This window comes from Labeo rohita, chromosome 25, assembly GCF_022985175.1.
Source record: "Labeo rohita strain BAU-BD-2019 chromosome 25, IGBB_LRoh.1.0, whole genome shotgun sequence".
NCBI classification, from domain to species: Eukaryota; Metazoa; Chordata; class Actinopteri; order Cypriniformes; family Cyprinidae; genus Labeo; species Labeo rohita.
Window position 1 is genome coordinate 11305649 of NC_066893.1, and position 103654 is coordinate 11409302.

Here is a 103654-nt window from a genome sequence, read left to right on the forward strand (position 1 = left end):
TCTCCGAAAACATTCATTATAAAGGTATGTCTCACATCTCTGAAACCACTTTCATCATCACTGCCGCCACGTCACCCATCTTAATAAGATTCGACCAGAGACCGACGAAGTTCAATACACTAGTGAGGAGGAGCATTTCGTCAGCATTACCCAGAAACCTCAGTCAGGAGACACAGCGTGAAGGCTCTTTTGTTAGGCCTCCACAAGATTTCACAAGTTTGTGAGGAATTGCCGGTCCGGCTCTCTAGTAATGGAGATCGGCATTGTCTGAACATCACTTCCACAGGAAGATCTCAAGAAGCAGCATGTTGCCCGTAGATGCTTTTGATACGCACAATGGCCATTGGGATCATGGGATCTGCACGTCTTCGTATCACAGTGGGACGGTCAGCAAGCCCAAGGAACGTAAGAAGCTGCAGGTGATCGTTTGCGTACTCTTCGTGGAGCTTTTTGAGAGGTTCACCTTCTTTGGGATTGTTTGCAACATGATCCTCTTCTGCACCATCAAGCTGGGATACAGCAGCTACCAAGCGGCCATGGTGAACACATGCTTTGTGGGAGCCAGCGTACTCACACCGGTTCTTGTGGGATGGTTTGCCGAGACGTGTTTGGGAAGGACGACAGTTCTCTGTTTTTGTGCCCTACTTCATTTCTTCGGTTAGTGGTTGCCATTGTAGTGAATTCTTGGTAGACTACACTCTTAAAAATAAAGGTGCTTCATGACGCCATAGAAGAACCTTTTTCGTCTAAATGGTTCCATAAAGAACCTTTAACATCTGAAGAACCTTTGTGTTTCACAAAAGGTTCTTTGTGGTGAAAGAAGGTTCTTCAGATTATAAAAAGGTAAGAAAGAGTTGGTTCTTTAAAAAACCTTTGACTGAATGGTTCTTTGTGAAACCAAAAATTAGGGATGGGCGATATCTTATTTGCGATATACCGGTAAAAATTTCCCCGATAATAATGATAAAGTCTAGTTGTTTGACAAATTTCTGTGTGCGACAGCACGTAGTGACATGCTGAAGGCGGATGTTAAACTATTATATCACTAAATGAGGAGCTCCAATCTAGAACTGGTTTGGTTAAAACTGTACCGTGCCACAAAAATCGGTCTGAACCTTGAATAACGTAGGCTACAAATAATGTACTAGTAGCGTGATGCAGTTTTGCTTGTGTGTAAGATTGTTTACAAACCTGATGTCCAACAAAGATGACATGCTTTTTCTCCAAATTTTAGGAGAAGTCCACTTCCAGAACAACAATTCACAAATAATTTACTCACCCCCTTGTTATCCAAGATGTTTATGTCTTTCTGTCTTCAGTTGTGAAGAAATTATGGTTTTCGAGGAAAATATTTCAGGATTTTTCTTCATATAATGGACTTGATTGGTGCCCTGATTTTGAACTTCCAAAATGCAGTTTAAATGCAGCTTCAAAGGGCTCTAAACAAAGATGTTGGACGATTCTGAAGTTGTAGGAGAAAATAAGATGGCGTTTTTTGCCATACTCTACCTTTTTAAGCCGGAGTACACAGATGATGAACTTAGACGTGGTTTGCAGTAGTGATGGGAAGTTCAGATCATTTTACCGACTCTGACCTTTGAGTCTCGTTCAGCAAAATGAACGAATCTTTTTTCGAGTCATTTCGTTCATTTTAGCAAAATATAATTAAAATGTTACGTGTTACCTCCCTAACACATCTACTGCTTACACAAACGTTGATCACACTATAAACAAGACAAAACTATAATGCTATAAGAAACAGAAAAGATTAATTCATTGTTTACCTGGGTCTTTAGTCTATGATTAGCTCACCTCACCTCTTATCTGACAAGTTTTCGAGTTCGAGTCGTTCGTTCATCACGTGACAGCCCCATAAGATGAATGAATGACTCGAAAAACCTGAAGACTCGAAACAGGTGAACTAATTCCAGTACAGAACCTAATAGGACGTTGCGCATGCGCAACTGAACGAATCACTCCCCGAGACGACTCGTTCTTCCCGAGTCACATTAAAGATTCCTTTAAAATGAACTAATCATTCAAGAACGACCCATCACTAATTCGTAGCATAGTGAACGCACATCCCAGAGCCTGTGCTACACAAGCTGTGCTTAAAAAGTATACAAATTTTTATTTTTCGAAAAAAATGACAGATCGTTTCGCTAGATAAGACCCTTCTTCCTCAGCTGGGATCATTTAGAGCCCTTTGAAGCTGCATTTAATCTACATTTCGGAAGTTCAAAATCAGGGCACCATATCAGTCCATTATATGGAGAAAAATCCTTAAATGTTTTCCTCAAAAACCATAATTTCTTTACGACTGAAGACAGAAAGACATGAACATCTTGGATGTCAAGGGGGTGAGTAAATTATTTGTAAATTGTTGTTCTGGAAGTGGACTTCTCCTTTAACTTCATAACATAGTCGAGTGTTTGAAATGACCTTTTGATATCAGACGTGGCTTCGAATCACAGAATGAGGCAGAAATCATACTATTTATAAAGGCTGTCGATTAGCATTGCATTGAAAATACCAAGATTGCTTGAAGAGCACAGACAAACCATATATTGTAGCCATCGTATGTTTATTGTCTTCAGTTTCCTCAGTTAATATTTCTCTATCTGCGTTTTATTCAGCTACAGCGATAACTGGATTAGAGATGCCTGAAGCATCGTCAGTACTACTACTTCTGCTACAAAGAGTACATACGTGGAGTTTCTGTGCAAGGGCGCTCTCCGGCTTCCGAATCAAGGAGCTTTATTGCCAAGTGTATTCTATGACACTTTGTCTTGGTGTTAGGAGTTTCTAGTACAAAAAATTACAAAAAAATGAATTCACATTCTAGTGAATTAAACAGTCATTACATTATGTATGTACTCAGTAATGCTCACAACACTCTATTTTGGGAGTATAGGAAAGGTAATACTTTTCTCTAAAGAAACAGGATTCCCTGAATTATTGTCACTGATATCGCAATAAAAACCAGAAATTATGGTTTCTGAAATTCAGAAATTTAAGCCCATATCGCCCATCCTTACCAAAAATGGTTCTGATGGCATCGCTGTGAGGAACCTTTTAAAGCACCTCCAATGGTGAAATTACTTTATTTAAATTAAAAAATTATTTAATACTTTATTTAAATTAAAAAATTAAATAAAACTTTTTTAATAAAATTTAAATTTGGGGTTGGCAATATTTTTTTTTTTTTAATATTCTTTCCATTCCATTTTATAAAAACAGTAACAACTGTATTGCGAAATATTATTACGATTTAAATTAACTGTTTTCTATGAATGGATTTTAAGTCATTACTTCAGAAATTATTGAAATATGCTGATTTGGAAAATATTGCTTAGATTTTTTTGGAAAGCATGCTACATTTTTTTAGGATTCTTTGATCAATAGAAAGTTCCAAAGCACAGTATTTATCATTTGACATATTTTGTAACCTTATAAATGTCTTTATGTCGCTTGATCAATTTAATGTGTCCTTTTTAAATTAACTTAAAAAAAATACTTTGGGGTCTTACTGATGTATTTTGAAATAACCTAACTCATTTAAAATCTTGTTAAAAAACCTTTATATAAATTAAAATTATACATCTATTTTTTTTTTTATTTAAAAAATAAATAAAATGTATTTTTCTATATATTGGTTTTATTAAAGATCAAACAGTTCCTAAAAGCACTGTAATCACATAATTAATCATAGATAATTATTTATTTAATTATAATATTTAATTATTCATCTACATATTAATTTCAATGATAATTTTGTTTTTGTTTTTTTTTTAATTAAAAAATAAAATGTATTTTTCTCTGTATTGGTTTTATTAAAGATCAGACAGTTCCTAAAAGTTCTGTAATCAAAGAATTGAACATAGTTAATTATTTATTTAATCATTATATTTAATTATTAATCTACATATATATTAAAATTATATTTTTTTTATTTTTAACAAAAAATAAAATGTATTTTTCTAAATACTGTTTTTTATTAAAGACCATAAAATTCCTAAAAGTTCTGTAATCACAGAATTAGTAATCAGAATAGTTCTGTAATCAGAATATTTATTTAATTATTATATTTAATTATTAATCTACATATAAATTACAATTATAATCCTTTTTTATTTAAAAAATAAATAAAATACATTTTTCTATATATTGGTTTTATTATGATCATACATTTTCTAAAAGTTCCGTAATCACAGAATTAATCATAGTTCATTATTTATTCAATTATTTTTAATTATTAATCTACACATAAATTAAAATTCTTTATTTTTATTTTATTTTTCTATATACATTGGTTTTATAAAAGATCAGTTTCTAAAAGTTTTGTAATCACATAATTAATCATAGTTAAATCTTTTTTAACAGAAACTGACAGTTTTGTCATTTGTACTGGAGGATCATGTGTTGGACCTTGAAATCAAAAAGGTTGAAAGCCACTGCTATAAGAAAAACCCAAACTTAACTTATTTTTATGCTGTTCTATACCACAGACTGTAGGTCCATACTGGCTTTGGCTAGTCCTTGGTCCTAGTTTTGCCATCAAGTGTCTATAAAAACTTGATAACTGACTTCCTGTTGTTGGTCCATTTTTATAGGAACCGCCTTGCTTCCTGTGGTCGCATTCCCTTTCGAGGATTTCTATATCAACACACATAATATTGTGCACCGACTTGAGCCTCACGAGCAACACATACTATTCTACACGGCGCTTGTTGCTGTGGCTCTTGGCATTGGTGGCATCCGTGCCATCCTCTGCCCAATGGCAGCCTATCACCTTCAAGGCTGTGATCAGCATAAGCTCCTGTCCTTCTTCAACTGGTAAGATGATAAATCATCATTATAATATAATCTGAACACAGGATTTTCTCGACATGTCAAAATAGCACTTGGTTGCACTGGTAGAAAAGGTAGCCATCTTGTACTTACACTGACACGTAGTTGTGTGGATGTAAAAAGCAAAAGTTTACAGTTTACATTGTGGAAATGTGCTACTTGCCACAATTAGTTCATTTTGTGAGGGAAAAGTGTCTAAAAACTGGTTTACTGAGATAAAGTACCAGCATTCAGCTGATCATGTGATCTTTTATCTTACATAGAAAAGAGATTATAGCTTTTCTACAGAAAACTTTCTACTGTACTTTGACAAAAATACTTTGAATTTCTTGAGAAATTAAAAGGTTTAAATGAGGAAGAAATTACTGAGTGCACATTTAAAGGGACAGTTCACCCAAAAATGAAAATTACCCAATGATTTACTCACCCTCAAGCCATCCTAGGTGTATATGACTTTCTTCTTTCAGAGGAATACAATCAGAGTTATATAAAAAAATGTCCTGGCTCTTCCAAGCTTTATGATGGCAGTGAATGGGTGGTGAGATTTTGAAGTCCAATAAAGTGCATCCATCTATCATAAAAATTGCTCCACACAGCTCCGGGGGGTTAATAAAGGCCTGAAGTGGATTGGTGTGTTTGTGTAAGAAAAATATCCATATTTAAAACTTTATAAACCATAATCTCTACCTTAACTGTCGTAGGCACATTCACGAGACGTAGGATGTAGGCGTAGCGTAAGCTACAGTAAGAAGTAGCGAACGCTTCAGAGGATAGAGCAAAACAAAACACTGGTCACAAATCAGAAGTACAAAATGAGGATTTGTAAAGAAAAATGTTGGAGGATTTTGATATAAGCCAAGAGGAGTCTTTTCCTTTGCTGTAAACAAAACATGGTTCTCAAGAAACTAGCAAATTCTCACCGGAGCTTACAGTATGCCTACATCCTACATTATCCACTGGAACGTCACTCTCTCATGAACACGCGTATGACAGTTAGCGGAAGTTAGAGATTATGGTTTATAAAGTTTTAAATATGGATATTTTTCTTATATACAAATGCATCGATTCACCTTGGAAGGCTTTTATTAAACCTCCAGATCTGTGTGGAGTACTTTTTATGATGGATGGATGCACTTTACTGGACTTCAAAATCTCAGCACCCATTCACTGCCATTATAAAGCTTGAAAGAACCAGGACATTTTTATATATATATATAAAATATGACTGCATTCGTCTGAAAAAAGAAACATTTTTGGGTGAACTACCTCTTTAATGCACATTGTATAATAGGTTGAAATGCTACAGCTATTTACAATCCACAGGTTTTACTGGCTGGTCAACCTGAACTCAACAATAGTTTTTTTGGGGATTGCCTACATTCAGCAGTCAGTTGCCAAAAACCTGTGTTTTCTCATCCCTTTCACCTCGGTTCTTCTTGCTCTCATCGCCATTCACATGGTGCGCAACAAGCTCACCTTCCGTCCCAAAAAAGGTAACTATAAAACATATACACAGAAATGCATATCTTTCACAGAGAAATGATCTGAAACATATCTGACAGTGGTGGCAACTGTTCTAATTTGTTCATTAACAACTTTGAATTGTTGTCTGTGGACTAACAGCCAGTTCCTTGCTAACTACACTGGGAGTGTTCCTCAATTCTCTCAAAATGTGCTGCCTCCATTATCGCCATTTAAGCGGAGATGTTGCCAACTGGTTGGACCGTGCAAAGGAAAACAATGGAGGTTGCTACAGTGAGACCAGCGTGGAAAATGTCAAGATCCTAGTCAAACTTTTCCCTCTCTTTGGACTTCAGCTTTTATATCGAGCTTGCATTACCCAGGTGAATACAGTTGAAGTCAAAAGTTTACATCCACCCTGCAGAATCTACTAAATGTTAATTATTTTACCAAAATAAGAGGGATCATACAAAATGCATGTTATTTTCTATTTTGTACTGGTCTGAATACGATATTTCACATGAAACATGTTTACATGTAGTCTACAAGAGAAAATAATAGTTTATAAAATATATATAATAAGAGTTTATAAAAATCACCCGGTTCAAAAGTTATTACTGTGTTGTTACTTTTTGAATTTGAAATTCAGGGTAAATTTTATTTTGTCTTCTGGGAAACATGCAAGTATCTTCTGTAGCTTCTGAAGAGCAGAACTCAAAAAAAAATTATATTAAGGCAAAGCAAAATGTACACATCCTCATCTGATTCAAAAGTTTTCACCCCCGGCTCTTAATGCATTGTGTTTCCTTCTGAAGCATCAGTGAGTGTTTGAACCTTCTGTAATAGTTGTATATGAGTCCCTCAGTTGTCCTCAGAGTGAAAGATGGATCTCAAAATCATACCGTCATTGTTGGAAAGAGTTCAAATACACAAAAATGCATAAAAACCAAAGAATTTGTGGGACCTGAAGGATTTTTCTGAAGAACAGTAGGCAGTTTAACTGTTCAGGACAAACAAGGGACTCATGAATAACAATCACTAAACAAAACAAACACAGCTGTGGATCATTCAGGTAACAACACAGTATTAAGAACCAAGTGTATGTAAATTTTTGAACAGGGTCATTTTTCATTAATTCAACTATTATTTTCTCTTGTGGACTATATGTAAATGTCTTTTATGTGAAATATCTTATTCAGGTCAGTACTAAATAAAAAATAACATGCATTTTGTATGATCCTTTATTTTGGTAAAATAATTAACATTTTGCATATTCTGCAAGGTGTATGTGTATATAACAACCTAATGCTTACTTAAATTGTTCATCAATTAGCTTCTGTAATATCTCTTTTTCAAATCTTTTAACAGATCCCGTCAGGCTATTATCTACAGACGATGCATTCCAACTTAAAACTCAATGGCTTTCTCCTGCCAGTAGCAGTAATGAAAGTCATCAGCATACTGCCGGTGTTGATTTTAGCACCACTGCTGGAGCTACTGAACACCTGCTACCAGTCTCCAAAGAAAATCCTGCCCTCACCAGCCACATTTATAAGTAAGCATCCTAACTACAATTAATGATCCTGCTTGTTCAACTTATGCCGCCTTTATGTGCAATCAGAAACATCCCACTAGAAAAATTGACTGGTCTTTTTTACTTTGGAAAATTTACTACGTCCCACTAAAGTCATAATTATGAACAGGTGCTTTATTGTCAGAAAGAATAGCAATTATAGAGGATGGCAAAATAACATTTTATATGTACTGTTAAACTACATTTACCTGCAGCTATGGGTCACGCCTGTGCAGCTCTCTCAGCACTACTGGCCGGGATCTCCGAAATCCACAGGAAGGATTATCCGCAAGTGGAGCAGACTTTATCAGGAAAGGTCCTGCACGTGTCCTCAATGACCTGTTTCCAGCTTACGCCCCAGTACGTTTTACTGGGAGTGGCGGAGGCCTTCGTGACACCAGCGTGTACGTATTCTCACTTCACTTTTTAAAAGACAATATCCATGCTCATTTAAAGGATTCGTTTACAGAATTAAAAATTTCCTTTTACTCACCCCATGTCATCCAAGATGTTTATGTCTTTCTTTCTTCAGTCAAAAACAAATTAAGGTTTTTGAGGAAAACATTCCAGGATTTTTCTCCATATAGTGGACTTCACTGGGGATCAACTGGTCGAAGGTCCAAACTGCAGTTTCAATGCAGCTTCAAAGGGCTCTACATGATCTAAGCCAAGGAATAAGGGTCTCATCTAGTGAAACAATCTGTCATTTTCTAAAAAAAAAATCTAAACCCACGTGCATCTCTGACTTCACGCATTACGTAAATATTCTTTGTCTGTGTACTTCGGTTCAAAAAGGTAGAGTAGGGTGAATCTCATTTTCTCCTCCAACTTCAAAATTGTCCAACATCGTTTTACCTTTTTTGTAAAGTGCGTTTGACTTTCTTTGCACGTTCGCTTTGTAAACACTCTGTCTGTACTTCCGCCTACATCACGCGTGAACTTTCCAACATGACTACGTAATGCTTGAAGTCGAGCTAGTGCAAGATGAGCATTTGTGGTTAAACAGTATATAAATTTGAATTTTTTTTAGAAAATGACCGATCGTTTCAATAGATAAGACCCTTATTACTCGACTGGGATCATGTAGAGCCCTTTGAAGCTGCATTGAAACCTTCAATTTGGACCTTCAACCCGTTTGCCACCATTAAAATCCACTATATGGAGAAAAATCCTGGAATGTTTTCTTCAAAAACCTTAATTTCTCTTCAGCTGAAGAAAGAAAAACATGAACATCTTGGACGACATGAGGGTCACTGATTCAATCCTAAGAATTAATCATGAACGTCACAAAATTCACACAACTCACCCTTCCCTCCTGTTCCTCTGCTCAGGCTCCCTCATATCCTTCTGTCTGACTCCCAGCAACCTTAGAGGCGTTTCCTTGCACTTCCTAACCCTCTCATACGGAGGTGGCTGCTTTCTAGGAGCTTTCCTCATTCACTTCCTTTATTTTGTGTCAGGAGGTAAACATACTTCACTCATGAAAGTGTTGAACTTCATATCGCGGTGCAATAGAACATGAACTCATGTACTTGTGTTTTAATGACTGCAGGAAACTTCTATCCTAATAATCTCAGCAATGGCAACATGGAGAGGTTTTTCTTTACGCTGGCCACATTAATGGCTATAAACACACTAGTGTTTTGGAGAATATCACAAAGGTAAGCTTTGAATATGACAAAATAATGAATATTTTGAGTGTTTACAGGATTGACTGATAAATCTTTCTTATGTTTTTGAGTAGGTATGCAGATCTGAGCGTGGAGCTGAGTAGTGGGGTAGGACAAAGTATCCTGTATGAGAAACTCCTTCAGTACAAGACCTGTCTGCGCTTTTATGACACATTGGATCGTTCGGACACCATGACGTCCATGGAAACTGTCTTGTGAATTCATCACACATATAAACCCTGTAATGCTGGCATTACACAAAAGACTTTCATCACGTGGAACTAGAGCAATAGCTGTAAATAATGCTATTTAAATTAATTAAAAAAATAAAGTTATTTTATGATATATATGAGTTGCTATGTTAATGACTCTGAAAACTAAGGAAGCCCATTTCTGCCACTGAATAAAAAATAAATAAAGGTATTTGCGACTAATAATTCTGACTTTCTTTCTCAGAATTGAGCTATAGACTCACAATTGTGTGTTATACAGTCAGAAATATGGGATATAAACTCGCAATTCTGAAAAATAAACTCAATTCTGATAAAGTCACAATTCTGAGAAAAAGTCAGAATTGCGAGATATAAACTCACAACTGCGAGAAATAAAGTAAGAATTGCGAGATAAAAATTCACAATTCTGACTTTTTTCTTGCAATTCCGAATTTATATTTTACCATTATTTCTTTTTTCTCAAAATTCTGACTTTTTTCTCAGAATTGTGAGATATAAACTCGCAATTGCGAGCTATAAAGTCCAGTTTTGAGGGGGGGAAAAGACTAATATGTTCTCAGAATCTCACAATTTATTTCAAAGAATTGCAAGTTTACGTCTTGTAATTTTTACTCTGAGTTTATTTCATGCAGTTCTGAGCAAAAAAAAATCTGAATTGCGAGCTTATATCACAATTCTAACTTTATAATTTGCAATTGTTTATATCACGCAATGCTGATTTAATTTCTCAGAATTGTGAGTTCATCTGACTTTCTCACAATTTCTGACTTATCTGACTTTCTAATTTTATAACATGCAATAGCAATTCTGAGAAAAAAGTCAGAATTGTGAGTTTATATCTTCCAATTCTGACTTTATTTCTAAAAAACTGCGATTTTATTTCAAAGAATTGCGAATTTATGTCTTATAGTTTTGACTTCATAAGTTTATTTTACATAATTCTGAGAAAAAAGTCAGAATTGCAAGTTTATATCTTGCAATTCTGACTTTATTTCTCAGATTGTGACTTTATTTCAAAGAACTGAGTTCATGTCTCACAATTTTGACTTTAAGTTTATTTGATGCAATACTGAAAAAAACTCAGAATTGCGAGTTTATATCTCTTACTTTATTTCTTAGAATTGTGACTTTATTTCAAAGAAATGCGAGTTTATGCCTTGCAATTTTGACTATTTCATGCAATTCTTAGAAAAAAAGTCAGAATTGCACGTTTATATCTCTTAATTCTGACTTTATTTCTTAGAATTGTGACTTTATTTCAAAGAAATGCGAGTTTGTCTCAGTTTTGACTAAGTTTAGTTTACAGAATTCACAGTTGCGAGATTATATTACAATATTCTGATTTCATTTCTCAGAATTGCGAGTTTATATCTCACAAGTCTGACTTTATAACATGCAATTGTAATTTTATATTTTACAATTCTAAGAAAAAGGTCTTGTTTTTTTTTTGTAGTTGTAAGATGTTGCTGACATGACAAAAACATTATAACAATGATTCTTCAATGCTGTGATGAAACTTTCCTATGTGAAAAAAAACATTTGTTGTCTTAAGTACATTGGATAAAAACATTATCACAACCTTATTACAACACAAAAAAACACTGTTTTTACAACAGTTGTTTGCTGTTTGTGAGCAAAGATTACTGTTGTTATATAAAAGCTTATATTTGCCACAGAATAAAAAAAAAATAGGTAATTGTGAGTTTTTATCTTACAATTCTGATTTTTTTCTGATTCTTATTTATTTATTTATTTTTGCAATTCAGACTTTTCCCCTCAGAATTGCAAGAAAAAAGTCAGAATTGCAAACATTTCGAGAAAAAAAAAGAATTCTGAGGGGAAAAGTCTAAATTTTTACTGTGGCAGAAATAAGCTTCCATAATATGACATATTTCATCTTGCAAAAATAGATAATATTACTAATATGTAGCATTCAAACCCACATAATTTACCTTTCCTCCTTATGATACACTCCAAAAAACGGGTTAATTCGGCATGTGTGCATCTGAGCAGTGTGTGTGGGAGTAAAAACACACCCCCGTCACAGCTGGACCATCGCAACAGCAAGAGATCCGCCTTCGTTGCTACGGACTCGCGTCTGTTTCCCTCAACATGGACCTGCCTGAACCCATACGGCGACGGCTTGGAGATTTCTCCAGAACCGTGTTTGTGGACCAGAACCGAATACAACCCTCTGCGGAGGAGCACGCTGATTTTCTAAACCAGAGTAAGTGTGTTTGAGTGTCGAAACGGTGACTTTGTTGTGAGCCGCTAGCTGCTGTGCTAATTCATCTGGTTAGCCGAGTTTATGTGCCACGTAATGTAGCTTCTACAAGTAAACATCACATTTTGCTTACCTGATTTGCAGATACAATAATGCTTTGTAGAAGTGTTAAACGGTGTTGATTACACTGGCTGGCTGTGTCCCAAACCTATTGAGCTTGAATCGTTGTTTTGAGTCGGATCATTCGCTCATGAATCGTCCGAATCGATCGGTTCTCTAGTCTAATGACTAATTAAACTGAAAACCTAAAAATGTTTATAATAACGTACTGTTAAAATGTAAAATATTTGACGACTTTTATGAATACTCATACAAAGCAAGTGGTTATATAAGTAGCTTTTAATTAAAACTTGTAAAAACTTTTTCAGTCAAAAGATGTAAACAGCGAATACACGATGACGTAAAAACGAACTGTTCGAAAGAACCGATTCGCAAAAATGATTCGAACTTCAGTAATACACAAGTTCCGAGCTGAGTTGAAACGCGTCTATGATGCCCAAAATTACTTAAAATACACAGAAATACTGTCAAGGTTGGCAGCTCACTGGTTTTATAGTAGTAGTGTCTTTATTCGCCAGATAAGGATGTGGTATCGAGTCTCCCTCTTCAGATGTCACTATACTTCAACATGTGGTTCTTTCCTTTCTGGTGGATCAGTGAGGTTGTGATGCTACAACTAAAGGTGATTCTCCTCTACCTAGTATTTTTTAACAGTCCAGTCTGGAATGTTCTGAGATGTTACTACTAATAATAAATAATTACGCTTTTTCATAGTACCCAGCCCTTGCAGATTATTACAAGTTTATCCTGATCACAATTCTCATTTTAATGACCCTGATTGAGGCCATCAGACTCTACCTGGGCAATGTTGGAAATCTACAAGAAAAGGTAAACCTAAGTTTGTACTATATTATAATATAACATAATATTTGTTACCCCTCAGCTTCTCTTATTTTTAAATAGGTTCCAGAATTGGCAGGATTTTGGCTCTTGACTCTTCTACTCCAGTTTCCTCTGATTCTGTTCCAGCTCTTCAACGAGGCTGTTCTCATACAACCTTTGGAGAGAGGAGTTCATATAATACTGGCCTTATTTATTTTTGCTGAGGTATGAATCTATTTCTGTATTGATGCTAGATTATATATTTTTTACAATATTGAAAGAATGAATATCATGTGGGGGTTTCTTTACAGGCTCTTTTTGGATTTGTTGCTTTGCGTGCAATGGTCCGGCACACTGAAAGTCGCTTCCATTTGCGACAATTTGATGGGGTTCAAGACTTAAGAACGTGATGAGAGACCGGCACTGATGGACTATAAAAACACTACAAAGACTTGTTTGAAAAATACAAAGACTTCATCCATTATCAGTGGCAAACAGTGGAGGAACGTCAGTCATTGAGTTGAATTGTTACTGTGGATGTCTTGGTGCCTTATTTTATACAAACAAATCTGGCGTTGTATTATATTTTGTATGTAAAATAAAAAATATTTACAGACTTATAAAGATAAACTAAACATACTCCATTGTTATAAACCGCTAAATAGTATTATTTATTCATTTATAATTTAACAAAATACAAATTAGGTAAATCAAATTCATTAAAAATCAGTTTCACACATTATGTAATTAGAAATCACTTCCATAAAAAGTTAGAAAATAGCTAAGAAGTAGTTTTACAGTACTTATGTATCTTTTATTAAATGTATTTAAAAAATAATGGTAGTAAAGATTGCACAATTGAAATGAATTACATACAAATGTATATTCAGGCACTTGGCTTCACAAGAAAATGATCTGCTCAGCATCTCTTCATCTTCTTCATGTGCTCCTGTTTTGCTTGACCGGTTTTTCCTGAGGCTGTAGCATGTGAGATGTTTGAGGCAAGGCATCTGTGGACTCGTCCTCCACTTGCATGGACTCTTGAATCAACCGCAGATGGAACCTTGTCAAGGAAATCATAGGTGGAGTTAAAGGTTTGCTCATTTCCAGAATTAAAGATGTCTTGATGACTTACTCACCCCCATGTCATCCAAGATGTTTATGTCTTTCTTTTTTCAGTCACAAAAAAATTAAGGTTTTTGAGGGAAACATTCCAGGATTTTTCTCCATATAGTGGACTTCAGTGGGGATCAACAAGGTGAAGGTCCAAATTGCACTTTCAATGCAGCTTCAAAGGAATCTACACATTCCCAACCGAGGAATAAGGGTCTTATCTAGTAAAATGATCTGTCATTTTCTAAAAAAAAAAAATCAAAATTGATATACTTTAACCACAAATGCTTATATTGCACTAGCTCGACTTCACGCATTACATAATTCCCATCGATTCCCTTTGAAGTCCACCACAAGGAGAAAAATCCTGAAATGTTTTCCTCAAAAACCTTCATTTCTTTGATATGAACATCTTAGATGACATGGGGGTGAGTAAATTATCAGGAAATGTTTATTCTGGAAGTGATCTAATCCTTTAGTTCTTGCTACGATTAAAGGTGAAGTCCACTTTCAGAACAACAATTTACAGATAATGTACTCACCCCCTTGTCGTCCACGATGTTCATGTCTTTCTTTGTTCAGCCGTAAAGAAATTATGTTTTTTGAGGAAAACATTTCAGCATTTTTCTCCATATAATGGACTGATATGGTGCCCTGATTTTGAACTTCCAAAATGCAGTTTAAATGCAGCTTCAAACAATCCCAAATGCGGTTGTAAACGATCCCAGCTGAGGAAGAAGGGTCTTATCTAGCGAAACAATCAGTTATTTTAATAAGAATAATACAATTTATATACTTTTTTAATGCCAAACGTTCGTCTTGTCTTACTCTGCCTGGACGTTTTTTGTTCCGGTTCATGACAGTTAGGGTGTGTCGAAAAACTCTCATCTCATGTTCTCCCTCAACTTCAAATTGTCCTATATCGCTGTTTTACCTTTTTTGTTAAGGGTGTTTGATCTTCTTTGCCTGTTCACTTTGCAAAGACTTAGTTGGAACGTCTGCAGCGATGTAGGATGATTTGGAAATTATTTTTTAAGTTAAGGGAGAAAATACGATTGGAAATTTTTTGACATACCCTAAACTGTCCTGAACCAGAATACACAGAGTTCAGGGAGAGAAAGACAAAAAAAAAACTAAAAAGTATTTAAATTGTATTTTTTTAAATGAAAATAACCTATTGTTTCACTAGATAAGACCCTTCTTCCTCAGCTGGGATCGTTTACAACCGCATTTGGGATCGTTTGAAGCCACATTTAAACTGCCTTTTGGAAGTTCAAAATCGGGGCACCATATCAGTCCATTATATGGAGAAAAATGCAGAAATGTTTTCCTCAAAAAACACAATTTCTTTACAAATGAAGAAAGAAAGACATGAACATCTTGGATGACAAGGGGGTGAGTACATTATATGGGAATTTTGGAAGTGGACTTCTCCTTTAAGCAAAATATGATCTTTCTGCGACATACTTCTCATCGCTGCTCAGGCTGTCAGTAGAAGCAGCATTTCTCCTGAAAACCTGTGTTTTGCTTCCTTTGGGCAGCCTCCCTAACCTCAGACTTCCAATCGCAGCCTGGTTCCCAAACAGCTGACCATGGCTGAGGAGGAGGACACAATGACAGCAGTAAGAACAGATGATGACATTCTGCACTGTATGTGACAAGTTTCAAGCAAACTGTCAGAAAAAAATAATGAGTTTAACCTGTGTAGGTCAGGGAGGAAACAGGAAGGATCTTGTTTACTGATTTGGTTGGCCCTTCTGGACCTCTCTGTTTCTGGTGATGCAAGGCTTGCCACAGCACCTGGTAACAAATGAATCAGGTTGCAGGTATCATAATACACTAATACACTGCCAAAAACATTTGTAATTAAGTCTGATATTGAATTTCAATAGTGCAGTGCACATTAATAATGCACAATTTTAAAGGGGTCATCAGCTGCTAAGTTCACTTTTTCATGTTGTTTGAACAATAATGTGTGTTGGCAGTGTATCTACAAATCTACCCTATAATGCTAAAAATCCATGCAGTGGTTTTTAATTAATCTGTAAAAATAATATCCCCTTTTTAAAATCGAGCCGTTTATGAATCTTTGCGATCGCCTTTCCTTATAACATGGTAGTTAGGAAGTTTAGCCGCTAAATGCGGCTAAAGTAAACAAGATTGTCATTCCACAGAGAGAAGAGAGGGGCGGGTTGAGAAGAGCTCATTTGCATTTAAAGGAACAACCCCTTAGAAAGAGATGATTTTTGCAGAGCTCATTTTGACAAGGTATAAAGGGTGTTGTTTTACAAAATCATTGAGAATTTTTAAATCAAAGTATATTAGAGACTTTTCATTAAGACCCTAAAGAATCATATCAACTTGGGCATCCGATGACCCCTTTAATGACTTTTTTCCTAGCATATTAGCCATGCCAGTATTTAAAAAAAAAAAAAGCAAACGTTTACCTCGTCCATCTGCCTTATGACTGATCCTCAGTGTTCCCATGTTGTCTAGTGGCATTAAGTGTTTGACAGGAATATGGGTCACTTGCATTTGACTTTCCTGTCTGAGTTTCTGTTGACTGGGGGAAAAAAAACTTTTCCTTTTTTTATTTGTTTAAAATTATCTTATATATAGCCTATATTGTTGAGGTCAAAAGTTTACATACACCTTGCAGAATCTGCAAAATGTTAATTATTTTACCAAAATAAAGGATCATACAAAATGCATGTTATTTTTTATTTAGTACTGACCTGAATAAGATATTTTACATAAAAGGCGTTTACATATAGTCCACAAGAGAAAATAATAGTTGAATTTATAAAAATGACCCCGTTTGAAAGTTTACATACACTTGATTCTTAATGCTGTGTTGTTACCTGAATGATCCACAGCTGTGTTTTTCGTTCAGTGATAGTTGTTCATGAGTCCCTTGTTTGTCTTGAACAGTTAAACCACCTACTGTTCTTCAGAAAAATCCTTCAGGTCCCACAAATTCTTTGGTTTTCCAACATTTTTGTGTATTTGAACCCTTTCTAACAATGACTGTATGATTTTGAGATTCATCTTTTCATACTGTGGACAACTGAGGGACTCGTATGCAACTATTACAGAAGTTTCAAACGCCCACTAATGCTTCAGAAGGAAACACAATGCATTAAGAGCTGGGGGGTGAAAACTTTTGAACAGAATGAAAGTGTGTACATTTTTCTTATTTTACCTACAGCTACAGAAGATACTTACATGTCTCCCAGAAGCCAAAATATGTTCAATTTACCCAGATCTTCAAATACAAAAAGTTTTCACCCCCCGGCTCTTAATGCATTGTGTTTCCTTCTGAAGCATCAGTGAGTGTTTGAACCTTCTGTAATAGTTGTATATGAGTCCCTCAGTTATCTTCAGTGTGAAAAGATAGATCTCAGAATCATACAGTCATTGTTGAAAAGGGTTCAAATACACAAAAATGCTGGAAAACCAAAGAATTTGTGGGACCTGAAGGATTTTTCTAAAGAACAGCAGGCAGTTTAATTGTTCAAGACAAACAAGGGGCTCATGAACAACTATCACTAAACAAAAAACACAGCTGTGGATCATTCAGGTAAGTATTAAGAATCAAGTGTATGTAAACTTTCGAACGGGGTTATTTTTATAAATTCAACTATTATTTTCTCTTGTAGACTATATGTAAACATCTTCTATGTGAAATATCTTATTCACGTCAGTACTAAATATAAAATAACATACATTTTGTATGATCTCTCTTATTTTGGTCAAATAATTAACATTTTGCAGATTTTGCAATTTCTAAGGTATTCTGCTATTATTATGCCACTTCCACTGTGAAATGTATTTTGCTGTCATGTGATGTAGCCAACTTACCTCCTCTGTATAATGTTTGAAATACGGTGTCTTTCTGTGAGACATAGCAAAATGATAAATATGTCATCCATGTGCTCAAAATTTGACTGAAATCTGCACATAAAAAGTCAAAAGACATACCTTTAATTTCTGGCTGAGGTCTGTACTCGGGGTAGAAGGCCATTGTGTATGGTTGGACTGGTATGGCCAGGGATCTTTCTTTGGAGGCTGGTACTGATGGGCATCTTTTCTGACCTCCAATAACTAAGAGGGTCTGTCTTTGCAATTGCCCCTGGGGGGCTGATGAGGTAGCATGCTGATATGTTTTATGCCCAGTATCAACTAAAAAAATGAGACATGTTAGTTTTAATTGATGTCATTTACTTCCCTTGATAGAAAGGACTGCATATACAAGTACATTATTTATTTTTATATATTTAAATATACCTGAGACAGAGTGGCGGCAAGATGAATAACCATTGTGCAAACCGGTGGCAGGTGCAATCTGGAATAAACAGGGTTTGTTTTTATTCACAAAAAATGTATTCTGCCATATATCAAAAATTTGATGGTCACTCCCTGATGATGTCAATTATCCATAGATACCTTTTCAGGTCTGTTCCCCCAGAGATCTGCAACATTATCTACAACACCAATGTGAGTGGTGGGATGAGGGATCCAAGACCTCACAGTCTGATTCGCCCTCACCGGACATGGCATCTACATAGCATTAAGAATAAAACTTTCACTATCCATTTTACAGTTAAATCATATTTCTTTGGTCTTTTACATTGTATAACAACCCTTTTTTGTTTTTGCTGATCATTTTGGACCAAACTCACATAAATAATTACCTTTTGTTTCTTAGTGTCCTTCACAAAGCACACAGTTTTCTCCTGGATTCTCACTTTGACCACATCTTCATTTGAGGGCACAGGATCCTTCAGAAAAGTATATAGATATAAATAAAAATAAGCTTTGAAATTAAACCTTTACTTACTTTTAAATATATTTTAAATAAATTCTAAAAAAAAAAAAAAAAAAAAAAGTAAAAATCTATTTAATTTATTTTTAATTAATTTAAATTAATTTAATTTATTTATTTAAATAATTTAATTATTAATTTAATTATTTATTTAAATAATTTAATTATTTATTTAATTATTTTATTTAAACACTTTTTAATATTTTGAAGATGCAAGACCATGATCTTTAAGGAATAACCTACATAAAATACATATTTAGTAGTACCTACCAAATGTTTGATGTTCCTTTCAATAATTTTGGGTCCTGCACTCTGTACTCGTTCTTGTCGGAGTCTGTTTCTTTCTTTGCGGCTTCTTAGGTGTTTTTTCTTGCCCTGAATTTGTTATAGAAACAGAACATTAATGAAATGAACAGAAATATTCTTAAAGATGTCACTGAGAGTTTGCTTCATACTGTACCTGGTTTGTGGCATTTATAAGATGAACAGGAAGTCCATCTGATTCAGTGCTGTTTGATCCACTTGTGCTGCACAGAAAATCAGGATTGTGAAGATTCGTTATCAAATGTTCACAGGATGTTTTACAAACATATTTAAATGGAATATGTTTTTATTTGACTGTATTCTTACCTGGATTCAATGTCAATGTCAGACAGATCATCTAAGGAGTCCACTTCTCTTCCCAGTTTCCACCTGACCTCTTGTCTTAGTAACAGCCCTAATTCTTCCAGACAGTGTTTGGTCTGTTAAAAATGTATTTACATCAATTATGCTGTTTAAAAGCTGAGTAAAACAGTATTACAAAAGAAGTAAAGGACAAAGACAGGCCACCTTGGCTGGGTCGGGATCACAAAAGTCAAGGAGAGTGTCACAAAAGCAATAGCCCATTAATTTCAGGTCCCGCGTGCTGAAGTGTGTTCCTTTTCTGTTGCCTACAAATAAAAATACTGCTGTTATAAGACGTATTTTTGGTGTATACCAGTGCTGTTATTGTTAACTAAGGGTGTGTTCACACTCGTTCGCCACTTTAAGTCGAATGCACCTTTTCCTTTTGATTGGAATGTTCGGTGAGTTCCGTCACAAAATATACTTCATTCAACCCGACCAATAAGGTTGTGAACGTATCACTATGCCTTTAGGTTCAGTATCTTTAGGATCACTGTCAAAAATGCCAGTGTGAACGCTAAAAGGACCAGAACCAAGTGTATCATTTTCCTTTTTGGTCCAGACCAAATAAACCAAACAAAATAAACTGAAATATGTTTAAGCTTTAAGTAAATTATCTAAAAAACTAAAACAACTAAAACTATTTATAAATATATAAAAAAAAAAAAAAAAAGCACATTACAAAATAACTAAAAAGTGAACTAAAATTAAAATGAAAATGTATTAAAATATAAAAATAAAATATAATTCCAAATGTTAATGTTAAAATATAGCTGCAATCAGGGTTAAAGCACTTTAAGGCATTTAAGCACATAAAAGACATTTTTTGAAAGCCTGTAACCACCTAAATCAATGACTAAAAAAAGCATTTTTGGCAAATTCAGGTAATTACCAATAGAAATATAATGATATTTAATGTTTATGACTGTTACAGTGCCACCTATGGTCCGATCTCCATAAAACTTTGCATGTTTGTTTAGAATCTGTCACATGTGCTCACCTAGTTTTGTGAAGTTTTGAGTTTTTGTTTATGATTTATAGGCTTTTAGGTATATTTGGACATGCCTCTTTTCTAAACAACCCTGTTATAGCTACCCAAAGGGTAAAGTTCATTTTTTTTTTTGATAATTATTGATTTAGAGAGTCCAGAGATTCATGCACATATTGCACTTGAGCCTGCAAGTAACGGTTTTTGTACTTTTGATTGCTGTAGAGACATAGTCAAGCCAATTGGAGCAAGCCATGGTGATGTTGTAGACGGTGTGAGTAATACCATCCCTCCAATTTTTATGTCTCTATTACTTACGGTTTGGTCTGCCTGATTAGTTAGCTGGAGAATGCTGATCCTTGGCCATTCTAACAATTACAACAGGGTTTCAGCGCCCTGAAAACTATATTAGTTATACAAATACTGAAGCCCTAAAAACTATATTAGTTATACAAATAACACTAAAACCATTCACACTTAAAGTTGGCAAACTTTTTTGATAAGTACCCAGTGTGGAGCCTCCAAAGGTTGACTCCATTGTGTAGCTGTTCCTAATGCCTAGTCTCCACATGACAATGCGGCCGGTGCCCTCTTTGCTCTTGTGCATTTTGAACTTGCAACTCCTAAAAGAAAACTAAGAAAAGACAAAAGCATGCATTCTAAATTTGAAAACTGATATATCATATTCTTGAGATTACAGCTATGATGACCACAGCCAACCTTGTCTTTAGCGTTCTTGCTCATCATGAGAGGGAAAACGCGTTCTTGAAGACACTGCGAGGCATCTTTCCGATCACTGCATCCATACATAAACACGTTGTTTTTCCTGCTATGACCGTGAAAGTCACAGTAGACCACAACCTCTCTTTCAGCAACTAACCTGTGGGATCAAATTAGCCAGGTGTATAGGCATTTACCATTGTTAAGTGAAATTTCGTGTGCAATTTCTTTGTGAGTGGTCAATAGACAATGGACATTTTTTTGCGCTCAAAATGTCACCAAATGTAACCACACCTTATACCTGAACAAAAATGGTCACATTAGTAAAAAAAAAAGAATGAAAGAATCATTACCCACCGTTTGACCATGTTACGAGTGTACCAAATGCATGGGAAAGAGTCGCGCAGCAGACTGCGGTAGTTTCGGTTCAAATCGCGGCCTGTGAGTGAACAGCGGTAGTTTCCCACTACTACTCCGTCAGGGTTTAGCATTGGTATAACCTGCACCCAGAACATCAGTTACCGTTGTAATCTAACTGTTTGCATCTCATAAAGTAGCTGACATGGGTATACACAGAAATTTTCACCAAAACCCGTTCTCCATTTGTGCCCTGCACTCCTTCTCTCACCTTAAAAATAAAAATTTCCCTCAACAAACGTGCATCAGGCAAGTCGCTGAGCAGGAACTCAAGAAAACCCTGCATCATCCAAGAGCCATTGGTTTCTCCTGGATGTACCCGTGCCGTCACGACAACTGCCCGCTTGGCATTGCGCTCTGCTAGGCTTGTGGACGGTGCTGTTACAGTCAACACATACACTGCATTTCCCGCCAGACTGCGACAGAGCACCCGCAGCTTACAGTAAGCTGCACGGACAGGGTCTGAGATGACCTCACGCAGGTAATGCTGTAGGTTTGAATAGGTGTAAGGGTAGCAGTGGGCTAGGTAGCAGGTGTCACCATCATAAGGGAACTCCAGAGTCCAGGTGAGGGAGTACAGCGCTTTACCATCCTGTTCAGTGTTGTTTCTGTAGTACCTGTAGAAGACATTAAGACAGCAGTTGGGTAGATAATGCTGTTTTTTTTCTGGATCTGCTATTTTATTAAAAAAGTCAATTTTCTCTGCATATCCCTGACAACCGTGTAAACAATAACATCATTCTCATTATGAATGGTCATGTGACATGCATTTTCGATTGTGTAGTGGACAGAGATAATTTCTGAACACAGTGAAAACAACAGTGTAGACGATGATAGTTTTCATTTTAAAACATTGTTTTAAATCGAAAATGCACTGGTGTAAAAGGTCTAAGTAGCACTGTCAAATCATTTAATCACGATTAATCGTATTCAGAATAAAAGTTTTTTTGTTTTTTTACTACTCAACAGTATTTGAATAATTTTCTCCACCAAATCAAAGTCATGTGGTGCAACCAACATGTACAACCATAAAGGAAAAATAATATACTATAATATCATAAACTGCAATTATATATATCAATAAACCTCTCAAAATATCAAATATTTTGACCTATTTATAAAAAGTATTAAAAATTCATGTGGTCTGACTCTCTAAAATTGTAATGATATTTATAAATTAACCATTTATATTTTTTAATATAAACATTTCTTTGAAATGTTACAAGAACTGTAAACATTTTTCAAGCCACATTTTCAAGAGTACAATTTTCATGTAAAAAAAAACATGCTTTGTTAAAAAAAAAATCATAATTATGACAAATCATAAAAATTATGAAATTATTACATACTTAGTCAAGTATGAGACAAAAATTCTAAATTATGACATACTAAGGCATAATTGTGACCTAAAACATTACAATTATGAGATACTAAGGCTGTCAAATCGATTAATCACGATTAATCGTATTCCAAAATATTTGTTTTGTTTGCATATGTCTACTGTGTATATTTCTATGTATATACAAATACACACTCATACATGTAAGTATTTAAGAAATATATGTAATATATATTTATATTTATATATAATATATGAAACCGCAAACCTTTTTGGATGTGATTAATCACGATTAATCAACTTGACAGGCCTAATACTAAGTCCTAATTATGAGCTAAATCAAAATGATGACATAAAAGGTACATAATTAATAATGATCTCATAATTTTGACCTTTTTATGTCATGATTTCTACTTTTATCTGATGACTTAGTATGTCATAACCATGGCTTTTTATGATTCCTTTTGATAACTGAGCCACAAATGATAACTGAGCCACAACTTTGTGTTCATGTTGAGAAATCACCTAATATTGGCTCCTGTTCGCTGCCATCCTTCCCTCTTCAACCAGGCAGCGTGCTCAGAGTACAGCAGTGGGCGCATTCCAGCACTATAAAGACTGCTGGCCTTCATCAGGTTGATGATGGTGAAGCGGTAGGTGACGCCTGCCCTCATGTTCCTCACCCGGAAGTAGAACCACTGAGTGTGTTTAGTGGTGTACAAGTCAGTGCGCAAAGTCAGCTCATAGTCATACTGACCACTGGAAAGTCAAGATCACAGAGTGTTTTATATCAAATCAAGATATACAGGCTTTAGATCTTGTCAGAAGAAATACAACCATTTATGGGAATATTAATGAAGCTGTGTGACTCACACTTGCACTGCTTTTTGTAGGTTTCCACTCTCAAAACGGGACTCAAAAGCTAGTGTAGGCTCCTCCTGATGGTTGGCACAGGACGTGGCACTTTTAATGGGTCCTCTGCTCCCACCCACACGAGAGTAGGTGAAGTAGGAGGTTTTTGTGGCTAAATGGTGTGGTGAACCGACAGGTAAGGATATAAAAAAGTTTGGAAGTAGCTACATATTTTTACACAAGAGGACAAATCTGCACTATTTTCGTACCCGCGTCTATGCGGTATACTGTGTTTCCTCTCACCCCTCCTACCGGCATGGGAGCAGGTTCATCACCTGTTGGCTGGTAGAACGGCTCCGGCTCTGAGGGGTCCCATTCTGTTTTTTCAGACATTCAAAAATGTAATAATTCAATATATAGAGAAAATGAAGGCTTTACACAATTATTTACAAATCAGGCTATATGTTGGTGCCGACAGCCTTGTGGTTAGTGTGCTGACATTATACAGTGCAACTGCGCTCACAGTGACCCGAGTTCGATTCCCGTCAAGGTCCTTTGCCGATCCCACTCCCCTCTCTTTCTACCTAATATTTTTCTGTCATCTCACCACTGTCCTCTCTGAATAATAAAGTAACAAAAGCCCAAAAATAAAAAATTAAGATGTACAAAAAACTAAAAAATGTAGTATAGTTTAAAAAAGGTGAAACTTTAAAATGTTAAAATGTAAAAGATAAAATGTTTTTTAAATGTATTATGCATGGTATTTCTATTTATTTATTAGAATCATTCTAATTGATATACTTACCTTACTTGCAACACTTACATTTAAATTTATTTTGCAAGGTAAAATGTGTTTTGTTGTTTGTGAACAGTTAATTCATAAACATCATCAAAGTTGCACCATGTGACACTTTAAAACCTGAACTAACCTGTTTTGCCCTAAATAGTCAAATTATCTCATAGGTTGTTTTTTTTGTTTTGTTTTGGGGTTTTTTTGGCAAATAGCATGAATTTTTCATTGATATATAACTGTGGGAGTCGCACGACATGACACTTTAAAACCTTGCCATAAAAACACAAATCATCTGACAATTTAGGACTAAAAACATCACATCAAAATGCTGTGTAGATTAAAAAGGGTGAAAGGTAATCCTAATTATCATTTTCAAAAATGTTTTTAAATATATTTTGCATGGTGAAAAGTTTTATTTCTTTATTTATTTATTTTTTTTTTTTTTTTTATGTTATAAACTGTTAATTCATATGTATGAGTTTTGGGCAAGTCACACCACATGACACTTTGCAGACTGAACTAAACTTGTTGTGTCACAAAAATTTAAATATATCATGAATATCATGAATTGTTAATTCATGAATATCATCAAAGTTGCACCACATGACACTTTAAAACCTGAACTTTTTTGCCCTAAAAAGTCGAATCAAATTTTGTTTTTGTTTTGTTTTGTTTTTGCAAACAGCATGAATTGTTCATTGATAAACAACTTTTATGAGAGTTGCACCACATGACACCTTAAAACCTTGCCCTAAAAAGACAAATCAAAAGACAAGAGACTAAAAACTTCAGATGAAAATGTTGTATAGATTACAAAGGAAGAAGCTTAATCTTAATTAGCTTTTCTCAAAAAATGTTTTTAAATATATTTTGCATGGTAAAAGTTTTTGTTTTTGAACTGTTAATTCATAAATATAATCAGTTTTTGGCGGGCCACACCACATGACACTTCACAGCCTGAACTAACCTTGTCTTGTCATGAAAATGTGAAAATTATCCGATATTTTAAAAGACCTACTGACCTTGATACACAGTCATGAGGATCTGCAGGGGTTTTCTCAATTATATCTTTTTTTTTAATGGTTGCACGACATGATTTTGATTTGGCTAGGCTTTTTTTTGTCAAATATTTATATATTATTAATATATATTTATGTATGTATTATGTATTTATGTATTTTAAAGAAAAGTTATTAAACAGATCTATTCAAATCACTGTATGGAAAAATAGCATTTTTATATATATATTTTATGAATACATTCACAGATTCTGGGTTCAAAGAAAGTGTCTCCACACAAGTCATTACTGATTTGGTATCCATCTGAGAATATACTGTATTAATAGTGTAAAACTTTTATTTTAATACCTATATGCTGGATTTTGTCACGAATCACTTCACATTCTATGGGCCAGCGGACGCCCTGGAATGGACAGGAGGTAGATGGGATAGTGAAGAGGTCCAAAGGCTCCCTCAGCCGTGGAATTGGCCGCTCCCCGTCAAAGTCAAACACCAGCTGCCGGGTTCTGAGAACTTTGTCTAAGCTGAAAAAATCTTGGAAAGAAATGAAACACAGGCATATTAATACAAAGTCTAATTTATTACCCAACAGACATGCTGTAGTCAAAAGACATGTGAGAAGCATTTGTTACCAGCAGCGATTATCAGAATTACCCATGTAACCAAGACGTACAATTCACTGGTACAAGCTCCCTAAAACAATTATGTGTTCTTAGTGTCTGAATCTTTTATAAAGGCCCTGAATTTCAAATGGGAACTAGCTGCTTAGACTCAAGTGTTACGTATTGCGTGACAACTTGAAAGAACTTGAGAGAAATGCACAAAATATCATTATTTAGGTGGCAATGGTGGTGTTTTTATTGAAGATACAGTATTGCATCTTTACATGGGATCAACTCTATTTAGGTTTTGTAAACTACAATATTTTAATGGACATATCATATCATTCTTCAATATGGAAGCCCATATCCACCACATAAAAAAAAAAAATCATGCTTTGATCAATTATAATTATGTGATTAAAAAGTCAGAATTAGGAAATAAGAATTTGAAATGATGGCATTCAAAATTAAATTGATAACTATAAGAAAAAAAACAATATTTTTGTCTTAATTACTGATTTTTTCATTTATTTATTATTGATTGACATTTTATTTCACAATTTAATATTATTTTTTATTTTCATAATCATTTTTACTTTTTATGTCATGGTCATGATTTAACAAAGCATGATTCTGAATTGACATAACATGCTTTATTATAACATGCTTCTATTCTAAATTATGACATGAAGTAAAAAGTCAAAATTATGAGAGAAAGTCATAATTATTAGATAAAAGTTAAAACGATGACAAAAAATTAAAAAAAATCATAATAATAGTAAGGAAAAACTATGAGAAATTATAACATAATAAGTGATAATTATGAGATTTAAATTTAAATTATGACACACTTTAATAACTATTCAATAAAAAACTACATTTTTAAATAAAAGATGACATAAACATTGGAAAAACAAACTGAAATTGACCAAAAAGTCATGAGGAGAAAAGGCCATTATTATGTCATATGTCATAATTATGAGATAAGAAGTTGAAATTATGACATTATAAGTGATAATTAAGAAAATAAAAATTATGACCTAAAAAGTCTGATGAGAAAAAGTCAAATTTAGGATATAAAAAGTCAAATTTATGCCTTACTAAGTCATAATTATTAGATAAAAGTTTAAATAACGACAAAAATAAATATAATCATAATAATGAGGAAAAAGTATGAGAAATTATAACATACTAAATCATAATTATGAGAATACAAAAATGTTTTAATTATGACATAATTTAATAACTATCCTACTAATTAATAACTAATTTTGAGATAAAAGATTACTTTTTTTTTTTTTTTGGAAAATAAAAATTAATTTACCAAAAAGTCATTAGGAGAAAAAGTCATTATTGTGTCATGAGTCATAATTATGAGATAAAACATTGAAATTATGACATACTAGGTGATAATTATGAAGAAACATACATATAAAAAATAATGACCTAAAAAGTAAAATTAATGACATACTAAGCCATAATTATTAGATAAAAAAAATCAAATGTATGACATACTAAAAATAAAAAGAATCATAATACTAAGGGAAAAAATGATAAATTATAACATATTAAGTCATAATTATGAGATAAAAAAGTTGAAATTATGACCAACTTTAATAACTATCTGATAAAAATAAATAAATACATTTTGAGATAAAAGATGACCAAAAAAAAAAAAAAAAACATTTGAAAATAAATTTTAATTGACCAAAAAGTCATAATGGGAAAAAACTCATTATGTCGTAAGTCATAATTATGAGACAAAAAGTTGAAATTATTTACTTAATTAATACTTAATACTTAATTATTATTATTTTTAATGGCTTTTTATTTCATAATGTCATGATTTCAACTTTTTATCCCATAATTATGATTTAACAAAGCATGTTTTTTTTCATATGTAGCAAAATGGGTTTTAATACTTCACATCACTGTGAAGAGTTTTACATATTTACTCTGACATGGCTTGGCTTCCTCTTGTTCGTCTTCTAAGTTGGAGTCGTTGCTCTCAGATGGTGAGTTGATCATGTCTGAAGCGGTAGAATCTTGATTGCCCTCCCATTCTCTTTTGACAGGGACTCCCGAATGCACAGAGGCAACATTGTCTGTGTAAGCAGAAACAAAATGTAAGTAAAACATGTAACGTTAACGCTATATTAGAAGACATATACAATCCATTAAAATAAACCAGTCAAACGGTGTTAACCCCATCCAAAAGCTTACTTGAAATTAGTAACTCACCTGAGAGGAATCCATAATGCTGAAGATGCAGCAAAATGAATCTCTCGTATGGATCATCTGCTTTCTTTTGTTCAACATGACAGGAGAACAAAAAGTGAGTTGAAGTACAAGCAAAGGGGCAGAAGGTTAACAGGCATTGAGTATCAGTGAGTTGGCAGGTTAACCAACAGGGTAATATTAGACTGTAACCGCAGAGTGCAAAGCAGCAGTAAATTTTGTGGCATCACTCACCTGCATTCCCGAACCTCGAAGCGACGCGACTGTACGTAGAACATTAAGGCGTCGTAAACAACGCTAAATAACTTTTCAATTTACAAGCGACTGAGAAGATATCAAATAACAGTGCTTGTTAGTATATAACCATATTGTTTAAAACCCTGGAGGAAAACTACATACTGGTTAGTCTTTAAAAATCAAAATGGTCCTAGAAGAGAAAAAATTACACTTTTTAAAACGTCCTCGTAACAGTTATAGTTGAGGCGCCCCTGACGCCATTTGTGTCACTGTTGCCATGGGCACGACGTACGTTTCCTGCTAGAAGCACGCTGCAGTAATGTAGAGAAGAAACGAATAAACACATTTCTGTTAATGTATTTACAGTTTTCCTTGAAATGTCTTTTAATGTGTTAATAATTTAAATAAATAAATAAATAATATAAAAAATAAATAACAGGGGGAGAGTAATATTTATTATTTATAAATTAAATATATATTAATAAATGCTTACGGAGCAAAACTTCTATTTGCTGCTCAGTGTTATTTTATAGACATTAATATAAAGTAATGGCATTTATTCAATATTATTATGCATTTCGAATTTCCTTTTACGTGTTTATTTGTAATATAAATTTAGTCTTTATGTTGGGCGCTAGTTTTATTCATTTTTTATTAAATGTCAATTTAGTTTATTATTTTTACTTTCAGTATCAGCTTATTTTCAGTTTAAGTTTGTCATGTCATTGTTTGGCATGAAGTTTCATATACATATATGATAGTGATGTCAAATCCATTAATCGAGATTAATCGTATCCAAAATAAAAGTTTGTGTTTACATTAAATGTACGTGTGCTGTGTATATTTAAACGTATATATAAATACACAAACGTACTTATGTTTTAAAAATATTTACACGCATACATGGATTCATATTTATATTACATATAAATATATAACGTTTCTTGCTTATATATGTACATGTATGTGTGTATATTTACAGTGGGTACGGAAAGTAGACCCCCTTAAATTTTTCACTCTTTGTTATATTACAGCCATTTGCTAAAATCATTTAAGTTCATTTTTTTTTCCTTATTAATGTACACACAGCACCCCATATTGACAGAAAAACACAGAATTGTTGACATTTTTGCAGATTTATTAAAAAAGAAAAACTGAAATATCACATGGTCCTAAGTATTCAGACCCTTTGCTGTGACGCTCATATATTTAACTCAGGTGCTGTCCATTTCTTCTGATCATCCTTGAGATGGTTCTACACCTTCATTTGAGTCCTGCTGTGTTTGATTATACTGATTGGACTTGATTATGAAAGCCACACACCTGTCTATATAAGACCTATATAAGACCAATATGGGGTGCTGTGTGTACATTAATGAGGAAAAAAAATGAACTTAAATGATTTTAGCAAATGGCTGCAATATAAAAAAGAGTGAAAAATTTAAGGGGGTCTGAATACTTTCGGTACCCACTGTAAATACATATAATTATATAATTATATTATCAATGTATGCACAAACTTTTATTTTAGATGCAATTAATCGCGATTTAATCGGTTTGACATCACTATATATATATCTATATCTATATATATGTATATATAGATAGATATAGATGTGATTAATCACAATTAATCGATTTGACAGCACTAAATTATATATATATATATATATATATATACACATTTATATGTGTGTGTGTGTGTGTAAAAATACGCATGTATATGAATTGTTATTCTTTTTATACATTTGAATTACACATTTCAGTAAATGTGTATATGCATGTATATGAATTTTACGATCCTTTATACATTATTTGAATTATAAATTTCAGTAAATATGTGTATATATATAGATATATATATAGATATATATACACACATATTCATATATACATTTTTGTTCTCATTATACCTCTAATTTGAATTAAACATTTCTATAAATGTTTTAATTAAAAAAAAGCTAAAAAAAAAGGTAAAAAAAAAAAAAAAAAAAAACGAACAAAATATTTGTGGAAAAAAAATTTTATTATCTACAACGTAGAAAAGGTTTGATGGCTCTACAGCCGCAGTTCTGGGAACATTTACACTGAACATCATTTTTTTTTTATTTAAAAGAAAGACATTTTGTGAACAATGTTCATTAATATTATAGTGAAAAAAAAAAAGTTGGCACATGAGTTGAATTTATTCACAACATCAGTGGAAAAAAAAGATATAGTTCACATGAAGCATACTTTAAAGTGCAAAGGAGTGGGTATCATGGATGTCTCAACTATGAGTTTGGAAGCATAGCTGAAACTCTTGTTAACAGTGGTCAGCTGGTCTAATCCAAGACCGATCTTTCCATATACTGTATATAAAAGAGGATATTGAAGCTTAGCTTATAAAACATTGTAAGCTGGATACACAGGTACAGCACTGTTTAATGTCACCCAAGACAGCGCAGAGCTCACCGCACAGCTGATGGTTCGCACCCTTGACGTTGTACAAAACATGTTTTTTCGGAGAAACTGCAAACAGCTTTGAGAAACTAAATAAATGGAACAGTCCTTTAATATTGATTTCATTACATTTTAATTTACAGATAATTCGTGCACAGGTTTCATGGTTGGAGTAATTAAAAGTAGAACAAAAAAAAATTTGTACATGTTTAACCTTGTTTCAGGTTCGCTGAATCTTTAAAATAACTTGCAGACATTAGAGGCTGTCATGTTGCAACAACCCATAACAAAGTATACTTTTAGTCACAAGATGATGCATTTGAATTTAACAGCACGGAGTTGACCTAAAATAGGTTCCAACAGGCAATGTGTGCTTTTTTATATATATATATATATATATATATATAAAAAAGAAAAAGAAACGTTCGTTTGAATTTGCCCTACTAAGTCCACTGGAGCTTAGCAAGTGGGACGCAACACCAAAACAGTTCAGTCCAGCTCTTCCAGAGGCTCTTGTTTAGTGTTTTCAGGACTGATGTTATGAACTCTGCATCATCTTTCTTTTCTTTAACAATCTTTCCCTCCAGTCGTCAGGAAGTGCTTCAAAGTTTGCATTCTTTCCAGCCTTCCCTCTGCAAATAGAGATAAAAATGACAAGTATTTACACAATTTGTTTGTTTTTTTTTTTCTCAAAATTCTGCTGACAGTCTTGGCTTTTTCAAACTTACGATGCAAGCTGTTGTTGTTTCCATTCCTCAATGCGCCTGCTGTTGAGCTGTTCACGATCTTCATCGCTGGAGCTTGACTTCTCCTCTTCATCCAGCTCTTTCTGAATGCTCTGCCACTTCTTCACCAGAGACGGCATCTTCGTCTTACTTTTCTTTGTCTTCACGAAATAAAATGCAGCATTTAAATGACAGCAAATTATTTTCTTTCAAAATTATTTCTAAACATGACATACTTTAAGAAAAAAATAAATAAAAATTAAAAAACAGAAAATTAAGCGAAATAAAACCCAAAACACCAAAAACAAAAAGCCTAAGAATAAAAACAAACAAAAACAGCAGAACATAAAAAACCCAAGAACAAAAACCCCAAAAACAATTCAGAAAAAAAAAGCAAAAAAAGAACAAAAAAAAAAAAAAAACCCTAAAAAAATAAATAAAAAGAACAAAGACAAGCAAAAACACCAAAAACAAACACATCTTATATAAAAAAAAAAAAAAAAGAACAAAAACAAGAAAAACCCACAAAAGAAAAATAAAATAAAAAAACTAAGAACAAAAACACCAAAACATAAAACATAGAAACAGCAACTCAAAAAAAAAAAAAAGGCATTTTCCAAACTATCGGTATCGGCATTTATAATGGCCAATAAATGAATTTTTCAAAAATAAAATAAAAACGGACGAAACACCCTTCAACCATGTCATGAGTGTTGGCGTTGTATAGTTTGTCCACCAGAGGGCACTCTACACCGTCCCTGTTGGCAACACTCGTGTATAACGCGCCACACATCCTGCAACCTGCTGATCCAGCCAGAGTCGGGCAGAGAGAACCAGTTATCCGCGAGTGAGATCATCGGTGAAGTGTGTTCATGGTGAGTTGGTCACGAGACATACATTGCTTGAATAACAATTAAAAGAACATCCCCATCAGTTCTCTTAACTCAAATAAGCATGACAAAATTCGTGACTATCATGTCCAGTTTTGCTGCTGTTAAATAAGCCGAGAGTGAAGCGGAATTAGCTAGTAATTACGTTACGTTGTTACAGTGTAGTTGACTGACTGTCCTTTTAACTTTTGACAATGAGACTGAAGTATTTCTTTAATAGCGTGACAGTTATAGCAATGAGAGGTATCATCTCTCCTTGGCCTGTTATAATGAAAATGTATGTTTAACAATTTGCAGTATGACGTTATCCATTGCTAAATTATGGCTCATCATAGACTAGCTAACCACAAAGCTAGCTAATGCCACTATCAGTGGAAGACCGCTAACGTTAACATTAATGAGCTTGGAAACCACAACGAACTTATTCTGCCTAAATAAAGTAATGATTACTGTATTTATAACTAGCATATCTCTAGTTACAGTCCCTGCATTGTAAAATGTAAGTTAGACTTGCCAGGAGTGAACATTTAGACATAGAGAAAAAGTATCAAACGTAGCTTGTGCATAAAAGTTAGCTTTTCTTTTACATGTGTGTGAAATCCAATGACGCCAAGTGTGCGTTGCAGACTGTCGTTCAGCCGCAGCATTAACGAGTCACATAATGGATTTAGATCGCTAAATCGTAGGTTTTAGAAGGCAGGCAGCAACTGGTGATTGAAAATGGTTTGATGTAGCTTGGTGGAAAGAATTTAAAAAGTGCAGGTAAAGGGATAAGCAAGCTGACATTGTAATTATAAGGTAGCTTATAACCCAGCTAACAATTTACTTGCGACAATAAAAGAAACAAGTTTTTTTTTTTAAATGCATTATCATATTATGTTAGTTAAAACTCAAATAACTACAAATAACTAATGTTAGGGAAATCTGTTAATGTTTTGTTGCGCGTTTCCTAAATAAAAAAAAAATAATAATAAAATAAAATATTGGCCGATATATCGGAATATTGGATTTTAAAACCAATAAATATTTGTATCGGTATCGGCCTTCAAAATCCTTTATCGGTCGGGCTCTAAAACAAAACAAACATTTCAAAAATACAAAAACCAAAAGAACAAAAAAAACAAAAAACAAAACAAAAACAAAGAACAACAACAACAAAAAACTAAGAACAAAACCATAAAAAAAAAAAAACAAGAGAAAAGGCAAAACTAAACAAATCCAAAAGTGACACAACAGCAAAATAAAAAGAAACAAACCCAAATCAAAACACCCACCTTCTCTTTCTTTTGTTTCTTTGTTTTATCTGTGAGTGCTTTGCTTGTCGGTTCCAGGGCGGCTGGTGGTTGTGGAGCAGGGGGAGGTGGCTGAGGTGGCAGGGCTGGCATTGGAGGGACTATGCTCTCTGTGGGCAGAGGGGGTGCGACTGCAGCCGTCATCCCCCAGTAAGCACTTCCAACTAGCAGCGGGGCTGTGAATGAAGAAAAGAGAAACATAAGGAATAACATCTTGCCACAAGATGGGATGCTCTTTGAAAATACTAATGTGTGTAAAAGCAGTTTATGCTCACCAGCTGTGGCAATGGGTTGAGTGTAAAGAATGGGGCTGCTGCCAATGGTGACTGTTTTGGGCAGAGGAGCTGAGCCTGGAGCCTTGCGTTTCTGGGCTTTAGCCGCAAGTCCTAAAGATGCTGCTGCCTCAGCCGCCTGAGAAAAATACATATAAACATATAGCTTTACTTTGCATTAAAGCATAATAAGCTAAATTATCTTATAGGGATAGTTTACACAAAAATAAAATTTCTGTCATTGATTATTCACCATCATGTCGTTCCAAACCTGTAAGACCTTTGTTCATCTTCAGACCCTATGCAGGGTCAGAAAGCTCTTGCATTCCATCAAAAATATCTGAAGCTATCTAATATCTGTTCTGAAGATGAACAAAGGTCTTACAGGTTTGGAACAACATGAGGGTGAATAATGATTATAATTTTTCATTTTTGGGTAAACTGTCCCTAACTCTCAAGATAAAAAAAAAAAAAAAAAAAGACCTTGAACTCTTCTGTTCCAGGAGCTGGAGGCTCTGACTCCTCATCCTCCATCTCCACCTCCTCAATCTCTCCATCATCCTCGAGGGGTGGTGGAGGGGGTGGAGGAGGAGATTCAGGTGGTGGAGGGGGTGGCGGTGGTTGCTCTGTGGGTGGAGGGGGCGGATCCTCTGGAGGAAGTGGAGGTAATGGTGGCTGAGGAGGCTGCGGAACCAACCAATAAGACTGCACATCTCCTAACGAAGTTCCTGTTAAAAAAAATAAATAAAACCACCTTTCATTTCATCTCATGCATATTTATTATTTTACATTGCCATAATGGTAAAAAGGTACGTTTCCCTGCAGGACTTAGGGAAAAAAAAAAAAAAAAAAAAAAAAACAGCTCTAGTTTTGCTGTGCTTGTTTGTAGGCCTGCACAATTTGGCCAACAATTTTGTGATTACGTAAACGTGACTATAATGATAAGTATATTCATTATTATTACCATTATTATGAGATACAAGCTATTACTGAGATCTGAGATACTCAAAATGAGCTTAAAAAAAACAAAAAACAGGGACCGCATTTATTTTACTAAAATTTCACTGTCCTAGCCATTACCCTGACATTATTGACTTTAGGCCCCTAAAAATATCAAAATTCTAGGGATGTAACGATATTACCACTATCGTGATATTGCTATAGCAAAACTGTCTCTATATTATCATGGTCACATGACGATACAAAAGTGTAGTTTTTAAAATATATTTAAACTTCTTATTCTGACATAAAAGGTCTATAAAGTTGTGTTTGGGGCCATTATACTTTGGCACAGTATCTGTCAAATATACTATAATTATATCCGAAAGCTGAAACTGACTTTATGACTTAAGTTTTCTTAGTAAAGAACATGGGTTGGAGCTCTTATTTCAAACTCTCAAAGTCCATTAGATTTTAATATTGTTACATCCCTATAACATACATTTTTATTCTTTCTATTAAATAAAAAACATTTATCATGGAAGAGGCATGTTAAAGTCACTAGCACCTTTCACACATGCAGTCTTTACTGGTAAATTACCAGTAAATTAGCATCAAGAGATCATGTGTCAACAGGACCTTTTCAAAATAAATACGTCCAGTAAATACATTCTGGCAATTTACTGGTATGAGAAGTTGTCACATTACCAGTAAATTACCGAGATTACCATTACAAGCACCTATGAGTCCAGAACATGCTGATGTAAGACATCTATTCTGGACCAATCATAACATTTTGACGCAGATGACGCATTCACGGGGAATTGGGCTACTTTAACACTGTTGCTGCAGGTTGTTTTTCTATGTCTGCTGGTTGAAGCAATCCCAATAACGTAATATTTAGTCCTTGGATTGTGAATTTTAGCTTTATTTAACCACCCAGAATGCAATTTTGACCGAGGGACCTAAATTTGAATAGCAATTAGGCGTGCTTTGCTGTGAAAACCTGACAACCCTGTACTTCAGTTCCAAGTTGTCTAATTCGATGTCTCTTGGCCAAAAGCTGCTGCATGAATGTGATCATGTGACAAAAACGAAAACACTGACTGTGTATACCCTCCATGTTTACAAGTGATGTCACAATTTACTGGTATTTTGAAACTGGTGTGTGAATGGTGCTTTACCGGTAAAAAGATGGAATGACATTACCTGTGCGAACAGTGCATTTTTGTATCTAGTCATTTTTACTGATATTACTGGTATTTCATTAATTTAAATTATTTAAAAGAACACTCCACTTTTTTGAAAAGAGGCTCATTGTCAAACTCCCCTAAAGTTAAACAGCTGAGTTTTTACCGTTTTCAAATCCATTCAGCCGATCTCTGGGTCTGGCGGTAGCACTTTTAGCACAGATCATTGAATCTGATTAGACCAATAGCATCTTTGTCAAAAATGATCATATATAAATGACAATATTTTTCCTATTTAAAACTTGGCTCTTCTGTAGTTACATCGTGTACTAAGACTGACAGAAAATGAAAAGTTGCGATTTTCTAGGCTGATATGGCTAGGAACTATACTCTCATTCCGGCGTAATAATCAAGGAACTTTGCTGTCTTACCATGGGTGCAGCAGGCTCAATGATATTACGCAGCGCCTGAAAGTGACCGGCACTAAGTTTGTGTAGATGCAGAGTTGCAGCCGGCAGAGTTTACTGCTACATAACATCATTGCGCCTGCTGCACCCATGGTACGGCAACAAAGTTCCTTGATTATTACACCGGAATGAGAGTATAGTTCCTAGACATATCAACCTAGAAAACTTTTCATTTTTCGTCTGTCTTTGTACACGATGTAACTACAGAAGAGTCAAGTTTTAAATAGGAAAAATATCAAAACTCTTTGGTCATTTTTGAACGAGATGCTAACGGTCTAATCAGATTCAATGATCTATGCTAAGCTATGCTAAAATTGCTACCGCCAGACCCGGAGATCGGCTAAATGGATTCAAACTGCAAAACTCAACTGTTTAACTCTAGGGGAGTTGGACAAAAGTGGAGTGTTCCTTTAAAAGATGTCATGACCCACAACCCTTACCTGTCATAGCACCAGTGGTTTCTGCAGATGGTTGGCTAGTGTCTCCGAGGCCAGAAGTGGGCGGCAGGGGCGGCTTGGCTTCCTCATTCTCCTCCACGACTGGAAACTCCCACTGGGAAGCGTTGGTCCTCTCGTTCACGTAGAAGTACCGTCTGTGCTCTCTAGAGGTGGAGAAACAAACACACAGAAGTGTCTTAGCAACTGTTCCCCCAACTGATTTCAAGGTCATGAGACCCTTGGAGGGTCAAAGGAAAGTGGGGCTCTAGTTCCCTAATGAGGGAATGTTGAACTGGGCTTCACTGGGAGCCCAGAGGAGAAGCCAGATTGGAAGGGGTGCACTGATAAGGAACCCACCTTAATCTCTAAGAAAAAATAACATGGCAAAAAAAAGAGAAATGTCCAATCCTGAAAATCTTAGACATTATTACAAATCACTTCAGCTCAATTGGCATGGCAATACTCACACTGACAGTGAGAAAACCCCTCCGCTAGATGCCTTAAGACAGGCATCTTCAACAGAGGGTAAAAGACAACATTTTTATTGAACAGTCATCAATAGAGTGCATGGAAAAGAAATCCAGTAAAACAATGAAATAGATTGGTCTGACCTTCAGGCTCCGAGGGCAAGGCATCGTCTTCCTTTACTGATGCTTGTGTGACACGCTGCCTCCACGTGGTCACTCTGTGTCACTCATTTCTCCCATCATTTTGGGGGCAGTCCTGTAAAGTTCAAAGCTCTCGCACGCGCAACCACCTTCCTAACCCTTTAGACTGACTTTGAGGGGAGAAGATGGGGCCCAAATCTTTGGTGGTCAGGCTGGCTCTTTAGAGACGCTCCCTTATCACGATTACCTTCTGTCTTTATCCGTGCTCGTAAACACTCCCCAGTAATACAACCAAGTGCAAATCAGTCGCGCGTTTGTCATAGCAGCGGAGGCAGTGTCAATCGTCACATGAGGAGGGGAACTTTTAGGGAGGGGGAGTGATAAGGATGTGAAAGGTAAGGAGCGCGTACCTGTCCCAGTGGCAGGACCAGCCTTTGGGAGTGGCGTTAAGTTCGTAATGTTTTATGTGCTCAGCGGCTTCCTGCAGCCTGCGCCGGAGATAGTTTCCGTTCAGTGCGCCCTCTCGCCAGTCTGCGATCCGCGTCTGGACAAAGGGAAACATTGGCACCATAAATAAACAAATGCAATTCAAATTTGAAGCTAATGGTGTATCATTATATATTTTACTCTTAGTAATTTAATAAATGCAGTAATTTAAAAGTTAAGTTTAGAAGTATTGTATCAATATGATGATACTGCCCTTAAAAGTATCGCATCGAAAACAAGAAGTGATAGGGTCCATCCCTACTACCTGTATTTTTCGGGAGTTAATGCGGTTGCCACTCACATATGTGACCCTGGACCACAAAACCAGTCTTAAGTCACTGGGTCGTATAGCCAAAATAGGCAAAAATACATTGTATGGGTCAAAAATTATTGATTTTTATTTTATGCCAAAAATGATTAAGAAATTAAGTAAAGATCATGTTCCATGAAGATATTTTGCAGAAGTGCTACTGCAAATATATCAAAACTTATTTTTTGATTAGTAATATGCATTATTAGGAACTTAATTTGGGCAATTTTAAAGATGATTTTCTCAATATTTAGATTTTGCACCCTCAGATTCCATATACTCAAATAGTTGTAATCTCGGCCAAATATTGTCCTATCCTAAAAACCATCATCTTATTTAATCAGCTTTCAGATGATGTATAAATCTCAATTTAGAAAAACTGACCCTTATGGTTTTGTGGTACAGAGTCACATATTTTAGTGAATTACGTGTGTACAAAAAAGTAAAAGCTGAACTGACAACCACATTTAGCTGTAGTGTGTATATGGCCATTGTAATGTTGAATGGCTAAAGATAATAGTTAAATATTAGGGGTAAATTTTTTTTGAGACTTCAGCAATATTCATATCAGCAACACCTTCATATGCAAAATTTTACATATTAAAAATATACTGTCCTTATATTGTTTCTACATTGAAGATGGAATGTGAACTTATATCTAAAGTATATTTAAAAACTTTAATGTTAGGTAGGATTAATTGCAATTAATTTCAGAAAAAATGTGCGATTAATTAGGTTTTTATCGTTGATAGCATTATTTTGTGTTATTTGTTAAAATATACACACAATACAACATTATCTGTACATATTTTATACATTTACCTTGTTATTAGTTTTTTTTCTATAGCATGAACCACTACACTTATGGTTTTTATGAAAAGTGTTTTCTTACCTCCGTTTGCAGCAACAGCAGTTGAAAGTTCGAGATGGCTTTCTTATCGATTCCCAAAAACTCCATTTTGCTGGTGAGTGTGTTAGCAAGCTCTCCAATCTGAAACTAAAGGAGGCAAAAACAACATCACATAACAATAATACAAAAAAATGCTCTTCGTTGCTCATTTTATTTTCAAAACTGTGAAATTTTTTGCATTTAAATAAGCTTAAAGCAGGTAAAGCGAGACTTGATTTTGATTTCAGGAAATTAATATTATTAGTCAGCAAGGATGCATTAAATTGATTAAAAGTGACAGTAAAGACATTTGTTATGATACAAAAGACTTCTTTTAACCTTTCTATTCTTTAAAGAATCCTAAAAAAAAAAAAAAAACTGTACAAGTTTCTGTAATTCAGAAAACTGTATACAATCTGTATTATTTAAAGTGCTATAAAATAAATTTTATTTGTTGTAATGATATTTTCCAATATTACTTTACAATATTACAGTTTTTACCATTTCTCTGACCAAATAATTGCAGGCATGAGATCAGTACAAAGCAATAAAAGCAGAAATGTGTATTAAAGGAAGAAAAAAAAAGAAAAAAGAAAGAAAAAAAAAAAAAAAAAAAAAAAAAGTACCTTGAGGTCCTCTTCTTCCTTTTGAAGAGCTTTGGATACAGACTTCTCCTTTTCATCTTCTTCTCCTTGCTTCTCAGCTGTTTTGGAATGTGCTTGAAACACAAAATATTCAGTAAGTCATTCATTCATGACACACAAAACCTAATTTCTGTCAAATTAATTATATTTCTAAGCACTCCTGTCAGTCTTTACCATTGTCTGAGTGCTCTGGAGTGGCCCATCCTGCCTTCTCTGAGCCCCGGCTGCTTGAGTCAGGGCTTGGCGCACGGAGGAAAGCCGTCTTCCATTTGTTCTTCTTCAAAAGCAAATTACGAGGCCCATCCTGACTTGTTTCAGAACAGGGGCTCGAACCACCGGCACTGCCGTCACCTTCCTCCAAGGCACGAAGCTCAGCCTGCAGAAGACAGATAATTTCAATACCACCATTTCACAAAAGAAACCTTTTTTTTTTTTTTTAAGTAAAGAAAGATTCATTCCTTGACAATATCTGCTTATTTGTGTATGAAATCATACTAAGATGATGTCTGCATAATGAAAATATAGAAATTTTAATATAATACACACCAGGGGTGCCCACACTTGGTTCTCGAGGGCCGGTGTCCTGCAGAGTTTAGCTCCGACCACAATTAGACACACCTGAACCAGCTAATCAAGCTCTTAGGAGGCATACTAGAAACTTCCCAGCAGGTGTGTTGAGGCAAGTTGGAGCCAAACTCTGTAGGACATCAGCCCACCAGGACCAAGTTTGGGTACCCCTGATATAAACTAGTAAGTTATGAAGCAACTTACTTTTTTCCTCTCTAGTGCTAGTTCTAGTTCCATGGTGTCCTCTTCTGCCTCCTCCTCCCTGTCAGAAGATTCAGCGGAGTGGTTCCTGCTGCGCTGGTTGCTCTGGCTGTCTGTATCTCGAACAGCCGGCGAGTCCACAGATGGAGTGCCTTCTCCTTCTAGCTCCTGGGCCGCTTCTACAGGCTCCTCCATAGCCAACACCTTCTTTCTCCACTTCTCCTCTGCTTCCTTCACCTCCTCTGGGATTAGAGGAGCAAGGAGAGTAGCTGCCACACCTCGCCTTTCTTCTTCCTCGCTGGTCAAACCCACAATGCTCTCGATGACTTCCTGTGTGGATAAAGGATGCAGAATTATGCTAATGAGCCCTCCTTAGTTACTGTTGCTATGTTTGACAAACAACGCCACTCTCACACTACACATCACGTTCTCACATAGTGAAAAATCGCCAAGCAAAGGAGAAACTGATAATGTGCCAACAGACAAGACAGTGCAGGTTGCTTCTGGTATAAAACAAGGTCCCAGCTTTAAAATGTTATCATTTTTTAAAGAAATTCAAACAATAAATACAGTTTTGTGGTCCTTTAATTTGTTGTGACAGGTCATTGTATAGCCTTATTAAACCAATCAGCACATGAACCGATCGTCTTTTCTTATTTACTTAAAGCATGAAAAAACATGAATGAACATCAGAATGTATTTAATTTCATCCACAGAAAGATGTCAATACACACAATTTTTCAAGTTTAAGTCTACCGAAGTTAATCTACTCTCCGGTCTGATTTGTTTTTCGGCCCGAATGGCGGATTGGCCTGTCAATCAAGCTGTTTGCAAAGGGTCATTTGAGGGCGAAGTCAAAACGAAAAAACTTGCCTTCTTTTTGGTTTCTCTCTTGGATGCAGGAGCAGCAGCCGAAGACTGCTGTTCAGTATAACTACTATGATGTGTCACACCATTGCCGTTTACAGACGAACTGTGGAAAACAATATTCAAAGTAAAATGAATATATAAAATATATGATAAATAAATATGCAGTAACATATGAATAATAATATCATAATTTGTTAATTTTAATACAATTATAAATATTAAATTTCTATAAATATAAGAATTATAACACACATTTTAAATTAAAATATTAAAATATATTATTTATTTCACATTGTAAAATTTGTGTAAAATATTAGCATACTTTGAGCAACAAGTCAACATTAAAAAAAAATACACAAACATTAATATATATTAAAATACATACATGTACACATATAACAAGTAAAATTAATATAGAAAATACATAAAATACACACATACAATATACATTTTTGTTTGTATTTTAATATTACATAAGTGACCCTGGACCACAAAATCATAAGTGTACATTTTTTGAAACTGAGATTTGTAAATAATCTGAAAGCTGATGTGTGGTTTGTTACAATATGACAATATTTGGCTGAGATACAACTATTTGAAAATCTGGAATCTGACTGTGAAAAAAAAAGCAAAAACAAAATCAAAATATTGAGAAAATCTGCTTTAAAGCTGTCCAAATGAAGTTCTTGACAATGCAGATTACTAATCAAAAATTAAGTTGATATATTAACGGTGGGAAATTTATCTTCCGTAAACATGATCTTTATAAATATCCTAATGACTTTTTGTAAAAAGAAAAATCGATCATTTTACCTCATACAATGTATTTTTGGCTATTACTACAAATATAACCATGATACTTACGTCTGGTTTTGTGGTCCAGTGTCACATATTTATCTTTTTATAAATAGCTTTTGTCATACTTCAAATAAGAAATATTTCAAACTAACTTCTCTTACTTGACTGCCAGCAAAATGTGAGTTTTACTGATCTCATATTCATAACTCACCTGCCCGTGTAATGTAGACTCTGCATCTGATCTGCCAGGTAATGTGGGAGCTCCCAGGCCACCTCATTGGTCTGAGTATTCCAGTAGTAATAACAGCCGGTATTTTCATCCCACACCTCCTGCCAATCACCCATCTCCAACCCAGCTACAACATCCCCAAACACAGAAAACAAGTATTAACCTCGACATTCTTTCATTTAATTTAAGATTATATGTATAAAACAGAAACAGTTGACTAGAAAACTCACCTCCTGCAAGGGAGTATTGTGTGTTGTATTGAAATTCTTGTGCGGGTCCGTTCTGAGCGTGAGTCTGCTGGTCTGTTTTGGGTTCGGGGCGGAGGAGTTGGGGCTGGTGCGCTTGGCTCTGTCTCAGATTCAGTCGTCTGGGTTGGTTGGGTGGTAATCGCATCAATTTCCTTTGGGGAAGATATACGATAACCCATGTCAAAATTACAGACAGATTTTGAGAAACTGTGCACAAATCGATACGTCTGGTCTTAAGTAGCTTATGATTTCACCTACCGCCATAAAATTGGCAAGTGTGCTGTCAATGTCTGCAGACTGGTTAAGTTTTGCCTTAGTGGCAGTCGAGGTGTTTTCTGCCGCATCTTCTTCTTCACTATCTTCATAGGCTCCAAGCAGAGATAAACCCTCTACAGAGAAAATAAAATTGAATTAAATGTAGCACAGGTGACATTCTTTAAAATATACAATAGCATATTAAAAATGTATACAGTACCAGTCAAAAGTTTTTGGACAGTAAGATTTTTAATGTTTTTTTTAAAGAAACATTCTGCTCACCAAGCGTGCATTTATTTGATCCAAAATACATCAAAAAGTGAAACTATTTTCACTATTTAAAATAATTGCTTTCTATTTGAATATATTTTAAAATGCAATTTATTCCTGTGATTTCAAAGCTGAATTTTTAGCATCATTACTCCATTCACATGATCCTTCAGAAATCATTCTAATATTCTGAATTGCTTTAAAAAAAAAAAAAAAAAAAAGTTATAATTTTTTTTTTTAGGTTTCTTTGATGAATAGAAATTATCATCACTTCTGATCAATTTAAAACATCCCTGCTAAATAAAAGCATTAATTTCTGTGATTTCTTAAAAAAAAAAAAAATTATACTGACTCCAAGCTTTTGAATGGTATAGTGTATAATGTTACAAAAGTTATTTTAGATTTTCAGCAAAGAATCCTGGAAAAAAAAAAAAAAAAAAAAAAAAAAAAAAGTACTCAACTGTTTTAAATATTGATAATAAAAAATTCTGAATAATTCAGCATATTAGAATGATTTCTGAAGGATCATGTGACTGGAGTAATGATGCAAAAAAATTACATATGACAGAAATACAGAAAACGGTTGTTTTAAACAGTACAACTATTTCAAAATATTACTGCTTTTGCTGTATTTTGGATAATAAATGCAGAGCTGGTGAGCAGAAAAGACTTCTTTAAAAAACATTAAAAATCTTACTGTCCAAAAACTTTTGACTTGTACTGTACATATAGAAAAAATATGTACAACAGCGTAACAACAGCTATATGCCAAAATATCTTGTCAGGCATATTTAGGACAAGATCAGGTGTCATTAAAAGACTTCATTACCAATTTCATCCAAATCATTACCAATGTACCAGTGTATACATACACACTCATTTATTATAAATGTTACTCATTACGCATATACGCTACAGTATATGAAGTATATGATTATGAAACGACAACAATCTGGTAAAACTTACGTGTGGCCTTCATAGCTGGTGTCTTCATTACTACATTAACTTCTCTCTGACCATCTGTGGTACCTTCAGGTTCGTCTACAAAAGGAAAAAGATCGTTTGTAACGTTTTTAAAAGATTTATAACAAAGTTATCCTTGCTGTTCCGGTGCGGGTGAATTAGCATGTTTGGCTAACGCTTTGTCTGAAGCCCAGTGCAGCTATGCTGCTAACTCGAAATTTTGGCTTTAAATGACTTAAATAACAAACACTTCTTTTTAATACATCAAAGTAAGCTGTTATAGGTGATTCTGTGTTGTTTACGTCATAACCAGTTTGACAAACTACACCAGCACGCACATTTTTCGCCTAACGCTAGTCTGTACCGGACACCGGTGGCTAAAGCTAAACTTGACAAACGGCGATTCAAAAGGTAAGAAGTGAGCCTCACAGTTTGTATCCGTTTATTAAAACAAGTGAATTTATAGCAAAACGGAACAAAAGTCATATTTTTCTTATGATTAGCCAAATGTCACAAATGACTAACTTAGCATGTTTACTAGGTAAACTCGCTTTCCACTCGCGCGTGTTTCTCTCAAAATGCTACATGATTCTATCAACGCGTTCATACGTTTTAGCGAATATCGACTGATCTTTTTCTCGCCCACCTTCTGATCCCGACCCGACTCCGTCCTCTCTGGCTGCTCCCGTAGCGTTGCGGTTCGGTCCCGGCGGTGAAAGCTGTAATATGGTTCTCCTGCCGGTGCCTGTGCGAGTCTTCTTCCCCATCGCGGCTGTTAATAATGGAGCTCCGCTCTCAATCACAGTCCTGCGTGTAACTGATCGCTCCTCGCTTTCCAAATGGCTGGTTGACTTTTTGTCTTTCAAAATAAAAGTTCTTACGTAACGTCAGCGTTCCGTCTTTCTTTAAAACAAATAAATATATTACAGGAAAATAAGGACTTGGAATGTTGTGCAGATCTGCTGTGAAAAAAAAGTATACATTATAAAAAAAAGTTATATAAAATGTTGTTATTATACATCAGTGGTTTAATATGGTCTTTTAAATTCTTTACAATTGTTTTTATACTATAGTCGTATACTATTCTTTTCTTAATAATAATAATAATAATCATCATTTTTAAATCTTGTCGTTGATCTTTTTTTTTTTTTTACACATTATTATTATTATTATTATTATTATTATTATTATTATTATTATATTTCAGTGGTTTGATTTAATCTTTTATTTTTTAAATATCATTGTTTTATACTATTATTATTTTGTTTATAATAATAATAACAACAATGATAAATTTATTATTATTATTGTTATTATTATTATTATTATTATTATTGTCATTACTTGTCAGTGATCTTAAGTTTTAAACATTTTTATGTTGAAATTATTTTTTAATAATTATAGTATTATTATTATTATTTTCAGGGATATACTGAACGTATTTTGATATTATATGCACATTTACTATTAATTTATATTTTATTATTATTATTATATTTCAGTGGTTTGATTTAATCTTTTATTTTTTAAATATCATTGTTTTATACTATTATTATTTTGTTTATAATAATAATAATAATAACAATGATACATTTATTATTATTATTATTATTATTATTATTATTATTGTCATTACTTGTCAGTGATCTTAAGTCTTAAACATTTTTATGTTGAAATTATTTTTTAATAATTATAGTATTATTATTATTATTTTCAGGGATATATTGAACGTATTTTGATATTATATGCACATTTACTATTCATTTATATTTTATTATTATTATTATTATTGTTGTTGTATTTCAGAGATTTTATTTGGTCTTTTATATTTTTAAATATCATTGTTTTATACAATTATTATTTTGTTTATAATAATACAAAATTATTATTATTATTATTATAACTTGTCAGTGATCTTAAGTTTTAAACTTTTTTATGTTTAAATTATTGTTTTTATACCTTTTATAATGATATTATTATTATTATAGTTTGTGGGATAAATTGAAATTATTTTCACATATGTACATTTACTATTAATTCATGTTTCATCATTTGATATGTGGTTTTATATGATTTTTATACTATAGTCGTATACTATTGTTTTCTTAATAATAATAATAATTTATAAAACTTGTCTTTAATTGTAATTTTTCCACATATAATAATAATAATAATAATAATAATTATTATTATTATTATTATATCAGTGGTTTGATTTGGTCTTTTAGATTTTTAAAATATTATTGTTTTATACAATTATTATTTTGTCTTTATAACAATAATAATAATAATAATTATTGTTATTATAACTTTTCAGTGATCTTAACTTAAGAATTTTTTACATTTAAATTAATATTATGATACTTTTTAATAATTATATTATTGTTATAGTTTGTTGGACATATTGAAATTATTTTCACGCAGTGCAGATCATTTATTTGCGAGGTTTATTCGGTACATAATTCACAAGCCTGAAAACATAATACCGAAACAGGCCCACATTTGACTTTAGGACTGCAGCTCTGATTCTATTTTGTAAATATGCTAGTAAAGTGTGCATAATTTTAAGCAAAATTCGATTGCTTATAATTGTTTATCATCCTTCGTTGACTTGTTCACGCATTTTGAACCTGTGAATTCAGTGAACAGTGTCTTCATATTACTTCATATTACTTCATATTACAAAGCAGGAGCACTAGAGTATGATTAAAACCTATTAAGAGTCTTACATCAAAATGGAGACCCAAATCTGTTACAGGAAACCTGCATTATTTATGAACAGGGGCACATTGTTAGAATTCCACCATTTATCACTGACACGGCCAACCTCACCGAACAGATTCACTCAACAGACATGGAAAACTGATTGAATTAACAAATCCCTGACTGAGATCTGAAAATATTTTCATGCCAACACTAAAAATCATTGAAATGGAGTACCATAAACAATGTCACAATAAGAAAGAAAGAAATTTGGTGCACTTCATATAAAGAAAATTTGTTCTCTTTAATTACATAAGCATCTGTGTTACAAATACGCAGAAAAAATATGTGTAAATTACTATAAATATTTCAGATTTTAATTCTTAAACATAAACATTTTAATTCTAATATCTAGTCTATGTGCTAAAACTTCTAATGGTTTATTATGAATATGATTAATTATATTAATTGCAATATTTAATTCAAACTTATTTTTTATTCTACTTCAAAAATGTACTATAAAACAATATACTATATATATATTATTAAAAATATAAAAGATACTACATTTGTAGAGCAAAGAATTCAAAAAATCATCAGTATCATCAAGCTCTTTGTAGCTGCTTGATCTACAGATCCTCATTGATCTTCTTCACTCGTTCTCTTCCAGTGATCCCTGCACCGTCACACTGGCTTTTGCAACCTTTCCTTCACCTTCATCCTCCTCATCATCAGAGCTGTCGGCCCAGCGGCCTACCCGTCTCACACCCTCGGCCACTGCTGGCGCATTAACGCAAGGATTGTGGTCGTAGATGACGAGCTTCAAACCTCTCAAGCAGGCGAGCGACGGAAACTGGCGAATGTGATTGCGGTCCACATCGATCACCTCCAAGTAGTGCATCTTCAGCAGCACAGGAGGGAAATCATTCAGCAAGTTCCCCGCTAACCAGATGCTGCGAAGCTCCTCCAGTCGCTCGAGCTCAGCCGGTAAGCTACGTAGCTGATTGTACCCCAAATGCAGGGTCTTGATGTTGGGAAGCTCACATATTACCCGAGGGAACTTGATGAAGCAGTTGGTCTCCAGCCACAAGGTTTTAAGCTCGGTGAGTTGCCCCAATTCTTTCGGCAGCCTGAACAGTCGGTTATTACCAAGGTAGAGGATGTTTAGCTGAACAAGGCTGCAGATGACCAAAGGAAGTTCCTCGAAACAGTTGAAGTCCAAGGCTAGAAGCTGGAGCTTCCGCAAGTTTCGCAGTTCTGGCGGCAGGTTGCTCAGGTGGTTGTCACTCAGGTAGAGTTTGACCAGTTCATCGAAGGCAGAAGCTCTGACGGGAAGGCGACGTAACTGTCGGCTACTCAGGTCTAGAGTACGATCGAGGGGCATCTCCTTCAAGTCGCCTACTAAGAAACGTTGACATCTCTCGGAGGGGACAAAGGCGACAGCACCTCGCATAACATTTCCCATCTTCTCGGTCCACATTCATGGTACCTTCAGAAGGAAAATAAGGGTTTACTCTTAAGGTTACAAAAGGAAGTTTTCACAGCAATCACACTGAATAACTGTCAGTAAACAGTTCTTGAAAAAACATTTTTTTGGTTCCCTGAAGAACCGTTTAATGAATAGTTCTTGAAAAAAAAACATTTTGTGTTTTTTAAAAAACCATTCAATGAACAAATCTTAACAGAACTATTATTGTTTCCCTAAAGAACCATTTAGTGAACAGCTCTTGAAAGAGAACTATTTTTAGGTTCCCTGAAGAACCGTTTAATGAAGAGTTCTTGAAAAAGAACCATTTTGGTTACTTGAAGAACCATTTGTAAACAGATCTTGAAAAAGAATCATTCAATGAACAGTAAAAAAAAAAAAAAAAAAAAAAAATTTTGATTTCTTAAAGAAACATTCAGTGAACAGTTCTTAAAAGAACTATATTTCGTTACCTGAAGAACCATTCAGTGAACAGTTCTTAAAAGAACTATATTTGGTTACCTGAAGAACCGTTTAGTGAACAGTTTTTGAACAAGAACCATTTTGGTTTCTTAAAGAAACATTCAGTGAACAGTTATTGTAAAAGAACCATTTTTTGGTTTCCTGAAGAACCGTTTAATGAACAGTTCTTGAAAAAGAACTACTTTTAGGTTCCCTGAAGAACTGTTTAATGAAGAATTTAAAAAAAAAAGAACCATTTTTGTTTCTTAAATAAACATTCAATAAACAGTTCTTAAAATAACAATTTTTGGTTGCTTGAAGAACCGTTTAGTGAACAGTTCTTGAAAAATAAACATTTTGATTTCTTAAAAAAAACATTCAGTGAACAGTTCTTAAAAGAACTATTTTTGGTTACCTGCATAATTGTTTAGTGAACAGTTTTTTGAAAAAGAACCATTTTGGTTTCTTAAAGAAACATTCAGTGAACAGTTCAAGAACTATTTTTGGTTACCTGAGGAACCGTTTAGTGAACAGTTCTTGAAAAAGAACCATTTAGTAAACAGATATTGAAAAAGAATCATTTTGGTTTCTTAAAGAAAAAAAAAAGTTTTTTTAAAGAACCATTCAGTGAACAGTTCTAGAAAAACAACGATTTTTTGGTTCCTTGAAGAATTGTTTTATGAACAGTTCTTGAAAAAGAAGCATTTTCATTTCTTAAAGAACCATTTAGTGAATAGTTCTTAAAAAAGAAAGATTTTTTGGTTCCCTGAAAAACAGTTCTTGAAAAAGAACCATTCAGTAAACAGTTTTTGAAAAAGAACCATTTTGGTATCTTAAATAAACATTCAGTGAACATTTCTTAAAATAACGATTATTGGTTGCTAGAAGAACCATTTAGTGAACAGTTCTTGAAAAATAAACATTTTGATTTCTTAAAGAACTATTCAGTAAATAGTTCTTAAAAGAACCATTTAGTGAACAGTTCTTGAAAAAGAATTGTTTTTAGGTTCCCTGAAAAACTGTTTAATGAATAGTTCTTGAAAAAGAACCATTTTGGTCACTTGAAGAACCGTTTAGTGAACAGATCTTGAAAAAGAATCATTTTGGTTTCTTAAAGAACCATTCAATGAACAGTAAAAAAAAAAAAAAAAAAAAAAAAAGTTTTTAGTTTCTTAAAGAACCATTCAGTGAACAGTTCTAGAAAAAGAACGATATTTTGGTTCCCTGAAGAACTGTTTAATGGACAGTTCTTGAAAAAAAAATTAATTTCTTAAAGAACCATTCAGTGAACAGTTCTTAAAATAACTATTTTTGCTTGCTCGAAGAACCGTTTAGTAAACAGTTCTTGAAAAATAAACATTTTGATTTCTTAAAGAACCATTCAGTGAACAGTTCTTAAAAGAACTATTTTTGGTTACCTGAAAAACTGTTTAGTGAACAGTTCTTAAAAAAGGACCATTCAGTGAACAGTTTTTGAAAAAGAACCATTTTGGTTTCTTAAAGAACCATTCAGTGAATAGTTCTTGTAAAGAACCATTTTTTGGTTTCCTGAAGAACCATTTAATAAACACTTCCTAAAAAACAACCATATTGGTTTCTTAAAGAACCATTCAGTCAACAGTTCTTGAAAAAGAACCATTTTGGTTTCCTTAAGAAACATGCGGTGAACAGCTTTAAAGGAACTATTTTTGGTTACCTGAAGAACCATTCATTGAACAATTCTTGAAAAATAATAAAAAAAAATTCCCTGAAGAATTGTTAAATGAACAGTTCATGAAAAAGTACCGTTTTGGTTTCTTAAAGAATCATCCAGTGAGCAGTTATTAAAAGAACCATTTTTGCTTCCCTGAAGAACCGTTTAGTGAACAGTTCTTGAAAAAGAACCAAGAACCTGTTCATTAGTGAACAGTTGTTATTAGAACCATTTTTTGTTTGAAAAGCATTTTAAAAATCTATAGAACCTTTTATGGAATGGAAAGATTCCATGGATGTTGAAGGTTCTACATGGAATCATTGCTGCCAATTTATTTTTTAAGAGTGTAGACAAGTCATGAATGGCACAGTGAAAAGACAAAACAGAAACCTGAATACACCTTTCAGCTTACCTGTTAGCAGAAAACGTAGATCTTCATTTACCATCAAGCTTTTAGGTCACAGGAACCAGACAATGGGCAGCAGTGTGGTGTTTCATGCTCCTGTGTTCCACTGACACCTCTGCCCCGCCAGTCGCAGAGAGCACCAGAGATGACATCCTGCACGCTCCTCCCCATCCCGACTAAATGATTTCTTCCAGCGCTGGAAGGTGGAGCTGACCGGGAGCTCTGATAAGCCTAAAGTTGTTGCGTGATTAAGGAATTTGAGGGTCATCTGAGACCTTCTATTTAAGCACTTATCTCAGTCAGGACCCTCTACATAACGGAGACCACTTGAGTGCACCACCCCAAAGATAAGGCTTGCCCAGTTATGGAGAACCAACAGAGGCTGTCGATATCTCATGACATACCACAGTATTTGCTTTTAGAATGTGTAAGAGTAAGAATATAAAAACATTATAATATATATACACGGCTGTAAGATTTTTAATGTTTTTCTAAAGACGTTTCTTACGCTCATCAAGTCTGTATCTGTCTGATCAAAAATGCAGAAAAAATGTCATTTTGTGCAAAATAAAAATTTTGTTAGAACATACACTACTATTCAAAAGTTTGGAGTCAGTAAATTTTTAATAGTAAAGACTTATATTTTTAGAAAAGATTTCTATTTTGAATAAACGCTTCTCTTTTTTAATAGGTTCACTATTGAGATCAACCCAAAAATGTTTTATTACCATTTTACATTTAACATATAATTTTTCTCCCTATCAAAATTTAATGTATTCCTTCATTCAAAAGCAGTCAATCACTTCTATGAGTAAATGCAACACTGGATGCTACTGAACTCCCAGTCATCCTTCTCATAGCTCAAGGCTTAGCTATTTAGTGGTCTATCAAAGGTCTCCAGTGATTTAGACTATGATTGAGAGCCCTCAAGTGCTGTCTGAAAGGCCTGAGTACCACTTCATACTGGAGTGAACAGACAAAAAGTAAGAAATGGGATCAAGTCAGTTAAAACGATTACAGCTAAATGTGATTTAATATGTAAACTTTCAATATAAACCCCCAAGGACTATTTAACCACTTCCTTCACTCATATACAACTATTACAGAAGGGTCAAACGCTCACTGATGCTCCAAAAGAAAAAACGATGCATTAAGAGCCGGGGGGTGAAAACTTTTGAACAGAATGAAGATGTGTACATTTTTCCTATTTTGCCTAAATATCATTTTTTTCATGTAGTACTGCCCTTCAGAAGCTACTTACATGTTTTCCAAAAGACAAAACAAGTTACATTTAACCGTTTTTCAAATTCAAAAAGTTTTCACCCCCGGCTCTTAGTTGCATATGAGTCTCTCAGTTGTCCTCAGTGTGAAAAAATGGATCTCAAAATCATACAGTCATTGTTGGAAAGGGTTCAAATACACAAAAATGCTGAAAAACCAAAGAATTTGTGGAAACTTAAGGGTTTTTCTGAGGAAAAGCAGGCAGTTTAACTGTTCAGGACAAACTAGGGACTCATGAACAACTATCACTAAACAAAAAAACACAGCTGGTAAGTATTAAGAATCAAGTGTATGAAAACTTTTGAACAGGGTCATTTTTATAAATTCAACTATTATTTTCTCTTGTGGACTGTATGAAAATATTATTTATGTGAAATATCTTATTCAGGTCAGTACTAAATAAAAAATAACATGCATTTTGCATGATCCCTCTTATTTTGGTAAAACAATAAACATTTGGTAGATTCTGCAAGGTGTATGTAAATTTTTGACTTCAACTGTATATATACATCAAAAGAATTATGCAGCAATCATTAGACATTTTGTAACCATTCTTGCACTTCATACAATGTATAATCAATGACTTGATCATTATAAACTAAAGTTTACATGACGAGAGGGATCACGTTTACTTCCAAATGTTAATTAATCCACACAGAAAGGAACCAAAACTTCAAAATGTACCTATGAACAGCTTAAAGTCTTCTGGATTCAGATAGTTTTACTGAATGGAATGTATTTTTAAGGCTATTACTCTGTGTGGAACTGACAGGTGTCTTTTTGCAAACAATAGATATAGTTAACTCTAAATTTGTATATTGTTACATAAAAGCAATTTTACCAAAGATTCTAAAGTAAAATAGTATTCCAATGCAATTACAATTTTTACCATATTTTCAGCTGCTAAAGTTAATCAGCATGAAATGCTATTAGCGTCCATGCTACATAGCAAGCTAGTGGCTTTGGATTCATGAGTAAAATAGGGTCTTAGGTTCACATTATTTAAAGAAACCCCTTTAAAGTGATGCAAGATCACCCCATCTGGCATTTTTTTTTGGAAAAATCACTGGCTGTATATACATTATCAGTTATTTATTCAAGCTGCAGTCGAGTGTGATATGAAACAGTCCTTACAGATTTATCAGTGAAAGGTTTTACAGCTCTATCTTAAAAACATTTCCTGTCGGACAGCTCAGAGTATGGATTCTTAATCAACGCATTACCTGCATTTGGCTGCAGATGTAAAATACACATTAGAAATATTCTTAAGGAATATTTTAAGCAGGGTTGTTAAATGGTAGATTACAAAATATTAATATAAAATATCATAATTGCAACATATCAAATGAAACTGTGTGTCATGTTTCAGGTATAAAAAGAGAATAGGAAGAAACAGTATAACTGTTTCATCCTATTGTAACATAATAAAAATCCCACACGTGTCCTGTAGAGTGTCTAATATCCAGCAGACTGTGTCCAGCACAATTTTCAGTCTATGAAATAAACTGAAGGTCAAGGGGTCAGAGGGTAAAGGCTATTCCCCCAGCATTCTCGCCTGTAGGATACACAGCCATCTTGGATCTGCGAGGAGAGGGTAAATTAATGCGGTTAGTCATTTCCTTTTTCACCAAAAAATACCTTGCACAACAGGGTTTCCATCGCATATACAGGGTCAAATGAACATTTGCAGCTTTATGCGCATATCTAAACAGATATTTAGTAGCTGAATGAATGCAGTGACACGTTTGCACGGCTTTACTGGTTTCTGTTTTTGTTCGAGGCCAGAGTTAGCCGACTAGCGCTGAGCGCTAACAAAAACAGACAGCCGAACCACAGGCCTAAACCATTTAAACAGAAAGATACATGTATTATGCATGTCTAGACATCTGTTATGAAGCCAAAGCACCACGACTAATATAGATTGGGTGGTTAAAGGTGTTTTGGTTTCCATTCAGATCTTTATTTACACCGAAAATGCGTTATTAGTAGTTAGCAGCTACACAGCTAACGAGAAAGCTAACTAGCTTATATAAAAGAGATCATTTCGCGACTTGCCATTATTTATTTTTTTCATTCCGTCCTGTAATTGTGTTCGTAACATCATAACGTATAGAAATCAGTTTTAATACTATTAATAATGTCGCGGTTTATGGAAAAGTGAGTATGTTGAAGTATCTGGCTAGTAATTGATGTTTTTCACAGATTTAGCTGGTGAATTAAGCTGTTTTTGTGTGAGTTATCAGGTGTCAGTTTTCAAAGAGATATTTATTTGTTTTCCAACACCACGGTAAATATCTCCTTTGTTTTGAATGGACGAATAAATTATTTATTTAACATCGTACCGCCATAGCAGGACTACATGTTCTTATAGCAGAATTACATTAAAGTTTCATCTTGCACATTGTACTTGTAAGATTAAGTGTAAACTAGGTTGACAAAATAGCCTGTGCCTTTTTATAATGCACTTCAAATCAACATATAGCCTTGGGTCTTGTTCTGCAGTGGTAATTCATTATTTATTACAAGTTCTCAGTTGTTCTGTATAGTCCACTAGATGAGCGGAAAACTAATCTGGTGTGATTTTGGTTCAGGAGTTAAATATGTTGGTTTTAACCATCTGCTCTTTTCTGTAGGTGACAAACGGAATGTTCGGTGCACAGAGAAAGAAGTATGGAATGGAGGCGGTCGAAAGTGAATTCTCAGATGAGAGCATTTACTATAACCAGCAGTCAATGTTCCCGCATCGGCCGGAGAAAGACGTAAGCTAATACTAGTTAATTCCTGATGGTTATGTTCGTTGCATCAAATGCTTTTGTTGACTGGAGGACAAAATAATAAATTATTATTGGTTTAATATTATATATTTCACTTGCGCTGTCAACATCTTCACTGACCAGTCAAAAAGTTTTTGGACAGTAAGATGTTTTTTTTTTTTTAAGGCAAAAAAACTAACTCTTCTGCTCACCAAGCCTGCATTTATTTGATCCAGAGTACAGCAAAAGCAATAACATTTTGAAATATTTTTACTATTTAAAACAACTTTTTTTGTATATAAATATATTTTAAAATGTGATGTATTCCTGTGATCAAAGCTAACTTTTCAGCATCTTTACTCCAGTCTTCAGTGTCACACAATCCTTCAGAAATCATTACAATATGTTGATTTGCTGTTCTAGAAAATGTATTATTATTATTATATCAGTGTTTCAAACCGTTTTAAACCGTTTTTTCAAAAAGCTTTGGTAGTATTAAACACTATACTATTTAGAAGCTTGGAGTCAGGATAATGTGTGTTTATTTTATTTATTTATTTATTTTTGAAGGAGGCAGGGAGAAATTAATACTTTTATTTAGCAAGGATGTTTTAAATTGATCAGAAGTGATGATGAAAACATTTCTAATGTTATAAAAGATTTCTGTTTCAGATAAATGCTGTTTTTTTCTGAACTTTCTATTCATCAAAGAAACCTGTAAAAACTCTACTCAGCTGTTTTCAACAATAAATTACATTTTAAAATATATTCAAATAGAAAAGTTATTTTAAATAGTGAACATATTTAAAAATTGTGCTGTTTTTGCTGTACTTTGGATCAAATAAATGCAGGCTTGGTGAGCAGAGGAGACATTAAAAAACATTAAAAATCTTACTGTTCAAAAACTTTACTGATAGTTTTTTTAACAATATATATTTTAAAGTTTATTTAAAAATATAATTTTAACACATTTTTGAATAAGCTAAGTGACTTATGTAATCTATATCTTCATAAACATAAGTTTCAAAACATTACTGATTGATTACATTTCCGAATTAAAACTATTTTTAATGCATTCAAGTCAAGTGAGAATGGTCATGTTTGTGAGTTGAGCACACATGAACACCAGCAAAAAGTCATAATTTCCAGACTCTTGAAGTTGGGAGCGTGTCAGAATCATGGTGGAAACAAATTATGACGTAATTATAAGTCCTGATGGTACAGATTGGTGCAGATGGCATTTTGTGTACTGAAAACACTACACTTAAGCCATTTTATGAGGAGAATTAAACTGCAAGTTGTGACGAACTGCATTTCCTGTCATTCTAAATGGCAGCATTACAGTGATAAAACACAAAGATGAAGCAAATGCACGTCTAATATGTCATTTGTTCTTCCAGATGTTGCATTAGCTCAAATAAAATGTCTTTCATTTGTCCAGAAGTGAAATAGAGAGAAATGTATATGAGAAATATACAGTGCTGTTTAAAAGATAAAAAAGAAAATAAAGAAATTAATATTTGTATTTCCCAAGATTGATTGATCCAAACTGTCAGTAAAGACATTTATAATGTTATAAAAGATCGAATAAATGCTGTTCTTTTTAAACTTTCTATTCATTAAATAATCCTAAAAAATCATATCACAGTTTCTACAAAAATATAAAATAGCACAACTGTTTTCAACATTGATAATAATAATAATAAATGTTTCCTGAGCATCAAATCAGCATATTAGAATGGTTTCTGAAGGATCATGTGACAAAAATCAGCTTTGCATCACAGAAATAAATTACATTTTTAAATATATTCGAATAGTAAATGTTTTTCTTAAATTGCAATAATATTTAATAATTTTACATTTTTGATCGAATAAATGCCGACTTGGTGAGCATAAGCAAAAACAAAAGTTCTCACTGACCACAATTTTTAGAGCTATAGTGCATATGTATCAATATATATGAAAAATACTATTTTCTGTAATTTCTGTGTCTAATTTTTTGGCACGTTATGTTAAAACATGCAAATTCAAATGATGTTCTGACTTGTCTTGGTTTTTAGATGCTGCCATCTCCCTCGCCGTCAAGTCAATTGTCACAACTTGGTGCGAGTTTGTATGGTCCGCAAAGTGAGTCTTAAGTCTTGCTTTGTACAAAAAAAAAAATTGTTGTGCTGCTAATAAAAAACAATGTACTTTGATTCTGAGCACCAGCTGATCAATGCTTCTGCCTCATTTTGTAGGTGCACTAGGTTTCTCATTAAGGGGCATGAGCAACAACAACCCTCAACTGAACCGGAGTTTAACACAAGGCACTCAGTTACCGAGCCATAGCACCCCAACGACAGGCGTCCCGACAATGTCCCTCCACACACCACCTTCGCCGAACAGGTACGCCATCTCCTCTGTGTGATTTATGTTGATTTATGATCTGCTGTGCTAAATCCCAATCTTGCTGATGTTCCGCAGGGGCATCCTGCCTATGAACACCAGGAACATGATGAGTTCGCAGGTAGGGCAGGGCATGGGCATGAGCGGCAGGACCAACAGTATGGGCAGCTCTGGCTTGGGTAGCCCCAACCGCAGCTCGCCCAGCATTATCTGCATGCCCAAGCAGCAGCCAGCACGCCAGCCATTCACCATCAACAGGTAAGACTTGTCAAACGAGAGACGGTAAACACAGCTTGTTTTGGTAAGGGCTTTGTTTTTAGGGCTGTCATTTTAGCATTGATATAGTTGGTGTTTACAGTTTTAACAAGGGGTGGAAGTATGGTTTATGGTTAATGATTTGGGAATGAACTGTAAATTGAATTCTGAAGACACTTTCTGTAGGGTTTAGTATTTTTGTGTTTTTGAATTATCTTTGTTTATGGCACTGTGCAGCAGTAAGGATGAGGGTTGGGTTTTATTGCACAAAATATATAGTATAATATCATTGTATATAAATATATAGATGTACTGTCTTTTTACATTTCTCAATTTAAGTGTGTATTTTTTATTTTAAAATATATATATCTATATATATATCTTATATATATATATCTTTTTTTTAATATATGTAATTACTGAAAATTGTGTTATTGTAGTTATACAAGAACCTCAAAGACAAAAATAAGACTTTTTCTGGAAAATAGTTTATTGATTGTTTTGTATATTCAACTCATTCCTACTGATACACCAAGACTAACAGAAGTCATTGTGTATCAGCAATTTTTGCAAGTATTTGCATGTTATAGAAAATCAAATGCTTTGTTTACAGTTTGCAAGGTGTCAAAATAAATGACTAAAATATGTTTGACACCAACCCCAAACTTTTGAACATTAGTGTTCAAAATATTTGTTTTATATTTGAATATATTTAGAAATGTATTCCTGTATGTATATACACTATTAGTCGGTTTTTGAACAGTAAGATTTTTTTTTTAAAGTCTGTTCTGCTCACCAAGCCTGCATTTATTGGATCCAAAGCACAGTAAAAGCAGTAAAATTTTGAAATAAAGAACTGTATTCTATATGAATGTTTTAAAATGTAATTTATTCATGTGATTTCAGAGCTGAATTTTTAGCATCTTGTGATCCTTCAGAAATCATTCTAATATTCTGATTTGCTCCTCAAAAATGTATTATTTTGTTGAAAACAGCGGAGTAGAATTTTTTTTCAGTTTTCTTTGAATAGGAAGTTCAGAAGAACGGCATTTATCTGAAATAGAAATCTATTGTAAAATTATAAATGCTTTATCATCACTTTTGATCAATTTAAAGCATCCTTTCTAAATAAAAGTATTAATTTCTATAATTTTTTACAATTTTTTACAATTTTTTTTTTTTTTTTTTTTTTACTGACTCCAAGCTTTTGAATGGTATTGTGTATAATTTTACAAAAGCTTTTTATTTCAGATAAATGCTGATCTTTGAATCTTTCTATTCATCAAAGGAAAAAAATGTACACAGCTGTTTTAAATATTGATAATAATAATGATTAAAAACGTATTTTGAGTGGCATATTAGGATGATTTCTGAAGAATCATGTGACTGGAGTAATGATGCTAAAAATTCAGCTTTGAAAATCAAAATTGTACTGTTTTTGCTGTGCTTTGGATCAAATCAATGCAAGCTTGGTGAGCAGAAGAGACTTCTTTAAAAAACATTAAAAAAAAAATCATACTGTTCAAAAACTTTTGACTGGTTGTGTATGTGTATATATATATATATATATATATATATATGTATATATATGTATATATATGTATATGTGTGTGTGTGTGTAGGGTCCGTGTCATTCCGTGGCAACTCAACCAAAGGTCCCCGGCTCAAATTTTTAATTTTGTTAAATTTTTTTTTTTTGGGTGAAAGAAATTCCTAATTGAAAAAAGCCAAAATGTGAATGTCATAAATGTATATTTGCTAACTAATGCACTATTTTGTAGAGGAGGGTCAAAATGATTTGGAGCCAAATTGCAGGAGATAAAAATGACTTCAGAAAGATGGCAGTGTCGTAATATTTTTACACACAGATTAGTAGGTCCATTAGTAAAATCTCTTAACTTTATCAATCTTTGTTGCATTGAATGCCAACAGTGACCATTCAAAAATAGGGGGAAAGCACTTTTTTTTAAGTTTTATCTCCAAAGTTTGCAAGCCTGTAACTTGATAAGTGTTGAAGATATCTTAATGCCCTTTTAGATATTGGCTTTTAATAAACTTTTCTTTTGGCATCTTAAGTTTTAAAGCCCTGTATGGTTCAGTTCAAGAGATATTGCAATTTCAATATGGCCACAGGAATAAATTGTTAAAATGTGCACATTTTCAGTCAGCAGAAATGAAATGTGGGTCACTTTGCATAAAGATAATACTACTTTTCTTATAAAGAGGAACAACAAATAATGTTGAAACTAGAAATGTATCTTGTTTCCTTCTGTCAAAACAACTGGAGTTTGTATACCTGTAACGTAAGAAGTATTAAAAATATCTCAGTTTGCTTTTAGATGTTAGTTCTTAATAAGCTTTTTATTTGAAATCTTTATTTTTAAGGCCCTGTGTCGTTCAGTTCTAGAGATATTGCAATTTCAGTGTAGCTTCAGGAGTAAATTGTTAAATTGTACACATTTTTGGTGGCAAGAAATGAAATGTGGAGCGCTTTGCATAAAGATGAGACTTCTTTTCTTTTATCTCGTTTCCTTCTGTCAGAACAACTGGAGTGATCATACCTGGAAGTGCCATAAATATTCTTTTTCAAAAGTTTGCATACCTGTAACGTAAGAATTATTAAAGACATCTCAATTTGATTTTAGATGTTAGTTTTTAAACTTTTTCTTTTGAAATTTTCATTTTCAAGGCCCTATATCATTAAGTCCCAGAGATACGGCGATCGCAGTGCAGCTCCATATTCATATTGTAGAGTAATACCCATTTTCAGTGGTCGAAAACCAAATGTTGGTCATGTTTACCCTTGTGTAATTTGACTCTGAATCTCAGGTGAAAATTGTCATACAAAATAGTGGATTACTCCGTAAAATATACATCAGTGACATTTAAAGAAGTTCACTTCCAGAACAAAAATGTACAGATAATGTACTCACCCCCTTGTCATCCAAGATGTTCATGCCTTTCTTTCTTCAGTCGTAAAGAAATTGTTTTTTGAGGAAAACATTTTAGGAATGTTCTCCATATAGTGGACTTCAATGGTGCCCCCAAGTTTGCAGTTTAAATGCAGCATCAAATGACTTTAAACGATCCCAGCCAAGGAAGAAGGGTTTTATCTAGCAAAACGATTGGTCATTTTCAAAACAAATTGACAATTTTAACCTCAAATGCTCATCTGGTCTCTGCAATCTGCGTGTGTACTCTGTGTAATCCAGTGAGTAAATTATCTGTAATTTTTTTTTTAATATTTTGGCTTTCATCACTATACATGTTTATCTCTCTTCAGAAAAAATATTGACTAAATTAAACATTTGAGCCAGGGAAGTCTTATTTAAATTTAGCTGGTTAATTTGACACGGAATGACCCTATACTGATATTTTAAACATCATTATGGTTGTATGCACACTGGAAGCTTGTTGAAATCTCCTGTCATCAATACTCACGTCTCCTCTGCTTATTGCTAAAATTAAAGGTGATGTTAAAAGGTGGCTTCTCACAATCTTAAATACATATGATGTATTTTAATTAACTTTCACCTTAGGCCAAGATAAGGCCAATCAAGACTGATTAAGACTGACCTTAACAAAAGGGTCAAATCCTCATGTGTGTCATTGTAGTATGTCAGGATTTGGAATGGGCCGGAGCCAGGGGTTTGGCATGAACTCCTTATCCAATAACATCTTCAACGGGACAGGTGAGTGTTGTTCGGAGCGTGCTTCGTGATGATACACCACCACGGGAGCCGAGACGCTTAAATTGTGCTCTGGAAAGAGAAATACCCATTCTCATGTTGTTCTTTCTGCTGTTGTGACAGATGGGAGTGAAAATGTGACAGGAATAGACCTCTCAGAATTCCCAGCACTTGCAGACAGAAGTCGGAGGGAGGGAAACGGCAACCCAACACCGTTGCATAATCCGCTGGCTGGAAGGGCACCCTATGGTACGAGTTCGTTTTACACAGTCGCATTACTTAGCTGAAACCGAAGCCCTCTTAGTCTTTATGACTAAGCACGCTTCTCCTTCAATGGATGATGTGTTGTGAATGTGTGACAAGGTCAGTGGTTTTATTTTTATTTCCTCACAATAACCTTTGTCAAAATGTGTCTCTCCATAGTTGGAATGGTCACAAAGCCATCGAACGAACAGTCGCAGGACTTCTCCATTCACAACGAAGACTTCCCAGCCCTGCCCGGGCCCAACTACAAGGACCCGACATTGAGCACGGATGAAAGCAAATCAGTCAGTATTGCCTGAATTTGATCTTTCGTAAGCGTCAGAGAGAGATTGCATAAATAATATGTGACATTGTTTTGCAGGATGGGTAAGGATGCGTGGCTGTAAAAAATTTTTGCAATGCCGTCCAGCGCTGCCACCATTGCTTGAGCTTTTAACTCATTGTTGTGGCCTTTGTTTCCACAGAGCTTGAACTCTTCAGGAAAGGGCAGCTCGAGTGCGGATGGACCCAAGTTTCCCGGCGACAAGACATCATCAGCACAGAATAACAACCAGCAAAAGAAGGGGATCCAGGTGTTGCCTGATGGTGAGGCACTTCAGCAACATGCAGCACTGCATTTCAAACAACTGCCAAAGACTCCTCAGCTTTGAAAAAATGACATGTTGAATAAAAAACAAATCATGTGGAAGTATTTTAATCTGAAAAGAATCTGTTCCAGAAGGTTTTAATGCAACAGTTAGGGTTCCCATTTTAAAATGTGTTTAAAAAATATACAAAATAATAATTTTTAACCTCATGAAAAGTAATGGAAATCATTAAGGCTGCGTTTACACTAGTGCGTTTTTGTATTAAAACGCATAACTTTTGCTACGGTTATGCCTGTCGTTTACACTACTCCGGCGTTTTCAGCTCTCGAAAATGAAGACTTTTGAAAACGCTGTAGACCTCGTTTTAGTTTAAAAACTCCAGGGTTGCATTTCAGTGTAAACGGACCAAGACAGAGACTTTTGAGAATGATTGCGTAGCTCCCCACATTCAATCTGCATATCCTTGATGACCATGTAAACAATGACATCATGCTCATTGTTGTACCCATAGATTTCTGCATGTAGATGCATCATTCGACCGCTCCAAGCACGTAGACGCGTCCGCTATAGGGCATCTGCCTATACATATCTATGGTTGTCCTACGTGAATGGTCATGTGACATGCGCGTTTGCGGTTGTGTGGTGTAGATGGAGATCGTTTCTGAAACGCAGAGAAAATGCTAGTGTAGACGAGGATCGTTTTTGTTTTAAAAAGTGTAAACAGGGCCTGAGTCATAATTTAACTTGTAATTAATATAATTATAAATATATTTAGAAGTTTAATATTTTTAGTTTGTCATTTTTGTAAGATTTTTAATACATCTATATAGTTTTCATTATTACTTTTTTTCTTCTTTTTTTTTTTTAAGATATAAAAATATAAAATTAAAAAAAATATATACATTTAAAAATTTAAATTCAGGTGTTAATAAATTATAAAAAGGAAGGTAAAGACAAAAGAATTTACTAACAAAAAATAACTCAATACACACTTATTATTTAAAAATTAATTTAGGTGACCAAAAATTATGTGTATAATATATATGTAATATTCAGTCTAACTGGAAACAGTTATTTTTGTATCATCGTTGGGTTGTTGTATTTTTATTAATAATTTATAATAATTTATTAATAAATTGAGTTTTGCGTTTTGAATTTTGTCAATTCTAGTCAAAGGTTTAGGAATTTTATTTTTGTCATTTTTAATAGATTTTAATTAGATTGTAATACGTCTATATTGTTTCATTCATTATTACTTCATTTTTTGTTTTGTTTAAAAATATACAAAATATTTTAAAAAATTAAAATGTGTGCGTTTTAAAAAAAATTTAATTCGGATGTTAAATTATAAAATGAGAAGTAAAGACAAAAGTATTAACAAAAAATACACTTATTATTTTAAAATAGATAATAGACAAAAAAGGGTGTATAAATAGGCCTATAATATATGATGATGTGTAGCCCTTTTTAGAGTAACTAATTTAGATACATTAAATTCTGAACATATAATCTGACTAGAACAGGGTTATTTTTGTATGATTGCGATATTATATTTTTCATAATTTGAGTATTTTTTAAAAATATTTTTTGTCATTTTTATTAGATTTTTAATGTCTTTACAGTTTTCATTCATTTTTATTTAATTTTTTTTCTTTCAGATAAGCTAAAAAATATGTAAATGTTAAAATAATTTCAATTCAGATGTTAATAAATTATAAAATGGAAAGTAAAGACTAAAGTATTAACAAAAAGTAACTCAATACACATGTATTATTTAAACATTTGTGTGTGTAAATAGGCCTAATAGTAGCCATTTTTAGAGTAACTAATATATACGTATATTAAATTTTGAATATTTAATCAGACTAGAAAAATGGTTATTTTTGTATCAGTGGGATATTATATTTTATTAATATTTTGAGTTTTGTTTTGTTTTTTAATTCTAGTTAACGTTTTAGGACTCTTTTTGACTTTTTGACATTTTTATTATTTTTTTTTAAATGTCTGTATAGTTTTCATTTATTATGTCAGGTGTTTTTTTTTTTTTGTTTTTTTTTAAAGATGCGTTTAAAAAAAAAAAAGATTAATATACAAATTAAAAACAAAAATATATACATTTTTAATATAAAATTTAAAATGAGATGCTAATAAATTATAAAAAGAAAAGACATGTTTTAACAAATTAACTCAATACACACTTTTGTTATTTAAAGATTTAAAGTGTTTGTGACAAAATTGTATGTATGTGTATATAGGCCTATAATATATGATTATGTGTAGCCATTTTTAGAGTAAATAAAATATAATGACACTAGAATTCTGAATATTTAATCTAAATAAAAACAGAAAATATTTGTGTATTATTGGTATGTTATATTTGAGGCTTTTTTAAATTCTAGTTCAAGTTTTAGAAATGTTATTTGTTTCTGTAATGTGTATCCATTTTTTTATATGGCTATAGTTTTTGGTATTATTATTCCAGTTTTGGTTATCTTAGTACATCAAGATGAATTCATGAAAATGTTCAACTAACAAAAATTGTTTTATGGTTTTAGCTAACTATAATAACCCTGATGAGACAAGGCTCTTAACTGAAAATTCATTAAAGTTAATTGATCAAACAAAGCGGTGACCCTGTCTGTTGGACACACTCAATCAAACTTGACATTTATTCTCCTCTTTTATAGGCAAGGTAACAAACATTCCCTCAGGAATGGTGACGGATCAGTTTGGGATGATTGGACTCCTGACATTCATCCGGGCAGCTGAGACGGACCCTGGCATGGTTCACCTAGCTTTAGGAAGCGACCTAACAACGCTAGGACTCAACCTCAACTCTCCAGAGTAAGACGCTTTTTGTGTCAGATGTTTTTTTTTTTTTTTTTTTTTTTTTTTTTTTTTCCCCCTCTGTTTTTGCACACACACTAATTTTATTTCTGTTTGTAGGAATCTATATCCTAAGTTTGCATCTCCTTGGGCTTCAGCTCCATGTCGACCACAAGACATTGGTAAGAGTTCATTTGACTAAACCTGTAGAGATGACCAATTAATTTAGGCTTTTCAGTAAGGAATGCATTTGTTTTGGTTTTTATTTTTAGACTTCCATGTTCCCTCAGAGTACTTAACCAACATTCACATAAGGGACAAGGTGAGGTGATAAACACTTCAGTAAAACCGCATTGAAATTGTAATATGTGAATCACGCTAACCTCATATTGTGCTCTGTACAGCTGGCTGCAATAAAACTGGGACGATACGGTGAAGACCTGCTGTTTTACCTCTACTACATGAACGGAGGAGACCTCTTACAACTCCTCGCTGCCGTTGAACTGTACGTCTGGCTGATTAAGTCATTCTAGGACTCATTCTGCTGATAACCAAGTGGAAGTCAAGGGGTTCAAATGAAACATTTTGTTGCATTGCAGGTTCAACCGGGACTGGCGGTACCATAAAGAGGAAAGGGTTTGGATTACAAGAGCACCTGGCATGGAGCCCACGCTAAAGACCAACACCTACGAGAGAGGAACATACTACTTCTTTGATTGTCATAACTGGAGGAAGGTCGCTAAGGTAAAAATGAGCACATGAGCGATGGAATCTAACATCTGGTTTGTGCCGTTGTGGGTTTTTTCTGATGCCAGTCTCTCAAACTAATGCCAGTTTCCTGGAGCAGTAGTAATGGCATGATGTGATAATTTCTACAATAGCAAGAGAGCAAGAGGGTTGATTTAATGCTTAAATAAATGTAATACAATGTACGTTTACATTTATTTATAGCAGATGCTTTTATCCATTTAAAATTGAGGAATAAAACATGATTCATCATAAAGAGGCAAATAAACACAGGAAGTGCTTGTAATATAAAGTTTCAAACATTGTTCAGATTAGTACAAGATAGAGAGGGCATAATTAAGGAAAGACAGTGTTTTTTTTGTTTGTTTGTTTTTTTTTTTTTAATAGAATGCCATGAAAAAGAGTTTTCAGCTGTTGCTTGAAAATTGTCAGGGATTCAATATTTATAGCAAACAACATGAGCAAATATCTCTCAAAACTTAATTAGTAAAATAAGTATTTGTTTAAAACAACATACACAAAATCTCTCAAATTATCAATTTTTTAAAATATTAAAATGAGTATTTTTAATAATAATTGTAAACAACATGCACAAAATCTGTCTCAACTTTAGTAAATATACATTTTTGAAAATATAGTGAGTGTTTTTTTTAAATATTAATTACAAACAACATGCACAGTCTCAACTTAATTAGTAAAATATTAATTTTTGGAAAATTTTTTCCGTTTTTTTTTAAGTATTTTTATATTTTGCTATTTTATAATAATAGCAAACAACAGACACAAAATCTGTTTCAACTTTAGTAATATAATTTAAAAAAAAATGTATATTCATAGTTTTTTTTTTTTTTTTTTCTCAACTTTAGTACAATATATATTTTTTTTAAATATTAAAATAAGGTTTTTTTTAATAGCAAACAACATAAACTCTCTCAAAACTTAATTAGTAAAATTTAATATTTTGAAAGTATATAACGTTTTTTAAATAATAGCAAACACCACAAAGTCTGTCTCAACTTTTGTAAAAAACACATTTTTAAAAAATATTAAAATAAGGTGTTTATCAAACAACACCACAAACTCTCTCAAAACTTAATTAGTAAAATATACATTTATACAACAGTACAACAGTATTTTTATAATAATAGCAAACAACATACAGTCTGTCTCAAAACCTAATTGTTTTTTGAAAATATTAAAATATAGTATTTGTTTATAATGGAAAACAACATGCACAAAATCTGTCTCAACGTAATTAGTAAACTATACATTTTTGTAAATATTAAAATATGGTATTTTTATCTAAAAAAAAAAAAAAAATTATACAAAATTTAAATGTACAATATTGTAATTTTTAAAAAATATTATTAATATTTATAATTAGAATTTAGACCTTTTTTTCCTTTTTTGTAAAGAGATAATCATTAGTATTATGGATTACGCTTTATTTTTTTGTTTTGGAGATTTATTATACGTATATGTATATATTCTGAAAATTATAAAAATGTCAAATGTTTTTTTATTTTTATATATATATATATATATATATATATATAAATAATATTATTATCATTATTAAAATTATATTTTTATATTTAAATGAGGTTTCATTTTAATATATATGTGTAATTTAATTTTTTATATAAATATTTATAAATAAATACTTGCTCACATTTAATTGCACCTTTTAATGGCTCTGGATAGCTATGTTTTCTTCCTTAATGTGTTCACAACAAAAAATGATGTTAAGGAGCAGTGTAAAAATTGCTCAATATTTATTACAAAGTATTTGAAAACTGAAAACATGCACCTTGAAGAACTTTTACTGACCTTTGCAAAGACCCGGCTCCTTTCGTTACTGTTGCTATGTCCAACAAGCCATGGTGCCGTCACACCACAAATCATGTTCTCACGCAGTGAAAAATACATCACGGAGCAAAGAGGAAACTGACAACATGCCAACGAACAAGACAGAGCAAGTTACTTTAGGTATAAAAGTCTCCGCTGTCAAATTTAGTCATTTTGAAAAATTCAAACAATAAATACTGTTTTGTGGCTCTTTAGTGTGTCATGACAGATTGAAGTAGCACCTCAGTTTAAGCAGCACGTGAACCGATTGACTCTTTCGCTTCACTAGTTATAGCACAAAATAAACATGAACGAACATCAGAAGGTTCAAGTCCACCACCGTTAATCTGCTCTCCTGTCTGGTGTGTTTGTTGGACAAAAATGGCAGATTTTGCATTATGATTGGTCAGATCACCTGTCAATCAAACTCACAGCGAAGCCTCAATTGGTCACACTTATCTATTGATGCTGATCATGTAAAAATATCACTAAACTACACATTGAAGTGAAGTGTGTGTTTCATATATAAGTGAACTTTAGCGTTGTGCTTTTCTCTCACTTCTCAGGAGTTTCATCTGGAATACGACAAGCTAGAGGAGCGGCCTCACGTGCCAACCACCTTCAATTACAATCCGGCCCAGCAGGCCTTCTGAAGCTGAGTCCGTCAGCGCCCGTGAGCTCTAGGAGCCATCGGCAACAGACAGCCAGCCGACCTGCCTGACCACGAAAAAACCTGGTTTTATTCCTCAACTGTCTGGACTAGGACTGCGGGAGGGGGAGGGGGGGTGGCAGGGGTCTCCACCTTGACAATTTGGGGGGAGGGGCCCTCCCTTACAAATTATGTGCTGCCCGAACACAAAACTTCTATATATTTTCATTCTGTTTTTAAATTCCCCTCTTACGTTCTTTTTTTTTTTTTTTTTTTTCTCCCTCCATTTCATTTTGAGCAGGGTCAATGTTTTGTTTACTCCTCTGATGGAAAGCCCCTTTTGGTGTTTGCCTGGAGTCTTTGAAGTTGCAGTACAGCACACAAACACATCCATTGGTATTAAAGAAAAATTAAAATGCAGTTTGCGCTTTGTTTTCCGAAGCGCGCTGCGCTACCAAACAGGACACAAAGACAAATCCAATACATGTGAATACACAAGGGCAAAAGAAAATGCAATGTTCATTGTTGCACTATTTAGTAATAAAAGAACACAAAAATTGTTTTCTGCTTTTTTTTTTAACACAGGAAACTTGGAAGTACGCGCAGCCCTGTCGTTAACATCAAGGAGGTGCTTTTTTTTCGGTTTCCCCCCCCGTTTTTTCTTTCACTTTCCGTTTGTTTTACTCCATCCACCTTGCGTTGCTCATCCGGTGAGGTGTTTTTCTGCTTAGCGTCAATAAATCCCAATCAGACTGTTTCAGTGACCGTTGTTGGGCACAACCCGTGGACCAGGCGGTTGTGAGCTTACCGAGAAACATTGTTCCAGAATGAATACGAACCCTTTTCAGTCTTTGTTACGATTTTGTAATAAACGTGTACATTTTTTTAATTTTTTGACATCACATGAATAAAGATATGTATGTATGAATGTGTATATATATGATATATATAGATAGATGTATCTATATATATATATACATGGCGTCTATTTTGGAAGAAGTACCTATGCTTGACCTCGTTTTTAGGAGGTGAACAGAAATGGCATTATGTGGTAGAAGCAAAAAAAAAAAACATGCGAAAGACAAAAAAAAAATTAGTGTCAGTATGTTGAGCTGCCAGACGGGGAATCACGTTTGTTACCCTGTGCACTTAAAGACCAATTCAACTAAACGAATAAAGGTGACACGGAAGGCCCGAGCGAGGACGTCTGTATTGCGAAAAATAAAAAACACACAAGGGGGTGAAGACATTTCAGCTGCAGCTATTTGAATAGAAGCATTTCGTAGGAAAGGGAAAACCCATAGTACGAAAAACAGACCAATCTTGTATTTTCTGACCACCTTTAAAGCTCCCTTTCTTTGTAATAAAGCAGAACGGCTTTCCTGAAACAGTGTTTGGACTCTGTATGGGACGGGGGTGTTCGGTACGAGCATGTTGTGTGTGTGCCTGCAATGCATGATTAATCCTAACGCTGTGCTTTTTCCAAGTCTTTTAATAAAGATGCCATGAGGTTAATGGTTAATACACACAGAGTACGTACAAAAGGTCAAAATAGGCAAGAAAAATCAGATGGAATGTCACTGGCGTGAAGAAACTGCGCTTTGCGATCACTTTGAATACTGTAAGACAGCAGCAGCTTTAAGGCAAGTGCAATTCTGTTTCCTCCATCACAGTGCTTAAGGGTGATTTACGCATTTTTTTTTTACTGTCGATATATTTTAGGCAGCACAAATAGACTAAACAGAATATGTTAGTGTGCTACATTTTATATTTACATATTTCGCATATCAAAAAATATTAGTGAAGTAAATTAGTACTCTCAACAAGAAAAAAATGATTCTAGTTTACAGAACTTATAGCGGTGTCAAATCGATTAATCACGATTAACACATCCAGAATAAAACTGTTTGCATAATGTGTGTATGTATGCATATATACACACACACACATACATGTATATACTTAATATATGAAGAGTTCAGATGCAAAACCAGTTAAAAGCCATCTCGGTCAAAAATGAGATGATGCTGAGTGAATGCTCCTGACATATAGTATAAGTCTATCAAATACTTTTACTTCAAACTCACTAAATTCCAGCCTCAGCCCAATCAGAAATGTAGTACTTACATAGAAACCTATGCAAAGTAGCCAGAAAGAAATGCTCATTTTAAAGAAATACGTCAGATGGATTTAGGGGCTTTTGCATCTGAACTCTTCATATGTAATTTATATTTATATATAATATAAATTGTGCTGTCAAATCGATGAATCATGATTAATCGCATCCAGAGTAAGTTTGTTTACATAAAATGTGTGTACATTTAAATGTATATTATACACACATATACATGTACATATTTAAGAACTGTATATATATATATATATATATATATATATATATATGTATGTATATATATATAATATAAATAGAGCTGGCAAATCGATTAACTGCATCCAAAATAAAAGTTTGTTTACAAATGTGTGTGGCATGTATATGTATTTACACGTAAATGGATACACTTACGAAATATATGTAATATATTTGTATATAATATAAATCAAATAAATATAAATACATACACATGTGTAAATATTAATGAAATATACACATACTTGTATTTATATATAAATATACACAACACATGTAAACAAAAACTTATTTTCGATGCAATTAATCGCGATTAAATATTTAATATTATTTAATTTCTTAAATATATACATATACACATTATGTAAACAGATATTTTATTTTGGATTAATCAATTTGACTAATAATTCCACTTTAAAAGATCTGGGAATCCGATTAATCGATTTGACACCACTAATAATTTCATTTTAAAAGATTTGGGATGTGATTAATCAATTTGTCTCCACTAACCACTTTGAACAATTTGGGATGCGATTAATCACAATCAATCGATCTGAAATCACTAATAATTCCACTTTAAAAGGTTTGGGATGCGATTAATTGGGATTAATCGATTTGACACCACTAATAATTCCACTTTAAAAGATTTGGGATGAGATTAATCAGGATTAATCAATGTGACACCACCAACCACTTTAAACTATTTGGGATGCAATTAATCGCGATTAATTGATTTGACACCACTAATAATTCCACTTTAAACGATTTGGGATGCGATTAATCGATTTGACACTACTAATAATTCCACTTCAAAATATTTGGGGATTCGAATAATTGTGATTAATCGATTTGACACCACTAATAATTCCACTTTAAAAGATTTGGGGATGCGATTAATTGATTTGACATTGCTAATAATTCCACTTTAAAAGATTTGGGATGCGAATAATCGATTTGACACTACTAATAATTCCACTTTAAAAGATTTGGGGATTCGATTAATCGCGATTAATTGATCTGACACCACTAATAATTCCACTTTAAAAGATCTGGGATGCGATTAATCACAATCAATTTGAGACCACTAATAATTCCACTTTAAACGTTTTGGGATGCAATTAACCGATTTGACACTACTAATAATTCCACTTCAAAATATTTGATTTGACACCACTAATGATTCCACTTTAAAAGATTTGGGGATGCGATTAATTGATTTGACATTGCTAATAATTCCACTTTAAAAGATTTGGGATGCGAATAATCGATTTGACACCACTAATAATTCCACTTTAAAAGATTTGAATAATCGATTTGGATTCGATTAATCGATCTGATTAATTCGATCTGACACCACTAATAATTCCACTTTAAAAGATTTGGGATGCGAATAATCGATCTGACACCACTAATAATTCCACTTTAAAAGATTTGGGATGCGAATAATCGATTTGACACTACTAATAATTCCACTTTAAAATATTTGGGGATTCGATTAATCGCGATTAATCGATCTGACACCACTAATAATTCCACTTTAAAAGATTTGGGATGTGAATAATCGATCTGACACCACTAATAATTCCACTTTAAAAGATTTGGGATGCGAATAATCGATTTGACACTACTAATAATTCCACTTTAAAATATTTGGGGATTCGATTAATCGCGATTAATCGATCTGACACCACTAATAATTCGACTTTAAAAGATTTGGGATGCGAATAATCGATCTGACACCACTAATAATTCCACTTTAAAAGATTTGGGATGCGAATAATCGATTTGACACTACTAATAATTCCACTTTAAAATATTTGGGGATTCGATTAATCGCGATTAATCGATCTGACACCACTAATAATTCCACTTTAAAAGATTTGGGATGCGATTAATCGATTTGACACCACTAATAATTCCACTTTAAAAGGAAAGTTCACCCAAAAATGAAAAGTCTGTTATCATTTACTCACGGTCTTACTCAGAACATGTACGGCTGTACTTCCGAGGAACATAAAAGATCATTTGAAGAACCGATTTTGTCCATATAATGAAAGTCAATGAGGTCCAAAATAACACTATTGGACCCCATCGACTTCCACTGCATGGAGGAATAAAAAAAAGGATTTTTTTATATAATGAATTGTGTTCTGCAAAATAAAAGATATATAGGTTTGAAATGACATGACAATTTCTATTTTTGGGTGAAATATAATCAATTCTTTGAATTTCCTTTCAAATTTCATTATCTAAAAAAAACCCCATTGTATTCTAAAGGCCGTTTTTATCATATAAAAATATCTGTGCCTAACAATCAATAGGACGTTAAAAAACAAAAACAAAACTACAGACACCTTCATCTACCAATCACATTTCTTGAATTTACATGACCGCATAATGCTTGACAAAACACATCATTGTCGATACGTAAAACAATCTAAAGCGTTGGTCCAAATCCACAGTCAGTTCCAGTCGGATGAGTGCAGGTGGCGTAACGCCAAAATGAGTTTAAGACGCTGTACAGACTCCAACAGGAGTATAGTGACTGGAGGGTCAATGTTTATAACCTCCTCTGGAGCGAGTTCATGCTGTTCAAGTGATTTATATCATTCAAGCTGCTTTGTGGTTTCACTTGGCACTTGTTTCCCCAGGAGAGCCCTCAATCGATGAGGAACCTGGTCCAGTTTTGGCAACTTCTTCTGAAAAGAGATGAAATGAGTGTTTGTGCTGCTTAAAATCGCCATACAATGTTCTAGAGATCATGGATCCATCAACCAACCTCTGTCCTTCTTCTCCTGGGTCTCCTCGGCTGCCGTCTTATCAGCTCTGAAGAAGATCCGAGCGCTGCTCAGAGAGAAATAGAGCAGCTCGAACTCCTACAAATGAAGAGATGTTTAAATAAAGCAATTGGCCATCACTGTTGAGGAGCATAAAGATGCTCCCATACCTGTAGATATACGTCCAGTCTCTTCTGGGTCAGGTTCATGGTCTGCATGAGCTTCTCGTCTTGGCTGGTGGACTGAACGTTCTGCTCTTTGACCACCGCATTCATTTCTTTCACATACTTTTCCCTCACAGCCTGAAACCAGTGGAGAGAGTCAAACTCCTGATACTGGTCCAGAAGCTTCAGGATGTAGGCGACTCCTGGAAAACACAGGAAAGGTCCTTGAATACACAGTCCACGTACAGAACGTATAACACTTTTATGACTGTATTAAACATGTACCCATGGCAAAACCATCGTCTGTAAACGCAGCTCCCACTTTGTTCTTCTTGTTTAGTTTTTCTTTGCAGCTGATAGAATGTTCCACAAAATTTACTGTCTGTGAAAATGAAGAAAGATGAACGTTATGTAAGAGATGCTGGAGTTAGTAAGAGATTTACTCATCCGAGATATGATGACCCACCAGAGGAGGAACTATCATGTAGAAGTTCCTCAAGTGCATGTTCTTGATGCTGCGAAACTCCGGTGCGAAAACTCCCACCAGCATCTTGAAGTACTCAGTTCCTTCAGCCGAGTTGCTGGTCAGGTCACTAAGCACACAGTCCAGTTGGCTGGAAAAAAAACAACAAAAAAACATTTATATTTATTTCATATGAAGTATAAATAATTATATTTCAGAATTAATTATTTAATACTTGTTTACAATAATAATACAAATTATTGTTATCGGTATTTTTAATTATCAGCATCATCTGCATTTTTTGCTTGATTTATTATTTAACTTTTATGTATTATTTATATTACTGCTACTATTATTACTATTAATGTTTTATTTTTTATTTACTAATAATAACTAATAAATTCTAAACATAATAATAACTAATTGCTATTATGTTTTAACAATAGTAATATTTTTAGTTAATAATAGTGATATTTTTATTATTTATTATTATTAATAATAATAATAATGTCTATTTATTATCATTGTTGTATTATTATTATTATTGTTATATTTTACAATTATTTATACAATAATTTAATACTTATTTACAATAATATCATTTTTTATATATATTATTTTGTTGTTTATTTATTAATAATAACTAATAAATTCTTAAACCTAATAACAACAATAGTAATAATTACTAATTGTTTATTGCTATTTTTACATTTGTATGTTTTAATAACAATGTTTTAGTATTAATTAATAGCAATAATAATAATAATAATTACTGATTGCATATTGTTATTATTATTATTGTTATTGTGTTTATTATTGTCATCATTATGGTGTTATGTCTTTATTATTATTATTATTATTATTATCAATGGGTAATTATTATTATTATTATTATTATTATATTATACAATTAATTATTTAATACCTATTTACAGTAATAGTACAAATTATTATTATTGTTATTTATAATTCTTAGACATTTTGTTTGATTTATTATTTAATAAATCAATTTATGTATTATTAATACTACTACTACTCCTACTACTATTACTATTAATGTTTAATTACTTATTTATTAATAATAACTAATAAATAAAAAACATAATAATAATAGTAATAATTACTAATTGTTTATTTTTATTTTAGTATACTGTAATAATAAATAATAATAACAACAATTCTTATTATTGTGATTATTATTTATTATAATTAATAATATCAATAATAATAATATTTTAGTATTAATTCATAACAATAATAATAATCATTACTAATTGTAATGGTTATACTAATTGTTACTAATATATTGTTTTATTGTTATTTTTGTGTTTATTATTATTATTGTCGTTGTGATGTTTTATTAATTATTATTAATGTCTAATTATTTTTTATAATTGTTGTTTTATTTATTAATCTTAATTATGTGTTAGTATTTGCAGTATTTATTGTTGTTTCATTTATTTATAGTATTAATTCATAAAAATAATTAATAATAATCATTAGTAATTGTCCGTTATTATTGTGTTCATTATTATTGTTGTGATGATGTTTTATTAATTATTCTTAATATCTAATTTATTTTTATAATTGTTGTTTTATTATTATTATTATTATTATTATGTTTCAGTATTTGCAGTATTTATTAATTATTGTTTTATTTATTCACAGTATTACTGTACCTGGCAGCTTTCTGCGTCTCTTCAGAAAGGCCTTCCTCTTTCACAAGCTCCTCAAAGTTCACAATGTCCTCTAGATCAGGAACAAACCTGGAACATATTTGAATGTGAGTATCTTGCTAAATGTCCTGGTTGTTGACAGGACTTCTGTAGGAAGATTTTTATAATGTTCATACCATATGTGTCATTCAGCTCTGAGTGTCGTGTGACAAGACTATTATTATTTATCCAGCATTACCAGTATTTCTACAATCTGAATGTCTCAGTCAAATAATGTTTGTATGTAGTAGTAGAAGGTGATGTGTAACCTGATAGCGCTGCTGCAGCAGTGGAGCCCTCCAGACCGAATCATGCGCACATAACCCATCGCATTACCTAAAAGAAAGAGAAGGAGAAAAATAACGTTAACACTTATTACTTAAATGCTTGAAAATATGACTTGAAAATATTGAATTGTAATTAAGCGTCCCAGCATAAACATATAAAAGGAAAGAGTTCCCAGGTCTAAAGACCTCCAGACAAAGTTTACCGATCTGACTGATGAGCTGTCTGAACTGATCCAGGTAGCTCTGACCATCTGGAGTAAGACCCAACTTCCTGATGCCACGGTTAAACTTCTCTGCTCGCTCAAAGGGGTACTAATATACAGCAGTAACCAACAACATGACTTCATAAAATACATACACTAACAACATTGCTTCATGAAAAACTGCATGTGAATGGAGAGCAGCTTGAATGTGAATGGAGAGCAGTTTACCTTTTGGTCGGTCTGATCCTTGGTTTCCCTGAAGAAGCGGATGTCTTTGATGAGTCTGGATTTGATGTGCTCGTCATACATGAACTGACTGAAAATGTAGAACTTCTTGCGGAGGAACTGATATGTGAAGTTCACCTGCAGAAAAACAATTAAGTCCATCGATATGATGAGATATCACTGCTCACATAATACACATGCAGCTCACAGGGAACGTTCTGGTTCTCTCATTTGTTCAGAGTTTTGTGGTCTTTAATAACAGTCTCAAAACATTAAACAAAAAAACATTATACATCATTCATGGAATGTTTTTCTGAAATATTTTAGCTGTTTGTCTAACTACATACTAGTTTCAGATAGTTCAGAAAACATACAAAAGTAACATTCCTAACTTTGTTATTATTGTTTATGTTATTACTATTATTATTATTATTAATAATAATAATAATAATAATAATAATAATAATCATTTATTTATTACTATCATTATTACTACTGGTATGTTTTATGTATTAATATGTTTGTTCACTATTATTAAAATAAAACGTTCCCCTTAATGTTTTTGCCAAAGTTCATACATCCAAAAATATATTTATTTTTACATTAAAAAAATGGATGTTTTGAATATTCAGAGAACATTATTATTATTATTATTATTATTATTAATTAATACTAATAATAATCTTTTACAATTATTTATATTATAATTGTTTATTACTATTGTTATTATTGTTGCTGTTTTTTATTATTATTATTATTATTTTTATTATTATTATCAATCATTGAAATATTATTTGTTTTTATTATTCAAAAAATTAAATAAATAAATATAGTTTTAATCCATTAATTATTATTATTATTATTATTATTATTATCATAATTTGTGTTTTATTAATTATTCAATCATTAATATTATTTACACTTATTATTAATTACTGTTATAGTAATCCATTAATATTTATTAATAACAATAACAATAACTGTTTATTGTTATTGTTGTGTTCATTTAATATTTCTGACTGTTTTTTTTATTAGTATTAATATTATTATTACTAATATTTTTATGTTTTAATTATCATTATGTTTGTTTACATTATTAAAATGGAACATTCCCCTTATTGTTTTTGCAAAAGTCTATACATTTAAAAACACATTTTAAAAATGAGGATGTTTTGAATGTTCAGAGAACATTATTATTATTATTATTATTATTATTAATTGTATTATTATTATTATTGGTGTGTTTTACTTATCATTTGTTTAATAAGTTTTTAAATAATTACTATTATTTACACTATTATTATTAATTTATAATAATCCATTAATATTTATTAATAACAACAACAATAATAACTGTTTATTGTTATGGTTATGATTATTTAATATTGATGTCATTCTTTTTATTCATTTATTTTTTTATTATTTGTATTATTGCTAATTATTTTTTTCTATTTTAATTATCATTATGTTTATTTGCCATTACTGTAATGTTCGCCTTACTGTTTTTGCCAATGTTTATACATTAAAAGTTAAAATTAGTAGTAATAGTAGTGGTGTTTTATCATTATATTTGTTTTATTATTTATTTCTTATTATTAATTACACTATTATTATTAATTTATAATAATCCTTACATATTTATTATTAATAATAACAATAATAATTACTACTACTACTACTACTACTATTAATTATTTATAATGTTTTATCATTATATTTGTTTTATTATTTATTTCTTATTATTACACTATTATTATTAATTTATAATAATCCTTACATATTTACTACTAATAATAACAACAACAACAACAACAACATCTGTTTATTATTATTGCTAACTGTAACTAACTGTTTATTATTATCATCATTTAATATTGTTGTAATTGTTGTTTTATTTATTACTATTATTATTATTAATATTAATATTATATTACTACTACTACTACTACTACTACTACTACTACTACTACTAATTATTTATTGTGTTTTAATTATCATTATTATGTTTATCATCATTCAAATGGAATGTTCACTTAACGTTTTCTCCAATGTTCATATAACAAAGAGAAAGTTTTTTTTTTAATAATTTAAAAAATTATTTTAAAAAAGTTTTTAAAAAGTTGAAAGATCATTCAAAAATATCTTCATTTTACTTCATAATGTTTTTATTTTTATTTTTAGCTGGGGACCATCCTGACATGATCTGTACATACCGTTGTGTTCATAATACCGGTTCCATGAGTGCGAATGGAGTTGGCGATGTGGCGGATGTTAATGGTGTTTAAGTGCTTGTTGTTGCTGGTCCTCTCAATGAAGATCTACACACAACAGAGGGAGATGTTTTACACAGACACATCAAGTACAACATTTGTGAACCAGTAATAACATCAGAGGTCAAGTCTTGCCTGGTTGTTTAGGTTGTAGAGGTAGCGCGAGACAAAGACGTGAATGTTCCTCATGATCTCGAGGACGTCCAGACCCTAGAAGACACACACAATCATGTCAAACTGAATGCAGCAGATGATTTCTGAGATGATCAGGTGAGGTACACACCTGTTCCAGAGTCTGGCTGGGGAGATGCGCCTCAGTCATCACCAAACCATAGCGCTGCGTAGCGAGGTTCCTCATTTCGCTGTACGTGGCCCAGTCATGGAGAGCCACGGTCGTCAAGTTGTAAAACGTCTTGTCTAGATAGTGAGTCACATAGGCTGCAGGAAACAGGATTTGATCTTAACATCTCACTTTTTTTTTTTTTTTTACATTTGAACACTGACTAACTGAACTTGACAGACAAAAGACAAACATGTAGGACATGTCCCCTTTAAAGTACTGATTATGTCCACTATATATAGTATAACTCATGCATTCAGTCTTTCATCTGTCGTACCTTTGATGTCGATGAAACGGTTGAAGAAGCGAATGGGCTTGAGAGAGAAAAAGTGAGCTAGATCCTTCATGCCCACTTTAAATGGGTTTCGGTCGTCCAGTTTGAGGTGTGTGTGCACAGACAAGCGCAGGTCCTTCTCGATCTCCTTACACAGCTTGTCTAGCAGGTGCTAGACAATCAGAAAAACATTCAAATGAGCTAAAATGCACAATTACTACAAAAAGATATGCAGCTAGTGCTCTGCTTACCTCATTGAGGATTTCCATGATCTCAGTGTCATAACACTCCAGCAGCTGATCACATGACTCCATGTGTTTGGCGTGTAACATGGTGGGCACACAGTCTCTGAGCGCACTGAACATGTACTAGAGAAAATATATACATATTTAAAATGACATGTAATCAGTTATTGCATAAAAAAAATGTGAGCATTAAGAATAGTGTTATGATTTTTACGTGAATTCTGGCTGCATCCACTGCATTTTCGTACACGTCATCCAGGTATATGGGGAAGACAGTACGATGCCAGTATAGGAAACTGCAGTCGCATTGTACTTTGACTCTGAGGAGAAAAGATATCCCATCATGCACTTACAACACACCCACAGAGGTCACAGAATCACAATCTGCTATTGCTAATCATTAATATTTGAACTAATTCAGGACTCACCGCTCTCTTAATTCACTGATTAAGTCCAACTTTTTCAGCACAAGCTGTAAAGGCAAGAGCTCCTCATCCTTGAAGGTTTTCTGTGCAAAACAAAAATAAAAAAATAATAGCAATTAAAAAAAAAATCTGTTGAAAGAATAAGACTGTCACAAAAAACAATAATTGTGATATATAACATTGTTATAAATTAATATTTTAATGGAAGTGCTTAACACACATTTTGTAACTTTTCTCCCCCAAATTTTCCACGAAAACCCTTGATTTGTAGTCACTGGTCATACACCAGAAGCAAAAACTGTTTGTTTATGATTTAGTTTTCAACAACATCAGAATTAAAAGAAAAAAACAAAACAACAAAACGTACAAAAAGAAAATAAAAACAACACAACAAAATCAACAAAAATAAAACAATGCAAAAAAGACAATAAAAAACTAAAAAAACATGAAAACAAAAAAACACTAACACAAAACAAAACAAACACACAACAAAACAAACAAAAAACACGACAACACAAAAAGGACAATTAAAAACAACAAAATAAAAAACACACTACAATAAAAACAAAACAGACAAAAACAACAGAACAAAAAACATGAAAACAAAAACACACAACAAACAGAAACAAAAAAAACAACAAAAAAAGACAATAAAAACAACAAAATACAAACATGAAAAACAAAAAAAACCCACCACAATAAAAACTAAATAAAAAACACAAAACAACAAATCAAAAAGACAATAAAAACAACAGAACAAAAAGCATGAAAACAAAAAACACCACAAAAAAAATAATAAAACAAACACAACAAACATAAAAATAAAAAAGACAATAAAACAACAAAATAAACATATGAAACCAAAAACCATAACAAAAAAAACACAACAAAATACCAAAAAACATCAAAATAAAAACAAACAAAAATACAATAAAACAACACAGAATATGAAAGAAAAAACAAAACACCACAACAAACAAACAAACAAAAACAAAACAACAAAACAAGCACACAACAATAACACCAAAACAAACAAGACAATAAAAGCAACAAAATAAACATATGAAAACAAAAAACACTACCAAAATAACATCAAAATATCACAACAAAATACCAGAATAAACAACAAAATTAAAAAGACAATAAAACACAACAAAAAAAACAACAACATTTTAAAAAGACAATAAAACACAACAAAATACGAAAAAAAACCCAAAACAATTCAACAAACAAACAAAAAGCACAAAACCAACAGAAATAAAAAAGACAATAAAAACAAAACAAAAGACATGAAAACAAAAAAACACCACAATAAAAACAAAACAACAACAAACACACAACAGAACAGAAAGAAAATAACAAAAAAGATAAAAGACAAAAATATGAAAACAAAAAAACCCCACAAAAACAAATAAAACAAAAACATACAACAAAGAAAAAAAAAGCACAAGACTACAAAACAAAATACAAAAAACAAAAACAAACAAGCAAATAAATAAAATATATTTATTATTTAAAAAAACTAATAAATACCCTGGGCAACTTGCAACAAATTCAAATGGACTAAAACTCAAAGCTTGATCAATGTGTTGAAGGGTTCTTGACCACATTTGTTAGAATATTTTATGTACAAATGTCCTGAAATGGCCATTAATTTACCTTAGTCTGTTAATTCATACTCACCATCTGAGTGCCAACACTGAGAGCCAGAGACATGATCAGCCTCCTCTCTTTGGTGCTGGGCCCATTCAGAGTGTTCTCTGCCAGAACCAGAGCCGACAGTACGTCCAGCCTCTGCTCACTGTACTTCTTATCAGAGATCACGCGTTTCTGAATGAAGACAACAATCAGTCAGTTAAGTATCTGCTCTGTGGAGCTGGTGTTTGGGTAATGGTGGTGTGTCTGTACCTTAGCAGTGGAGATGGAGGCCAGAGCCTGAGTCTGAAGCTGCTGCGTGATGTGAGAGACAGAATCTGCTACAACCAGTGAGCGCCGGTGGAACGTGTGCTCCACAGCCTGTGCAGGACAAACACTGATATCAACACTACACACTACCTAGTACAATACCATTACTGTATAACTAGAGTACTGGATTTATTGTGGACATTGCCAAGTAAAATAGAACTACTGCACATTACCTATCACTGCACACTGGAACTTGTGCATACTACCTAGTGTACACTAGATCTAATGTACAGCTTGCAGTACGTATAGTATAATGTCACTTGCTCTTAAAATACTCTGTCATTTTTGGTCATACAGATAAAAGTAATACATCTTCTGAATCTGTAAAGACTCCGTTTAACAAAAAATAACAAAGAAACGTTGTGCTTTTGTAAAATAATGAAAGCAAACAGGATGTGCTTTCTGCCGTCTCGGTCTCTGTGAATTTGAGCACGAAGCTTCGAAACTCCATGTATATTTGCCTTACAGACATGAAAAATATATCTATAGAGAGTGAAACATCTACTTTCAAATTAAATAATTCAAAAAGAAAAGAAAATCAGATTATGTAATCTGTATGAAACATGCATACAGGCACATGCATCCACTACTACGTAGATGACATGTCAGTGTCGCCGACTTCATCTCTTAAGCCAAAAACAAAGAAAGCACTAGTTAATGAATAGATTATTAAAACATTAATGCAGTCTCCTTGCTGTTTTTCCCCTGACACATTCATAATTATTATTATAAGTATACAAATTTTTGTGCACTACAATTTGTTGAGTCAACTTAAAATAATTTGTTACTTGGCTGCCTCAAAAAAGTTTAGCCAACTTGAAATGTTAAGTTCTAAGTGACTAAGTGACAACTTATATATTTGAGTTGATTCAACTTAAAAGGCAGCTGGGTAACAAGCCCAGCTTTTAAGTTTAACAAACCAAATTTTTTTGTTTAGTCAACTCAAACATCTAAGTTGTGACTTAGTACAACTTAACATTTCAAGTTGACTAAACTTATTTGAGTTGACTGAACTTAATTTTAAGGCAGCAGGGTAACAAATTATTTTAAGTTGACTCAACAAATTCTGTTTTTTTGTACCAAATATATACTAAATAACTAAAAAAATACATACATATAATATAAACAAAAATTAATAAATAAAATTAACATACATATGACATATACACATATAAAACTATAAATATGCTGAAGTATTTGCTGTTCAGCATATTAATATGACTCATCAACCCACTTTTAACAGCTCCACCAATCGGCAGAGGGCCTTCACCGAAGTTTTGGTCATGGGCCGCTGCATGGACATGTACATGTTCATAGTGGTCTTGATGATGGTGCTGATGCTGTAAGCGTACAGGATTCCCTACAGAAACACATCTGATTATGAAACATTTGCAATGTAATGCAATTCAAAAAACTCTATAAACAACATTTTAATCTCAAAAACAACAGAAAAGAAGAAAACACCAGTCTCTACCTGCACAAAGATATTACACCTGTTGCTCAAATCCTCAGAAAGTTTGTCTGGTTTCGGTTCTTTTGATAATATAGACTCCATCTTCATCATCCAAGAGGTGACAAATATGTAGTATGACTGCATGTCCCTGTATGGAAATACATACAGTCAATACATGGAACCCTAAACAATATATGACTATGAACTTGATTGATCATGGATTTATGAATCATATCAGAAGCGTGTATATCTTACTTCATAAGCGTCTGCGCCTTTTGCTGCAGGAATGCATCTCTGCTGCTGCGGATGCTCTGGATGCTCTTCTTGTCCATCAGTTTAGCTGCCGCTGGGACTTTGTTTATCAGAAATGTGTCTGGAAACCAGATTATATTCGCTGCTAATGTCACTGCAGGGACCTGGAGGGGAGAGAAAGGGAAGAGTTTTCATAATGACTGAAAGAGCAGTTCTACATATCCCACTCATTCCTGCTAGTTAGTGTGCTTACCTTTTTACACACATCCAACAGGGATTTGTAGATCTTCTTGTCCACAGTCCTGAAGATATGGAAGTGCAGCACAAAGAGGCCACATACGCCCGTATATTTATCCCGCTGATCAATCTCTGACGGCTCTCCTACAAGTCAAATGGATGATAACGGTTGTCGTTTACTGCTGAGATGTATCATTAATGGTATTTGGAATTTAGGTTAATTATGAATACAAACCAAGCTTAGATTCAACGTTGGCAAAAATGGTTCTGATATTGTACGCAAACTCCTCCGCAAAGGCACTGTTTTAGAAACGGATACACCTTCTCCTGGGTCATCAAACCTCTGCTCCACACAAGCCTACATGAGAACAAACAAAAATAAAAAGATCAGCCAACATCCAATTATTAAATTTATTTAAACTTTTAACTTTTTTTAAATAAATAACTTTTTTTATTTAAAGTTATTTAAGCATTTAACTTCTGTAAAGTGGCATATTTCAGTTATCAATAATTTAGTAAAAACTTAAATTTGTTACATTGCAGATAAAATATGTACTATGGTAAAAGCTAAAACATTAATATACACTGAAAAATTGTACATAATAATATCAACGCTTTTAACTTAATCACAATTTTATATATATATATATATATATATATATATATATATACACATACATACATACATACATACATATACACACACACATTTATAACATTTTCATATATAAAATTAACTATATTAACTTTTTAACACACACAACAGATGTCTACATATATGATATATAATGTGTAAGAGGCTTTACATATATTTTTAATATTATTAAACTTTTTTTATTATTAATTTTTTTAAATATTTTTTATATTTTAATTGATTTTTATATTTTAATATTACTATGAATACATTGTCTTTATATATAAAAATGGTGATATATTATGAAATCTAAACATTTTCTTTTTACAATAATGTGCATAAACTGTGCACAATAATATAATAATACAAATAACATTTTATGTATATTAACAAAAACAATAATATTTTACACACACACACACATATATATATATATATATAGAATATAGAATATAACATATAGAATATTAGACAAATTCAGTTAATGTACATGAAATTAATTATTGCTCCTCTTACATATCTGTATGTATGTAATATAAAATATACAATTCCTGTTAATATACATGAAATGAATTATTGTTCCTCATACATATTTGTTAATATAACATTTCTGCTACTATAATTATGATGAATGTATTGAAATATTTCAATGTCTTACTACAAATATTACATTTTGATTTAAAAAAAATATAGAATAAATACATAATAAACAATTTCTGTTAATATACATGAAATAAATTATTGTTCCTCATACATATCTATTATATATATAATGTTATTTATAATATTATACAATTTTTGTTAATATTCATTAAATACATTACTATATATATTACATTGTATATTACTTGCTATATATATATATATAACAGCTTATGTTATATACAATATCTATTAGTATACATTATTAAATTAAATTATTGTAAATTGCAAATTAAATTAAATTATTATTGTTCCTCATACATATCTTATTTTTGTATTACACAATTTCTGTTACTATAATTATGATTAATGCATAAAAGTATTTCCTAACTTCCTACAATTTTGATGGTATGTTTTTGACTTTTCTGAGAGCATGAATAGATTTTTTTTTACATGAGGTAACGGGGAAGTCTGTGAATGGTGTCGACCTGAAAAATCATGCTGTCCAACAGCTGCCCCTCCAGCTTCAATAAGAGCTTCTCAAAGGGTTTTAGTTTCTCCTCTGGAATGGCAAACTTAGCTGGGTTATGATGGACAGATTTCAGTAACCTTCAATAAAAAAACCCCAAAGAATATTTGATCAGAAAATCTTTTCATCAAAAATCATAAGACATTTCATACTGTAAATGCCTCAGTTTTGTCTTCAGTTCCAACATTAAGTTTTACAGCTCAGTTCAACACTTCACCTTTTGTACATCTTCCAGTGATCTTTCAGCGTGGTATGGTTTTCCATGATCTCATCCAGGGTGATGAGGACCACCAGAAGTTCTCCCAGATGCTCGTACACCGTCTGATTGTAGACAAAGAGAAACAATACAAGACGTCAGGTTGTAGTGAAGTAGGACTGTCAAACAATTAATCATGATTAATCAAAATAAATGTTTGTGTTTACATATGTATGTGTACTGTGTATATTAATTATGTATATAAAGTATATGTATATGTAAAAATTATTATAATTTATATTATATATAAATAAATATTTTTTATATAAATACAACATTTTCTCAAAAACATACATGCATGTGTGCATTTATATACAGTACACATAACAAATATACACAGTACATACACATATATTTCAGAAATACAAACTTTTATTTTGCATGCGATTAATCACGATTAATTGTTAGATAGCACTACAGTGAAGACTAACGAAGAGGACAGAGAAAGTGAAAACTACCTGAAAGTGTACACCTGTGGACTCAATGATTTTTGTCGCACTCCTGAAATATAAATAATTAACAAAATAAACAAAATTAGCAACACTGCATTTGCATAACATCACATAATATTAGAATAATTTTACATTACTCACTTGTTGCTGTTGTACAAAGCAGCCAGCTGGTGTACCATGTTGACCACCACCTCAAAGCAGCGCGACACAAAGCAGGATAGCTCCTGTAACATACAACCAAATAAACCAATGTTCAGTAATATTTTTTTTTAAATACTTTTCAGCAGTAATTTAAAATCATGATATCAAACCTGTAAGAACGAAATGAAGCGCCCCATCTGAATCTGAGACTCTCCCTCCACCATACTAGTGTCTGACACTGCAATCAAATGAAAAAAAACAAAAAAACATTCAAATGCAATTATTTTTTATTAATATTAAAAGGTACAGGCTAAATGAAATTAAAGCAGCACTGTCAAATGATTAATCACGATTAATTGCATCCAAAAAAAGTGTTTTGGTTTACATAATATATGTTTGTGTACTGTGTGAATTTATAACATATATACATATATATATATATTTTTTTTATATATACATACATACATATACATACATATACATACATATATATACACATCTATACACACACACACACATATATATATATATATATATATATATATATATATACACACACACACACACACACACATGCATGCATTCATGTATATATTTAATAAAATATGTTATGTTTATTTATTAAAAACATTTATATATAATATTGGTTATATGACTATAAATATAGGAATACTATATATATATATATATATATATATGCATGTGTGTGTATTTACATATACATAATAAATATACACAGTATACACACATATATTATGTAAACAAAACCTTTTATTTTGGATGCAATGCACCGTGATTAATCATTTGACAGCAATAAATTGAAGTTGAACAACAAAATTGAACGTTTAATGGGTAAATGCTATTCCAAAGAAAAGAAAAACATTACATTCTAGGTGGATAAAATCAATTTGTGTTTAATATCCACTCAGATAAACAATTATGCAACTAAAACGGGAATCATGTTAAATTGTCATGCAGACGGGCTGTAAACTGAACAGCAAAAAACAAAAAAGTAGTTCTTACCTCCTTCACCATAATACAACAAGCCATTGTAGAACTTGGTTTCAGCCTAAAATTAAAAAGCACAAAACCATTAATATGAGATCATTAACAACTTTAAAAAATTACCTGACTTTATAAACATGTACTCAAAGGTTTTGGGTCGGTATGATTATTTCAAATGTTTTTTTTTTAATTAAGTAAGAGACTTGCACACCAAGACTTTATTTATTTGATTTAAAATAATGGAAATAAAACTGCAATATTGTGAAATATTTTTACAATTAAAATAATTGTTTTCTATTGTAACATATTTTAAAATGCAATTTATTCCTGTGATGCAAAGCTGAATTTTCAGCATCGTTACTCCAGTCTTCAGTGTCACATGATCCTTCAGAAATCATTCTAATATGCTGATTTGCTGCTCAAGTAACATTTCTTGTTATTATCAATGTTGAAAACAGATGTGCTGCTTACTTACCTCATATTTCAGCTTTTTAACTTCACAGCAAAGAGCTGCATACACTGTGATGACTTTATTAAGCACCTGGTGAAAAATGAGAGGGAAAAAAGGCAACAGGTCAACTCATAATACACTAATTCTCATTCAGTATTTGCGTCACATGTAACCTGCAGGATCTGTTTTAGAACTGCTCAATCTTGAATCAAGGATTTGAAGACATCTCATACCTTATTATCTGTCTTGATGAGCTCCAACAGTGAGGACTGTTCATACGGCAGGAGCTGGTGTGGCAAAGCAAGAACGGTGATATGACATAAATGCAATTAATCGAAAAAAAATCACTCCTATGAAGCTGTAAGTCAAGACACAACACCTTCAAAGTGATGGGGTCCAGAGTGAAGTCCCATACATCTCCGATAGAGTCGTCCAGCGCTTCTTCAATACCCTGGAGCTGAGCCGTATATTCCTCTAAGAACTTCTCATAGTTTTTAACTTGCACTTCTGTGTGAATTTCTGCACAGGAAGGAACCATATGCAACAAATCAAGAGTCGCAAAACCACAAATAAAATCTCCAAATGACTTCCTTCCTTTTTTGTGTAACAAAAAAAAGTTTTAGAATTTTAATATCACTTCTTTACATTTCTATCAATAGTAATAACTGTCTTAAATTAATCATTTTAGGCTATACACTAACAGTCAAATGTTTTTTAATAGTAAAATTTTTAATGTTTTTTTAAAGAAGTCTCTTCTGCTCACCAAGCCTGCATTTATTTGATCCACAGTACAGCAAAAACAGTAAAATTGTGAAATATTTTCACTATTTAAAATAACTGCTTTCCATTTGAATATAGTTTAAAATGTAATTTATTCCTGTGATCAAATCTAAATTTTCAGCATCATTACTCCAGTCTTTAGCGTCACATGAAACCTTCAGAAATCATTCTAATATGATGATTTGCTGTTGAAAAAAACATGTATTATTATTATTATCAAGATTTAAAATATCTGATTTCTATTTGAATATGTTTTAAAATGTAATTTATTCCTGTGATTTCAAAGCTGAATTTTATCATTACTCCAGTCACACGATCCTTCAGAAATCATTCAAATAATCTGATTTGCTGCTCAAAAAAAAAAAAAAATTATACATACATACATACATACATATATATATATATATATATATTGTATAATATATATATATTATGTTGAAAACAGCTGAGCATAATTTTTTCAGGATGCTCTGATAAATAGAAAGATCCAAAGATCAGCATTTAAGGGGAAATTATAGATATTTATACTTTTATTTAGCAAGGATGCTTTAAACTGATGAAAAGCGATAAATAATAAAGACAATTATAATGTTACAAAAGATTTCTGTTTCAGATAAATGCTGTTCTTCTGACTTTCTATTTATCAAAACCTGAAAAAAATTCTACTCAGCTGTTTTCAACAATTTTTTTGAGCAGCAAATCAAAACATTAGAATGATTTCTGAAGTAATGATGCTAAAAATTCAGCTTTGAAATCACAGGAATAAATCACATTTTAGCAATTAGTAATTTAGTAACAGTAAAAATATTTTAAAAATGTACTGTTTTTGCTGGACTTTGGATCAAATAAATGCAGGCTTGGTGAGCAAACAAAAAAAAAATCTAAAAATCTTACTGTTCAAAAACTTTTGACTGGCAGTGTATATATATGGCGTGTGAATCTATGACATCAACATTTAATACTATAAAGAGAATAATTAAAATGATCAATATTATTCAGAGCATTGAATTTATTGGACAATTCAATTCAATTACCTATTTTTGCATTAAACGAAATGCAGTGCTCTAGAAACACTTTCAAATGAAAGCGAAAGACTTCCTGATCACATTTGTTTGTGAAATCAATAAAGACCACACACACTAATCTAAGCAGAGGGCTTGAACTTGGCCACTTTCCCTGGTCATCTGACAGCTAGCTAACATTACTCAGCTAGCTGCATGATTTATACAACCTTTACACTTATAAACAAATTATCAATACCATTCCGATCAGACGCGTTACTTACTTTGCGATCCATCATCAAAGCGGTCAAACTCCCAATCAGGAGATAACGAATCCACAGCCATTCTGACAGAAACGACACAGACTGGGGTTTTCAGACAGCTGCCATTAGGTCAGTCTGTTTGGGGGTTTACTGCACAGTGAGGGGAGGGGCTGCTGTGCTGGGAATCACATGACTTTCACAGTAACGCGAATTTCCGTTAACGCTCCAAGGCGAATTTCATAATAAAAGCACGCTGAAAATGCCCGGATGTTTATTTAGTCTAACATTTACGTTTTATGTTCTTACATATTTTTTACTTTTAATAATATATATTGTAAGAGATATTAGTATATTAACTTTTGACTGATGTTCTGGTTTTATAAGAATGATAAAGCAATGTCATCATTTTAATTAAATAAATTAAAGAGAAGATAAATATCGCTTTTGAGTAAATGTATCATCTCTGATAAATATTTAAATATTATTTTAAAAAAAATAAAGTCGTTTCTCGTGTATCTAGAATGATTGATTTTTGGCTCGTAACGTTAGTTCTCAGTCTGTCCTGCAAGTGGCGCCATAAAGCACGGCGACAACACTTGAAGTTATGGAACAACTCTTTTCTCCTAATTGTACAAATGAATGCGTTATTATTTACCAGTGCGTTGAACCGCAAAAGTCTGAAGGTCGCATTCATAACCATATACCGTGCAGCCCTATTTTAGTCTATCCTCGGTTTTCTAATGAGAAACGTGTGCCAAACTGAGTGGCTTCACAAACTTGCATTGACTCCACTGTCACACAGACAGTCTGTTAATAATGTGTTTGGAGGCTGAATGAGAGAGAAAAGAGTGAGAAAAATGTGCCCGACAACCAACACATGTTCAGCTTGATGGTTTTAAGGCTGTGCTGCTTTGAGGTAAGGTACAATTTAACTCACAAATAGCCAAAAATAATACTGCTTACCTTTAGTATAGTTATTTTCTGAGGACAGATGTAAATTTGTATTAAATAATAAGCATTTTATTTTTTCTGGTTATATATTAACATGTCAGACCAGTATAATCAGATTTACTGAATGATAATTCTGTTGTACACTACCAGTCAAAAGTTTTTGAACGGTAAGATTTTTAATGTTTCTTAAAGACTCACCAAGCCTGCATTTATTTGATCCAAAACAAAAACAGTAAAATTTTGAAATATTTTTACTATTTAAAATAACTGTTTTGTATTTGAATATATTTTAAAATGTAATTTATTTCTGTGATGCAAAGCTGAATTTTCTAGATCATTATTCCAGTCTTCTGAGTCACATGATCCTTCAGAAATCATTTTAATATGCTGATTTGCTGTTCAAGACACAATTATTATTATTATTATTATCAATATTTAAAACAGTTGATTTTTTTCTTTGATGAATGGAAAGATCCAAGGATCAGCATTTATCTGAATAAAATATTAAATATTATTATTATTTTTTTTTTTACAGTTTTTACTGTATTTTATATCAAATAAATGCAGGCTTGGTGAGCAGAAGAGACTTAAATAAAAAACAAAAATCTTATTGTTCAAAAACGTATGTGTGAATGAAAAATACTGATCTGTGCTTTTCTAAATTTAAAGTCTTTTGTGTACATATGACTAAATATGTATCTAATTACATTTAAAATACTTTAGTTTATTTTTATTTATTATTCATACACTGTGCCATAACCATTATATGCTGTGTTGTTATATATATCACAACATTGTTGTAAATATTACAGTTTATTTGCATCTCAAATTAGTGAGTTTGTCTGAAACACATTTTATAGTTTAAGACAAATAAATGTGTTTAATTTTGAACTTCAAGCTTAATATTTTGATCTACAGCAGTTACATTTTTAAGAACTCCAAATCAAAAGTGACATAATAAATCATAAAAATGCCGGCTGCCATGTCTAGATGCTGCCAATATTAAAAAAGTAAAGTAGATTATTTCACAGTTACACAGTTATTTCAAATTTGTTTTTTATAATATGATTGATATACTATTATAGTTTTAATATTTTTAATTAATTATTTATTTTTTTATGTTTTTTGTTTTTGTTTTAATTGTTGTTAAATTTTAGTCATGTTGTTTTTGTCTTTTTTAAAGTTTTTGTCTCTCTGTCTGTATATAGTTTTTTTTGTTTTTTTTTTACTTTTTCTTCTGGTTTTAGTTAAAGTAGTACATAAAATTAAACTAAAGGAAAATGAGAAATGTTTCATTAGCAACTAGCTGAAATAAAATAAGTTAAATTTGTTGTTTTTATGTTATTATTTCAAATGTCACAGTTTGTTATGGTTTTATTGTTGGTTTTATTTTTGAATGGTTTGTGTGGTTTTATTTATTGTTATTCTTGATTTCTTTGCTGAAGTGTTTCATGTTTTTCAGGTGAGATGTCAAGCAGCTATATCATCAAACTCACACAAATCACCTATACTAATTTGATCTAAAATTCATTTGTACACACAATCATAGATTATTTATATCAAGTACCTTTACATGATTCATTTACAACAAACAACTCTTGATACTTTTCAAATTCAAACTCAAGACTGTGTAATATATTTTTTGACACGGTTGTGTGATGACAATGGGATCCGTCACTGAAGAAAAAGAGAAGGAGTGTCAGCTGACCTCAGCTCACCTGTTATCCGGAGAAAATGGCCATCAGTTTATCTCAGAAACCAGACGACCCGACAGAACATCGAGTTTCAGCAGTAAAGAATTTTCAGAGTCGGATCCCCTACTTCCCAATGAGTTTTACGGGACAGCGTTGGCCTCTGGGTCCACATCGCAAAATCATGGCCAGGAGATGCCGATGGAATCGGTCCGGGCCATGGTGCTACAGATCTTGTTTCCATTCCTTCTAGCTGGTTTTGGAACAGTTCTGGCAGGGATGTTGCTGGACGTAGTGCAGGTGAGTAGGGGGAAGATGATGGGGTGGATTTTAAATAAGCTGACTGTAAACGATTGTTCTTTATGTTGATGAATCAGCACTGGGACGTTTTCCGTAATGTGACTGAGATCTTCATCCTTGTCCCACCTCTACTGGGCCTAAAGGGGAACCTGGAGATGACACTGGCATCAAGACTCTCCACTGCTGTAAGATTACTATGTTATTTATATACCTATATTGTTTTTTCTGCAAATATTATATGTGGTTGAAGAAATATGTTTTGATCTGTGTTTTCCTAAATTTATAGTCTATATTTATAATAATATTGTATATATTAAAATTTATTTTGTACCTCAGATTGCTGAGTTTGTAGGAAACACATTTAATAGTTTTTCTTTTTAGACAAATTAATGCTTTTAATTTTGAACTACAAACTTAAAAGTTTGAATTTGATCTATAGTGGTTACTTTAAGGATGACTCAGAATCAAATTTTAGAATATTAGAATACATTTTTTTTATTTAGCGCTCTTAACATATATTGGTTATTTAATTCTACATGCACATTTTTCACATTTTTTTTCAAATACCTTCACTGTTATAATGCTTGCTCAAAGTTAACCTTTAAACAATGTAATAATTAAATAAGAAGTCAAATGCAATCTTTAGCGAATCTCAAAATGATTTCAAAATTTTGATATTGTACTTTGTAACACTGAAATGCACAAATCACGTGTCGTGTAGCATTTAAAATGACTGACTTTATTGTTTCATTTTTCATTTATTTAGGTGAAGGTGTGTAGAATTCTGTTAATGGACAATAAATGTTACAGTAATTCATATCAGCCATAGTTTTAATTAGGGCTGGTAAGCGATTAATTGCGATTAATCACATACAAAATAAAAGTTTGAGTTTGCCTAATATATGTGTGTGTACTGTGTACTTATTATGTATATATAAATACAAGCACATTCATGTATATATTTAAGAAATATGTACAAGTATATGTATTTATTATAATTTATGTTCTATGAGTTTATGTTATATATAAATAAAAATATTTTGTACATAAATAACATATTTCTCTTAAATATATACATTAATTTGTGTGTATTTATATATACATAATAATTATACACAGTACACACACATATATTAGGCAAACTCAAACTTTTATTTTGTATGTGATTAATTGTGATTAATCGTTTGCCAGCCCTAGTTTTAATCACTGCAAAAATTGTAAAAAAAAAAAAAAAGTTCTTTAGATCACAGAATTTTACAATTTTAAAAATAATTAAATAATACTAATTAGTAAATGAATTAATACATATACACTACCAGTCAAAAGTTTTTGAACCGTAAGATTTTTAATGTTTTAAAGTAGTCTCTTCTGCTCACCAAGCCTGCATTTATTTGATCCAAAATACAGCAAAAACAGTAAAATTTTGAAATATTTTTACTATTTAAAATTTTTTTTGTCTGTTTGACTAAATCTTCAAATGTAACTTATTCCTGTGATTTTAAAGCTGAATTTTTAGCATCATTACTCCAGTCACATGATCCTTCAGAAATCAGTCTCATATTCTGATTTGCTGCTCAAAAAACATTTATTATTATGTTGAAAACAGCTTGATTTTTTTTCAGGTTTCTTTGATGAATAGAAAGTTCAGAAGAACAGCATTTATCTGAAATAGCAATCTTTTGTAACATTATAAAAGTTTTTATTGTCACTTTTAATCAATTTAAAGCATCCTTGCTAAATAAAAGTATTAATTTCTATATTTTCTAAAATGTAGCTTTGACCACAAATAAATCTTAAAATATATTCAATTAGAAAACAGTAAAATTATTTCACAATAATACAGCTTTTGCTGTATTTTGGATTAAATAAATGCTCAGAATTCTTTTAAAAAACATTAAAAAATCTTGCTGTTGAAAAACATTTGACTGGTAGTGTATTTTAGAATATATTAATAAATTATGATAATTATTCATACATTACTACATTATTTAAAAGCCATAGAGTTTTTATAGTAAATACCCAATTTTCAAGTCATGCTCAACTGAAACTGAAGTCTGAATTTGCTATATTTTAAAAATCCATATCCAATATTCATGAACCACCAGAAAAGTCATGGAAGCCTTTGTGTGGGAAGTGGGAAAACTGATCTGTACACCGTCCCATCTCATATGATCTGCTTCTGTTGTATTGTATCTGTGTTCTTTCCACTTCATCACGTTGTTTGTCATGGTGAGGAACCTTTACACCCTGCTGTGAAGAAAACAGCCCTTGGGGTTATATTTAAATGTTTGAGGTTTGAACAAAAACAAAAGGTTTATTGAATTTAGTAATGCTTTATATTGCCTAACGTACATGAGTAAACAGTCATTCAACACTCGAAAATCTGTGTAGGTGAATGTTGGCAGAATTAACTCTTCAAGAGAGCAGTGGAACCTGATCATTGGAAATCTCGCCCTCAAACAGGTTAATCCAGCTCATTTGAATACTTGCTTGGTAAAATTATCTTCTCTTCATTGAACTCTATTTGTCTCGTCAGGTACAAGCTACAGTTTTGGGCTTCCTGGCTGCTCTGGTAGCCTCAGCTCTTGGATGGATCCTGGAGGAGGAGGTCTTTATGAACCATGTAGCTCTGCTTTGTTGTTGCAGTGTGGTGACAGCCTTCACAGCATCCCTCCTGCAGGGTTTGCATCCAGCTTTTGTTTCTGACCAATTTTTATCTACTTAAAATAGACCGTCCATAATTTTAAAACGCTTCATGGGCATCAATGTTTGTGGGTGCTGATCATGAGGTTATTCTCACTTGAATAACTCATGGCTTGTGATCTTGACCATGCAAACCTATTTTCCATACTGGTCCTGAATATAGACTCAACGTCCTCAGGCAACATAACTCACATTATCAGCGCTTAGCATACAAAGATAAGACTGTCAGTATGATTAAAGAATTAGTTCACTTCCAGAATAAAAATTACTTGATAACTGAGTTAGTGCTGTTTTTAAACCATTGTTTAATTTGTAATAAATCATTTCTGAACAAACAAATAATGTTTGAATTTTATATTTGTTAGGCTAGTAGGTTTTGCTGTGATATCGAAGTTGGAATCGAGAATTTGTACAATTTAATTGGTATGTAAAATTGTGATGTCATATAAGCTTATTTATTAAAATAAAAGATAACATTAGATAACAGCAACTATTTTCGTTTATTGTGGCAGGGCCAGTGAAAATTTAGAATTTGATTTTTTTTTGTAGAAAAAATCCTTAGCGTTGAGCCCTGTTACATGTAAAAATGAATTTGTAATTTCGTTTAACATGTATAAATTCTGAATGGATCTGATATTTGCACATTTTTCTAGGCATCGTAATGGTTGGTGTAATTGTTGGATCCAAGAAGGTAGGCGTGAACCCTGACAACATAGCCACGCCCATCGCTGCCAGTTTAGGGGACATCATCACATTAGGACTCCTTGCCACCATTAGTCAAGGCTTCTTTTATTCCATGGGTGAGAATGAATCACCAGTAATTGGTCGGTGACTAGTTTGTTGTTCCACCTAAGAGGTGTGGGATTTTACTGTCTTTAAAGGGATAATTCACCCAAAAATGAAAATTCTGTCTTTAATTACTCACCCTCATGGTGTTCCAAACCCCTAAGACCTTCGTTCATCTTCAGAACACAAATTAAGATATTTTTAATAAAATCCAAGAGCTTTCGTGGTACTTTCTTGAATGTGTGTCAAAGACTGACATAGAAGAGAAGAAATTGTTGAATATAGTTGTTATTTTTGTTTTCTTTGTGCACAAAAAGTATTCTCGTGGCTTTATAACAATATGGTTGAACCACTAATGTCACATGGACTATTTTAACAATGTCCTTACTACCTTTCTGGGCCTTGAACGTGGTAGTTGCATTGTTGTGTATGCAGTGTCAGAAAGCTCTTGGATTTCATCAAAAATATCTTAATTAACAACATGAGGATGAGTAATAAATGACTGAATTTTCATTTTTGAGTGAACTGTCCCTTTAATTTTAACCCCTTTTATGCTTTAACTCTCTCTGTTTGTAGAACCATACCCTTATATTACCTACCTGGTGTGTGCTTTTTTCCTGTGCCTGACGCCGGTGTGGGTAATTCTTTCATTTCGGCACCCTGAAAGCCAAAAACTGCTGTTGTCCAGCTGGGAGCCAATAATAACTGCAATGGTGATCAGCAGGTAACTGTTCCCTCTTGGCCCATCAATAGTGGCTATAATAGTGCACTTGTACAAATTATGTTGGTACAACCAACATATGTTGGTTTTTGTATCATATCTACAGTCTTGGAGGACTGATTTTGGACCATGCCATCACAGATCCAAAGCTTGAAGGTGTTGTTCTCTACAGTCCGGTTATAAATGGTGGGTCAGACCGAATTGATATACTAAGTTCTGATCAACTGATTGTTTAATTAAAATTTTATACATACAGTTGCAATCAAAATTATTAAGCCCCCCAGAGACTGCAGTACTTTACAAATACAAGCTTGTCTGAAGATCCAGGACTTGCATCTACAACAGTTTAATGGCTTATTAAAAGTGATAATGTCAATATATAGTGTGACGTATTTGAGTTATAGGATTTTTTAATAACACAGCTATGTCATAATTATTCAACCCGTATTCAACATTGCTGTTTTAAGTCACTTATTTTTATGGCAGAGAGCAAAATTGTCTTGAAACACAATTAATCCTTAGAAACTCTATTACAAAAACAGAATTACCTTGGTCTGTTACACATACATACAGTTAGCCCATGCATGTGCTGGAGTTGAGTAGCAAATATGACAACAGAGCTCTCACAAAAGCTATAGAGAAGAAATAGTGGTATTATATTAAAAAGTCTAAGGCTACATGAAGATTTCCAAGACATTAAAAATTTGTAGAGACGGAGCTGGCGGCCTTATTCCTTAGTTGAAAGTTTGTTGTACTAGAAAGCATTTGAGGGTGTTGAACAAAAAAGGCAGAATATCATAAAATGTTTGATCAGAGCAACTGAGGAAAACCTGCAATGTACAGCCAAAGACTTGCAAGATGACTCAACAAAAGGAGGAAAACATTTCAATGCAGTGAGAACACTAGACAAGTATGGCCTTCATGTTGAGGCATCTTGCCAAATACCACTCTTGACCAAGAAGAACAAAAAGGTTGACTTGAAGATGCTAAAATTCATTCGGATAGACCTGTGGAGTTCAGGAAAACATGGCCGCATGAAGGATATCATAGATTCTTTGAAGTGTCAGGCCATTTTGGCAAGAATTGTGATGCCTTTGGTGCAAAGATTGAAGCTGATGATTAATGGACTTTCCTGCAGGACAATCATCCCAAGATAAACATCCAAATGTTCTTATGCTTGATCATTCATAGAATGTTCTTGAGTGGCCTGTCTGTTCAGTTTCCAGATTTAATTCTCACTTAAAATATTTGGCTGAATTTAAAGAAAGCAGTGGCAAAGTGAAAACCAAAGATTATCAGTGATCTAGAAGCTTTTTCGGGTGAGGAATGGGCTGAGATTGCATTAGAAAGGTGACAGAAGCTTCTAAGCACTTTCAAGCGGCATTTATTGGTGGTTTTAGATTCTACACCAAATTCTACACTAAATTGTACTTTTGGTGGTTGAATAATTTTGAACATGAACTTTTATTGCCAGTTTGATTTTTTTTTTTTTTTTTCATTATTAATCCACTTACATTCTCGGAATTACTCAAATGAGTAATTAAAAATAAACTTTCTCCAATGGTGTACTGATGCCTTTGTTGAATTGTTTTCACATATTTTTGTTCTTCGCAGCGAAATGTATTGCAGGTCAAGGGGGTTGAATAATTTTGATTGCAGCTGTACCTTTCCATTTCAACCTCTCCTTAAAGGGGTCACCGGATGCAAGTTACTTTTACATGTTTGAACATTAATGTGTGTTGGCAGTGTATGTACAAATCTACCCTATAATGATAAACATCCATGCAGTGGTTTTTAATTAATCTGTAAAAATAATATCCCCTTTTTTAAATCGAGCCATTCTCAGATGCCTCTCGGTGTGACGTCAGACTGACAGAGGCCGCTCCCACGATAGTTGATTGACATGAGCGTCTTACCTCAGACCTGCCTTAAATCAGCTATAACAGTCCAATAACCTCCATTGTTTCAATGCCGGAGCAGGGATGTAAGACAAGAATATCTCCAATTGAGTGATTGAGGTGTTGTGTTGCTGAATGTAATAATGAACATAGTGGTCGTCTTTTACTCCCGACATCTGAGCCGCTGAAGATGCAGTGGTATATGTTTATTTGTGAAGGGAATGCGCCTCCCGATCTACATATATCTGTCTATGTTCACGCAAATCATTCATGATCCAGCTTCACTTAAAGCAGAAGTGAGTATAAGGTTTTTTTATGAATCTTTGCTATTGCCCTTCCTAATAACGTGCTAGTTAGCAAGTTTAGCAGCTAAACGCGGCTAAAGTAAACAGGCTCGTCACTCCACAGAGAGAAGAGAGGGGCGGGGCGAGGCGAGCAGAGCCCATTAACATTTAAAGTAACCTTGACCAGAACAGGATGATTTTTGCAGAGCTGATTTTGACAAGGTAAAAAGGGTGTTGTTTTACAAAACCATTGAGAATTTTTAACCAAAGTATATTAGAGACTTTTCATTAAGACCCTAAATAATCATATCAGCTTGTGGAAAATGGGCATCCAATGACCCCTTTAAGGAGACATAAAAATAAAATAGAAAATAAAAATTCTGTCATTAATTACTCACCCTGGTGTTCCAAACCCATAACACCTTTGTTCATCTTCCGAAAACAAACGTTCAAGGCCCAGAAAGGTAGTAAAGACATCATTAAAATACCCCATGTGACATCAGTGATTCAGACGTAATTTTATGAAAGTATTCTTGTACTGTAGCTTCATAACATCACTATTTTAATGATGTCCTAACTACCTTTCTGGGCCTTGAACATGGTCAGAAAACTCAAATTTTATCAAAAATATCTTAATTTGTGCTCTGAAGATGAACAAAGGTTTTACAGGTTTGGAACGACATGAGGGTGAATAATTAATGACAGAATGTTCATTTTTGGGTGAACTTTCCCTTTAAGGTGTTGGTGGTAATCTGGTTTCCATCCAGGCTAGTCGTATAGCCACATATCTTCATTTTCACCATCTGCTGGGTGAACTTCCAGACGACTCTAAAGGATGTTACTGCCCCTGCCGCAGCTTTTGCACCACAGGTAACAGATTTCCATCAATGTTTATCCATTAAGCTTCTAAATCACTGCCAAAAATTATTTTCTTACTTAGACTTTTTGTCTTGTTTCCAGCCAAAATATCTACAAATTCTAAAATCAAGAAGGATTTTCTAGGCAAGCAAAAATTATTGTCTTGTTTTCAGAAAAATCAAGTCAAAATTAAGTGTTTTTTTGCTTGAAACAAGCAAAATAATCTGCCAATAGGGTAAGCAAAATAGTCTTGTTTTCTGCTTGAAATAAGATTATTTTTCTTACCCCACTGGCAGATTATTTTGCTTGTTCTAAGCAAAAACTCACTTAAATTTGATGTATTTTTTCTGAAAACAAGACTAATTTTTCCTTGTCTAGAAAATACTTCTTGATAAGAATTTTTAGATATTTTGTCTGGAAACAAGACAAAAAAATCTAAGTAAGAAAAGCATTTTTTGCAGTGATTCTGTAAGAGTTTAGGTCAAACCCTGATCAAACTCACCTGCCTGTAGATTTGTAGTGATCCTGAAGATCCAAACACTGTTGTGTTCGATTAGGGTTGAAACTAAACTCTGCAGGAAAGTGAACCTGGTTTAAGGTTAAAGAATTCAGACAGAAAACACTTTTCATTGACTCTGACAGGACCGAATGGAAGATCAGCACAAGTGCTGCTCACAATGGCAATCCCAGGTCACCTGATCTTCATCTACTCCATTTACCTAATACAAGGCAGTCCGGATCCACCCACTGCAGTTTTCATTTTCTTCTATTTGGTAGCTGCTTTCACACAGGCAGGTCAAAAAGATGTTAGCATGTGTGTTATTGAGAAAAAGTGTGGTATTTCATTCTAAATCTTCTTTCATTCAGGTGTTTCTTTTGCTGGCCATCGCTGATGTGCTGGTTCACTGCTTGTGGAAGTGCAGCAGGGATCCTGATAGCTTCTCCATCCCATATCTAACGGCTCTGGGGGATCTTTTGGGCACTGGCTTTCTGACACTGTGTTTTCTTTTTATGTCACTGGTGACATAAATGTTAAAATAATATTGTGGGATTTCATTAAACAGATTAGGTCTGATCAGTCAGTGCTGGGTCTATATATTTGCTGTTTCTCTACACAGTTCAGCCAGTTGAACATTGCTTGAAATATTAACCTCAACATACATGCCAGCCAAATCCCTGTGCAATTCAATGAGTCGCACATGCTGCCTCATGTGACAATGGCACAATAGCACAAAGAACTGCTGTTATGTTTCTATAAGTTGTTATGTTAAATGTATGTCTGATTTGCACTCATCTTTCTGGATCAGTATCCAATCTTTTGTACCGTATAGTACTGCATGTCCCATTTGGTTCTAATAAAAATGTTAATTATATGCTTTTATTAATGAATTATTCATCTTTAGGATATACACTACTATTCAAAAGTTTTTGAACAGTAAGATTTTTTATTTTTCTATTTGAATACATTTTAAATTTTAATTTAATTAATTTAATTTATTTTAATTTAATTTATGTTGAAAACAAATTACTTTTCAAAATATATTCGAATAGAGACAGTTATTTTAAATAGTAAAAATATTTCAAAATTGTACTGTTTTTGCTGTACTTTGGATCAAATAAATGCAGGCTTGGTGAGCAGAAGAGACTTCTTTGAAAAAAAATCTTACTGTTCAAAAACTTTTGACTGGTAATGTATTAAAATAATGTCTCAGTTTTGATAGTTTATTTTTATTTTTTTATGTATTTTTTTATTTTATTTTATTTTTTGTTACCTGCAATATTTTATTATCTTTTGCTGTAGAAATAAATAATTTGTCTTTTTGAGACCTTTACTTTTATCACTGAGATATGCATGCTATTATAAATGGACAACATTCATTTATTATTATTATTATTATTTATTTATTTATTTATTTCATTTATTCATTCATTCTTTCTTTTTCTGGGAAACTTAGACAATTTATTATATATATATATATATATATATATATATATATATATATATATATTCATATTATAAATATTACTTTTGATCGGTGACACAACTGTGGGATAAACAAATGCGTTTATACGTTATTCTTTTTTTTTTCTCATTATTTAATGTTTTTGGGAAAACTCAGACAACTCTAATTCAATCCAGTGGTCAAATATTTCTGAATATTTGAAATTGAAATTTCTTGGAAAACAATAAAACAAACAAAAATCACCTGTACACACAAATACAAATAATGGTATAGAAAGGGAGAGAGATTAATAAAAAAAATATCATAAAGGCACAGAACACGTACATTTTAATGTGACCTTCAACCTTTAATATAACACACAATACATTTTAATGTGATCATATAACAAAAAATCTACACTGTGTGCATAATTATTAGGCATGTTGATAATCTGGTCATATTTTTTTACCAAGCACATTTTACCAATTCCAAACCACTACAATCTTAATAACTACTATTAATTTTGTATTTAATCATTTGTAAGTGATATATAACTGTCCGTGAAGGCTGGAAGTGAAAAACTCCTTATATTCAGGCGTGCATAATTATTAGGCATGTTTTCTTTTACAGATAAAATGAGCCAAAAAAGATATTTAACCCAGACTGAAAAGTCCAAATTATTAAATGCCCATGAGAAGAATGCAATACTAATGCATTACAAGAATTTGCAAAGTTAAGGCTTGACCATTGGACAGCGAAATGCTTGTTGAGTCTGCATGGTCAGAAAAAACAGGTGGAGAAGAAAAGATGCATGTTAGGAATTAAGGTGAAGAATTAGGTGTGACACCATCAGGAACCGTTTAGTCTCCAGCGCCACCATTTTCCAGAACTGCAACCTACACTGTAAAAAAAATCCGTAAAAATACAGTAC

The 103654-nt window shown here is 32.9% G+C and overlaps 8 protein-coding genes across 11 annotated transcripts; 4 read left to right on the plus strand and 4 right to left on the minus strand.

Moving 5' to 3' along the window:
- The first annotated feature begins 305 nt into the window (after positions 1 to 305).
- Positions 306 to 9774, plus strand: slc15a5 (solute carrier family 15 member 5). Its single transcript, XM_051098997.1, has 9 exons — positions 306 to 657; positions 4614 to 4836; positions 6175 to 6344; positions 6475 to 6695; positions 7681 to 7867; positions 8101 to 8289; positions 9217 to 9348; positions 9438 to 9546; positions 9630 to 9774. The coding sequence occupies exons 1-9, from the start codon at positions 306 to 308 to the stop codon at positions 9772 to 9774; spliced, it is 1728 nt and encodes a 575-aa protein (XP_050954954.1).
- A 2002-nt stretch (positions 9775 to 11776) lies between these two features.
- tmem17 (transmembrane protein 17) lies at positions 11777 to 13627 on the plus strand. Of its 2 annotated transcripts, none has more exons than XM_051098999.1 (5): positions 11777 to 12015; positions 12651 to 12754; positions 12847 to 12960; positions 13102 to 13179; positions 13266 to 13627. In XM_051098999.1, the coding sequence occupies exons 1-5, from the start codon at positions 11901 to 11903 to the stop codon at positions 13362 to 13364; spliced, it is 510 nt and encodes a 169-aa protein (XP_050954956.1). In that variant the 5' UTR covers positions 11777 to 11900; the 3' UTR covers positions 13365 to 13627. The 2 variants fall into 2 exon arrangements, with proteins under 2 accessions (XP_050954956.1, XP_050954955.1); XM_051098998.1 differs by having other exon boundaries at positions 11796 to 12015; positions 13036 to 13179.
- Positions 13628 to 13685: 58 nt separating this feature from the next.
- On the minus strand, positions 13686 to 29002 carry agbl2 (AGBL carboxypeptidase 2). The gene is made up of 24 exons (XM_051098996.1): positions 28761 to 29002; positions 28530 to 28593; positions 28244 to 28393; positions 26035 to 26220; positions 24144 to 24251; positions 23896 to 24046; positions 23548 to 23781; positions 21895 to 22300; positions 21624 to 21766; positions 21267 to 21426; positions 21054 to 21180; positions 19724 to 19824; positions 19523 to 19635; positions 19353 to 19419; positions 19163 to 19267; positions 18762 to 18848; positions 18514 to 18627; positions 18355 to 18412; positions 18049 to 18249; positions 17929 to 17962; positions 16515 to 16630; positions 15768 to 15867; positions 15535 to 15663; positions 13686 to 14017 (listed from the first exon to the last, which is right to left on the minus strand). The coding sequence occupies exons 1-24, from the start codon at positions 28764 to 28766 to the stop codon at positions 13894 to 13896; spliced, it is 3084 nt and encodes a 1027-aa protein (XP_050954953.1). The 5' UTR covers positions 28767 to 29002; the 3' UTR covers positions 13686 to 13893.
- A 2588-nt stretch (positions 29003 to 31590) lies between these two features.
- On the minus strand, positions 31591 to 45591 carry fnbp4 (formin binding protein 4). Its single transcript, XM_051099772.1, is given in 18 exon segments — positions 31591 to 31837; positions 31934 to 32091; positions 34095 to 34288; positions 34388 to 34523; positions 34868 to 35112; positions 37421 to 37581; positions 38436 to 38569; positions 39714 to 39818; positions 40337 to 40428; positions 40529 to 40730; positions 41126 to 41452; positions 41996 to 42095; positions 43002 to 43146; positions 43250 to 43338; positions 43340 to 43419; positions 43526 to 43656; positions 44759 to 44833; positions 45402 to 45591. Coding segments are annotated over 18 exon segments (2589 nt in total). The 5' UTR covers positions 45523 to 45591; the 3' UTR covers positions 31591 to 31743.
- A 1690-nt stretch (positions 45592 to 47281) lies between these two features.
- Positions 47282 to 51661, minus strand: lrrc10 (leucine rich repeat containing 10). Its single transcript, XM_051099773.1, has 2 exons — positions 51491 to 51661; positions 47282 to 48947 (listed from the first exon to the last, which is right to left on the minus strand). The coding sequence occupies exon 2, from the start codon at positions 48936 to 48938 to the stop codon at positions 48111 to 48113; it is 828 nt and encodes a 275-aa protein (XP_050955730.1). The 5' UTR covers positions 48939 to 48947; positions 51491 to 51661; the 3' UTR covers positions 47282 to 48110.
- Positions 51662 to 54270: 2609 nt separating this feature from the next.
- Positions 54271 to 69867, plus strand: cnot2 (CCR4-NOT transcription complex, subunit 2). 3 transcript variants are annotated; one of them, XM_051099779.1, is made up of 15 exons: positions 54271 to 54372; positions 55399 to 55524; positions 57579 to 57645; positions 57759 to 57906; positions 57985 to 58164; positions 61777 to 61853; positions 61974 to 62099; positions 62274 to 62398; positions 62579 to 62699; positions 65389 to 65545; positions 65648 to 65709; positions 65800 to 65849; positions 65932 to 66032; positions 66127 to 66271; positions 68689 to 69867. In XM_051099779.1, the coding sequence occupies exons 2-15, from the start codon at positions 55411 to 55413 to the stop codon at positions 68773 to 68775; spliced, it is 1560 nt and encodes a 519-aa protein (XP_050955736.1). In that variant the 5' UTR covers positions 54271 to 54372; positions 55399 to 55410; the 3' UTR covers positions 68776 to 69867. The 3 variants fall into 3 exon arrangements, with proteins under 3 accessions (XP_050955736.1, XP_050955737.1, XP_050955735.1); XM_051099780.1 differs by having other exon boundaries at positions 54341 to 54359; XM_051099778.1 differs by lacking the exon at positions 54271 to 54372 and adding an exon at positions 54399 to 55269.
- Positions 69868 to 72527: 2660 nt separating this feature from the next.
- On the minus strand, positions 72528 to 90750 carry washc4 (WASH complex subunit 4). Its single transcript, XM_051100083.1, is given in 34 exon segments — positions 72528 to 73838; positions 73919 to 74015; positions 74087 to 74283; positions 74366 to 74462; positions 74547 to 74694; positions 76223 to 76309; positions 76528 to 76594; positions 76749 to 76857; positions 76977 to 77111; positions 79187 to 79291; positions 79379 to 79453; positions 79527 to 79681; positions 79861 to 80029; positions 80109 to 80225; positions 80317 to 80422; positions 80531 to 80610; positions 82211 to 82357; positions 82436 to 82543; positions 83727 to 83852; positions 83967 to 84093; positions 84201 to 84361; positions 84451 to 84578; positions 84670 to 84741; positions 84744 to 84792; positions 86199 to 86319; positions 86457 to 86560; positions 86954 to 86996; positions 87089 to 87171; positions 87259 to 87326; positions 88112 to 88157; positions 88569 to 88634; positions 88778 to 88831; positions 88924 to 89063; positions 90610 to 90750. Coding segments are annotated over 34 exon segments (3519 nt in total). The 5' UTR covers positions 90671 to 90750; the 3' UTR covers positions 72528 to 73767.
- A 2453-nt stretch (positions 90751 to 93203) lies between these two features.
- On the plus strand, positions 93204 to 102089 carry slc41a2a (solute carrier family 41 member 2a). The gene is made up of 10 exons (XM_051098960.1): positions 93204 to 93530; positions 93608 to 93715; positions 95922 to 95993; positions 96067 to 96211; positions 96887 to 97033; positions 97596 to 97743; positions 97847 to 97926; positions 100661 to 100792; positions 101423 to 101571; positions 101648 to 102089. The coding sequence occupies exons 1-10, from the start codon at positions 93204 to 93206 to the stop codon at positions 101807 to 101809; spliced, it is 1470 nt and encodes a 489-aa protein (XP_050954917.1). The 3' UTR covers positions 101810 to 102089.
- Positions 102090 to 103654: the final 1565 nt, after the last annotated feature.

Bases quoted from the DNA above. Each gene is read 5' to 3' on its own strand.
- slc15a5 (XM_051098997.1), top strand. From the start codon at position 306: ATGTTGCCCGTAGATGCTTTTGATACGCACAATGGCCATTGGGATCAT. The intron at 6,696-7,680 runs GTGAATACAGTT...ATCTTTTAACAG, and splicing joins ATCGAGCTTGCATTACCCAG to ATCCCGTCAGGCTATTATCT. The intron at 9,349-9,437 runs GTAAACATACTT...TAATGACTGCAG, and splicing joins CCTTTATTTTGTGTCAGGAG to GAAACTTCTATCCTAATAAT.
- tmem17 (XM_051098998.1), top strand. From the start codon at position 11,901: ATGGACCTGCCTGAACCCATACGGCGACGGCTTGGAGATTTCTCCAGA. The intron at 12,755-12,846 runs GTGATTCTCCTC...GCTTTTTCATAG, and splicing joins TTGTGATGCTACAACTAAAG to TACCCAGCCCTTGCAGATTA. The intron at 13,180-13,265 runs GTATGAATCTAT...GTTTCTTTACAG, and splicing joins CCTTATTTATTTTTGCTGAG to GCTCTTTTTGGATTTGTTGC.
- agbl2 (XM_051098996.1), bottom strand. The intron at 24,047-24,143 runs GTACGAAAATAG...CACACCATTTAG, and splicing joins AGTATACCGCATAGACGCGG to CCACAAAAACCTCCTACTTC. The intron at 18,849-19,162 runs GTAGGTACTACT...ACTTTTCTGAAG, and splicing joins AAAGGAACATCAAACATTTG to GATCCTGTGCCCTCAAATGA.
- lrrc10 (XM_051099773.1), bottom strand. From the start codon at position 48,938: ATGTGGACCGAGAAGATGGGAAATGTTATGCGAGGTGCTGTCGCCTTT.
- cnot2 (XM_051099778.1), top strand. From the start codon at position 55,225: ATGCACTTCAAATCAACATATAGCCTTGGGTCTTGTTCTGCAGTG. The intron at 58,165-61,776 runs GTAAGACTTGTC...GTGTCATTGTAG, and splicing joins CAGCCATTCACCATCAACAG to TATGTCAGGATTTGGAATGG. The intron at 62,100-62,273 runs GTACGAGTTCGT...GTCTCTCCATAG, and splicing joins GGCTGGAAGGGCACCCTATG to TTGGAATGGTCACAAAGCCA.
- slc41a2a (XM_051098960.1), top strand. From the start codon at position 93,204: ATGGGATCCGTCACTGAAGAAAAAGAGAAGGAGTGTCAGCTGACCTCA. The intron at 93,531-93,607 runs GTGAGTAGGGGG...TTGATGAATCAG, and splicing joins TGTTGCTGGACGTAGTGCAG to CACTGGGACGTTTTCCGTAA. The intron at 93,716-95,921 runs GTAAGATTACTA...AAATCTGTGTAG, and splicing joins CATCAAGACTCTCCACTGCT to GTGAATGTTGGCAGAATTAA.